The 144179-nt window shown below is 39.0% G+C and overlaps 7 protein-coding genes and 1 long non-coding RNA gene across 10 annotated transcripts in view; 4 read left to right on the top strand and 4 right to left on the bottom strand.

Moving 5' to 3' along the window:
- Positions 1-5591, top strand: part of emx3 (empty spiracles homeobox 3) — a 7721-nt gene extending 2130 nt beyond the window's left edge. Inside the window, exons 2-3 of the mRNA XM_027003602.2 lie at positions 3433-3617; positions 4236-5591. Coding sequence (XP_026859403.1) covers positions 3433-3617; positions 4236-4403 — 353 coding nt within the window. The 3' untranslated portion in view covers positions 4404-5591. The remainder of the gene's footprint in view (positions 1-3432; positions 3618-4235) is intronic.
- A 31126-nt stretch (positions 5592-36717) lies between these two features.
- On the bottom strand, positions 36718-44951 carry ccdc69 (coiled-coil domain containing 69). Its single transcript, XM_027003627.3, is given in 9 exon segments — positions 36718-37871; positions 37874-37971; positions 38950-39047; positions 39478-39597; positions 39890-39991; positions 40162-40323; positions 41285-41463; positions 41880-41943; positions 44654-44951. Coding segments are annotated over 9 exon segments (972 nt in total). The 5' UTR covers positions 44702-44951; the 3' UTR covers positions 36718-37770.
- A 2835-nt stretch (positions 44952-47786) lies between these two features.
- LOC113573404 (ganglioside GM2 activator) lies at positions 47787-50533 on the bottom strand. Its single transcript, XM_027003635.3, has 4 exons — positions 50279-50533; positions 50052-50204; positions 48864-49046; positions 47787-48559 (listed from the first exon to the last, which is right to left on the bottom strand). The coding sequence occupies exons 1-4, from the start codon at positions 50378-50380 to the stop codon at positions 48404-48406; spliced, it is 594 nt and encodes a 197-aa protein (XP_026859436.1). The 5' UTR covers positions 50381-50533; the 3' UTR covers positions 47787-48403.
- A 14825-nt stretch (positions 50534-65358) lies between these two features.
- On the top strand, positions 65359-101624 carry fat2 (FAT atypical cadherin 2). Of its 2 annotated transcripts, XM_027003592.3 has the most exons (24): positions 65362-65545; positions 68974-72270; positions 72833-73144; positions 74901-74959; positions 75294-75605; positions 75798-76008; positions 77858-77997; positions 78326-78601; positions 78820-79030; positions 80065-84111; positions 84393-84589; positions 84771-84924; positions 85519-85752; positions 86420-86809; positions 90851-91062; positions 91552-91689; positions 91933-92076; positions 92679-92876; positions 93114-93906; positions 94274-94428; positions 96516-96948; positions 97661-97814; positions 98093-98610; positions 98864-101624. In XM_027003592.3, exons 2-24 carry the CDS (start codon positions 68997-68999, stop codon positions 99340-99342), a joined length of 13041 nt encoding a protein of 4346 aa, XP_026859393.3. In that variant the 5' UTR covers positions 65362-65545; positions 68974-68996; the 3' UTR covers positions 99343-101624. The 2 variants fall into 2 exon arrangements, with proteins under 2 accessions (XP_081554902.1, XP_026859393.3); XM_081698776.1 differs by lacking the exons at positions 94274-94428; positions 97661-97814; positions 98093-98610; positions 98864-101624 and having other exon boundaries at positions 65359-65545; positions 96516-96746.
- Positions 101625-103521: 1897 nt separating this feature from the next.
- On the top strand, positions 103522-107447 carry mtnr1al (melatonin receptor type 1A like). The gene is made up of 2 exons (XM_027003628.3): positions 103522-103706; positions 106676-107447. The coding sequence occupies exons 1-2, from the start codon at positions 103522-103524 to the stop codon at positions 107445-107447; spliced, it is 957 nt and encodes a 318-aa protein (XP_026859429.3).
- Positions 107448-111160: 3713 nt separating this feature from the next.
- Positions 111161-133612, bottom strand: slc36a1 (solute carrier family 36 member 1). 2 transcript variants are annotated; one of them, XM_027003651.3, is made up of 12 exons: positions 133449-133612; positions 131731-131823; positions 131235-131349; positions 131050-131140; positions 130608-130696; positions 129747-129836; positions 129387-129471; positions 128099-128317; positions 126374-126472; positions 126097-126263; positions 124601-124770; positions 111161-112778 (listed from the first exon to the last, which is right to left on the bottom strand). In XM_027003651.3, exons 2-12 carry the CDS (start codon positions 131756-131758, stop codon positions 112510-112512), a joined length of 1422 nt encoding a protein of 473 aa, XP_026859452.2. In that variant the 5' UTR covers positions 131759-131823; positions 133449-133612; the 3' UTR covers positions 111161-112509. The 2 variants fall into 2 exon arrangements, with proteins under 2 accessions (XP_026859452.2, XP_081555306.1); XM_081699180.1 differs by lacking the exon at positions 133449-133612 and having other exon boundaries at positions 131623-131758.
- Positions 133613-134041: 429 nt separating this feature from the next.
- On the top strand, positions 134042-137160 carry atox1 (antioxidant 1 copper chaperone). The gene is made up of 4 exons (XM_027003629.3): positions 134042-134169; positions 134383-134455; positions 136523-136691; positions 136843-137160. The coding sequence occupies exons 1-3, from the start codon at positions 134164-134166 to the stop codon at positions 136645-136647; spliced, it is 204 nt and encodes a 67-aa protein (XP_026859430.1). The 5' UTR covers positions 134042-134163; the 3' UTR covers positions 136648-136691; positions 136843-137160.
- On the bottom strand, positions 137037-138627 carry LOC145651779 (uncharacterized). Its single transcript, XR_014117746.1, has 3 exons — positions 138542-138627; positions 138204-138335; positions 137037-137922 (listed from the first exon to the last, which is right to left on the bottom strand). It is a non-coding gene; the product is annotated as an uncharacterized LOC145651779 (long non-coding RNA).
- Between the last annotated feature and the right edge of the window lie 5552 nt (positions 138628-144179).

Here is a 144179-nt window from a genome sequence, read left to right as displayed (position 1 = left end):
TAACATTTAGCAAGTGTAACTGCTTGTGTGGGTGGTCCTGTTTACCAGGCAGTTTGTTAAAGCAGCATGCGCACTAACTCTGACCTGGCTGTCCTTCTTGACTAAAAGGAAGGTGAAATCAAGAAGCTTAGCCACATCAGGTGTGCTAGTTGATGCACTGGGCTTACCCTTAGGGGCAAATAACCCAGGTAATTGGTGGAAGTCAGAGGTTGTTGTCGCTGTTACTCAGATCCGGGGACTCAGATAGAGTCTCTTTGTTCACGGACATAGCTGATCCACTCACTGATGGTGTCCAGTAACCTAGAAAACCACTGTTTAGACAAGACTAAATACAGCCAAAGGGACTGAGTGGGAAGGGATTACCTATCATGAGTGTCACACTTTTTTGGTTGGTGTTAATGTGTGTATAGGTTTTGAATACTTCCTGAATGGCCAAAGAGATGTGTCTGTGTCTTTAGATCACTCAAGCAGGAAAATGTAAACAGGATCCCAGACTGGACAGTTGTTGTACATATGAGGGGTTTTGTGTTATAGGTATGTGTTGCAGAATGTTGTGCTGTTATCAGCAGGAGAAGCGCCACATAGTGCTCTACAATTGCAGCTGGAATAAGTTCTGTTAGTATAGTCACAGACTTCTTGTACTCACAATAAGATCTTAGTGCTCAGTTACTTTGCATGGTTTACAGTTTACACACTCTGGAGAAGTTTTACTCAACAGCAATCTGTGGCCAACATTAATGACAATTCATTTTTAATTAAAAGTAATATAATGCAAAAATTAATATTACATTTGAACCAGTAATATTCATTTTGAATAACATTATAAGACTTGGGTTGAGTTAGGATAAAATTAGGAGCATATGATGAAAATTTACAAAGTCAATTTTCAAACTATTTTGCATCAATTTGTGGTTAATGAATGTTATATTAGCTGAATTAGAAACAGCAACAAAAAAGCAAACTGTGTTCAGCTGTGCTCAGATTTGAGGGGCAATCAGATTGGCAACTCTCATTCTGTGGTTAGAGACCAAATGATCCAGTGTCTCTTTATTTCCCACTGTATGCCACCCTTCTCCCTGCCTTTAATGAGAATAGCACTGACAAGACCAAGCTTGTTTGTGCCAAGGGAATGCTAGTAAAGCTGATCTAGGTGCCATCTGGTTCCCTTTTCCTCATGGTGGGGGCATCCTCACCATGGATAGGCCAGTGAGTGTTTGAGCCCAAACCCCCGGAGGGGCTGCCGGCTCTTCAGGAGGCCTGCGTCTTCGTCACCGCTCGCTAGTATGTTCCACAAGCTCTCTCAAGGGAGACCTCGAGGTGATACCACACATGATGATGATGCCAGTCAGAGTACTCTGCAGGACAAATGCAGCCAATTTATAACTAATGTGTATAACTAAGCTGCTTTTTGGGCTAGTTTATGATTTTAAGCCAAGCTTTTCAAGAATAACGTAATTTTAATGATACCTCTTTGATGTGCAGTGCACCTTGAGGTTTAAGAATGACTTTTCAACACCCGTAGACCTCACTGGGCTGATTACATTCTTTTTCTCTGCCAGGCCTTGACTACTTGTATTTGGAGGTGCCTCTATTGTTTTGGCCTCTGATGTTCAAAGGATTTTCAGCTCACCAGCTGAAATTGACTGTCAGTGACAGTTTTGTGACAGAAAATATGCACCATTCAGGAACAGGGGTAACATGCGTTAGGGGCTGTCTCTGTTACTGAGGCAATCTAAAACTGCCATAAGACATTTTAAGGGCCCACCACATGCAAAATGAGAAAATCTCTGCATAGGGTCAAAGTAGCTTTTACAATTTGCAGCTCTAATGGTCTCCATGGCTTAGAACGTCTGTTTTAAAACTCTGAAATTAAGTTGTTTCTCTGCAATGGCTTAATGCTAACCTGAAAAGAATAAATTTAAACTCACTAGCTTCAGGAAAAAGAATTGGCTTCTGTCACAAAAGAAATTCTAGTCTGAGCTGTCTCAGGGTATAATCCTCTTTTCATCCACTATTGATACTATTAGTGATCTTTTGTGCTAAGAATTGGTACATCTCTGTATTTCCTTTGAAGACTGAAGGTCAAGAGACTTAAACTGAGCTGCTGTACCCCGGCCATGAGTGAATTAAAATGTCTTGTGATGAATAAACTATTTTCTTAAATTGATTTCTTTATGAGGCTGTTTAAAAAAGGCAGTTACAGTGTGTATAGTTCAAAAATGGATATATCTATATATTGATATGCTAAAATTATGCTTTTTTTTTTAGATATCAGTCTGTTTCCAGAAATTGAACATTTTAGTTATTAATAGTAACAAAATAATTGTGAATAGGTGAGGGTTTGAGAGCTTTGAATGCACATGAAACACATTTGTATGCTGAGTTATATTTTCAGTCAGCTAAATTTTCAGTATTGTTGGCGTTGTGATGTGCTCAAAAAAGATATCTATTCACAAAATTAGTATGATAATGATGCACATATGTTGCTACACACCTGCAGTCTGATACATTCCGGTTAATATTTATTAACAATAGACCATGGTCTCCCACCTCAGTGGCCTGCATAGTCCAAACTACTCTGATGGGACAAACTTTGTTTATGCGTGACTGCGGTTGTATTCTTTAAGTATGTTTTTTTCAGGAGCAGCACGTTCCATCTCTGAAATACAGATCCATTTGTTTATGAAAAATGCGTCACCTCCTTGCTGTGTGTGTGTGTGTGTGTGTGTGTGTGTGTTTTTTAAATAAACGGCACACTGACTCGGCCTACCAGATGCTGCCTGCGGTGCAATGAAGGTCACGCACTCCATGGAACTGATAATGGCTACATTTTAATACAGCCTCATGTCGAATGAAATTAGACAAAATGAGGGGGCTTTGCATTTGCTTAACTGCCTATTGATATACATATTCATCACAATCGTTTTTGCATCCTCTCAGGTATTCACTTAGGATTGGACGTTGAGACGTTACTGCTCAAAGGCCTAGCATTTGTATGAAAATCAGGGTGACAGCACATAAACATTTGAGAACCAAGTTGAGGTCAAAATTTACCAGGATGAATATATCTGGTACAAACCTGGAATTATACAAACGTACATATATAACTTTTGCACTTCTGTTTTTTTCAGCAAAGAAAAGTACCATTACATGATTATAACAGTTTTATTACAATTATCTATCTATCTATCTATCTATCTATCTATCTATCTATCTATCTATCTATCTATCTATCTATCTATCTATCTATCTATCTATCTATCTATCTATCTATATGGAGACAGAGAGATAGAAAGAGATAGATAGCTAGATAGATTATAGAGAAGTACACAAGGTGTACTCACTAGTTTTGATCCATTAAACATGCTACATTCAACTCATTAGCAATATCTCTGATGCTTCCCTCTTCTCCCCTCCCCTCCTTTCCTGAAGGCGAGGACAGCAGCCCAGAAAACCTGCTGCTGCATGGGCCATTCTCCCGCAAGCCCAAGCGCATTCGCACGGCCTTCTCACCGTCACAGCTGTTGCGGTTGGAGCGGGCCTTCGAGAAGAACCACTATGTAGTAGGCGCAGAACGCAAGCAGCTAGCTAACGGCCTGTGCCTGACTGAGACCCAGGTGAGAAAGACCAGTGTCCACACACACACACACAAACACAGAGTCGTGCAAGAGCCCAAGCCGCAATTCCTTTAAGTGAGCCATCGGGATGTGAGCATGCTCTTTCTCATCCATGAAAAAATTGCTTGAGGTTGTTTCAGCAGAGGACGGAAGTCAGATGTCCTTCAGTCATGCGGGATGGGCCAAAAGAATGTATGCAACATGCATTTATAGTTGGATTTCGCAATCAGTGTTGCACACACATGCTTGTTGACGCATGTGCTCCTGCTGGTGGATAGCTGCTCAGTGTCTTCAGCTGAGTCATTGTAGTTTTAGAGGTTCTTCAATATGTAATGTATTTTTGAAAATATAATTGTATAAATATTTTCCTGGAGCAAGTAATTTGATTTTCATAATTTTATCTGAGTGTGCCATGATTTCCATGCCATACACAGAACATATCCAATGGAACATGATTTCCTTATCAGACTGAGATAACAAACTTGAGCTGCACATCACTGAACCAATACTGTAAAGTAATGTAAAAGCTGTCGTAACAGAAATACATATGGAATGACATTTACAAAATGTGATTTTCTTTAGTATAGTGTCGACAATCATTCTCTTTGTTTCACCTAGGTGAAGGTGTGGTTTCAGAACCGGAGGACCAAGCACAAGAGGCAGAAGCTAGAGGAGGAGTCACCTGAATCACAGCAGAAGAGGAAAGGCAGCCAGCATGTGAACCGCTGGAGAGCTGCCACCCAGCAGGGCAGCCCGGAGGACATAGACGTCATCTCCGAGGACTGACATCACATGCCCACGGTGGGATGCGTAATACCTCTCTGCAGCCGTCCAGCTCATCACAGTGTGTGGAACTCTGCCAAAAAAGAAAAACAAAAAGCATTAAAGAAAAAATAAATAGAAACTAAAAGACAGAGAGGGAACAAAACACAAAATAAATAGCATTCAAGTTTGGCTCCTTTTTCCCGACCCAGTCGTGAACAGGCTTGGCTGCTACAGCTAAGGGACAGAATCGGTGCAGTCAGCTGAATATTATGTGCAAGCATGCGCAGCAAGGATGTCTTGAGCTGAACTGCTCCAAAAGATTTGACTCCAAGACTATATGCAATACATGTGGACCTCTCTAATTTGTACTGTGTTACAGAGCATTGAGGAACATCTATTTTTTCAGTTGTCACTTGCTCCTCTGTTGTTTATCTGTTTTTTTTTCCCTTTACAATGTATTATGTTTCCTCTGGTTAAGAAACATTTTGATGGATAGAGTGTTTGTTTTATACTGCTGAGCTGCTCAACCACATAGTTTCATTCAATACAGGAATTTAAATGTCACAGATAGATGGTTTGAAAATATAAGATATGTTGTGGATTTCTGTATTTTGCAAGGTTTATTATTTTTAACCACCACACCAAACAAAAGGCTTTACAGATAAAAAACCACCAGGCACCATCCAAGCAGATCCCCTCATAAAACAAAAGTCCCCAAAAAACAAACACCTCCCAGATTTGTCTGTCTTATAGAACATCACCAGAAAAGTTAAACGTTTAAAATGTTTTTATCTATTCAGAAGAATAAACCTTTCTATGCATATAAGTGCCAAGTCTGTTCTGTGTTGGACATTCAGGTTTAAGGAAAATGTTGTTAAATGTCCTAATGTGTAAAAACAATTTTTGAATGTTTTGCTTTTCATTACGAATCAAACTAAATAAATAAATTAATCAATAAATAATGGAAGGCTGAAAATAGTAATTCAGCAAAGTACCATATACTTCACATTCAAAATGAAAACATTTCTAGTAGAGGTTTTAGTGTCCAGAAATGGTCCGTAGCACTTCTTAACAGGTTTTAAATGAAGAGGAGTGGATGAGATTGCACTGTACCCCCCGCAGTTCATTCATATCTGTTGTCTTGAAGTTGTTGTTTTGCATTTGTTTCCCCTTTCCTGCAGAATATTAGATAATAAAAAACATTGAGAAGACCACGGAACTATTTTTTTCCACATTTTTCCATACATGGTACACCTTATACATAATAAAAATTCAGATTCTAAGTATTTATCCCAACCTTTTTTTAAAAAAACATCGTCAGTATTATAATTATTGTTTTGATAATTTGCCTTCTTTTATGTGATTTCCCAATCTTTTTTAAAGACCTGTTACTTTAAAAAAAAAAACTCATTTACATAAAAAATGTTACTTATGAATTATGGATTCACTTACAGTCTTTATGTAGTTTAGAGAATAAATCAAACCTAACACTCAAATACATATGATCCATTTGATGGTGAGCAGAGACATATGCAATCCTTATTTATTATTCATTAATTTATTTTCCATTTATATGAACTATTATTATTATTATTATTATTATTATTATTATTATTATTTACATAGCTTATTTATACCATAGTGAAGTCTTTGTCTACTCATTAATTCTGTCCTAATTAGAGCTGTCCTCCATGTAATTATTTTCATCTGTTGTTGTGATTCTCACCTCTGGTAAACATAATCTCATGATTGCAAATTCACGAGGTTTAAAATGGATGAGATCTAGCTATAAAAAGTTAAAGGTTTTGGGCTTTAAATTCTACTAGCTGAAAGATTAATCCATGTCACCTTTATGTATTGTGATTTACACCTGTTAATTCTTCAGGCCTGGAGCAATGGAGACGCATGAGATGAGTATCTTTATCATCACCTTTACACAATAGTCAGCCTCATTATCTTCAGATATGCATATAAACTGTGAAAGAAAATGTAAGAACAAATTATTTATATTCTCCATAATTGGAGAAAATATAGCACTTCCATTCAAATATGCTGCATGAGAACAGTACATGAGACCAAAACAGATCAATTGATTTGAAGCTAAATGCTGGTAATAGCAACAGCACAAGAGAAAGAAAGATGCAAGGTAAATCAGGCTACTCTTTGATTTTAGACAAAACTTTTTATTCAAATGCTTCCTAAATTCCAACAAAACATGTTACTGTTTATGGCTTGAAGTACACCCACAAAATGTGTTCATATTTTCAGTCCTCATCTTAGAATAAGCATTTTGCTCTAAGTTTATTATAAATACGTCTTATTTTACCATAGCCATAGAGTCTAACTATTTCCCACTCCTACCTGCCTCCTGTTGTTGCCATGGAAATGTAGAGGTGTAAACAAAGGAACAGATGGTAGAAAATCTTGTAGGTGTAGAGAGGAGTCTGTGTTCTTTCCCCAGCTACATCAAGTGAAATACTTCCACTAACCACACTAATTTGATGATGTATTGCCTTGTGCTTTCTCTTTAATTAGCAAACAATAACAGCCACTGTCAGTTTTTAAACTGTGTATGGTAGATATGCTATTTTTAGTATTATATTACTATTAAAATAATTTAGTATTATATTAATTTTATATTTGATTATATATTTAGAATTTTGCTATTTTTTGCTGTTAAATACAAAATATTATATCATACGGAACACTTGATCTATGTACCTACACAGTCTCATTTTGATATTTTGTCAAATTAAAAGGTTTCAGGAAAATATCACAATGAGGCAAATAAGCATAATTTTCACCATTTCATGTACTACCATTAAATATATTATAATTCTAAAATTGCAAACAGTCTTCAAAACAGCAATCAAGCTGTTTGTAAATAATATGCTTTTTTAGATCATGGTGTAATATCTCTATTTTTAGGTATTCAAAATATGTGCATAAATAAAGAAATAACTTCTTTTAAAATTTCACCTAAAAAGGAGTAAGAATTTGTATTTTATTTATTCATTTATTTTTGCTATGGTCTGACATACATGAAATGCTTCAGTACCCCTTGTTAGACAATGTTTCATTTATTATCCATTTATCCATCTATAAGTGTTTACCCCACATATTGTACAAGGAGATTCATTTAGTATTGTGTTAACCACAATCAAACTAATGCTGCAACTTCAAAAAGTGAGAACACGTCCGAAAACATCATTAATATATTATCTGCAAATAAATGCTTTTATAAGACAGAGTTATTCATATAATTACATGAACAATGATTCCAATTATGAAGCAAGCCACTACCAGCATATCCTTTATGAATTACTATAACATATAAAAATACATCATTTATATTTTAGTTGGTAGATAAATTACTAGAACTGTTAGCTGATGAGATTATAAGAATAAGTGAATTTCTTGCATATCAAAAATGCTGTGATTTGTTCAAATAAATGGGCATAATGAAGATTTGCCTTTGTTTAAGTCATATCTTTCATAGTTAATGTAGCTGAAAGTTAAAGTAGGTCATGTTGCTTATGACTGACAGTCACCATCTTAGAAGCTGAGCACATTGTTGCTAATATGAATGCATCTGCTGGCAGGGAATTTAACTGTTTCTTAGAGATGTGGGTGGGTGCGCAGGAATTAGAGATGTCCAGACTTGAGGAAGGGAAAGTGCAGACTATATTTTGCACACTTGTGCAACAGTCATTGACAGGACATGCTCCTCTGCCCATTGTACAATCTCTAGAGGTGACATACAGTCTGCTTTAATCTCCTTTTATAATAATCAATGTTTTCATTAAATGGCTGTTATTCACCACAGCAGCTACAATCAATGATATAAAACAATACAAAATCAGCAATAAAGTTCTCTGCATGACAAATATCTCACAGAAAGACGTCTCTCCTACATTCTTTATTCTTTTTTTCCCTTTTGAATTGTCCGTGTAGATTTGCAGCATGAAGTTGCCGTACGTCTGATGATACCATGACAAGAAGCAGTGTGATTTACAACACAAATAATATGATAATTACAGGCTGGCAAGTTTCAGGAGCTAGTTAGCCAGTTTTATGGACTGGAAGAGCTTGTTTCCTCTGCTGCCACCTGTTTGGTCTGTACGGATTGGCTGTGGGCTACTTGAGAAAAGGAAAGCAGCCACTCAATTGTAGGGTGCTGCCAGTCATGTCTAGATGTGTAATTGATTGGTTTTTGTGAATCAGCATAGGGGTTCTAATTAATGCACCATGAGAGTTACCAATTAAGTGAAATGTCTGTGAGATCCAAAAGAGAGAGAGAAAAAAAAAAAAAACCCAAACCCAACAGCACATTCTCTGCTTTCTCAGTTACACTTGACTTTTTCAAAGTAGCTTCTCACTTCACAAAATGTGTTGTATTCATCAAAACCTGACAAAACATCTTGCATGCCCAAAATTACCAGTGTGTTTTGTGTTTAGCTTACAAATATTGAAATTCAGCGAAACATTATGCTTTTCACAAAACCTCATTCTCTTCAATATTAGTTATGTGTTTGTAAAACACAGACACTAGCCATAAGCAGTCCTTTGAGAAAGAAAGTAATGTGTAGTAGCTGGAAAGCATGAAGTAAGCCTTGAGTATGACTGGTCATCAACTGCATCATGACACCTGAAAAAAACACGCATGCCTGTCCACAATACTTGCAAACATAGATGCTGCCCCAACAAAAGATTCCAGTACTTTCATAATAAAATTATGGCAATAAATTGGCATTTGTGTTTTTAAAAAATATTTATAAACATGTAAAAATGTTAGATGTAAGCACGATTTCTCATACCATAGGTGTTTATTGCTCATTGCTTCTCCCACCCACTTCCTGTCAATGCTGAGTAGTTATGAAGAATTATTTTGTGCTTGTGGGTATGAGTTACTGTGCATTTGTGTGTATGTGTGTGTGTGTGTGTGTGTGTGTGTGTGTGTGTGTGTGTGTGCGCGCGCGCGCGTGTTGGGCGGGAGGTGGGGGGGGGGGGGGGGTGCATATCAGGTGCCTCCTATACTTAACACAGAGGCTTCCATATTTAATTAACTGGGTGTCCAGTCACCATATTATGTAGCTATACCAACAGAAACAACAGGCCTAAAGCAGATATGAGTAAGTCTTGACAGTTGATACACTGATAAAAGCATGTCTTTATGTTTATACCAGAAGCAGTTTTGCATGGCTTTTAATCACACCTGTGACTAATTAAGCCAGTTCCTCTTGTAGCCAAAGCCACTTTTTGCCTGTTTGCGAATGTAAAAATACCACAGCTATTACAGTATCATATCACGTCGCCGATTAATAAACACTGATGGGAATATTTCTTTCCCTGCCAACGCCTCTCCTCCAGGCTCGGCTATAAAACTGAAGCGCTTCCCCACTGGCAATTGCCAGACAGCGCGAATCAACACTCGACAGCAGGTTTTCTCCGATGTGATCACACATCCGCTGTTTGTGTTCTAGTGCATTACTATTTAAAGGGGCCCAGCCTGGTTCTGGGATAAGTCATGAGCTAATGTCCGTCTCATATCTACGTCACCGATTATTAATGCTTAATACAAAATCGGACGCATACTACACAAGTGTTGACAATGACTATAGACTATACTATACAGATGACAACGACTAGACTTATCGTTGAGAGTGGTGCTGGAACTGTGTCAGGAAGTTTGCTCGACGGTTGGCGATAACTTTCATGTCAAATCTAATTTAAATGTATTCTCTGTTTCAGAAAAAAAAGGACTAGTGGGTCCCAGGAAGTGTGACTATGAACTGTCTCACCTCTTAAAAAGGGCGGATCTCCATCGTCAATCTATGTCGAATAGTCACACACCACACAGGATGCTGACATGCCCATTGGCTTCAAGGCAAACGCTTTCTAGCATGATAAATATAGTCTAAATACATGCTTCTGAATTGCGTGGAAAAGTGGGCTAGTGAATGTGTGGTCCCTATTAGACGGAAAGAATAGGACGCTTGATATGAAACGCAAATGAAGATAGTAAGCATTTTGCCCTCAAGTGGGTATTCAAAGTGTTAACCTCCAAGCTATCGTGTGAGACACTTTTTAGTATCTAACACTTGTTTCACAACGCTCCCTAATTGCTGCTTTAAGCAGCACATGTGAACCTTATAATATCAGGCCTCGGGTTAAGAGCACATTCCAATACGTTTCAGAAGAACAGATCCAGGTTTTTCCCTTTTCGAAAATGCTCCTCCTTAGTCGTTGCTTTAAAACAAACCTAAGTAACGGATTTAAATAGGATAGGCCGATGGTAAGCTAGTAATAATTATCATGGAAGAAAAAATTGCATTATAGCATAATTCTAAGATTGTCACTAAGTGTTATCGTTTATTCCTGTGTTATTCCAATTAAATTTCCCCTAAACAGGATTGATTTATTCAAATGAGCCGGTTTCTTCATTAGCACACCTGTGCTCTGCCGTCTCATTAAAATTGGAATCCTGTAAATTTTTACATCCGCAGACAGTGCCTCTGTAACCAAATACTGAGCAAGGTAGCACTGTGATAATTAATGTTATAACGAGTCGGTGAGTCAACGAGGACTGATTTGCATAACCTGTGCAAAAACACAAAACGTCGATGCGTATTCATCATTTCCTGCACATGGAAGGTCTTTCCATACAGGAAGGTTGTGTTGTGTTGTTTTCTTCCCTCCAGCCCTCTAACACTGTTAGTGGCACCCCACGGAGGAACTTGCAGCGGGAGATATCTAAGAAACAATAGCTAATTAAAATGCAATTTATATGTCTTACAGTGGTAGAACCAAATTTGCATCTTGATCTGTCTTGTAGGAGCGTACATGCTTTTTAAAAAATGCTTTTAATACTTTCAGTCACTTTTATTACTTTTTGTAGTCACCCCAAATGGACTGTTTTTGTTATAGAGAACATAGCAACAATGCAATTCATACAACTTATCAATGAATCCAAATTTTTCATGACAATACCTGATGGAAGGCTATATGCATAGCCTATGTATTTCAAGTGATCAACAACCTTGATCATTCATAATATGCTTGATTACAGCTATATTTTAATGTTATAATGTCAGTAATGGAGATAGGCTTCTTTCTTAATTTTGTTGATAAATGACATATTTACTTTGCAGAAAATACATGCTTGTTAGTTATACACAAAAACAATAGATATTATTAAGGAACCTACAGTTGTTCTTGGTCACTTTGGGGTATGCCTCAAAAACTAAGCTGCAACTTCAAAAGAAATAGAACAGCACACACCACTTTTTATCATGCCATGGTAAAGAATCCAAGGTCCTTTGACATCATCAACACCAGTGACTGTGATATGACTTTCTGCTGTATAAATCACAGATCTTATCACAGTGTTAACTATAGTAAGTGTAAGATCAACTAGTTTGTGGTGAGCAGGGTCTAAATTAGCCTTTTGGACATGGGCTATTTATGGACTATTTGTTTAATATTGACTACGGGTAAAGACCAGGCTTCTTCCTCCCCCTAAATTGTCTTGTGTGCAAAGTCCCCCCGGCCTCATCTGCGCTCATGCATGCTAAGTAGGAGGTGGATCCCACATCCTGCAAATTAGCAGGCCAATTTCCATCCAGAAGTTTAGATAGTGGCAGGCTGAGTAGAACATGGAGGCCTAAAGAGGATGGCCATGCCGGCTGTGGCTGAGTCAGAAGCTTCTCTCCCAATTCAAAGCAGCTGACTGAGTTATTACAGCCAGGGATTACCCAAATCTTTTTACCATGCTCTGTTAAATTTAGGCTCATGACACAAGCCAGGATAGGCTCTGGGCAGCGTTGTTTATTTGATGTGCACGTCCTGCACATGAACAGGTTTAGGAGGTATTATCTACCAAGCTGTTTCCCTCAGCAAACCTTAGCAGCATACTAGATTTCACTTGCCAAATTTCACTATCAAAGTAATAAAATATGCAGCATCAAAAAAGAGAAGTAAAGAGAAAATTAATAGACACCAGTTCAAGGAAATGGAGTTCAAAGGATTTATGGGGTTAATAAAGAATGACTCATTAAATGTTTTTGCCAATTAGAAAAAATAACTCTCTGAGGCTCTTTGCCCAATAGGTTAGCTTGCATAGAACCTTGGCACAAAACTGCTAGTGTGTGATAGAGTTAAATAAATGCATTTAAAGTTGTAATCATAAGCATATGCACCACAGTCTGTTGTGTTATTTTGAAGCATGCTAATCACCAAGAAAAGCAAATTTAGTTGTCCTGCCTGTTAAAATTCTGGAAAGACTTCACAGTTAATAATTCATAAGCACTTGCTAATCTCACTGTAGGAGTCTAATTAACGCATCATTAAAAGCATAATTCTGATAATTATAATTTCTCACTTTTTAAATGGGAGTGCCACAGAGCTGTGCAGAGAGAGGAAGGGTGTCTCTGCAGCCAATTTACTGAGTGAACCAGATTCTGCAAACAGGAGACAGGGGCTGAAGGAGAGAGCAGATCTGATAAAGCCCCCCCCCCCACCACCACCACCACTATGAAACTCCAAAAGGTATGTATTCCATGTAGTGATAATAAAGTCAAATCAAACATTGATTTATAGAGCAGCATAGGCTAAATCGTGTTTTGTGATCTGACAGTTTAATACTAATGATAGTAAGTAAAAACAGGCTTGTGCCCTAGAGCCAGAATCGAGTCCCATCTGTGCCGTGTATTGCTCATGAAGTATAGCATTCACATTCTCTCCCTTGAAACATTTGATTAGTACATTACGTCATGAATCAGAATAATAGATATGAGTTTTTTTCCAGGTGTGTTGAGGAACTAGACCTTAGCCTATTAGATTGGTAGCACTGCCATGCAATAAAGAATGCTAAAGGAAGAAATTGGAGAAAACAAACTACCAAACAAACAATTTTTTTAGTGGTTTAAAAAAGATGACATTCTATATAATTTGAATCAGATTTGATAAGTAATAACAAGCAGTAGTAACCTCACCCAATAGCAAAAGCTGTTTTCCTGATTGTGAATGAAGTAGGTGTATTTACAAAGTTCTACAAATGTAAACAACGACCACTCATGTCATGACAAGGTGAGATGGTCTGAAAGTGAGCCCAGATGTTCCTGTCATGGCAGCCATCCAAATCAATTATTCCATTCTCAGCACAAATTCAATTCTCCTGTTCACATCAGAGGTGTGAACAGATAAACATCACTCTCTCTTGCTTTTCCCCCAAGATGGAGCACTGCATAAAATGAGGCGCAGGCATGATGAGTGAGAGGAGAGTCGGCCTGATTGGGATTGGTGTTGCTCCCCTCCCAACAGGCAAAATGGGGTTAAACACAGTGCAGATTTCCCCTGTGCAATGACAAGTGTTCACAAACACATCACAGATGCATACCCTCGTTGACTCTTTACAAAAGTGAACAGTTATGTTGTTCTCACTGTCTGACGGAGTATTTAAGGTAAAACAGGAGGACCTTTTTGAACATATGATCTGGAACCTGGGTATGGGCTCCTGAGGTGGTGGGCTGCATTGCTGTCAGGGCTGCATTGCTGTCAGACTCTTTTGGAATAAAGACCTATTGTTTTTGCTTTCACACCTGCTTGTGTGCTGAAGGTGAGAGCTTTATCACCTCAGGTGTGGAGAGGATGTCGCCTTTCTTTTCTGTTTGTGTATGTGTGTGTGTGTATGTGTGTGTGTGTGTGTGTGTGTGTGTGTGTGTGTGTGTGTGTGTGTGTTAGTGTCACATTCCCTTTTGAGTTGATAGAAGTCTTTTACATCAGCCTAAAAAAACAAGCTTAATTACTGTGGACATAAAAGTTTCTAAACATTGCTGCACATTTTACTGATACTTAATTGATATCTTGAGAAATTCCAAGAAATGTCCCACTGTGCTCAGGGCTTTCCTTCAGAAATGCTAAGCTTTGATAGTTCCAAGGGGCTGCAATATAATTTGCCACCACATCAATCTTGCCAAGAAACTCCTGGATCTGTTTAAGAAGCCCACCTGTGCTGGCAGCACAGCAGGAACAGGAGAAGGCATGGATGAGCCAGGAAGGGACTGGAAGTTTCTGGGTTGGTCTCTCTCATTTGTCTGATGTCAGGGCCCATGTATAGCACAGTTGAGAGGCCCACAGTCTGGAATGCCTCCAAGCTCTGGACACCAGGGCCAAGGTGGGGAAAGTGAATGAGGTCTGGGTTCTAATGCTGCTTCCAATAGATTTGCTTGTGAAAAGATGCTCCTCATCAGTAGCATCATCTGGGTTGCCACACCCCAGATCACTGGATGGGAGAATCCAGTCACAGGGAACTGATTATGGAACAAAGGTGATTTATTACTGTAAATCTTCCCTCTGTGGGTTCTCTATTCAAAAACCGAGTATATGCTCACTGATCAGCCTAATAATGTCATTTGACATACACAATTATATTCTTAAAGCTAAAATGAATCTTTTAGCCATCACTCACTAGATAATAATCCTTTTTTTCAATTTGGCTACTGCAGTCATGATCAGTCATTTGTACATGATTCCAATTTAAATGGCATCAACAGCTGACCCCACTTTCGCCCCACTCCCACCCACAAAAACATCCACAGAGCGTCCGGGGGATGTTTAGAGCGGTGCAAATGCGCGCGTCGCAGGCCAGAGCTCCTTCTTATGCAGCAGGGTCGAGTACCAGGGCTGCTGCTGACGCAGAGTGGGCTGGCGGCGGGCTCCTCTGCGCCCGCCGCTACAGATGGCAGGCGCTCGCTCAGCCCTGGATCCGCAGCACAAGATGGCTGGATTGGCTCACATCTCCTCACCGCCGTCTGCACACATTAAAGACAGCCAGCCATTCGGCACGTCAGGTCATGCACAAAAACAGAATCATCTTAAAAGACAGATTACAGATTTAGCAGATTTATTAACACAGGCTAAACCTAGGCTGGGATTAAATTACACTTTCACTATGGATTCTTTGATAAAAACAAGTGTACATGTACACTTATATTGTGTGTGGTAAGCCATTCACAGAAATCAGAGAATTTAAACAGATTGTGCTTGCCAAAGCCGAACTGTACAGGGTTCTCTTTCTTGCACATATGAAGGTGCTTTTCTTTTCTTAGCCATGACTGAACTCTGCATTAGTACTGGAGGCCCAGATTCTGTGAGTGACAGGCAGAGCTGATGTCAGTGTGGGAGAGAGACTCTGACCTGAACAGAAGGAGGCTGGGGCTCGCAGCACTCCCAGCTGAGGTGCCTGACGGTGCAGATGGACCGGGGCTGGGACTGGGGCTTCGTGTGGGAGAGAGAGGAAATGGGATCTGCGCAGAGCTGGAGGGCCACTTCAATCCTCCCTCGCCACTTTGGCTTCTTCTGAGGCTCCGACTGAGTTGCAAACCACCTGCAACTCAAAACACACTGCAACATGAAGCAGAAAATATGAAGCCATGTACTTTTATATGGGTGGTGGAGTGAGCTCATGTAGATGCACCTTTAATCCACTGAAAAAATTCATTTTGCCAGTGCAGGGTTAAAGCAAAGCTGTCCTTCTGTCATCTGTAATGCAGAGCACCAGATCTTAAAGATCTTAAAGTTGGAATATCATCTACATAAACTGCAAAGCAAAGATTCCATACCAGCAGAGGGAGCATAGATGCATGCCAAGCACATTATAGTTCTTCCTCTGAACAAAAGGAAAACAAACAAACAACCAAAAAAGAGATATTTGTAAAGTGACCTTGAGTTTGAGAAAGGCGCTATATAAATGCAAATAATAATAATAATAATAATAATAATAATAATAATTCCACACCCATGTCGGTTTTCTTCTTGCTGCTCTCTTGAGTGTTCCAATCTGCCTAATACACTGAAAATCCTGATGCACTGTGCACATGCTTTTTGAAAGAGTTTAGATGCCTGCAACTACACATCTTCTACACATTCACTTTTGCACACCCCTGCTCTTGTAACTCTTTCTCCAGTTTCGGCTCCACACAGCCCAGGAACTTGTCAGAGAGAGGCCAGCCCATACGCTTATGCATGACCCTTAGGGTCATGATCGTAGTGTTGTCCAGTGGCATAGCCAGAGGCAGGGTCACTGTGGCGTTCCATTGGGGCGAGAGAGTGTTGCACATGGTTGGGGTGTAGCGGGAGTGGGAGCCCAGCTGCAGGGTGACAAACAGATTACTGCTGCCATGGACCCCTTTTGGGCCGCAGGCCAGTGGCCCTGAAGACGGTGACCGTCAGGTGAGAGAGCAGAGGCTCAGGCAGCACTGGCCAGTTGTTAGATGGTGCTCAGTGACTTTGCAGCTACTACAGCAGCATGAACACGTTATTTATACTACTTCTACTGCACACCACATGACAATATGACAAAACAAAACTTGCAAATTGTAGGGTCAGAAATTTTTTTGCAATGGCTAACATGATTATTAAGCAGATCCTCATAGTTGATATACTTAATTTGACCTGTTTTTTTTTTTTCCATCTGCCAATCCATTAGAGAAAATCCAATGAGACCAAGCTAAACTTGTTCAGGATTCCATTTAATCCAAAAATAAAAATAAATAATAAAAAAAATTGAAAAGAAGGATCCCAGCTGTGATGTCACATTTTCATAATTATATATGTCTATTAAAGTTCTACAAATAGGTCTAATAATCTCTAAACATATTTCCACTTCAGTTAGATTTTAATAAAGCTAGCAAATAAGCAAATTCCAGCAATTACAAGCTTAAGTTTGCCGAGCCAATATCTGTCACCACCATTGTTCAGTGTCACATTGCTATGACTAGTGAAGTCTCATTACTTGCATAACCTTTGTTTTCAAAGCAGTTCTTTCAGTTTCGTGTAGGCTCTTTGCATGGTACTCAGGAAACTTCTTTTTATGTTTGGTTAAAGGAACGTAATTAACCACATCACAAAAAGAGGTTTGAAAATAAATAGACATAGTACGTTTTGAAATGGTTCAATGGCTCTTGCAGTAGACTGTATCATTATATCACAGTAGATTTAATTATTCAAGTATCAGATTTGCTATATATTATTAGACACTATTTTATTAGTAATTAAATATTATGACCAGAACTGCATAAAATGACATTTATTTGTTTTGTTTTTTAAAATTATTTAGACCAATTTATTGAGTATGTGCTGATTAGTCTGAAATACAGTCATTTTAATGTGTGGTTATTCTTCTTTTGTTGTAAGTTGTGCCAGCCCATGCGACTCTTGTGTCTTGGAGAAAAGTCCTGACACCAGAACCACGATGTTGTGGTGTATGACACAAATTTTAGACAGAAAGAAAAGCAAAATGAGCGTTTAGCTGTGAGTGTGAATTGCCTTTCGCACCAGACAGATTTTCTGATCCCATTATGGCTCCAGCTAGCGTTTTTAGTGCAAATTTCTCAGCGCTTGTGTGGATTGCACATGCTCCCGATGCCTAATGAGGGAGCATTAGCCAAGGGAGAAGCAGTAATTAGACCAAGCGTCAGAGAGGAGGACAGATGGCATGCAAAGACAAGTCTTTTCCTTCAGACTTATTGTCCCACTCCTTCAAGGGATGTCAAGACATACAGTTTTTTATTCCGGCTCATCATACTTTTGATACACTAAGCACAAAACAGTTTGCTTTGTGAGGACAAATTGATTTGAATTATTACCTTGGACACAATAGGCTTGATATCAAGAACATTGCTAATAGATTGTGAAAGGGCTTTTTTATGAAGCTGACAAAGGTGAACTTTAAAGACCCAGCTAAGGATTAGAATAATAAATACTATTTGAGTGGATGGCATTTACTATGAGATTATAGATGAGTCTAGTTTCAGGTGTGTAAAAATGACTGATCATTAAATTGGTTCAGCTATGGCTGAGATATCTCCAGCCATAGCTAATCTCCCTGCTTTTCCTTTAAAATATTCAAGAGACATTTCCTGATTATGAAAATCATGATTATGAAAAATAATTTATGCCTCTGTGTTCATGCAAAACGTGATAGTCAAGTTTTGACTGTACATAATTAGCTTGGTACTATGTCATAATGTAATGTGTTTTATTAGTGTATTGTTTATGGTAATTTATTGTTCGTGTAGTCAAATATTGCAATGTGTTCTGCATTTGTCGATGGCACATTTGAGTCTCTAATTAGGTTGTACAGAGTCATGAGGAAAATAGTGGGAAGTTGATGACAGCCCCGTCAACATCTCGCTGTGGTTGCAGGCTAAGTCGCTGCATGCAAATGAGCTGGGTATGAGAAACACTAAGTGAGGTGCCCTGTGTGTGCGTGCGCTCAGGAATCATGAACAAGCAAGCGCACACGACTTAATTACATTCAAGATACACACCCACGCACCTCTGAACATCAGAAAATGTTAGAATGCAACTGCTGAGAGGTTTCAATCTCTGTCATGCTGGAAAGACCTGCATCTTTTATGACTGCCTGTGCTTCTCCAGATCATCTGCAGACCTGCAGGTCCTGATTTACACTGACTTCCTTCTCTGTCCCTCTGTCTCTCTGTCTCTCTCTCTGTGATATAGCTGTCAGTCCAGATGCTGGATGAAAATGTGTTGCATGGGCTCTTCAAAACTGGGCACATTGCTGAGTGACGCCCAGGCGTGCACCGGATGCTGTGCGTTAGGGGATTCTCCCCGATTCTCACATATCAGCCGCGGCCTCGCACCACTCCCCCCCCCCCCCCCCACACACACACACAATATCTCACTCCTGCTAAACTGCCTGAATCAGTACAATGAGTGTTTAAAGGGCCCCACTTTCTCAAAGCAGACTGAGCGGTCTTTTCTTTCTGGCCGTTTTAATGTCGCATTCTTGCCTAGCATTTTGTTTATTTTTTCTTTCTTTCTGCTGCTACTGCCCTGGTGCTGTCTGTCTCACACACACAGCTGCAATGCCTGAGGCGCAAGGCCACGGCCCACACCTCACAAGCCCACACCCCCTCCCTGCACAGAGGAAACGAGGAGCGTTTACACCTGAAGAACTTAGCCGAAGGACACAGAGCACTGAGTTATTAGCCATCCATAACAAACTCACTTTGTCTCTGTGCTCTTTACAGAATGTGGACCAGTCGGCAGAATCACACACCTGTAACTATTATAAATAGATTGGTAAAAATGCACTTCCACACACAAACCACGAATAATAAGGATAAGTAATAACAATTTTAATTCTTTGATACTGTCTAGAACAACAGAACAAAGTTTTTTGTTTACATATTACTCTGTGCAAATATTTTTAAGGCTTAGGGTGCATGTGGAACAAATACACCCTTATTGTCTCCAGTGGCTAGAAGCTGCTCTGGGTGCGATAACGACTTTGTGTGGATGAAGGCATTGTGCATGCATGTGTTTGTGCACGCGCCTGCAATCAGCAGCACCTGGGACAGCAGGGACCGCGGGAGGAGTACCCGTTCCCAAAGTGCCGAGCGGCAGCGCCCGCCTGGCTTTGGCACCTCAGCTGTCAGCCCATCCTGTTGGTAACGCCAAGGTGTGGGGCGAGAGAGCCGATAATGAAGGTACCGTCTTGTTGTCACGACAGATTGTTTGCTCTGGGCCTTCCGAGGTGCCGGCGTGCTCCACGCAACTCCACGCCCCCTACTGCCTTAGGGCTTGGCACCTCTGCCAGGGAGAGGAAGGTATTTATACCCTCCACACATCCATCATCGCTGACGTCCTGAGCCACTGTGTTGAGTGCAAATGATAATATTTGGCCTGATGACTGACTCTATTTTGTGTGTATGCGTGCAAGTGTGTGTGCATGTATTTTCCTTTCCCTCTTCCTAATCATAAACAGAAAACAAGACGCAACAGACAACAACATAATTAACTTTCACCTGCTCTTCCCACAATGTTTGAAAAGTAATTCTTCTGTAAACTGAACACTATCCAGATTCCAGATTTTTTTCCATTTCACATACTTCATTTATAGATTTAGAGTTTTAGAAGTCTATTATGCAATAAAACTTTTTTTTTTTTCAAAAAACTCGGCAAGACTTTTTGTGCCCTTCTCGAGAGCTGCAGAACTTGAGAGGCTGAATAGCAGGGACTGGGTCTCAGTAAGCCAAGACTACAAAAGGTTGCTTTGTGAAATCTGTCACAGACTGGCCCCTAATGAGTGTTCGGCTGGGATGAGAGACGCCCACTTCCCCCTCACTAATTGCTTTATTAATGGTCTGCCTGTTTTTGATACGGCCGTTCGTGTAAGCACCAGCTCTCCTGCACATTATCTGGCTCTCCAAATCAAAGATACCTGACCCCTTAGCCTAATATCACAGGCTGGGAGTCTGGTAGGAGGCAGGGACGAAGGCTAGAAAAGAGAGAGGGAAGAGAAAAAACTTTTAAGGCTTTCAACCCACTGATGAAGAGGATAATTTGAAGAAAACCATATGCACAGGCATCTGCTTCTCCTGACTCTTAGCTTACTGAAAACTATCTCCAGAGTCTCTCGAAGCACACCAAACACTGTTTTTAAATGGAAGGGCCATCTGTCTTCCACTCTTCCCTTGCGAGGGCTTTTCTTGGCATGCTGAGATGTCTTACCTCTTCCGCCGACACTCTGAAATAAGTGTGTCTCCCCAGACAAGTCAGTGGCGAGTGTTCATCCAACTCCCCAAAGAAGAGAGATGCAGGCCTTGTAATCGTTGGACGTTGTTTGTGTGTGAATCTGTTACAAGTGCTTGGAAAAGAGTGGATCTCACACTAAATGTCACACAAAGTGAACTGCCAACATATGACATAAAGTAAATATTTTCTTAGGCATAATTCCTGTGACCAATTAACTTCCAATCTGTTTCAACTTTGAAGCAAAAGTTCCATTTAAAAAAAAAAATTTTGCTTCTTTAATCCTCCACCTGTCTTGAATCTGAAGCCTTGGGGAAGACAAGCTTAGAGAAGAGAGGAAAAGTTAATAAAAGTTTTCCTCTTTTTTTAAAAGCTCTTCTGCAATGGAGGTCCATGTCTGTAGTACGTAGGATAACCTGGTTTGCTAAAATTTGTCCTGTTCATTTAATCGAGTCTACATCAACACAAAATAATGTTCCTTTAATTGCTATAATGCTCCTTTAAATAACTAAAACAAAACAGCCAAATTACACCCTGATCTTTTATATAATCTATTTTAATATATTTTATATTTGCAAATCATTCTTATATGCAAGTTGTGTTACTTTGACTGGGACTTGTTATATCAGATATATCTATCCACCATTAAGCTTAATGTAACTGTATCACAGTTTATAAACTGTTTTGACTATGCAGGCTACTGTATTTCCTAACTGTGATGGTCAGGTGAAAAAAAAAACTGTATTTGCACAGGAATGCATACAGAGACTGAAAAGGAAGTCATCAGCATGTGCTGGACTAATTAATGCAGCTAATGCCATGAGCACTGGCACTGAGGCTTATAATGAGGCAGTTGTTTTGAGAACCTGGGCTGCCCGGGACGCCTGCAGGTGTCTATTGTGCTCCCTCTCCATGAGGGCTTTAGGAGTGGGAGGAGTGGCGGCTAGTTTGAAAACGGCCCCTCGAAAAGGACTGGGCCTGGATTAGCTTGTTCCCAGCAGTATGGGGCTATTCGGGGGGTAACGTCATTAGATGGCATTAAAGTGATTCGCTTTTCCCTCCATTATTCTAGAGATGTTCCACAGTGAGCACAGGATTAGTGGGTAAAAGCAGCTTTAATTGACGGACTGCATCATTATTTATTTCCCCCCAAAATAATGTTATCCTCCCCTGCTTTGAAATTGGATTGGGCTAGATTAGTGATATCATTCTATGGCATGTCTCTATCCTCAAATATGAGGCAGGAAGGAGAGAACAGGACTGCTGTATTACAGCTTGTCTCAAATGACCAAGTGTATTTAGCAACCACCATGTTAATAAGTGAACCCAAAGTTGTTTCTCAATTTTCAAGCATAACTTTTTGGAAATCACAATTTCTAGTAACTAATAGCACACAATTAGAAAAATAATGCAAAATGGAAAATCAAACTCCTTAAATTAACACCAGAAAATTAAGCCTATTTTTGCCTAAGTGAGGTAAAGTGGGTCTTAAGTAAAAATCTCCTAGTTCCTGCTTGCCGGTCACCTCCCTCGACTTTTCCTGTTCTCTATGTAGCGGGGAACAAGAGCGCAGCACTACTGCAGTCCTCTGTCCCTCTAGAGCCGTGGTGTAATTAAAGCGTGATTAAGAGGCAGGGTCTGATGAATGTGTTTCTAAGTGCCCCATGCTGTGCTGCTGTCGAGCCCAGCGTGGTGGTTTTAATTGATTCGGGCTAATCAGCGAGCAGAATTAAAACAGTCACAGTTGTTTGGGAGAACAAGAGAGGAGGACTGAGTGCCAGGACGAGAGCAGGCAGTGTAAAGCTTGAGCCACGATGGATCGACACTCGGTCCTGCATAAATTACGACATGGAGACCCGCCATGCGTCCAGCAGGTTGGTAAGACAAACGCTAGCTGCTATTGTTTGATAACCCCCCCACCAGCTAAAAAAATGCTCGTTGGCCATAAAATGTTTAAAATGGTGGCTTTTGCTCCTGCCATTTTCTATGACCTTTCTAGAGTGTTCACTTACCTTTGGTGCAGTTATAACTAATGAGGCAAGAATATAGTGAAAATAAATGATGTTGCTGAGCGTCGAGAATAGAACCAATTTATGAACAGAAATCACTGATTGTTTTGTCAAAGCATCGTCTGTTAGGCATTTGTCTGACCAGTTATTCCTATGGCTTGACTTCAGGCAGATTCCTCTGTCTATTTACTCAAATCTGACTTGTTGGGAGAGTTGTTTGTTGGTCTTACACCCCCTGTGTTGAAGCTCTGGTGATGGCAGGGGGTCCTGATGCTTGGGCCTTGAGCAAAGGAAGTCCTGGTTAGGTTTCTGAGGGCACCCTTCAGGAACTGGAGGGAAGCCAGTAATGCATAGAGGGGGCAAATGACATCAAAGTACAACAGCCCATGTAAGCTATGGGAACTTAAAGTAGGTGCGGTCTTGCAGGAGGGGTGGGGGTGTTGCAAAACCTTTGTTGTTGGAGTACCATACACTGCTGCAGTGGTTCCAGGTTGGGGCTTTAAGACATTGTTTGACTGAATGTGAGTGCAATTTAAAGGAGTAGGATTTCATTCCATGTAATCCTATAAATAATATTATAAGCAAACAAGAAGAACATCATCTATCCATGCATATGACATCAGGTAAGGCTCATATAAGCCTTTTGACAACGTAAAAAACAAATTCTGCATTAATTGTATTCAGGTGCAACTGGAATCTAATTGTGACACTTAACACAGATCTGCCCATTTGTGGTTTAAAAAAATAATCAATAAATGAATAAATAGAATCCCTTGACATGTAGTGCCTCTTCAAAAAAATACAACATGAAGACAGGTTTGGCTTTGGACAATCTCACAGATTATAGCTGCCTGATGAGAAAAGGCAAGCTGGTTGTGCAGATGGTAGTCATGAGGCACTTGTAAGATACAGTTGGGCAGATGACATGTCTAAAGATCTGCCTTTATGATCTCCATTAGTATAATCAGACAATCAAGCACCTTTCAGGGGCTCACTGTCACTTGTGGAGGAGCACTGAGGCATTTATAAAGGATCAAATGAGTTGACGTGTGTAGTAATTATGTGTGCAGTACACAAACTTTGTACTGGCTATCACAATAAGTTTTGTGCTTTATTAGACTAGACCTGTTTTTACAAAATATCAAATGTTTTTGCGTCATTACAAATGCAGTAAACATCTCCCTAAGGCACACCCAGATTTTTCTTGAACTAAGTCATGTTAAACTGCTACTCACCCAGAACATTTTTTGGAGAGAAGATATTTTCATAATTTTTACTTCAACCACTAAATAATACATGTATTATATCATAGTTAGTAAATAAATACAAATTACTACTTAAAAGTGATATATCAGTATTTATAAAGTCGCTGATTTGATTGCATACAGTGGTTCTTCTTACCACTCAGACAGACACGTGCTCACAGAGACACACATGTACATGCGCACACACATACACGCACTCAACCCTTGCACCTCCCCAGCAGGTCTGTTGTGCACTGTAACAGGCACACCTGGAGACGCTCGAGTGATCCTTGTGTGAAGCCTGTATTATGCTAATTGTGACCCACGGGCACTGTGTGAAGGCTTGGTATAATTATCCGTGTAATTGTCTCGTATTTTGTAAAGTGCCAGATCGTTTAATTCGGGATTAACATTTCTCACCTCCAACGGCCGAAGGCTTTGCCTCAGCTCACCGCCGCTCCCCTGTGGGGAACTTGACAATATTCATATGCCTCTTTCCATCTATTTCTCTCTCTCTCTCTCTCTCTCTCTCTCTCTCTCTCTCTCTCTCTCTCTCTCTCTCTCTCTCCCCTTCTTCCTCTTTTTCTCCCACTGTCTCTTTCCCCATGCTTTCTGCTCACCGTAAAGCTGGGAGAAACCCAGTCCTTCCACCAGCCCTGCAACTTGTGGATAGCACCTCTTGTGCATGTTCCCCAGCAATGGGCACAGTGGAAATAACATGGCTTCACTGAACCTTCCTCATGTTTGTAGAGGGAGATGACAGAGCTGCTTTCATTTATGTCAGTGTCAGTTTTCACATGCTTGATGCGTTAATCCCCACTGTGTTTGTTCAGGACTGGTTGGGATGAGTTCCTTCTCCTGCTCTAAATGTGCTCGCTGTGTACAGGCTGGCCAGTGCCACAGCCACAAATTAGGGCTTTATTAGGAGTCCTCTCTCACCAGGGTTTTCTGTCTGTTACTGAGGTCAAGCAAGGCTCTCAACATCTCTGACGGATAACTGGGTGTATGCATTTATGCTTAAACATCTTGTGCACTGTACTTGCTGTTGGCAAAAAAATAAACAAAAACACTAGAATACACACTTGCCACATGGCCTAAATATAGAAGTATGTGTGTTCTTTGTTTTACAGTCAAATGAGTTGTATTATGCATTATGATATTATGACACATACTAACATTAGGGATATTACTTTTCGACAGAGAATTAGGCCGTTTACAGATGACAGCCTAAACCTGTTCATCCCATTAATGCTGCACAGAACTTGTTGTCCCTAAAGGCAAGTGTGACTGATGAAATCACATCTAATAATTCAGTAAAGCCATTCCATTCTTTCTAACTCTTTGACCTTATGATGCCATCAGAAATATGACATGTGTCAGATTATGTGCTATGTTATATAATAATTTGACTGATAAATACTGAAAAAAATACAGATGTTTCTAAAACTGTTGTTTTTAGAGTCCCATTTTTCTTAAAATATGACCTTGTCAAGCTTTTCTTTGTCACATTATTATTTTTACTAAGACAAGAAGTAAACTGAGCCGTCTGGGGGCAAAACCAATTAGGCCATCAGTAAGACAACAGTGTTTCAGGTGACATTAATCTGACAGATGCCAAATCACCTGACACTGAAAAGTTTTTAATTTAAACACTACTCAGTAAATTGTCTGCTCACTAATGATGTGAAGGTAAATAATACAAGTCTGGACAAAGTTCAATTATTCAGAGTGGCACCTGAGGCATTCACAGTACAAATGTATTTACACCCGTCTCCCAGTAACTCAGTGCCCCCCGGCACACAGATATTTCACATTTCCCAGAACTCATGGCAGCCTTTCTGCAACAGTCATCTGACTTTTTTTTTTAGAGGTTTACACACAATAACAGACACTTGATCCAGTCACCCTCTGTCCAACGTAAAGAAATACCATCTTTCAAATATCTGCCAGGCCAACAGTTAGGGGATTTACAAAGGCTGTGCAACATTTATAAAATAAATTTCTTGATCAAAAAGACATGTCTAAGACAACGGCACACATAATGCCACTAAAACACTGTAAAATACTGTTTCAAATCACTATTGGCCTAATACGTTTTGTATGCCATTATACATTGTACTGTATTCTGTGTTAAAAGGTTGCTTCATTCTTTGGCTAAAATTTAACATAGTCAGAAATATTCACTCAGTGAGTGATTCAGCAACATCCTTCTTTACTTTGGAGGCATACCATCAAAAATACAACTACCATCAAATACTGAACTATTTTAGCTCTTTGTCACATGGCATGTTTGTATTTGTCTTTTTCAGAGAACTCACTAACAAATAGCATGTTATTATCAACATTGCGTCATTCGCAAACCAAGGAAGTGATGTAAAAGACATCCTGGTGCAGACATATAAACTGGCAAGTGTATGGTACAACCTGTCAGCCTAGACATCAGTAAGCCCAGCCCTGCTCCTCCCATTATAGCGACACACAATAATAGCAACACACATAACAGGAATGTTGCGACATCACTAGTTCAAACACCTGTTTCTAACTGAAACCTGGTTGAGTATTTGCTCAATTACAATGTTGGAAGTCATTATGGAAATGCCAGTGATCATGACGGGGAAGTTTCAAATGGTATTTTAGCTATGCACTAAACAACCTCGAATGAATGACTAAGATGACACATTTAGTCCATTTTGGAATCACTCTTGGCTAATTATTTCCACTTGAGCACATTTGTTGTATTCATCCGCATACTAGTCTTCAAGAGACCTGTCATCACACTGGAGGAGCGATGAGGACCTGCTGCTCAGTTTCAGTGGGTTGTACATGCCAAGTAGTTTTCTGGCACTATCTTTATAACTAACAAATACTGTAGTTGCCAACTGTCCTTACAGGATTTTTCTTTATGGTTAAAAGTGTATTAAATCCATTTTTTTTCACAACACAGGTCCTTCCTGTAGGATCTACATGTGCCATGTGTACCTGAAGCTGGGCTGGAGGAGCATCAGAGCAGCCTTATCTGATCCAGACCACTTTACAAAGACACCTGTGGAATTCTAAGTGATAAACTACCACCTAAGTACCCTTAAAAAGAAGATTTACTGTCATGCCATAGCTATCCTGACAGCTGGAAGCAGCACTGCTGGGCCCTTGCAATAATAAAACACAAGTTACGAGGTAATGAGGGTTGTTCCATAACTGGTTTTGAGGCAAAACTATGCAGGTCAAAAGCTTGCACAGCAGAGAGCAAATTAAAGCAAAGCAACAGATCAACAGTGAAAATCCTCAGTAGACATGATTTGTCCAAATGATCCCCTAATGAGTCTGACTGCAACAGTCACCCAGAATTTTAAGGGAGTCACAAGTTGCCAAGCCACATCATGGGTCAGGGACAGATAGCAGAGCTGTCAGGTGAGGGCTTTCGGGTTGCTTACCTGCAGGTTTGGGTTGAAAGCGTTTATTTGACACCTAATGTGATGACAGGTGTCAAGGCAGGGTGCCTCTTCCTTTGTTTAAAAGAGAGGAGCTAGAGGGAGGGGAGGGGCCAGGCTCCCCAGCCCCTGGGGTCTTCCTGTGGTGGCGTATGTTTCCAGTGCACTCCCTGAAGGTGAGGGGCCCTTAAATAGATGCTTTAACTAGCCCAAACGGTTCCCCGGTGAGCACAATTAGGCCTTAAACACCCTTGTGCACCTCTCTGTTTGTTTTCCTCTTCTGATATAGACGTGTTGTTTGTTTTTGGTGATATGTCCTGTTTGATACATAATTTTTGACAATTGCACAAACAAAGTGCAAAAAAATCAATATTGTTCACTTTAACAATAAATGGGAAGAACAAATTTTCCATAAAATAATAAGCAAATAAGTCCTAAATTGTATGGTTTAACATATTTGTCCAGAAGTGCAAACACACATTTGGCAACTAATTCTGTAGTAGTGACTAAATCTCTGAGCTGTGCTGGAACATGAGTAAGAGAAAGTGCTAACAGTTTGAAGGATTTTGATTGGAAGCTTTGGCTAAATTTCTTTCAAGGAAAAAAAGAACACTGATTGTTATCGATGGCTGACTTCTAATTTGCTTCATTTCAGAGAGGTGACGTGAGCTGACAAACTGAATGAGAATGGCAAATGGGAGAGAGAGAGAGAGAGAGAGGTTGAAAGCTAAACTTTGGCATAGTACAGTGGGAGTGCTGCCTCACTCCTCCATCAACGATCATTTCTCACAGGACCGTGCCACGTTCCACTCTTGCAGCCACAGGGACTTCCATGCCCAGTCCCTGCCTGCTGAGTCTCCAGTAGCGTCTGGGATTATGACAACTGACAGACACAGACAGACATACATACCTACAGATGGTGATATGCCATGGTAACAGTGAGACTGTTCAATGTTGTCATTACACAACATTTTTTATTTTGGGTTATGTTCACTGGTGGAAGCCTACAGCAGTTCTGCAGTTAGCATTACCATTCCTGCCATGCTTTCTCACAGTAAACTCTGCAAGCCACTGAGTTCACTGGCAACTCCATATAAAGCTTGGGCAGAAGATCCCTAGTGACAATTTTATAAGCCACACAGAGTTCCGGATCCATGTAATTAGTTTGCCTATAGAGGATATCTGCATAGTAGACACAGATTCACTAGGGAGGAGATTTTTAAGATACATCAGTGTCCTCTAACCCTGGAGACTTGCACAGCAGGCTTTTAATACTGCAGAAATACAAACTACTTTGTTAGTGTAGAGAAGGTTAAAACATCATACAAATGTAAACAAAAACAACTTAAAAGAAAATTCAATGTATGAGCTAGTAGTTCTGAAAGCAGGCTCACCAAAGAGTTTGTGGGAGACTTTAAATGTGAATGTATATATTGTTGGGGACATATGGCTCCAGGGGGCGTATCATTAACTAATCTTTCTTCTACATGTTTTCACCTGTACGGAAGCTATGCAAAAAATGTCATAGCTCACTATATCCTGCAGGCAACCGAAGACATGAGGCATATGGAGGAGTGTGAAGGGAGCTTACAGCACATACATCAAATGGAGCAAAATGACTAATTCACTACCCTAATGCATCCTGCCAGTCTATCACAGCCATATTTATGCAGTTTATTGTCATTTCTCAGTGACAGGAAAACGATAGATAAGTTGACACCTTAACAGGAAGGCAAAAGAAATTCTTCCGCTGCAGCGTCTTCATTATCAAGAGTTTCTGTGGCACAGAGTGCCCTACTGGAGATTAAGCTTGTTATTGGCTGATCCTGTTTGCAAGAGTGGAATAACTCTTCATTCCTCTTGATTTATTGATGAAGAGTTTTTGTGTGTTGCTATTACTCCTGACAAATTTGACAGGATGGCTTTATACACAAGTTTAGAGTGTTATCTGATTAAAAGAAACCGCAGGAATGAATCCAACTATGGGTAGCATATGCTTAACTGTAGCAGAGACCTCTTGTGGTTTTTTATGGCAGTTTATGAAAATGGCACAAGATCCTGAGAAATATGACTACAGTAGAAAGCTATACAGTAAAAAGCGGGTGAGACGTTGTTACACTTTTCAGTCTTATAGTCTTTCAGTATTCACAATATAAGCAAATACTGATTAAGCATCCAGCTGGCTTGTATATGGGCTAGAGCTGGTGTATGTGTGAGGCAGGCCATCTGTAGGCCTGTGCTGAATGCTGCCTATGTAATTACTTGCTGTTTTCTTGCTGGCTTACATGGGCTGTTGTAAGTTTAATAGGAAATTTCCACCTTTAATTTAGTCCATATCCAGGTAATAAACAATAATAGTAGAAACAAACAAACATGCACAAACAAACTGAGCATAAGCTAATTTTAGTACCACGAGTGAGTCTCGTTAACCATTTAGACTGAATGGAGCTTAACTGGGCTGTAGCTTCCAAGTAGGACTCTGATTAAGATATAGCTGAAAGAATTTAAATGTGACATGATCATTAGTGCCCTACTTTGCTCCATCTGTGAAGTACACTGACTACCAGTGCTATCCAAACCATTTGAGGATCAAAACACAAAGCTCTTGATTCAAGACAAAAATCCACCAGACCATGAGCTCAGGAAGTAAAGCTGAACATAACGTGTAAAAAGGGGGTGGTGAGTAACCACACCTTTTAATCAAAGCTGCTTTCCCTAGGGTGCAATTTTCACCTTTTTTGTTCTAAGCCTAAGTGACATAGAACACCTCAGAAGCCCCAAATAGCACATAGAAATAGGTTGATTTTCCACTAATATGAATTTTTGCTTCAATTCTTGACAATCAGGAGTTATTTCTGCAGTAATAAAATAATTGAAGTTTTGGGAAAAAAAACATGAGTATTTCACACATAACTCAACTGGGATCAGAGCAGATGTAATGAAAACACATTATTTCTAGCGCTGTTAATGAATATGGCTTCCATTACAGAACAGGGTGCAAATTATGGTATGAAGGAGAAACAGGCTTAATGTAGCTTGTTACATTCACATGGATAATGATGCACTAAGGAACTGAGTGATATTTAGGTGTATACACAAAACCCTGCACTCCTTCCCTCCACCTGAGAGCGAGGTGTCTCATATATCCCCTTCTACTTCCAAAACAAACGTACTTGATCGACTACAGAGTCAGGTGTGTGGAGTGTTTGTTGCCCTAATTCACCAGACTTCGCTATTTAACACAGTTTATTTATTCACCTTACGCCCACAGGATATGCAGCTTAGCTGGCATGATTAAAGCAGCACTATGTAAGTTTGGGCAATTGGGGACCTCTCTGGTGCAGATATGCAATTGCATGAAACATGAGGAAGAATATTTTGTAATGTGGCTTGCATTTCATTTCCTCAAGCGGATATATAATTTATAATTGCAAGTGCTTTCATGTTGAAGGAGTATTAAAAAAAACTTGATCAGATGATCTTTGTGTTGGAAATATCCTCTGAGGAAATGTTGAGCATTACCTACTGTTGTAATCATATCCTTATCAATATGTTGGATTTGTATTTGAGAGATATGAGAATAAAGTTGTGTGTGTGGTTTTTTTTCATTTAATTTGTAAACCTTTTCTATAGTTTCACTGTGTTCTTCTCTCCTGTTTCATCAGTGTATGCTTGATTGCCTGCTTATTCTCTGTTTAATTTAGTCTGAAGTCATACATTTGACAATGAGAAGAAAATGTAGCCACTTTTTTGTGACAAGAATGCATATTATGTATAACAGTGTTTACACAATGACATACAGATGGTATGACTGGAAATGATCTGAGGGATCTGAGTATAATGGCCAGCCTGTTTTTAAAACAGCAAAGGACGAACTCTGAAGCAAAAAAAAAAAAAAAAAAAAAAACTTTATCAAAGTAATAATCTAATATTAGTAAATTAGCTAGCTAACACAGCTATGCAGCTACAATAACTTCACAGTTACAATGGTATATTGCATTACACTACAATGGCTACGTTACACTACATTATTTCCACAACAATAATAATCTGGCTATCCATTCGCAGTAGCTAGCAAACCAATGACACAATTTACCTGTTTAGCAAAAAAGCTCTCCTTTTTAGCTTACCGGCTTTCTTCAGTTTTAGGTTTCTTTGATTTGACCACGGCTAACGAAGATGACTGGGTATGTCAATCCAGTCTCTATATTCAATATCTCTCTCCTTCCATTCGCGGGCTAGCTGGGCACTGCGCGCCACACCACTAACGTAACGTAGCCATCGAGCCTAACCGTCTTTTTGAGCCTGTGCATATAAATAAAATACTTAAAGACATGTCACGTGTTTCGATAAACTATCGCCAAATCTGACTTGACAGCTCCTGTAGATTTAAATGAATATTTCATGCTTTACATGGTGACTCGCAGCAGAAGAAGGACACTACATTTTGTCAGATATTTTTGCTCTGGACTCAGTAATGTAACTTCAATTTTAACAAAGCAATCTGTGTACACTGTGTAGCTTTAATAGCTGTAGGCCTACTTTGATGCATTGTATTTCAATTTCAATGAGTCTTTGTGATATTAGTGGTCTTTGATATTAGTGATATGAGTGTTTGGTATTAGTTGATATTGAGATAATCCCTTATCTGATTTATATTTTTCGTCATCGGTATTGTTTTTTTTTTAAATTACCTGTGGACATTTATTTAGTTGATACATTGTTTAAAATTAAGATATGTGCACAGCAAACAGAGTGAAGACCTACTTATGTAGACAATGCAGAAAAAAACAGTGTTAAATAAAAGTTTATGTAACTTCACCAATTTTATGTCTCATTTGGTATTATGATTTGATATTATGGTAATGTTATGATGTTATTATTGTTGTTATGCTATTAAATTATTGTACTTTATAAACATCTTTTAACATTTTATAGTCTTTATATAATGCATTACTAAGTTGTCCCCTGTAATGTAACTTATTGTCCTATGCACGTTTTCAGAACACTGGTTCATGAAAGAAGATTTTGAAACCCCATTTGCCTGCTTAGTTTCTACTACTGTATATTCAAATTAATTTGGGAATTCACCTTGGTTGCAAATTGCTCCAGATCACAACTGATAAAACTCTACAGCACCACTTCATTGTATATGGACAATAGCTGCACAGCTATTTTTCATGATTCCTGAAAAAAGAGCTCACTGTTCTCAAAATCTACTGTATCTGATAAAAGACTCTTCAGGTAAATCTTGCGCTGAAGGAATATCCAGAGTACAACACACCATACAGTGAAGTTACTCTCACAATAATTGTAATAACTTACAATTATTATGACTTGTCTAAATGTTTTCTGCATGTGTCTTGTGCACACTGGTTGCACACATATGTGGTAGTACTAAATAAAATAATATGTTAGGTTTCTGATGTTACATACTGTACAGTCACATAGAGTTGTCTAGAGTTAACTGGACAAGTGGTAATTGATTCCAGCTGTGGCAATCAACTGAACCAGTAGGCTGCAGGTATGTTGAGAAGAACCTGTCCTGCTTCTCTAGGTTGTGTAATTTTGAGCTATATTCAGGGAGTATGTCATGTACACCCTCTTTCTGCTTTAAGGCAGGAACTAGCCCTAGATTCTAAATGGGCAAATGCTGAAACAGAAGAGTCCATTAAATGAGGAAAACATGACAGATGACACAAAAGATTAAAAACAAGATTAAATATGTACTCATTTTGGTTTCTGATTGTAAGTATCATGTCAAGTTTTGCTTGCAGTAATTCTTGCATTCATGTCTTTTAGAACCTCAGTTCCAGTGTCATAAATGCAAAGAATTTTCTCAGAAGGTATCTCAAACTTGTTCTGATCTAAAAATAAAGCATGGAAATTAAATAATGTCAGGATAACCAAAATAACGTGTACAATCAAAGTAAAAATCACCTTCAGTAAGAAAGTCAGCATAAGAAAGTTTCAGTTTTTTTTGTTTTGTTTTGTTCTGTTTTTTTTGAGTTACAGAATAATTTCACCATAATACTTTACATCTAAAAAAGGTTAGGTACGCAGTAGGTGCTTTTGTCTTCTTTCGGCTTCCACAAGTTAGCTAGCTACTAGCCACTAGGTTAAAGTGCTTGTATCAGTATGTATGAAAGAATACCCATTTTAGACAGCAGCTAAATAGTGCCGCAGAGAAACGTTAAGGTCCATATATGAAAGCGGGCTTGCATTGGCAGGCTAGCTTCGCAAAGGCTGAAATAATGAAGTTTGTTAGCTAGCTATGCTAGCCAAGCATCTCAGAAAAAGAGCGTAACTAGCTTGCTTGTTAGCGAGCTACCTAGTTGGTTTAACAGCTATCAAATATTAACTAAACAGCCATATAAATTAAGTGAGCAATAAATAGCCAAGCGAGCAATAAACAGCCATATAAATGAGCAATAGATATATGTACTCGTCCGATGTAAGACATTTCTCCATGTTTCTCCTGTGTGAGGATTAGGAAAACATTTAGACTCAACTAACGTTCAATGACGTATGAAATACTGGATATCGAACATGATTTTATTGTGTACTAGCAACATGCACATCTGGAGAGACACATCTGCAGCTAAATTAAAACGAGTTTAATGCTCCTATCCCCCGGTCATAAATCAGCCCGTGTTGCTTCAAAAAAGTAAGCCATGCAGTTGTATAAATATGCCTCTCGCGCTCTGATTTATAATTAATTATCTTTAGACCGATTTTGGGAATAGTTCCTCAAGCCAGCTAACGTGGCGTAGTGAAGGATAATTTGCTGTATTCTCTTTTGTTGTTGTTTTTATCGCTGGTGTTTTAAACAATGGTCTTGACTGATTTTAGCGTCTCATAATTTTAATATACGTTAAATAAACCAATCATTTATCAAATTACCGTCAATATTTAATTGAAACAGTGCAGGCACTAAACAATTGTCGAAGCAATGTACAGAATAAATAGAGGAGGGTGTAAAGCCACTTTGTAATTGCAGTGTTTTCATTTAATGCTCAAAAAAACTGACCCACTTTATCGGAAGTGGCTGTAAAAAGAGGCTGAGCATCACTTTATTTGTTGGAGTATTAATTCCAGATTTAATCAGTTACATTTGTTCTTTACAAAGTAGACCCTTTAACACAATTGTACTTTTTAAAAGGTTTAAGGTTCTAACAACCTTTGGAAGGAAAAAGTAACTCTGGGGAAAGCAGTTTATAAACAGACTATTAAATTTGTAATGCAGTTACGCTACCACTGTGACACACATTTAATATTATGAATGCATTTTTTTTTTAATACAAAGGACAACACATTCAATTCAAGAGTAGCAAGGCCTTTGAGCTGCTTGAAAGATTTCAGCGAGGCTAAGCTTCTTAATTCATCCACCATGTCCTGTTAGAAGACTACTGGTGCAAGGTGTTAAGTGCAGGTAGGTCAGCACCTCTATTTGTGAAAGGGGCTGAAACAGGATGCGGTGTTGACTGGAGGTCTGATATGTGTTGTTCTGGGTTTGTATCCCTTTCAAGTGTTTCCTCTTGGGACCCAGAGATCCATCCCAGGTGGATGCTAAATGCTCTGGGAACCCTGTGACATCACTACAGGGGACTGACCTGCACTTATCCTGCTGGCTGGGCAGGTATTGTCCCAACATGTCAAACAGCCATAGAGCCAGTGATCCTCTTACATCTGCTGAGCCGTTCCACAAGGGTGCAGATGCAGTGAAAGACAGAGTGTCCCTCCTGCAAAGTGAGCAGGGAGTATGAAGAGACCATGGGGCCCAACAGGGCAAACATCACCCATCAGTATGTCAATCACATCTTTTATACTCTTATTTGTCATGAGTGGACTTCCACTCATCATCTTCTCAGTATGGCCCAGAGTGAAAGTGGAGTCTTGAGTAACTTGACTGGGCTAAAAGGGTCACTAGTTAACCAACACCAGCTCACTTCTAGGGCGAGAGACTGCATAGGTAAAATAATGCCCCCCCACCCCCCTTCATTTACCTTAATTTGCCTTTAAATACACATGCAGTTCTACAGAAGGTACAATTACATGCATAGTTTGTGTCCCACTCACATATGCCAGATTTCATTTTATAGGCTAGAGCAAAACAGAAAAGCACAGTCTGGTCAATATGAAAGACAGCAAGAAATAAAACCCCAAGAAAAGTGCACAAAGAAAGCATTATTATAATTTAAACTGGCTATTCTGGGAGAAAAATAGTAACTCAATTTCTAAAGAGTTTACAATGTTTCAAAATAATATTCAGTGTCTAGGGTTAGGGTTAGAGCTACCAGCTCTACAAAAGACAGGAAGGGGTAATATAAGGTAGATATTGCCCCCTGGTGATGATAACATTGACCACTGTACAACACTATAATTTGAAGCCTCCCTCCTTCTTAAAAAAATTTTACAAAAAAAATGTAAAGGTATGGGTACTAGTGACATCCAGGACAGAGGAGTGACACACACACATATTTAGTTCTCAAAGAAAAATAAGGGCATTTGGCAGTGACTAAGTACAGAAAATTCACATATTCTCAAATAACTCTGTATGTGTCATACACTTGGATATGCCCCCCACTACACTACACAAAGGTATAAACAGTATACAGTTTATGCTGGGGTGCAATTAGCACACAGAAGCATACATTGCTATTTATGCTGTGATGCAAATAGCATACATTGCAATTAGTATGCAGTTTTATTTTACACCAGAATGCAAACATCATCTGAAAAAATACCTTCACAACCAACTCTACTCTTAGTTCTTTTCAGGAGCTACATCATTGCTCTGCCCCCTAGTGTCTAATTGTCATCATCACACTAGTGCTGCATCATCAGAGTTTAAGCACAGGTTCATTCATTAGACCTTCATTATCGTTAAATCTTAATTTTAAAAAGTTCCTGGAACTGAAAGAGAACTAATCACAAGAAAGTTGCATTTGGAGTATACATAAAAACAAATTGGCTGTGTTTTTAAATCCATCAAGCTGAGGTATAATATATTGGGGGTGAGCAAAACTCTGGAGGTGTTTCAGGACACCTTATGTAGACCTAACAAAAGACCCAGGCATCAAGTCAGTGCTCTTCGGTCACTCCTTTAATTTAAAAAAAACAAAAAACAACCCATCTCAGACATCAGACAACTCGTCACAGCATTCAAATACTCCATGGATTTTACAAACACTTTGGATGTAGTGTTTATTGAGACTTAATTGTCTTAATACAGCTAATTTCAAAAGGCACTTATTTAGAACAAATGTACAAAACAGAACTCATACAAAAACAGGGCAACAGGCCATAAAAGAAGGCAATAAGAGCGAAAAACTTTCAAACTGCTACTTTGACAAAAATGTTAATGCATTGTCCAATTCATTACTGCACTTGTCTACACAGAATGGGAAGCATAAATCCAGAAGGGGAGCCCTCCAGCATGTACCCAGGGCTGCTCTTCATGTTGTCCATTACGGTGAAGTTCTCTCCCAGGGGCCGTTCATACTGGCCTAAATCCCGAACATTAGGTTTCTTCAGTAAGCCACTAGTTAAATTTCCATTACCATAACTTCAAGGTGCTCAAAATCAACATGTGCACATGTCCATAGGTGGAGGCATGCAGACATACTAGTTTGGCATGTGCCAACAAGACACAGAATCCCACAGTCCCATATACATATACACACACGAAAATACTGCTGTAAAAGTGCCAGTGCATCTGAAAACAAGGGGGGGGGGGGGGATGTTGCTTTAAACTACACTTAAAAGTGCTTTTGGCTGCTACAGGGTTATAAGGCAATAAGGATTTTCTTTGGCCAGGAAAAAAATAAAAATAAAAATAAAGAATCTACTACCTGTCTAATTCCAGTACATTATGCCAAATACAACAAATAAACTGGCCCAAAATCTCTATAACAGTAACAGATTTAATGAACACATCTGTTATAAATGCCAAGTCCAACGTTATTCCAAAATGGAACATTACAACTAAAATGACATAAAACAATTTAAAATACAAAAAATGATTTCAAAATTGGCGACTTGGAAGCCAACAGCAGAGTGAAACAGAGCCACTGAGGTGTAAACCCTGGAGGTCTCAGCAGGCATGGGCTGGTAAAGTCTATGAGGTAGTAGGGATGAGTGTGGGTCAGCTGGGAGACACTTCTGCAGGGACCATGGCTGCCAGAGTAGACATCTTGTCTACTCCTTGTTTACTCCTGCTGCAACAGGAGTCTTCATCATGGAGAGCTTAAAGAGGAGCTCCTCTTTCTCCCGAGTCATCTTCTGGCCCTGCAAAGACTGCTTCTTGAAGGCCTCCTGCAGCTCACTCTGCTCCTTGGATAATTGCCTGAAACCATAGGGGGGAAAAGTCCAATTTGTAAAAGGTAGAGATGACAGTGGGCCTAGACAGGTGTGCATCATTCTTCAGGTTCACACAGTCTTCTTTTACCATGTCTTTCACATTAATAACATGTGACCACAAGATGGAGCTATATATGCACACAACAAATATTCCGCTACATGCTTTGCCCCAAGGAATGTAGTTGTATACATTTTTATTCTACAGGAATAATGAGCACCATTGTATATCAAAGACTAAACAGATCAGGCCATATTTTGAAAATTAGCAATTTAAACTGTTACTTAACCCAGTGACTTGCCTACCTCTTAGAACAGACGTCTTTAGCTACATACCTCAAACTAAAGAGCTTTGATCATAATGATTTCCTTCATTACCTTAAAGGAGCATTTTTCCCCACCCAGACTTTATAAAATGGCAATTACATACATAGCAACTGTACAGAGGCATTCGAATCACAGTCCACCACCTCCTACAGATTGTCCACCCTCACTTTATCTAGGGATCATCTGTGATAATGTGTCCAATCAGTTGCATTAATCATTTCATCAATCTCAGGAGACTACAAAGCTCAGGACTGGATTTGAGGTCTATATTTGAGTACCTCTACTCTAGTACATTCTGACAATTTATGAACTGCCATCTTAGACTTCGAATTGCTAGTGTAATAAAACTGATAGCAAGTCAGTACATTACCGCCTATCTAAACAACCTCAGGGTGGGGTGTCAAAATAAGGTCAACGAAACCTAAAAAAATGATGTTTGCAAACTTCCAAGGGCATATTATCTGCCTAGAACAATAAAGGGAGAATATACAGGAGTACCTTGAAAATATTGGCAAGGTTTGTGTTTATCATTATAAATGATAGGAAACAGCCATTTTAATATGCCTAAGTATTGAAACACAACCCATCCTTTTAATGCTTGGCTGATAGGAAATTCAGACTACAACTTAAGAAGGCATACCGTACGAGTGCTTGATAGTTGTCTATCTGAACTCTGAGGTCCTCGTTCTGACATAGAACTTGCTTGACCTGGGCCTCCAGAGCAAAGTTTTTTTCGATCTGAAAAGAAAGCATGGAAGTAAAATCACTGACAATTTAATAAACAGAATAGTGAAAGCCAACAATCTCCTGTGCATGACTTGAACAAAATGTCTGGACACCTAAAACTGTTTATACACATGAGAAAAATTTAAAAGATCAGAAACGAGCAATTTAAGTATGAATGTATTTAAAAATTGAGGTCAAATTCTACATAAAGCATCCACCTAAATGAACTTGGAAATCTGTAAATACTATAATATATTTATATGCCTAAATGGCCATAAAAGTTCAGCATAGTGAGGTTCTATACTAGCCATTAAAAAAAAAAAAAAAAAGACATACTGAAACTGTGGATTTTGGTGAACCATGTTAAGTCCACCCTGAAAGTGCAAGAGCAAGAGGTCAGCTGTTTCCATCCTGACCAAAAATGGTGAGTGGGAGTTTATACCAGTGCCTCCATCTGCCGCAGCTTGTCTCCCTGCTTCTGTAAACGTTCTTTCTTCATCTCGATGACGAAGAGCAGACTCTCTTGCTCCTGTTCCCAGAATGCACCAGGGCTGCCATGCGTCTAAAAGAGATGGGGAAAATTGCTGTTATTGAACTGTTATTTACATTAGAAGATTTTAAATATAAGCCTGGTTGCATCTCATTGTAATTATTTTACTTAATGTTTTATTCTTTTTATTTATTTGTCTTGTATTTATATCATCATTTGCCTACATTTTGATTTTAGTTTACGTTTATTCTAACGTAACTCAGCGTCACTGAAAATGCTGGCTTGCCTACAGATTAAGATAATGCATAATACTACTATTTTGAAAAAAATAAACTTTTCCTATGACGGTCATTCTCTTCTACACCTGAATGTTTCTCTGCAGATCTCTGTTTAGTGTTGACTCCTTCACACGCTGTTTTATCTCCGTGAACATCTTCAGATCTGCTGTGAGCATGTCAATCTGCTCCTGTCAAGGGTTCAGACAAAGTTCACACCACAAGACCATATTCAAACATTCTACTGGTATATGCAATGTGGCACACTGATGCATAATTTCTAAAGTGCTTTTCATATAGACTTCTTAACAGGCAGACCTGAACAGCCCGTTAGCAGTGCTTTATTGGATACATACTGTACCTTCAGAGCACATTTAGATGCCATGTGAAATTCCTCTAAAGTACTCCTCTCAGCACTGTGTAAGTGCTGCATCTCTTCTGCTTTCTTCTGGTGTTGCTCTGCACAGTTTCTCATCTGCTCCTCATGAAGAGCAAGCAGCTGAGCAATGGTTTCAGTCTTAACCTGTTCATGAGGAAAAAAATGTGTGCATGGTAGTAAGTGTGCATGCATGCTCACACCCACACACCTCAATAAAGCATGCAGATTCACCAGTGATGCTACTTAACTTTTCAGAATCTGTGGGAAAATTGCAAAAATGTCTCACAGCTAGGGTCTGACTTAAGGAAGCTGCGGTTTCAGACTGAGAGGAAATGACCGTATCTCACTGCAATGGGCGAAAAGCCTCCAAAAGAACCTGCCCACTACTACAGATTATTTTTACTTCACTAAACTGTAAACACTGAGTGTGTCTTGTGATGATCTCTCAAAAGCCCTTGAATGGGCAGTTTACAATCAATCAATCATCTCTTTTCTTCACCCAGAACCAGCTGTATGATCCCAATCAATTAAATGTCTTAATTTTCCTTCATGTGCATTACAATAAGCCTCCCTTCTTCAATAAACCCATACTGATATGATCAGATATGATAAATGTCAAGTTTATGTACACAAATCTACCATTCAAGGGATTGTAGAGTCAATACACATACTACCTTGCGTTCCCATATAAAACAAGTGGAGTCGTTTGCCTAGATTAATCCAACTTCATTTACAAAAGCATTTCTTATTGAACAGGTTTGGTATTGTTGGCCAGAGGTTGGCAAAAAATTCCAGCCCTTCTCAAGGGGGAAGCATTAACACTGATTTCATACACAAAAAATGCACATGGAACAGGCACTGTTCCCAATAACTACATCTGAAAAAAAAAGTATGGCTTGTTTATTACAGGTGATGACTTCAAAATCACCACTGACAATCTCACCTTTGTTCTCCAGTTTCGCTTTAAGCTGTATAGCTTTCAGCTTGTTGCTACATGTCTTCAAATGAACTGGCAAGCAATAACTTTCTCAGATCTTAAATGCCAGTAAAGGCCATTTTATATACAGTAAATAACAGCATTTAAACTTTGCACAAAACACATTACCTTCTGAGTAATGCTGTGGACCAGCATACAAAGATCTCCATTCTGATGCTCCTGCAGCAGTTGCTCTCGCTCTTGAATCCCTGAGGCTGCCAGTACTGTATGCAGGAGTTTAAGCTGCCACTCATACTTTTCCAGCTGTGTCTTCAGGCTGGGGCTTTGGTCCTCCTTGGGGAGTTTTCCTGGGGAGATCACCACAGTGATTTAAGCCATTATAGATCAACTACCTGCTCTTCAGCCTCTCATTTCACTGTAGCCATCTGTTAGTCATGGAGCCAAAACCACATGAGGATGAACAGGTCTCTACATTACTAAACGTATGCCAGATGCAACACAGTCGAACAGTGAAAGAGTTGGGCAAGCTATGCATCTTTTATCAGATAAAAAATTATAGATCAAATAGAGATCCCTGGTGCTAGGGAGATGGGATGAGCTGCACCAGAAGGAAAACAAAAACAAACAAACCTGAGACATAAGCTACAGACAGAAGTAACAGGTGTCATTCTGTTGTGTTTGTTTAAGTTCTTTATCTGTATAAAGTGAAGTTATTTAACCATCACCACCATGCTGAGTGCAGTGATGTGATTTAACTACTCACCATTTCCATCATGAGCACTGTTGATCGCCTTAACAGGTGTCCCTTGTTTTGCGATGCTTTTCTTCTGAGGAGTCCAAAACATTTGAATTTAAAACACTGGAGACACTACATACAGCAATAAAAACTCAAAGGAAAGCTTACTTCAGAAAGTTATCTCTAAGGCCATTTTTATGAATGTTCAGACACGATCAATAAAGGCATACTAATAATTACACCTGTTGCATACAGATTTCTCTCTCAACCACTCCAAATCGGTCTAAATATCACTGTTGCATTCACTGAAGATAACATAACAATGACATCACAAATTCCTTGCAGTAACACAATACACTGAGAACCATACCTGGCTGTCCAACCAACCGCCCATTTAATTGCTTATTTCAGTACAGACACTGTGACTACACATTTGTAAGCGAGTTTAAGCATGCTACTCATCTTATCTACTCATACTGTAGTAAAACAGATGGCTGTTTCAATGCAAAATGGAAAAAAAAAAAAAAAGTCACATCATCTTGAGATACACTTTTACTTGAGAAATGTACGATGAACAGGCAAACAGAAATTACATTTGAAGCACTTATAGAATCAGTTGAGAATGACCCCCAACAACCTCTTAGATCTGGACTAGGTTTAAGCTTGGTCTAGAGAACCAACCTTAAAGTTTTGTTAACCACCAACTCCAAGTCAAACTTAACATATACTTTACAAAACTTTGGATGTGGTCATGTGTATAAACATTTACACTTGACACCCACTTTATTAATAACATCTTGTAGATGTATAGTAATAATCTATACTTCATTCTTGTTGGCCTACTCTTCACCATTCAATTCCTCACCACTTGACCAGTATTGGCTGGGATATATTTAGGTGGCATGCCAATCAACACAGCGTGCTGTGACACTTGTGTGTAAAAACTCCCAATTCATTCATAGCAACATTCAATATCATGCAAATATCACTCCTTTGCTGAGTATGGTATGTTGTCACCAATGACCATGTGCAGCAATAAAAACTTGTTCAAGTCAGTGGTGAACTGAGAAATTATACCTGGCTAAAGATGTGCTATAGTCTGTAAGTGAACACAAGATGGAAACTCATCAGCATCAAGGCAATCATAAAGTAAGTAAGACAACACACAAACCATGAAAAATTATGCCATTGGACAAGTCTACAAATTTACTATCATTCTAAATTCCTCATCCACACCCATTTAAAAAACACCAAAATGCAGATTTATAAATTCAACGGGAGCACTTCTGTATGCGGTAGGAAAGTGCAGTTCAACTGCGACTGTTTAAGGCATCTCAAGGCCAGTAGTGTGGTAGTTTGCAGGCGATTTTATGTTTTAAAACTTTTGTGCCAAAGTCAAACATGATGTACAAACAAAGACGAAAATGCACATAGTGCAAGATGTCTCATGTTCGAACAACTTTACTCAGTTCTGTGAGGAAAATGCAGACTTTTTCTGCATTTTCCATTAAGTATAGCACTTCTTAAAAACATTTTTACAAAATTTCTTTTTTAAATTAAGGATTATAAAAATGTCATTGAGTAGGTGTACATTTCAGTCAGTTTTTAAGAAACTAGTTCACTGCATAGGTAGAAACCTTAAGATAGCTGTCATCTGACTCAAGTCTTTCATGGCAATGTCCGCAATAAACAACTGGGGAAAGTAAAAAACGAAACAAAAAAACAAAAAGCAAGGTGTGTTATCAGAGCAAATCATTAGATTTAGTAAAGTATTTAGACTATATTAGCAACATTCATTATTACATTAAAAGAAGCTTTATTTAATTTGCTAAAATGTTTATTAAATGGCAAAGCATAAATGGAGAACTCGGGCAGGATTTTTCATTGCCCAAACCAGATTAAACCACAAGCCATTCGACATTTGTTGGCCCTTTGAAGCAAGGCAACAAATGTTCTTTCGCGTTAACGAACCCTTAACTTTATTACTCAGTGCCCTACATGTGGTTATATGTTTTGAAGTTGTTTTGAATAAATCTTCCGTTTCCCAGACTTGTCTTGCTTAGCTTTTGGAAACATTCACACTTTTCCAGTTGGCCATGTCAACCATAGACACATGGCTTCGAGATTAGCAGGGCCCGAGGAACTAGATGGTGTCCGTCTGTAGGTCACGTTAGAACTTGTGCAAAGGATCGTGTGCAGCAGATCTAGCAGGTTAGTCTAAATCTGGGATAATAACATTTCCTAGCTTTCACTTAATTTTAAAAACAGTTCGTGTTTTTACGTGGCACAAGGAGGATTACAAGCATAAAAAAATATTTCCGCCCATCCAGATAAAAACACTATGATGTTGTAATAGAAAGACAATAACCTTAGAAAAGTCCAATTGCTGATATTTACGGCCACTGATGAGAATGCGGTCGTCAGATTGTAACGGTCTTTAATAATAAAATGCGGAACAAGCAAATGTTTACCCGATTTGCTCGTTTATTTATAATAATAATAATAATAAACCGTTGATGTGGAAAGCTAAACTGTAAAATTCGTAGTCTGCATGTCCAGCAGCTGCTCCTAATTAAAACATTTACAAATCGAAGCAGACTACAACCCTGAATTTCCACACCGACTGCAAGCCTAACTTAAAGACCCATAAGAAAGGAAGTAACCCAGATAACCAACTTGGATGAAGCAGTGAACAGTTCACAAATGTTTGATTTACAGCTTCCTCGCGCTGAAAGGTCTGTGACCTTTTCATTTAATCTGTAACATTCTAATAAAACCCAAAGATGAAGTTTCATGCCTACCTTTTTCCGTGGAACTCGGATACACATCTTGCTATTAATACAACCCATGTTTTCTTGCCAGGCCGCTTCGGTCTAACGAAAACGTCAGAAATCGAAAAGGTTTTTGGCTACCGCTGGTTCAAAATACAAACCTACAAGTCAACCTCCTACTTCACCACGGGGAGAAAAAGGCGTCAGCAGACAGTTCTTTAAACAAATTAAACATCTACGAACGGAATTCATCTGTGTCGTCACAAACGCAAAACAAGCATCACAGACGCCAAATAAACAATAGTAAGAGAGAGTTGAAAAATCATGAAAGTAATCTTAAAGTGCATTTGACTTCACATATAATTTGAATTTTACCTTAATTACCAATATAGTTGCGCATTCGATATTCAGCATGGAGTGATGTCAGATTGTGCGCCCTAACATTTTACTATTGTTTTTAATGCTCTCGGTGAGAATACAGTCTTGAGATTAAAACACAACCACCACCACCACCGACGTCCCATACTTCCATCAGCCACTTTATTAGAAACATCTATAATTGTAGTCTACTGACATGCACAGTTTGTCAATCATTCTCTCACTCCATTCATCAGTAGTTTCTGACCACAGGCTCACTGCTAACTAGATATAATTTGGATGACACACCATTCTTAAAACAGTATTAACACATCATAGGTGTTAAATGGACTATAAGACTCTGTAAGCTTACAAGGTGTTTCTAATAAATTGGTGATTTACTCTAATCCCAAAAACATGACAAAGCATGTTGATGGTGTGCATGATTTGTGTTTAGATTCTACTGACTGATATAAAATGCCTATATTAAATTATATTAATCTACTATATTAACAATGTTATTAACCAGTTTTTGTGGTCACATTTGTGGTCACATTTATTACCTGTATATGTAAATTGACATCTTAGCCTTATGTTTAGCTAAGTAAAGTTTCACCTTTGAGATCATCTCATTATAATGTAATAGGCATAGTATCCCTGTGCAGAGAGGCATGATTTATTTTTGGCCTCTTGGCCTTCTTATTTGGTTATATTAAGCATTGATGTGATAACCTACCTCAGCTCATCTGGGGAATCTGAAACACTTTCATTTTTGTTAAACCCAAGTCTATTTATAAAGGAAGGCTCTAATATGACATAAGAAGAAAGCAGTTGTTGGTGTATGTGAACAGAGGAACTTTCCATAGAGCAGCAGCTGTGGAGTCTCAGTTACCAGCAGGCTTCAAGTTTATTGGCTGAAATAAAGTGGCAAGCTGTCTGATAAATCAGAGTTTACAGTGCTATCTGCAGGAACAATGACATTGAAGTATCATAAAGCAGTTTGGTCACACTAAAAGGAGAGAAATGCTAAAGATACACATTAATTGTAAAGTCATGTTCTTAACATGGGAAAGTTAGAGCTTCCCCCTATTAGTGCACACTTTAATAATAGTAGTATTAAGCACAGCAAAGAGTTAAATTCAGAGATCAAATTCAGTCACATTTGCACCATATGTCCTATGGGATGAATCGAGTCAAGAAGAGGATTAAATAAAGTCACAGATTTCACAGATTAAGGGCACCCACCATTTATCACACTGAGAACATTTATATGAGCATTTACATTCCTCATTATTGTGTAATACAGAGATCTGATAATCGGATCGACAGCATATTTGGACCAGTAAAGCATGGGCAAGGTCACTTGGACAAGGTCTGTCAAGTAAGTACATGTGCTGCAAAAGGATAACGAAAGTTGTGCCACTGTTTTAAACAGACCAGACTCAAGCTCACAGTCAGTTGCAAGATAACATTCTTTCCACTGCTTCCAAGACCCTGGGTGATCTCTCTCCTTCTCTCAGTCACAAACACACACACACACACCCACAGGTGTTAGCACCAGAGGGTATCAAAAAACCAGCAACTTTATAGCAGTGGCTTTAAAGAAAAGTCTTTATTTTTAAAAAGGATTATGAATACTAGAAAAGTAAAACAAACCACCATCTTAAGGAAAGTAAATCAAAGCAGTTACACACTATAACTTAAAATGTTGTTGTTTTTTGGGGCAAAGTACTGTTTTTAATGGACTAAACGAAGGAAATATTTTTGCAGCATTCACAGAAATTATAGGCACCAAATCCCACCTAAACATTATGTTGATTATTCTGTTAGAAGAAAATGACTAATCTCCCCAAAAGTTGTATGGTCATGGTAGGTTGATACAGTCTGATGATGTAACATGGCCAGGCACAGCCCACGTTCTAGTAATTTGCTCATTAGTCATCAAATAAATACACATAACAGCACAAACCACACTGGACATCTTTTACCAAGATTGTTATATTTCTTACCAAATTCATGATGGACTGGTAGCCAGATGACATTTACAGAGACACATGAACATGCATGCTTTTGTGTGTGCACATACACCCACACCCACGGTAGAGGTTTGCAACTTTTGGGTTTCTATCTGCCTGTACATCTGCAGTGAAGCTGGTCAAGAAACTTGGAAAATGCTCTGTAGAAGTAGGAATGCCAGGAATGATGATAGCAAGAGAGATGTGGCACCACCTTCATGATCTAACCTTCTGCAGTCCATAGTGTGGAGGATTTCACCTCCTGGATTTAGTTCTTTTAACATTTGGATGACATATTTGCTATTTACAAAAAGCTTAGTTCAAAAGCAACCATTAGTTGTGTGTGACTAAGTAAACACATTGTTTCTGTACACTGAGGTCAACCATCACATGAAATACATATATAAACGAAAGTATAATGATTTCTACCAATAAATCTGTACTTTAAAGTTAATTTGATAAAAATGATTGATTCTTAAAGACACTTTCATTTAGGTGACGAAAGAGATCATTAACTTTCTTATATCTTAAACCACCATAGGTAATTTTAACAGCATTGTTAATAATGATCCAGAATCATGGCTAAAATTAAGGTTCTTTAAGCTTTTTGATATACTTACTTAATTCTTAATTTTAAGGGGATATAAAAACCGAGTTTTGTTTTGTTTAGTCAACCATCTGCTTAAGTGAGAATGCTCGATGTATCAGTAGCTTTTGGCGCCATCATGCGTTTAAAGTGTAGTCTGCAAGCTACTATGTTTGGGTACATGCATAAATTGGATACATCCGAATATGAGAGCCTTTTTATTCACTGAAAACAAACTGTAAGAATCACAGAAAAGTATTATAAATTAAAATGTTTTATAAATGGTCATAGTTCCTCTTTTATCTCTAAATAAAATTAATCTGCTAAAGACAGTTTTGCTTAAAGCAGCTTTTGAAGAAAACAAGACACAAATCATCTAGTAAAACAGAAAGAAACTTAAAAGACACCATCTCAATCTGAACATGTACAGCACCCAAGAAAAAGTCCTGAAACGCTCTTCCTTTTTCCTGGGTTAATGTAAATAGTAAATTCAAGTCACACCTACCAATGATTTACCATAAAAAAAAGAGAAATGAGATGAAATTTTCCTTGAATAGATTGATGTACCAAAATCATGACCTCAGATTAAAAGGTCATCTTTAAAGGTCATACTCCAACAACTAGAAAGATCAGGTGCTATGCTTTTTTTTGTTTGATTGTTTTGTTCACACTTCAAAATTCAGATATGCAAGCCCCTCATTTAATATAACCCACTGGATAAAATGCAAGCTCCTTTATCAGACTTGCCTGGTGATGTGTCACTAATGAACATAATACAAATACCCTGCAAATAGGTTTCACACCGTCTCCCTGCTCTGTAAATTACAGTGAGTGTACTGAGAGGCTAACTTTAAGACAGCCCAGCTCTTTGTCCATACTTCCCAAAACCCCTTGCACTCTGTACTGGCCATTGGTCAGCCAGAACGGCAGGTCTATTTGGGGCAAGTAGAAATCAGACTGAGGCAGAGAGTAGTCACCCTTAAAAAAAAAAAGAAGCACAGAAATATATTAGGACTCCTAAATATAGATCAAAGTCACAGAACTTTTAAATACAAAACAATAACGGGGGAGATGAGGATTCAGAGCTTTTATAAAATTGGTTTATACAATTATAAACAATAAAAAGTGTTTCACAAAATCGGTAAATTCAGTAAGCAAAGTAATGTTTCATTTTCTGGGTTTGTGCAATCTGTTTAGTTGCAGATGAATAGGAAAGTCCCTTCGAGACAGGGAAAAATGTGTTTTAAAGTTGAAAGAGAGAACATCCTGTGATCACACTCACTGCTTTGAAGGGGCAGTGGCAGGGAAGGCCATATGTGTGCAGGGGCTCGGGGCAGTCCTGGCCTGGAGGAATGAGCTGGTTCAGTATATCACAGGCATCTGGATAGTGGCAGCTCCCTATCTCCTCTAGACATGGCACCTTGACCCAGATACCAGCCACCTCTTTCTCCAGCGTGACATTCACCTGAAATAATTAGACTGCTAGTTCATCAGATCAGTTTCCTGCTCAATGTTCATAAAATCAAGTGAGTATGTAGTCCTATGTAAAGAGTATGTAGAATATGTAAAGGCTGCTGTTATCCAGCTGTTGACAAAAGGTCTTCTGGAACCATCAGCTCGTTGGAGTGTTGTGATAGCCACGAGGGGGGAAAATAAATACAGAACAAAATCAGAAAGATTGGAGATGGGGGTTAGAGTTCATTCAGTTAGGTCACATGATTTTATATTTGTTTCACTTTTAACATGTTATATAATCAATACTGCCCTAGAGATGAAGGCTTTGGACAGGTTTTTCTTTGAGTGGTGAGGGAGGAAAAGCAGAAGTGAACTTCTGTGGTATGCAAATAATGTGGCACTTGTATAAACCTGTATAATTTCAACTGAATCACCAAACAAGTTCCAAGATAATATACATAATGGGAATATAAAATGATGCTGATAATGTTAATCACAGACTCTCACAGAAACAAACTATCAGCTCTTTGGAGTCTTGTGATGGTCACGGGGCGGGGGTAAAGACTTTACAATCAGAAGGGTTGGAGATGGGGGTGGAATTAATTCACTTAGGTTTAAACACAGTCACAATTTTATAATTGTTTCAGTTTTAACATGCTATATAATCAATTCTGGACTAGAGCTGAAGGCACTGAACAAAATGTTACTTTGAGTGGTGAGATAGAAAAAGCAGAAGTGAACTTCTGTAGTGTGCAAACACTGGGGCACTTGTATAAACCTTTGACTAATTGAAACTGAATCACCAAACAAGTTCCAAGGTAAAATACTGCATGGGAATACAAATCGACGCTGATAGCGTTAATCGTGACTCTCACTGAAACAAACAATATCATACAATATTGTTTTATCATACAATAAAACCTGGGCTCAGTCGGTGCTAATGTTACAGTACCAAATTCAGCGCGCAAACATTAAATAGAGCACTCTGAATTTATTCCACAAAATCTTAACTTACAGAAAGAGGTGAGACTAGCGCCACGGATGTTGTGCCCGACGCAGACGCTTGCAGATTTCCTGGAATAGGAATGGGATCTGGAGACAAATCAAGAGTCTTCATAACAGATGGATCTCCAGGTTTTCCGCAGTTCTCCCAAGAAAACCCCACAAGCTAACGAGGGATAAAACAGTTAAAAAGTTGTCGTGAACTACGATAATCTATATTGTTGGCTATACGACTCTTACCTTGACTATTGTTAGTGGTCTCCTGATTTGCACGTTACATGTGGCTTGCATTAAAAAACAAAGTACAGTCCATAAAGAAACCAATAACTTGCTAGAACTCATCGTCTACAGCTAAACTTTAATCGTTGCTTATAAAATAAATCACAGTAACAAAGACTTTAAAAATTCACAAGGGCCTACTGTATACTACGCACCAAAAGACACGCTACAGTTCTCCAAACCGATGAGGTTGAACACAAATGTTTACTACACGGAGGTGGTCATTCGTATCTTCTTCCGCACATCCTACTGGATTACAGAGACCTCTAAAGGCTGGAGGAGAACACAAACCACCCAACACTTCTAAATAACTTCGCAACGCGTTCTTTTGTTCAAACCACAAGATGGCAGTGTCGATTCTCCCTCTCGTAATCCTACGTAAACTAAACCGAGGATGCAGGCGACACCACATCGGAACCAAATCCAATGATTTCAGCAATCGTACTGTTGTTCCACTTTTATACAGATTTTCGGAACTATTTCCACTTTCGAAGGTCGACACTGCATTATAATTTTGAGTCCACACCAGTTCAACCCTCCAGTGTCAAAAGATATGCGCACGCACAGGTGTCATGCGCGGTTTTATTTCGGTAGGGGATATACCAGGTCGTCACTCTGATGCTTTTGAAACCAGTTTGTATTTGTGAACCCTGTGCTGCACGGCAGCGTTGGTGAAACGCTGCTCCTCACTAGATCCACAATAGCCATACGACGACACTGCGAGTGTGCATGAGTCACTTTTAATCTCACCGCGTGTGAGTCCACAGGTAAATGCCAGCCCATATGCGCACAGTGGTCTCATATCTCGATCTGTTCTTGATAAGAGTACACAACACAGAGCCGTTTCTATTAGGCCCACTACGAAAATATCCGTTCACACTTGATCTAAAGGGTTACAGTGAGTAACTGTTTGTTTCCCTAAGCATATCCAAATTTCTCTTATTCTCTGTTACTTCATGTGGAGAAAGAACGAAAGCGGATCTCTTTCTTGAACATTATTATTATTATTGTTTTCCTGTATACGTGTTGGTATAGATAAGCTTGACTTAATTAAGCACTACAAGTGCCCAGATGGTCAGTGTAACGAACCCAGGGTGTGATGTCGCCTCTTGAACTTTTTAAAACAGATTGTCTTCCTTATATATTTTCCAGTATTGTTATCCTGCAGATGGTAGTGAATGGTATATAATCACTGCGCCTCAGTATATTTGTTAATATTTTATATTAAAATGACATTTTGAAATCCTCTAAATTACTGCACAAAGGGTATATATATATATATATATATATATATATATATATATATATATATATATATATATATATATATACACACATACACTCAGCCTTTCAAACTCAGTACAAAGTTTATTGTATATAGCTACTCAAGCTCCTCTTTGATGTCTTAATTTGCTGTTCGTACAAGCACTGACACACACTACGTTTGTAGAATTAGATTCATTGCATTCATAAAAACATGAGACTCTGTCACTTGGATGACTTAAATAAGATGGTTTAATGTGATGGGGTGTACAGATTTGCCATGATTACAATCAGCATACACAAGAATTCCTAAATGAAATTAAATTTTTTATGTATATGGTTCACTTTTTGTGTCCACTGTCTGCATAACCCATAAAAAGCAGAAGCTAGCTGAGTTGGATGGAGTATTGGGACATTGGAGAGCTTTGGTGGTTTAAAATGTTACTGTAAGCACTATTGAGGTTCTCTGGTTGATGTATCTTAGCACAAGGCCTGTATTACAAGTGCTAGAAAATATCAACCGGTTTCCTGTATTTGAGTGCTAAACATCAATGTGACTAGTTATAATCAATGTTAGCACACTGTTTTATTGATATACAGTACAGTGCATTTTATCAGTTGCCTAGCTAATATTTTGTCATCCTGTTGTGTGCCCATGAGGCTGGTGGTGATGCATATTTGATGATTTGAAAAATTAACACAAAGTACCATACTGCAAGATCACATAATCACCTCACTGATGTTATAACCTTTGAAATAATGAATTTCATGGAAGGAAAAAGTTATTTTTTTCTGTGCTGTTATCTTTCAAAAGCTAAATTTAATAATGAGAAGACCATGCTTCCCTCCTTTCCTTGTTTCCACAGAATAAACCGTGAGAAACTTCTATCTCATCAGTCCCTGAGCATCTAAGCACTGCTACAGAAGTAGATGCATATCTTTTAAGTGGTGCACTAATTCATGCCTAAATAAAGATATGAATCGCATATTTCAAATTTCGGTTAGGTAACTTTAGGTCATAGGGTTTAAGATACCTTCAGCTCAATTCCAAAAACTGATTTGTATGTCTCCAAATCAGTGTGTTTTGTCTGAGTACAACAACAGATAAAATGTGGCCTGAATGTGCACACAGCTGAATTTCCCGGTGTGCATTTATGTATGTGTGTATATACAAGCAAAATATGTACCATCTCTTTCACTCACACGCACGCACGCACACACACACACACACACACACAGATATATAGAATTTTCATATATATATATATATATATAATATATATATATAAATCCAAAGAAAATTCTGTGTGAGTCACTGCAGTGTACTCTACTAAGAGATATAGAGATATTTAAAATTGTAGTAAAGTACACAGAGTTTCCAGAGAAACAGAATGTTTCAGACAGAGATCCTTCAACAGCTGTGCAAGCAAAGTGACCAAATGTCCCCTTAAACATGTGCAGTTTGTAGTTGTGCATTGGGTTGGCTGGTCAAATTTCAGCAATGTGTGTGTCTAATATATCACACAGGTGTATACTTGTAGACATTGCATTCCAAAATGATTTTAAACACTTCTAAGTGAGCTGTTTTCAAAATCATATGCTGTATACATTTGCAATAGACACAGCTCAAAATGTGTCATTAAAGGAACCCATTACCTAAAGTGCACCCACATTCACAGATAGATGCAGTGATTCTTTGTAGCACTGACAATTATTGTGCTGCAAGTTATTTTTCTTTCTGTTGCACACTCACAAAGCTAAGTGAAATATGGCTGACGAGTGGGGTCTATCTGTTTCTTGTCAAATGGTCCTGAACAATCTGTAATCTCATTGTGCCATCCTTCCCCTTCAGCTCTCTCAGCCATGCATCCTTTAGGCAGAAGAGTGCAAGAAGTGGTAACTCATCCCGACATGCCCTGGGAGAGCTCGTGCAAGGACACTGGAGTAATATGAAAGCTCTTTGTCATAATTAAACCAGCGGCAGTGACGGGTAACACCTCTCATCCACGTTACTTATGAAACATCACAGCTTCAGATGTGTAGAGACACATCTTTGACACGTAATCTGGGGGTGGAATTTGTGAGAAAACATAGATATAGGCTACAAAAAAAAGGGAAAAAATTATAAAGCATACACTAATCAAATGCACAGAACTGTAAACTGTAAAACCCCAGGAAAACAAATAAACATCTGAGCAATCAGACAGTAAAATTATTCATACTTTCTACAAATAAACAGTGTGGGTAATATAACATTAACATGTTTTCATTTTGTCATATCTTAAGTATTCTGAGCTACTTGTTTATCTGCATTGTCTGAATTGTTGGCCATGTGTGCGTGGCACCTATCGAAGCTCCGTTATAGGTCAAGGCCACACGCATGCTTGCAGCAATATCACAGAACAACTCTCTTGTCTTGGTTGAGGGCTATTAAAGATGAGTCCTTATTTTAATATCCTCTTTGCATCCTTACAACTGAACAAATCCTGCCTGACTGAAATATATTCCCTGAACCCGTGAGATGTGCTGACAGTTGAAATATCAATAGCCAGTATGAGTCTACCAATAATAATAAGACAGAGAAAAAATTTGTTCCTGGGAAAAGTCTGTTGCCCCAGGGCAAGTTCAGAACATGTGTGATTTAGTTATACATAAACTCCTGAAAACTGTTCAAATAAGTAAAAAAAAAAAAAAAAGTTTTCTCTGTCAAACATCTGTTCATATCCAGTCTGATTTTGCTCCAGATAAGAACACAAAAATTCATATAGCAAATAAGTGTGGCAGGACACACTTTTTCATTTTTATAAACTTTATCTTGACAACAAAAATATACATATGTTTAAATATTTTAAATGCCATTGTCAGCATTTACAATCAGTCAAAATATAACACCACCTGAAAGTAAAAAATAGAATAATTGTTTATCCAGCAAGAAAAATGAAGAATGTCAATCATTCATTTACATTTCACTTTTGAGGGCATATAAACAAACACTAATTTGGGAGAAACAATTTAAAGCAATCAGAAGTTGCTGTTACAATTAATTATAGCTAACATTTCTGCATTACATTTCTTGAAGCTGAAATATCTCTTTTCTGAATAAACTCTTCCTTGAGTGTGGTTGAGCAATATGAAGAGGTATGTTTGCCCGGACACAGATCCAGAGACTGACTGGGGCCTTAGGAGGAAACAGATACTACCATGATAGTGGAATGTGTTCTCGTTTGTGGGGAATGTAGTGGGTGAAAGGTCACAGTAGAAGTAGTGCATATAAGACACTGATCTATGCTTACATTCCATATTTTCCTGAATAGGGGTGCTCATATATGACTGCTCAGGGTTCAATCTTGTATAAACATTTTTACCTTTGTACAATACACTGGGTTATCCTCATATGACATTGGCTTATACTGTAGAAAATAGATAATTGTATGGAATGGTGATAGTGTTAGTCCAATGAATCCATATAAATTAATTAATGAGTCCATATAAAGATGTAAACGCATAAAGCAGGTGACAACATTTCATGCATTCTTTTGTAAATGGAAATTGGAAAGAGATTTTATTGAAATGTATTCACATTGCTTAGCACACCACTGAACTACCCACAAAATAATGTTGCTAAGTAAACCACCGTTCCTGCCTGTCCCTCCCAAGAATGCGATGAAAATTTACAGTCAGACCTTTGACCTCTGAGCAAAATGTGTGTGTGTATTTGTATTTATATTGGTGTAATGGTGGTGAGGTGGTTCTTGGCCAAGTATACTCCCAAAGACGTCTGCTGTGTTCAATGCATTCCTCCTTATCTGCCTGGTGTAACACATGAGCAAGCTCTTTTTGCCAAGATCAGCACTGAAAGCAAACCCCCACATCTTTAATACAGAACCTCTTTATTTCAAATGTGAGCAAATCCACTTCATCTTATCAGAGCCTTCTGCAAGTCACACTCTGACCATCTGCTTCTGTGCTGTGTTGGCATTACAGGCAAACCAGAATCCCTAACCAAGGTTGTTACCAAGTAATAATTGGCACTGGAATCTGTCTGCTGTCTATCACAAATTGAATATCACCATGTTCTTAACGCAGAGAAAGATGGGCAGGTGAAAATACCATTCTGGACATAAACAAGATAGTTAACAAGGATAATCTGCCCCATGACGTGACAGATTAAAAATGGTAATTGATTTTAGTAGCCAATGTGATATATTCTATGTGGTCTTATGAACAGTGAAATGGTAATTCTATTTGTCAACATCTTTTGTGGATTCAATACTAACATATGGAATTATTCTAGAAGATTGAGTTGGAGGTGAAAAGGTGCCATCAGTTGTCAACAGTGAGGTAGGTTGGTTTACAAATGTACAATGCAAATCTGGAGAGTCACGGTTCCTGGCTAAACCAGTTTTCAGCACAGTCAACAAACACTGGGTATTACAGACAGAGGCTGCACAGAGCTACACCACCCACTGTATGCCATCTAACAAAGACACAGTAATACAGGACTTTAAATACTCAGTCTGGGGTTGTACCGGGTAATGCTCTTCATTTTGAAATGATATTACATGTCTTTATGTAATTCTTTAGTAAAAGTATAGACACTAAGTATATTAATGATATTTTTAAAATGTCATTATTGTATCAAGATGAATGGATTACTTCTATGATCACTTGTAATTTTGCCAGTGATCAGCCCATGATAATTCATAGGCATATGGCAATGTTTCCATAATCGTAAAAAGCAATCCTAAAGAACTGTCAAGGAAGAATGTGTTTTAAGCGTGTGTGTGAGAGAAAGACAGACAGAGAAAGAGAAGCAGTTGGAAAGGAAGTGGAAAAGGGAAAGAAAGAAAAATTGAAAGGCAGAGAGAGAGCGAGAGAGTGCTGCAGCGTGTCAGGCCCAGCAGGTCCGCTGGGAGTTTGATTGTGTTTCCTGTGCGTGCTGTGTTGGGCCGGGTCCCGTCCCCTCTCCCCCTACCTTGCTCCATCTGCCTTCCCTACTCCTGCTTCCATTCCCGCCACCCCCATGCTGGCCTCCACCCAACCCCAGGAGCCCCCCGTCCCCTGAAAGCAGGTGATGGTATTGTCGCATCAGGCCAAGCACTCTCTCCTGGTAGCCCTGGTGGGCTCTGACCCCTGCTGATACACTGATACCTTCCCTCAAGCAGGATGAGGAGGTGGAACCATGCCACACAGAGGGCAATCATGCATCACAGTGAACAAGAAGTGCACTGCTCAGCTGATCCACTCATTTACAATTTCTCAGACCTATGCCTGTAGTGAACAACTGAATACAGCACTGGTAGAGCAGAAAAGGAATGGTACAGTGCTTTCAGATTCATGCATACACACAATAATTTGTAGGCAAAGGATTGTATAATTTCTTAAACCCCCAGGCTTATGCAGTAGGCTGCTGTATTTCTTCTCCTGGAACACACAGTAAGTTTTTAATTACAGGTGTTGTTGCTGCATGAGCATCACTCCACAGAAGCAGAACAACAGGAGAATAAGACACTATTGTGAGGATTATGCTCCTCGGTTTCTGTACTCTTTAGTTTTACCCTTGTCAAAACCTCCTAATGGGAGGTTTTGACAAATAGTGTTCAGAGTTGCATCCAATAATTAGGCTACATCCTATTCAGTGGAGTCCCCAGGACACAAACATGTGTCTCCTTGTGTTTTGCTAACTCAGAGATCTTGCCTTCTCATAAAGTAATCTCATTTAGCTTTAAATAAATGGCTTTGTCACTCACTGAGTTAAGATGGCCTTTGCTCTTTGTAATTGCAGTTCTGATGATTGACACTGGTAATTTGATCTCTTACCAAAACACTTTCTCCAGTCCACACACAGACTTGGCATTTTGACAGTGATTGTTGTGCAGGGCTGGCAGACAGCATCTCTGATGTTCTGTGCAAAGGGTTCGTTCTGTGCACTCAGCCTCTGCAGCATTTCAGACTTCAACTACTTCAACTCATCAACTGACCACAATAAAAACTACAATGCACGTACAAAGAACATGGTCCCAATTTCTGGAACTTTGAGTCATTTGTGTGTGTGTGTGTGTCTGTCTGTCTCTCTCTCTCTCTCTCGCTCTCTCTCTCTGTCTGTGTGTGTGTGTGTGTGTGTGTGTGTGTGTGTGTGTGTGAAGAAACACACCTGTGTTTAACAAAGATAAATCTATTTCCTGTAATCTGACAGACAAAGAGTGCTGTTTGCAGAAAATTGCTGTCATCTCAAAGAAAAAGAGCTGGCCTTGAAAAATGTTACAGGTGTTATTTTTTCATAAATCAAGCTACAGTTCTGACACAGCTATTTTGAACAACCCATTATTAGAGTTTAAAGAAGAAGATCTGAAGTTAAACCCATATTTTTCCTTATATAGTTTTTATGTACATAGCAAATTCACTAACTTGTTTCTCTGCCCTTCTCATAGATCAAGCAATGCTACAGAGACTGAGTTGGGGCTGAATAAATGACTATCACCATCACAGGGAGCTGAGTGAAAGCTGATAAGTTTGTGTGTTCATACACATCTCCACATAAGACATTATTTCCCAAAGGAGCACAGCATCCAGTGGTTTGCTGAATGCTAAATCTTATTTTCATAATAAGCAAGAATCTTGCAATTGCTACTGTTGTGGCAGGAGTATACATTAGTGTTCTGACAATCCAAACCCTTCTTGACCCACCTCCCTGACTCCCAACACCCCGTGTAGCTCTGGGTGGACAGAATGGATCACAGTACAGACCCAAGCAGCCGCTCAGTGTCAGTGTCTTCTCATCTTAATGAGACAAATGATGCGTTTTGCTTACTGAGGTAAAGCCATTGCAGTGAATACTCTTTGTCATGGGCCTAGAACGTGCAGGAAAAGAAAGGAAGCAAATGAAGAGTTTAATTAAATGAATGAAAACGAAACCGAACATAAAAGTGCACAAACATGAACAAAAGATAGTCAGCGTAACGCCAATGACCGACAATGGTCATGGAAACAAAAAGGGCTTAAAAAGGATAAACATACTAAGATAACAATCCCCAGGTGGTGTGGCAAATGAAGCACAACACACACCACCTGAAGGAGGCGTAGCAACAAATCAAGATAGAGAGAACACTTGAACAAAGGACATAACGTAAACACAAGGCCACATGCAAAGCTACTGCCGTCTAAAAGAGGCTACGGCTGAGGGTTTTGGGGGGAGGGGCGCCATCACAGTTCTTCCCCTCCAAACATTACGGCAGTGGAAAAGTCAAGAGAGTGGGGGAAGGGACTCAGCGGGCACTGCATCCAACCCAGGCCCCAGGGCTCAGAGAGCACTGCATCACCTGGAGCCTGTGGGGCATAGAGGACACCACGCTTCCCAAGCCCTGGGCACGACGGCACCACACATCTCTGGAGCATGGTGACCTCCCTCTTTCTCCGTGGGGCTTCCTCTCATTGACAGAGTGCAGAGCTGGCAATTCTTTGGCTGCTTTTATTCCTTTAATGTATGCCTCTCCCTGGAGGTTGTACAAGATGACACAATAAACACAGCTACACAGATACCACTCATACATTTGTTTGGCTCACTCACCAAATGGCTAAGGTGCCACTGACTCACTATATCAGTGCTTTGAACATATTACACACTGAATGTGCCAAAACTTACTGCTGTTAAAAAAAATAAACTGAATTTATTTTATTAGGAGCAAAGGTGAGAGATGTAGTTAGATGTCTATCTTCAAATCAAAAGAACTGGTTCATAACCTAGGTTATATATATAATATGCTCATGCAATATAATTTGAACAGGCCTGCCAGATTATCTGTTAATCATGCCTAAATTAAACACTAATCTTGGAAAAGCAGCAAGTTTCTGTGCTGCTCTTAGATGGAACAAACACTTACAAAACCCCCAAAGTGCTCATTTTTAAATTAGGATGGACAACCTACCTTTTTGACATATATTTTAGTTAGGCTTGAAACACTGATTAAGGTCTCAGTGAAGTGAAGTAGTAGAACTTACTTATTTATACTTTTTTGTAGAACCACAGTTTTGTACAAATAACATCAGGAAAAACAGATGCCTAATTTATAATAGTGAAATTCTACGGTAAAGAGGTATGTGTTAAAGTCTTGACTTATAACAGAGGGAGCAGACCAAATGCTGGGGGGCTGGCTATTGCACAAGCTCAGTGCAGTAGGTGTAAAGGAGCAGTCATCCTTTAGCATGAGTCAAGAGCATGGAACAGGTCAGCAGTAGCTGTAGGTCAACAATATAATGGGGGGCTAGTCTATTTAATACTTTAAAAACGAATAAAAGGACTTTAAACTGTACCCTACGTATTCCTGTAGTGTTGCTATAATGGACAGGAAGGAGTTTCATAAACAGTAATCTAAACAAGATCAAATCATGGATTACTTGAGTGTGGAAAGAGAGAAAATTTTAAAACCACTGTTAACAGCAGAGTTGATTTATAAATCAAATCTTAGATATGAGTGAAAAATAAGACCTAGATTTTTAACTTTTGGTGTGACATACTCTGTCACAGCTCTTAGGGTTCCGACCAGATTTCCAGTCACTTTAGGGGAGCCAAAAATAATGATGTAGTTTTACTTGAATTTAACAATTAAAAAAGGTTGTTTGCCATCTCGGCATTTAGTGAAACACATTAAAGGATACAAATTATATGACTATAGGGGGAGATAAAGCTGAGGATCAGCTTTGTAACAATGAAATGAGATACTATGTTTTCTGAAAACATTATCTAGAGGCTGCATATATGACAACAAAGAACTGGTCTTAATATAGCTCATGAGCAACCCCACAACTAATGGTACAGACGAAAGTAGTAGCCAATATTAACTGAACTGATACACTAACAAAAAAAGGACATGAACCAGACAGGTGCTGTTGTCTGGTTTATGTGTTCACCATATGTTCAAGGTGTTCAATTAGGATACCAGGATCAGAAGTGTCAAATGCTGCACTGAGGACTAATAGCATGATGATGACACAGTCTCATTTATACTCTTATATTTCGTTTTTATTTATTTAAATTCTTTTTTTTTTTCCTTCAAATTTTTAAACTACATTTATCTTTTTATTAAAATGAATTGTCTGGTGGTGTCTGGTGTACCAGTTTGCAGGTAAACTCTTAAACATCATCCATATCCCATTACACAATTATTAATATTCTGAGATGATTTAAACATTGCCATTATTCAACATTTACATTTACGGCATTTGGCAGATGCTCTTATCCAGAGCGACTTACAAAAGGGCTTTGTCATAGAATGTATCCTAGCCAGTACAATAGGTTAGAGTTCAAGATACCATTAAACTAGAATACTGTTGAAATACAAGGATCAATGATGATTCCTAGAAGTGCAAAACACGTATAAGATCTATTTCAGACAGAAATACGTGCAATACCCTACAGTAAGTACTAGAGTTTCAGTTACACAACATAGGTGCAGGATCAATTGTCATTGAAATATTCCTTAATATTGCACTGGCACCAAAAATATTGCACCTTCTGCTGAGTAAAAATATAATTTTTAATTACTATGAATATGGTGATAAACAAATTTGTCTGTCTACTAATACCATGCAGAATTCTGCACTATACTAGAAATCAGGGACCAAACATCTGACATCACTCTCATTGCAAACCAATTTTTAAATTCTTTAATTAATCTCGTTATAACATGATCAACATGGTTCATGTATATATAGTAAAAGAAGTTGAGGCTCCCTAAACCTAGATGAAATCATAAATGCTATGTTGATGCAGATTTGTATGTAAATTTATTTACACTTCTCGGAATTACTAATTACACTATACGTAAGATACACAAAAATGCTTTGGGGACAGGTCTAATTATTGGATCTGACTCTTGTATTCTTCTCCTTCAGTTCCATTTTCAGTGTTTTCTGTTGACAACTTGGGTCGCATCTTGACAGTCCATTATTTCAGTATTTATTTTGTTTTATCAAGCTACTTTGCTTCTTTACTTTCTTTGGCTTTAAGCTTGGGTTTGAGACATAGGACAATTTATCCTTGAATTCAGAGAAAATGAATATTTAGGCTAAATTCCTATTCATTCCAATCTATTCCCATCTATTGCAACTACTTACACTTAATGTGCAGTGTATGCAAGTTACCTAAAAATAGATTTCTGTTTCAAAGACATAGGCTCCATTAACAATTTTCACAATGTTCTTTTGTGTACTACATTTGAGCAGCTAATATTCACAAGTATATATTTTGGAGTAAAGCTTCAGAAATCCATGGTGCAAGACATCCCTGCTCACTTTTGTTCTCTGCTACTAGATTTTCCATATTGCCTCAGTGACATTGGGGTTCTTTCTGCTCTCATCATGTACCAGGTAAAAGTCATTTAAAATTCTTCATCAGCTCCATTCTTCATCAGTGTACGTTTTTAGGAATCACACATTTCCACTTACTCCCTGGATAACACAAGGGAGTTATCCGGTAAGCTTCTGTGAATTATACGATAGCGTTACTTTTGCTAGTTTGACCAGTTTGTCATCTAAGTATATAATGTCCCAATTATTCTGGTGTTTTTAAGTCAGACATTGTGTCTCTTCCCTTTCTCAGTGTTCCCTTCTCACATTTCTAACCATCCTTGGGGAGTGGGGGTCATGTTAAATTGAACACCACATTAAAAAAGACCTTTGATTATTTCACACACATCACAGACATCTTGATTCCTAAATGAACTGGTTAAAAAACTGCCTCGGAACGAAAACTGCAGACTGATGGGGGAAGCAGTTGATACTTTAGGCATCACAATAACTTGTACTCAGCTGGCTCTCATACACATCAAAGTTACTCCACCAAAGTCTAGACTATATCCTTATATAGAAGACGTATGTGGCAGATATCACAGTAGTCACATTTACAGTTTTATTTTCTGTCCAAAAGTTAATAGTTATTTATGGAGATTCCAAAGACAAAATGCAGCAAAAATGTATTTGGTTTCCTTATTAAATGTCATTATTAAATATCTCTTATTTGCCCAGTGGAATTGATTCAATGCAAGTCAGTGGGGGTTGGTGAGGTGAAAGATGGTTGCTTCACTGTTGGTGGTGGGTGAGGAGATGCAGGTTCACAGTGCTCATTGTAATTAAACAAAAAATCTAACAAACAAACTTTGAGGCAAAGGTCCTGTTTTGCATACTTGCTTCTGCAGTAGGCAGTTTCTCTTTGTTTGCTACACTGATGGCCTCATTAGAGTTTTTCGATTGGTATTTTACAGCACTGCTTCCCAGTATCAGTACTAAAGAACCTATTCTCTGAACATTTTAACTCATCTGGCTCAGCTCATGCAGGACTTGAGAAGGGCTTGCATTTTATTTGGTGACGAGTTATGATCTGCATGTATTTACCTGAAGCAGGAAATCTTAAGTAAACATACAGTAAAATTGTCTTGGCAAGGCTAGAGCTATAATTCCTTCAGGCCCCCAAAAGGAATTAGTTGGGATTCTGTGCTCTGAACAGTGTACAATCAGGCTCTTTGTCTTTCACTCTCTCTGTCTTTCAATCCCTTCCACTTTCTCATCCACCCACACTTACACAAACATGTTCCCATGCCATGCTCCCATGCTGTTATGCTGCCCAATACTGTTCATTTTGAAGTCATTATACTCATAGCTCTTGGAGCATGGGGAAAGACATAGCTAAAGGAGCACTGCATGTTATTTGAGATTGTCTTGGAATTTGTACCACACAAATCACAGTACCAATCCTGCTGTCAAAGCTGCTACCTTGTACAAAAAGCATGAGAGTCCAGAGTTTTTTTCCGGGAAGCCATGTGGTCAATGCTAGATTTCATTTGGTTGGTGCAGAGAGTTGTGGAACTCAGTCAATATGCTCATTACTTTGACACACACTTGAAGACATGAGGCAAATATTTCTCATATCCTGTGAAATGGTGAGAAAGAGGGGATTCAATTATTGTTGAATTGTTCAATTCCATGTACCAACCATACTGTATTTACCCTGAGTTTACTTTGTAGTATCAGTGCACCCCCAAACAAACAAACTGTGACATGCTGATGAAACCGGAGCAAGATGTGAGTGCAAAATAAAGCACAAAATGTTTATTCAGAAAGGTTTACAAAAAAAACAAACAGAAAAGAAAAGCTTCAAATAATGAAGATCAGGCTTGCTCAGTCATTAAGTAGGGTAGGACATTCAATGCAAAGCACTGAACCATGGCACCTCTGGGGTTTAAATAAGAGTAAAGGGGAAATATGCTGGTGATTGGAATCAGGGGAGTGGTTGAGTGTTTTGATTGATGCACAGTGCCTGTGTAGTGTGTTGGCTGGATACCGGCTGGGGTATGACATAAACAAACAAACAAACAAACCCTGTATATCCAGCTCACTCCATGTAAGCTATCAAATAATCACTCATAAACTAGAAAACAATGCAATATCATATTTAATTTATGCAAAATTATCAGTATAGGTTGGAGACTTAATGATGTAACAAACATGCTTAATATCATAAAGCATGCAACCAAAACTCTGAAAAAGGCTTATATGTTATATATAGGAAAGTGTATAAAAACAGGCTGATCATTCTGGAAGACTCACAGCATGCCCAGATCAGAATGATCTCTCATCCTGAATCTGGGGATGCTGTGAGTCTTCCAGAATGTCCATCTGTCACTCACATCAGTGGCCTTCTTTCAAATGCAAAAAAACAATGAGCCTCTCAGTAGAAGGACATTTATAGAAATGTCATATTATTATATATTTTTTTTCCCCATGAAACAGGGAACAAGAGTCAACTGTGTCAGACACTTAGTTTTGCCATGAAAACAAACTCAGATGCACTCCAAACATTGCTTTATTGAGAAGTGTCACAAAAGCTGATATGCAGGTGGCTCTCTTTCTAAAGCTTCCTCTCGTGCCCTGGGGGTTGCACATTTTTCACTCTGTCTTCAAAGTGCACTTCTTTCTGCAAAGTACACCTGCTGCCAGTGGCCCAGTGCCCACCTTCTGTTGAGTCTTATTTGTGGGCCATGCCCACTCTCTTCCTTGCTGGGTCCATGTGCTCATTCCCTTACTCTCCAGAGCTGAACTAGGCACCATATGTGGGGTCCTGTTACATAATCTCAGTTGGGGTGCTGAATAGGGAAAAAAACTCAGTAGTTTTCAGATTGGCTTGATTTTTCAGATTTAAATGGTTGGGGTTGAAGCTGCTGAAGGTAGAACTGATGCTATCAGAACGCTTTATTCTCCCCAGAGCATTGTGACTGTGATGTGTGGTAAATCTGAAGGAATGCTGAATTCTCTTTAGAATTTGCTCACAGGCCTGACACTGAAGCTAATGTAATTTGGAGAAGTGATCTTAGTTTATTTAATAATAATTCAAAGATCATTTGCTTTAGGGCATAAGTTGCAGCATGAGAACCAAAAAAGACGAATTACTTTTTACTATCATTTGGTCTATAGCCCCAAAAATCTTATTATTAATGTAAACAGAAACAAATAATTGTTTCAGCTGATAACAGAAAGAAATGTATGCCATTTATAATTACCATTTATATTTTAAATATTTCGACTACACACATTCACAATCTTGAAAGCAATTGACTGCCTTTGAGGAAAGTGTAAGATCCCAGTAATCTCAAATGACTAGAGAGAGAGAGAGAGAGCGAGAGAGAGAGAGAGAGAGAGAGAGAGAGAGAGAGAGAGAGAGAGAGAGGGGGTGGAGCGTTGGGGGAGGGACAGGGGATGGACGTCCTAAGGGAACAAGGTGTCTCACCAGCACGGTAACTCTCCTGACTAAAAGGAAATTAGCTGAAGCAACTGTACACTGAACTTTTTTCCCTTTATTTTATTTTACATTATGGAAGAACAACTTCATCTTGTACAAAACCGGAATACTACATTACAAGTGCTATAGGGAGCTCCGGCAAACGTTCCATGAGGAGTTGTCTCTGAGGACCTCAGGTAGGTGTACTGTGGCATACATGTGTGTTTTGAAAGTCTTAGCTCCTACTTGGAAATGACTTATGTGGCTTGTTTGTCCTGAATATCTTGTTATTACTCCTGATTATAAAAAAATGAAACAAAGAAGGAAAAACAAAACAAAACAAACAAAAATCCCCACAGTGATTTAGTATCAGTCTTATGTTATAAATGAATTTTAGTTAAATGTTCTTTTGCATTTGTAATAAGAAACAAGAAGGATTTCTTTTTGCTCTGGCAATACATTTTGGTGTGGAAAATACAACAATGTGACAGATTTACTTAATATTTAGTTCAAACATAAATTGCCAACTTTCTCAAACAAGTAAGAAAGAAAAGAAAAAGGGATCAAATTGAAGTTATTTTAAAGCAAATATAAAGGCTGAGATGATGCCTTAGACATTTGAAAAGTTTGAAAATAAAAACTGTAATGCAATTATCAAAAGCCAAAGATAAACCTTTCTGCACAGGTCTATAAAATATTTTAACATAAGTGCAAAAATAGTGCGCTCTAGAAATTGAAGCAGAGGAGAAAATAAAGCAAATATATATATTACATTCCTCACAGTTGTAAAAGGATTTGTAATGGGATTTTCCATATCCTATGTGGCAATGTGATTTGTTTTATATGATTTAGGGTTGAGCTGACATGTGGATCAGAGTACAGATAGGCATTGAAATAACCTTACTGACTGAACTAGCATTCCCACTTGACCCTGTGATTCCACATTTCATTCTAGTCTGCACATAAAGCCTTCTTTAAGATGGTGTGAACACGAGAGAAGGAAATGATACTGTTTTGAGACCTCTAAGTTAATTGAAACTAATTTAAATCAACAGGCTAATAGTAACAAGGATAGGACATGGCAGAAGTATGAATATCTGGAAAAACTGGAATTAAGCCATCTGTTTTAATTATCTATTTTTTGGCCCCTTCCCAGTAATTTGGATCATTGACTCCCTATGGTAATGGGTGTGGACGCATCTTAGCCCATGCACAGTGCACTTACAGATTAAGTGGACAAACAGTGGACTTGTGGAAACACATCAAAGTTACTATACACATATCTGTACACATATCTGTTTGGCAATCTGGTATGTATTGCCACTAGAATTGTTATTGAATTGTTATTATAAACTCTAATTATAAACTTTCATATTTATGAAATAACAGTGCTGTGAAAATTATTTTTCAATCCCTATTTCCTATTTTTTATATTTCTTTTTTAGTTCTTTAGACCAAATCTAAAGGTTTATTTAAAAGCTTTAAACAAAATAACCTGTGTTAAAAAGTATATACTTTTTTACTTTTATCCTATGATGTCTAGAACATATCAGCATACTTTTGAGCCTGAACTGATCAGTCTTGACATAGGATCCTTCATTAGGTCTATGTCTACTAAACGCCACGTCAAAACTTTAATTTGTTTTTTTTCTCAGCCATACTCTTTTTGATTGAACATACTCCTAATTAGCTTGGGATCACACAGGTGCCTCTGTGGACATGTGTGATGAGCATTTATGTCTTTCTTGGTTAGGAGATGTTTCCAGCTTGCTACTCTCCCTTGATGCCTATTTTTTTTTGCCGGGTGTGCCGGGTGTTTTACAATTGTATCGACATGAAAACTAACTTTAGCTGAGGCAAGAGAAGCCTGTAGGTTTGTGAATGTTTTTGTTTCTTTATGGCTATCCTTTTTTTCCCCTCCCAGCTGTCTGTGACAGGGCAGATGCTCCTGGGAAGATTCATTACTGTCCCTCTACTGCCCAACTACAGACATCATGCCTCTGAGAGACATCATGTCTTTCACTGCGAGGGTCACCTAGTTTTAAAAATGCCTTTGTGACATTTACCAGACTGAGAGATAATGCTACTTATTTTCATTCACAAGTTCATATTGAGCAAAGAGTGGCTGTAATAAAACCTAGCTGACTCTAACTGAGATGAATGAGAAAATTTAATTATGGAGCAATAGTTTTTTGACCCAGGGCTAATGGGTTATTTTTTAAGACCTGAAAATATTTTGCATTTATTGTTATGAAACAATGAGGAAATGTAATATTGAAAAAGCTGTATTAATGGATTTTGTAATTAACTTCATATTTATGGGATTTTGACACAAATGACACTTTGTCTTAAAGCATCTTAAATGTTTTTCCCCACCATTATTGTGTCATTTGATTGTTAGCTTATATTGCATTAGTGAGGACACCTTTGTCTGAACTTTGTAAATGGTCCTCAGTATTTCCTGCTCCATCAAAAACTCATGGTGAAAGATACCATACCATACATACACACTTGAGAGTAAGATTGCTGGTTCAGGGTCAGGTTGTACTTCTTATATTTGAAATGATAACATTATATGGACATGTTGGAGCTGATTCAGCATGAGTACTCTGTAACAATTTTGTAAACTTTGGCTCTCATTGTTAAAAGTGATCCAAGTTCCTATATGGATGGCCTGAACAAGTCACTACAAGTAGCTGACACTCTAGGCTGGGACTGCAAACTAAAATACTTAACACATCCTATTACTATCAGAGACTGACTTCCTCTCCCATTTTTGAATTTGCTTTCATTTGGGGGGGGGGGGGGGGTCCCAGTTTCATAATCAAGACCAGCTGTCTAAATTATACTTACAAATGTTTAAAAGTAGCCAAGAGTTTTAAAAGTTCTATTCATTCTGAGACTTCATTTAATCTGTAAAGTTATCTAAAATACCATTGCAGATGGCTTAGGATGTATTACTTTTAATAATTTTCAGTCTTTCATCAAGCAAGAGAACTATTGTTAGACATTGGGAGTATTAGACAGAAAGTAGAGAAATTACAGGGAAAAATGATAACACATGATAGCCTAGAATGATTCACCCACTCTTAAAGCTCATAAGATACTTAGTTATCACTATTGTCTTGTTTGCATTAAGAATTGTATTTATATACACCAGATTTCATTGTACACTATTATGATCACAAATGTTTTCTTAAAGTTTTCTTCTTTGTTATATAACAAAATGTATGAAATAAGTGAAAATGTAACATCTGTCTAAAAGAGCTCAAGAGTACTTCACAAGCTCAAACAATATAATGCTGCTTTTGTCAAGGCATGTTAGAACAAGAGACCAAATACCTGACTGTGGGCTTTCACTTGGCAACACAGACTGTGTGTGTGTGTGTGTGTGTGTGTGTGTGTGAGTGTGTGTGTGAGTGTGTGTTTGTATGTAGTATGAGTGCTGTAGACTGCTTAATAATAATTATGTCTGCAATAACTCTTAATTGCAATAATGTATTTACATATGAATATAATATGAACAAACTATCACTATCCCATGATCTGGCAAACTTAGTGATTATATTCATAAATGCATGCTGAGTCACTCGATAGACCTATCTCTTTCTTCCCTTCTCTTTAGGCCCAAGGATCCATGAGGAGCCGATGAGAATGGCCTTGACAGACAGAGCTAAACTGCTCAGTGTCATAGCAGTCATACTGCATATAGCCAGATGTCAAGGAAGCCTAGAAAAGAACAGCTCTCCTCTGAGGTTCACTCATCACTTGTACAACGCCACCATTAATGAGAACTCTGCCCCTAGGACCTACGTGGAGAGTCCTATTCGAATGGGCATTGTGATTTCTGATCCTCTCTGGGACATCAAGTACAGAGTTGTCACTGGTGATGATGATGGAATTTTCAAAGCAGAAGAGGTAGCCATGGGGGATTTTTGCTTCCTGAGGATAACAACTGGCAGTGGTAACACACTTTCTCCTGTTCTGCTCAATCGAGAGGTACGAGATACCTACACTTTGACTGTTGAAGCTACTGAGAACACCTTTGAGTACCAGGCCAGAACAAAGGTACTGATCCAAGTGCTTGATACAAACGACCTAAAACCACTATTCTACCCTGCCTCTTACAATGTGGTAATCAGGGAGGACACTCCACTGAAATCAAGTGTGGTGAGAGTGAGTGCAACAGATGCTGATATTGGTAGCAATGCTGAGTTTTATTACTCCTTCACGACTAGATCACATCCGTTTGCTGTTGATCCTTTCACAGGAACAATAGTGCTTGTCAAAAGGCTTAATGCAGGCCAGAGAGACAGGTATGACCTAACTGTGTTGGCAGAGGACAGGAGCAAGAAAATCTCTGGAGTGCAAAAGTTTGGAAATGTTGCGACGGTTGTTGTAACCATTGAAAAAGCCATTGAAAATTTTACCCTCATCACACCCATCATGACAGAGGCTCCTCAAATCGACACTGATATAATAAGCATAAATGTTAAGATAGTGCCTCAAGCAAAGACACGAGTGGCCTCACTGAATATAGATACAGGGGATTCAGAGAAGGCTTTTGAGATTATTCCATCTGTATTGCAGGGCAATGACTTTCAAGTGGTCTCAACAAAACGAATTAAGTGGTCACAAAACCCATTTGGATTGAATCTCTCTCTTCAGGCCAAAGACAAAAGTAACCCCCCTTTGCTAACACCAATTAAGGATATCCATATACCCTGCAACCAATTTACATCACTGACATTTGAGCAGATGGTATATCAAGTTAACCTTAGTGAATTTTCCCCCCCAAAAACCCATGTACTTAAAGTATCTGTACAAACAAATTTAACCAATGTCACCTACCACATCAAAGACAGCACAGATAGCCATAAATTCAAAATCAGTGCTAAAACTGGCATTATTGTTACCTCTGAGTCTCTTGACTTTGAAAAGAAATCTCATTATGAGTTTGATGTCACAGTAAATTCTGGAGAAGCTGAAGCACATGTCATAGTTGACATAGTTGACGAGAATGACAATAGTCCTAGATTTACTTTACCTTCATACCAAGCCACTCTGCCAGAAAATATTCCTATAGGAACTAGCATCTTAGCTGTCTCTGCTATTGATGTGGACAGGGATGACAATGGTTTTGTGACCTATGCCATTGCAAACACAGCTCCCCTACCTTTTGTAATAGATCCACTAACAGGAGTCATTTCTACCTCAGAAGAGTTTGATTATGAGCTGATGAAGAGGTGGTACCACCTTAGAATCTGGGCTTCTGATAGTGGTAGCCCTTTTAGTCATGTGAGTGAGTGTGCTGTGACCATCACCATGACCAACATCAATGACAATGTCCCACTTTTCGAAAGAGTTGCGTGCAATGCCTCCATACCTCATGACCTTGCACCTGGAAGGAGCATTGTAACGATGTCTGCAGTTGATCTGGATGAGCTGGAACAAATCCATTATGGCATTGAAAGTGGAAATGAGGATAAATTATTTGACATTGACCCTGTTTCTGGCACTATCACACTAGCTCAGTACATTTCTGCAAACATTTTAGACACAAAGAGCACTTCATACATCCTAAAAATATCAGCAACCGATGGCAAATACAATGCTGACCCCACTACTGTGACTGTGTATGTCATGAGCAAGGGCACAGAACCCACAGCACACTGCCAGGAGACTGGAGTATCCAGGCAGCTGACTGAGAAGCTTATTGAATCAATCAAGCCTATACTCTCTACTCAAGAGGAAGCAGATGTCTTCTCTGATGTCCATATAATCAATCGTTACTCTCCAAAGTTTGCTCCTGGCATACCAAGCTCTATTTATATAAAGGAAGACTTTGCTCTCAGCATGCCTATACTACACTTTAAGGCTACTGATAATGATAGTGGCTTTAATGGAAGGCTTGTCTATGTAATTTCAAGTGGGAATGAGGATGCATGTTTCACAATTGATATGAACACAGGAAAACTAAAGATTATCTGTGAATTGGATAGAGAAGCAAAAGAATTCTATATTCTGAACATAACAGTGTATGATTTAGGTAGTCCACAAACAACTGCATGGAAATTTCTTGCTGTCAATATTTTGGATGTAAATGACAATCTGCCATTATTTTCTCAACCGAGATATGTTTTGAGGATTCCTGAAAACACAGAGGCTGACAAAAGCATCTTCAAAGTACATGCAGTTGATTATGACCTTGATGACAATGGAGTCATCAAATATTCCTTGTTAACATTTACTGACTTTTTTAGTGTTGATGAAACATCTGGGGATGTGAAGGTGATAGGGAATTTGGACAGAGAAGCCTTTCCCAGATATGACTTAAGGATAGAGGCTAGGGATCAAGCCAAAGAGGAGCCGCAACTTATTTCAACAGCAGATCTACTGGTTGTCCTAGACGATATCAATGATAATCCTCCTAAATTTTCACCCAAGATCTATAGGATTAAAGTCCCTGAAGATGCCCCTCTAGGCACAGCACTACTATGGGTTGAAAGCTACGACTTGGATTTGGGAAGTGGAAGCCTTATAAGCTATAATCTGAAGAACAATGAGGCAGGCACATTTCTCCTGGACACATCCACAGGCTTACTGACTCTTGAGAAAGAGCTTGACTTTGAGAGAAAGCAGTCTTATAATCTAACTGTTCGAGCTGTGGACCATGGAAAACCCAGGTCCTTATCATCCTCATGTTTCATAGAGGTGGAAGTGCTGGATGTCAATGAAAATTTGCATAAACCAGTTTTCAGCTCATTTGTACATAGAACTCCAGTTCCGGAGGATGCCAAAATAGGCACTTCAGTCATAACCCTGACAGCAATGGATAAAGATTTGGGGAAAGATGGAGAAGTCAGATACCACATTTATGATGGGACAGGACTTGGAGTCTTTGTCATCGATGAAGAAACGGGTAGGCTTAACAATATGAGCTTAATGCCATGGGTTTATGAATAGTACCATACTCAATATACCCCTAGTCTATCGGTTTTACTTTACTGTACTAGCTGTTGGGTTTACCGATCTTCTTTATGTCATACTTGTCTTTTGCATGTTGAAGAGATTTTCTGTAGCCAAAACAACTGCTTCATATTAAATGGCTTATAGATCAAATTATTTCAGCCTTCTCATATTCTTATAAATTACAGTGTAAGAATTGAAGATGCAGCTTAACACCTAGTGTACTGTTTACACATTTTATGAGTCTTTGTTATTTGTCTAGTACAGTACTTTGCAGCATTCAAATTTTGAAAAAACAAAAAAACAAAAGAAAAATAAAATCCAGAACATTTGTCAGAAATCTCAAAATTTAAATACACATGGATGCTACAGGTTACACTTTAATTACATGTTGAAAAATGAAGCTGGAAAAAATGCTGAAGATCGAGGTACATTACTGTGAATTTCAGTTACAGTGAATATGATCCCAACACCCTCTATTTCAAAAGTTGAAATCTTCATGATTCTCTTCACAGGAATGATTCAAACTGCAGACACACTGGATAGGGAGACTGTTCCACACTACTGGCTGACTGTGTATGCCACTGATCTGGGCACTGTTCCCCTTATGTCCTGGACTGAGGTGTACATCGAGGTTTTGGACATTAACGACAATCCTCCTGAGTTGTCCCAACCTGTCTACTTTGCTTCTGTCCAAGAAAATCTGCCGCAAGACAAATTTGTATTGAAAGTGGCTGCCACAGATGTAGACAAGTCTTCAGAGGGGAAGATAACATTCAAAATTCTGGATTCTCAGCGCACACATTTTGCAATCAACTCAAAAACAGGTGAACAACTCACTTCACTTCATTTGAATAAGGGTCCTTAATTTTCAAACAATTGCATTTTCAAACAATTGCTTTAAATGTACTTTGTATTGGTAGTTGTTGGATTTCTGTCAAGATTTTTTTTTGTGTGTGGGTTTATAAAAGCATAAATGGCTAAAAATACTTACATAATGTGTGCAAGATATGATTGTCATGGAAGGTCATATTATTTTAGTATTAAAAAGCATAAATGGTTAACAATATTTAAATAATATGTGCACTATGTGACAACTCAATAGACTAATACAAGTGCAGGCACAAACTAGGTGTAACCAAGGGGGTATAAGAGTAAGTTTGTGAATAGACTAAATAGCCTGATTACTCTATACAAAATGATCATTTTGATCATTTTTCAGTGATGGGGAAAGCACTGCTTCCCTAAAGCACAAAAAGTCCAAAATTACCTTATCTCAAACCTGTAGATTAGTCATGGTTGTAAAAATGCTCCTAGGGAAATTACAATAGCATTAACCTGTATCACAGGCTTAAACTCGTCTGTTCAGGGCTTCTCATTTCTTTGTTGCTCTATTAGCTCCACCCCAAGTCCCGTTAAGAACAGGGGACATTACGACAGTTAAATGCACACTGAGGTGTATGTCTGAAAGCCTTCATGTGTTGTTAAATTGAACTTTTTTGAGAGCTGCTAGACATGAAGCAAACTACAGCAGAGTTAATTACTGTTACTGTAAAGGTAAAGTTGGTAATAAACCTTTATAAAGGTAATATTTTAATAAACTAAACTGAAGTTTAAGTTATTATGATGAAGGAAGAGCTTTGGCAACCACTCGCAGCATAGATGGATTCATACAAATGTTAAGTCAGGAATGACTATTAACATCGATATATCCAAAGCCAAATTAACCATATAGAAGAGACAAACCTACAGATTCCTTCCTCTGGCGAAAGGTGCTCTGTATTCCCATGTTAGAACAGGAAAGTTAACTTTTTTTTTTTTAATACAGAGACCAGTATGACTAAGCTAAGATAACCGCTTTAACAGCACAGTGTAGAAAAACATGTGGGATAACTTATATGTGGAATTGCCAAAGAAAAACAGCTCTATGGTGGAGCGCGACTAGAGTTTATAATTCATAAAGTCAGTGTATCTTAATGGTAAAGAAAATGTTTAATGTGTATTTGGTTTATATATAGATTTAGGTAACAACATATCTCATTCCTTAGTTGGTGGATGTTAACGCTAAAAACACACTTTCTTTAATGACTTTAACAGGCGTCACCTGCCTAAATACAAACAATCGTAAAAATCCAGCAGGGTTTGTTTTGAGTGTTGTTGCAGAAGGACCCAGCGGGTATGACAGCCTGACAGCGGTTATTTTTTTGGTGGTAAACAAGCTAAACTGACAAATTCCACCAAAATTGCTGTCAAATTTCAGGGCTCGAGCTAGCTTTCCATACTCAGTTGTAAGAAACTTTAATACAGTACAGGAAAATCATTGCATGCATTGCTTATTGGCACATCATGGCTTTGCTGCAGTGTATCTTAAAAATTAAATAAATGAAGAAATAAATGGTAAAGAATGTCCAAATGACCTCGTGTAAACAACAGAGCTAAATAAATAAACTCTGCCAAGAAAGTAAAGCCGTGGGAAAAGAGTGTGAAATCTTCACTCTGAGGTACACAAGCAGGTGTGCCACCCATCTAGGCGCAGTGCCATTGACCAGTTAATCTGCTCTTCCTGTGTCTGTGTTTACTTAGGTGTGATCAGCACCCTGTCGGCTCTGGACCGCGAACAAAAACCAGAGCACATTATTGAGGTGAGCGCACCTGCTAATTCTAATTTATTTGATCAGGAGCGAAGCACGAGTCTGATCCTTTCACTTATTGTTCAATGAATATTTGTATTTCCAGATTGCGCCACTTTATAAATCTTAAAATGACAGAATTTAACAGTATTAACTAATAGGACTTTAATTTCCTACAAAAGTACAAATAATGATGTTAGAAAAATTGTTTATTTTGGTCCACACATGCAGTGGATCATAGCGGGAAGTTACACATTATATGTGAGAATATAGCATGCAGCTTTGTTCTTAAACAGTACTCATAATCATTATCTATGTTAGCATTTTTCACTTCTGCGATTTGCAGGTAATTGTGTGTGATAATGGGGTTCCTGCACTACGCTCCACTGCCACAGTGGTCATTCAAGTGCTGGATGAGAATGACAACAGCCCTCAATTCAGTCACAAGCTTTTCCAGGTTAAACTGCCAGAGCGCCAAAGCACAGCACTTCCCCAGCATGTCTACAGGATGCTCGCCCATGATGACGATGTAGGCCTCAATGGCATGATCACGTACACCCTGGTGGACAATATGGATCGGCGATTTGATGTCCATCCCACAACGGGGGTGGTAACAGCCACAGGGGAGTTCGGGCAAGGCAACTATAGCATCCTAATGGTAAACTACTCACAAATACTGCCATTTATACTTTACTACCTCACTACCTCATTGCAACTTCCACCTTTATTCATTTAGTTAGCAAATAATAGTCAGGCATGCAAAAAATAAATTAAAAGGAAATCATGTTTTCTCAGGAAAGGAAAAACATATGCAACTGTACATGTGCTATCTGTCTCTTGGGTGTCATAGATAAAAGCCACAGACCATGGTAGCCCTGCGCGAATGTCCAAGGCACGTCTGGATGTGGAATGGCTCCCACAGCCAGAGTCTAGTTCCACACTGCTTGCCTTTGACGAGGCCCACTTCAACTTTGCCGTCATGGAGACAGACCCTGTCACTCACATGGTGGGAATCATTAGCACCGAGATCACTTCAAGCCTCCTATGGTTTGACATCATAGGTGAGTGCATGACTATCATTATTCCTTCCTCCCTGGCACTCCTCAGTAACTGTCAACATGACCACATGGCACAAATATGTCCCAGTACTGTTTGAAGATAATCCCATGTAATTGACTGCCAGTACTGGCAGAACAAAAGCAAATGATAGAGTTTATTGGTGACTATTCATTGTGCAAAAATCAATTAATCTAAGCATATAGAAAAGATTACAGATACAGTTTTGTAACTGATGTAAATCTGAATCAGACCCAAACTATTTATTTTCTTATAATTGACTTAGGATATGATAACTATTCGATGTAGATTTGCACATTAAGTAAACACTAGTATGTTTTTATTCAAGTTTAGCACAATTTGAAAGGACACAGGTAGAAGTGCCATTGTACCTGTACTGCTGAAGGGTAGGCTTGGGTTCTCTATGATGTGTTTCCACATTGTCTGAGCCAGGAGACAAAGCTCCAACTGTGACCTGTTTTCTCAGATGGTAGGCCAATGTCCTGTGTCCTTGCCTCTCCTCCATAAGTCTCCTAGTGGCTGGACAAGTAGCAATGGCTCTTGGCTTTACCTCCAGGAAGGGATTTGTTCTTACCTTCACACTGCTTTTTAGCTCAGCTTCTATAACTCAGGTAGAAATTAACTTTGGCAGAAATGTATCAGGGACAGAGTAACCATTCCACTGTATTAAGAATATGGGCTATATTACTCGGGTCTGCTCTGGGAATAATCAAATGTTTCAGACATTGCATATTTGAGAAAATGACATCTTCCTCAGAGTACTAGTCTTTGTACTGGCTGTGCTTTAAATATACTTAACACAGTGAGAATCTCATACATTTATGAATACACAATTTTTCAAATCAGCAATTTGGCATAGTTTTGAGCTACACTATATTCTCTATGAAGTGTGTGCCTTCACTTTTACAGTGTAGCTTTAGCCCTTTCTAGAGAAAACAATTGTTTATTGATTAGAACCGAATGAAACAGAGACTGCTTCAAACAGCCTTTTTTCAGAAACTCCATTAAGATCAGTCACCAAGGCCTCCATCAAGATCAGTCAGCTCTGTATTAGACACACCTGGTTAAGGGCTCTGGATGAGTAAAAAGGACATCAAGCCCTATCAGTCCATTCAACACACATTTGGAGAATGCGTTGATCACAGTGAAATAGGTTTATGGCCCACTCCAAAGCTTCAGTCCATCTAAAATGAGACTAGTGAGCTTTCAAAAGGTGGATTTCTTAATAAACACCATCTGCCAAAGCAGGCATGGGTTTACCCCTACTGACTGAGACGTCTGTTCTGAGTGTGTGCATGCCAAACATTTTCCCTGAAACAATTGTTTTGTTCTTAAATACCCTGCAACTCAGGAGGAGACTTTTCAAGTGACCTTGTTTTCTGTTAAAAATACACTAGACAGCAGATGAAAGCTGAAGATGCACAGCGCTTATACTTAAAGTGCTTATACTTAGTCCTGTCATTGGCTCTCATTAAGTTGGATGAGTGAGCACCCCATGCTCAAGCATGCATGTGAATTGTGTGACACTGGTTTTCATCGAGCCTTACTCATGCAGGTTTGAGCTCTACTTGACTGGAGTGGCCGTTGGTTAAAGGGGCCAGCCCTGTACAAAGATTAATCATGTCACTCAGTTAAACAGGTTTTGTTTAGTTCGGTTTGAATTGCATGCCACCTGGGTCTTACTGTCACAATATTTCATTCTACTTGCTCTTCTTACACCAATACATGCAAGTCCATGTGCAGCTCTTCTGAGAGATGCTGATAATTGCCCCACAGATGCCCTGGGACTCCCCCCAAAGGGTTGGTTTCTAATCAGCTGGTGTTATCTTTTAGGTGGTGATGAGGACCAGGACTTTTACATAGAGAAGGACACAGGGAGTGTTCTAATAGCCAGATGCCTGGATGCAGGCAAAAGATCGAATTACAACCTCACCATCAGTGTTACGGATGGCTCTCAGATGATAACTACTCAGGTAAAGGCATATGTATCACATGTTGGAGCAAGACTCATTAATGTCTCTCTGACTTTATTATTGCTGTAGAGTGCAAAAGAAGTTCAGAATGATAAGAATGACTGTGTGGTTTCTTTTGCCCCAGGCAAAAAAATACTTGGTCTGCAAAGAACTTGCAAAACATTTGTAGCGCTTCCCAGTGTAGAATAGTAGTGCGGTGTAGATATAGCAATGTCTGACATACATCAGATTTAATGTTCACTTAAATGACAGTTAAGAAAACTGGGATGTGTCAGAGATTCCTCAAACAAATCTTTAGGCATTGCCTTATTTTCCTCCTGACCTTCAGGCATATATCCGAGTGTTGGATATGAATGAGCATCGGCCAGAGTTCCTGAAAACTCTATATGAGGTTAGAGTTCCGGAGGACACAGCTCCATGGAAAGAGATCCTGCAGATCAGTGCCCATGATGCCGACACAAACAGCAGGCTGGTCTACTCCATTCACAGCAGCCTTCACCCAGACAGCCTCAAGTATTTCCACCTGGATCCAAAGAGTGGAGTGCTTGTTCTGACTGATGAGCTGGACTATGAGGCCTTCTCTATGCACATTCTTATTGTTATGGTAAAATGCTTCTTATGTCACCACAGATGAGCTACATGATCATATTTTATCATTAGTTGTTAGGTGATAATCGCTATACCTGCAATTATTCAAACCTCCAACAAATTTAGACAGCTTTTTAAAGCAAACCAAAGAGTAGTATATTATATTGATTTTAATTAAGCGATACTTATTTTTATCAGGAGAAATGTACCATCCTATATGTTTTTGTTATGCAGGTCCGAGATCAGGAGATTCCAGTGAAGAGGAACTTTGTAAAAGCTGTGGTGCATGTCGAGGACTGTAACGATTACACACCCTCTTTCATGAGCACTCATTATGATGGAAGCATCATCAACCTGGCTTCAGCTGGTACTGAGGTGCTTCGAGTCAAAGCTTTGGATAAAGACAAAGGCAGTAATGCTGAGATAGTGTATTCCATTCACTCAGGTGAGAGCATAATAGCTGTCAAACCTATTTTGTTTTCTTGCACGCTATTTTAAGTTTATTATAACTGCTTTAAAACAAGAGTATTAATTCCACAGCTCTATAGTACTTTAGTTGCTTGTTTCTTATATATTACTACTACACACATATCTTATAAATTTCCAAGTATTGCAAATAGTTCAACTTACTTGACAGACGCTACACATAAGTCCAGGTGAGTAATGGATAACACCTGAAGAAAATGTGATAGATTATATAGAAAGTAAAATAGTTGTAATAACAACTCAAGAAATATGAGAAATGGAATTGTAATTGCAGGTAATCTGTGAATCTGTTTACTCTTCTCTCCTTTTATTCACCCTGTGAATTAATCAGCAATTTAGGCATATCATAAATTAAATTAATTATTACTAAATAAGTTTTTTGGTAAAAGAATACACAATTGCAACCACTAGAAGTATTGGTCAACAGATGCTTTTACAGTTAGCAAAGTTCCATAATAATGTTTTTGTTCATATCTACATAGTTAATCTATCTTCTAAACTTCACTTTCACATATTTACAAATGTAGCAATGAATAACTATTACCAATGTGTTGATAAGGACACATTTAGAAAGTGAACAAAAAATTACTCGCAAAGCAAATGATGTTGATTTGTAAAACCCTCCACCTCAAGAGAATATATCATGTCATGGGACTGGGGCTAGCTTACCAACAAAATGTCAGCAGGAATGTTAGTTTCATTTCCTTTCAAACAAACAAAAATATGGCCCTTCCTTGTGGAAATGTTCAGGTCTGGGATACATTCAACACACATAATTTTACAATGTTTTTTTTTTTTTAATTTATCTAGTTTTTTGTTAATGATTTAGAAAATACTCTTTGAACTGACAAAGTTTTTTTTCTGAGCTAAAACTCAATTCCTACTGGATTTTTCCTCTTAAACTGCTGAGGTTTATTTTAGTTCATTCACAACCATTTATGATATCAAGGCAAGTTAGTAACAATGTAATAATTTAATTCTTTCTCTCAACAGGAAATACAGATGAAGCATTTGAAATTGATCAGCAGACAGGAGGCATCCGTGTGGCTAAGTCATTAGATAAGCTCACCCAGGACCAGTACCATCTCACTGTGAAAGCCACTGACCAGGGCTTTCCACAGCGCAGTGATCTCTGCACCATCAGCATTCATGTGAAGCTGTCTGAGCACACAGCACCCAAGTTCACCCAGGATGAATACTTTACTGAAATAAGTGAAGCCAGTCCTTCAGGCACTCCTGTGCTCTCTGTCTCGGTCAGTTCTCCATCTGCTGTAAATTTCAGGATCAAAGATGGTGACCCTAATGGGATTTTCCACATCAATTTCAACTCTGGGCAGCTGTATGTCCAAAAACCCCTTAATTTTGAAGAGTGCCTCTCATACCGCTTGTTAATAAGAGCCTCAAATACAGCTGGGGTCTCATCAGACGCTGTCGTTTATGTGTATGTTATCGATGAAAATGACAATGCCCCTGTTTTCCTTCAGGACAACTACTTTGGACAGATCATTGAGTCTGCACCTATGAACAGCATGGTAATGGGTGAGAACAACACCCCACTGGTAATCAAGGCCTCAGATGCTGACAAGGATTCTAATGCTCTACTAGTCTTCCAGATCCAAGAGCCTAAGGCGCAGAAAGTGTTTAAAATAGATCCAAGCATGGGCACCATCTCTTTAGTATCTGTGCTGGACTTTGAGACTACCCCTGAGTTTGTCTTTAGTGTTCAGGTGAAGGACTCTGGAGAACCCTCTCTAAGTGCTGCCAAACCATGCAGAGTTACCATTCATGTCCTAGATTTTAATGACTGCCCCCCTAAATTTACACTACCCATCTATATGGCTTCCATTGTGGATCCTGTCTTTAAAGACACAAAAATCATCCAAGTAATGGCTCATGATGCAGATTCATCTGTTTTGTACAGTATTCCAGAGACTAATCACAAAAATGTATTTAAAATAGATCAACTAACTGGAGAAATTTCAGTGAATGAAGAGTCTGACTTCCTGTCACATTATGAACTTAAAGTTATAGCGTCAGATGGCTTATACAAAGACACTGCTTTAGTGAAAGTTAATGTAACTAAAATAAAAAAGACTAGTCTGAAGTTTGAGGAGAGGATGCATATGGGCACTGTAATGGAAAACACTACAACTATAAAAACCTTAACTGTATTAAGGGCCAGAGGTAGCTACCTCAATGAACCACTGATATACTCTGTTCTGAACCCAGGGGATAAGTTTTCAATTGTGTCATCATCAGGAGTACTGCAGACAACGGGTATTCCCTTTGACAGGGAGGAACAGGATGAGTATGATTTGGCTGTAGAGGTCAGAGACATGAGAAATCCACCACGTATAGCTGTCACTCAAGTCAAGGTCTATATAGATGATATCAATGACAATGCACCCATCATATCAAACCTTCCCCACACCCTGATGATATCTGAGGAGACTGAAGCAGGGGATGTTCTCTTTCAAGTTCTGGCGACTGATGATGACACCGGTGAAAATGGATCTATAATATTTACATTAGAGGACCATTTTAATCTCTTCAGGATTGATCCTTATATTGGTGATGTATCCCTTCAGCGACCCCTAGACTTTGAGTCTTTGAATAAGTATGTGCTTATTGTGCGAGCTTCTGATGAGGGTGAGCCCAGTCTGTCAGCTTGGGGAGAACTGTACGTCCAAGTGCAAAACCGCTCCCATCCTATATTTCAGAGTCTGTTTTACCCTTTGAGACTGCCTGAAAACATTACTCCTTATACAACCATCCTGCATGTGCAAGCAAGAAACCCAGAGGGCTATCGTCTTATCTACAATCTTGAAGAAGAAAATGCCTCTAAATATTTTCACATCGACTTCAAAACAGGAATGTTGAGTGTCACAGATTTTTTAGACTATGAGACACAAACAAAGCACCTTTTGACTGTTCGGGCCACAGACTCTGTGACTGGCACTTTTGCAGAGGCAAAAGTAGAGATAAATGTGGAGGATATCAATGATAATAGTCCTGTCTTTGAGAATCTTACTTATACAACAGAACTGTTAGAAGGTCTACCAGTAGGCACATCTGTAATAGAGGTTTCAGCCCTTGACAAAGATTCGGGGAGAAACAAAGACATAACTTACCAAATAGCTGACACAGGGAAAAATGAAAATGAGTTTTTTAAAATTGATCCACTAATTGGTCTTTTAGTAACATCACAGGTGTTGGACTATGAGAGCACTCAACAATTTCATCTGATAATCAGAGTCACAGATAGAGGTACACCACCTCTCAGCAGTGAAGCTCATGTTTTTGTGAATGTTATAGATGTCAATGACAACCCTCCAAACTTCAGCGAGTCTCTCTACCAAGCCTCTCTGGATGAAGAGGCCAGCTGTGGTCACATAGTCATCAAAATCCAGGCCTCAGATCCTGATAGCAAGGACAATCTCCAATATAAAATTATCTCAGGTAATGAAGGGAGGTACTTTGCTATCAATGAAACATCAGGTCTTATCTCATTTTCCAATGTTTGCAAGAAAAATCTGGATCAGTTTTACAACCTTACAGTTGCAGTTTCGGATGGTGTCTTTCAAAAGACTGCTCCTGTAAATATTGATATGACCAGCAGCAACAGACATAGCCCCTACTTCAACCAGGATGTTTATGAAGCTGAATTGGCTGAGAATGCAGAGGCAGGGACACGTGTGATTCGTCTGGCAGCCATTGATCCTGATGACGGACCATATGGAAGTGTGGACTACACAATTATTAACAAGCTTGCAGATGAAAAATTTTCTATTGACAATGAAGGACAGATTGTGACCTCTCAACCTTTGGATAGAGAGAATCCCTCACAAAGAGTGATTGCCATTAAGATCATGGCTAAGGATGGTGGTGGCAGAGTAGGTTTTTGCACTGTGAAGATCATTCTCACAGATGAGAATGACAATGCCCCTCAATTTAAAGCCTCACAATACCATGTCTCAATTCAGTCTACAGTAAATAAAGGTTCTCCAGTTATTCAAATAATGGCTTATGATGCTGACGACGGCAAGAATGCAGATGTCACCTATGCAGTGGATGAAGCTGAGGAAGTGACAGAGGAGGTGATTGAGATTAATCCCTTTACTGGTGTAGTCAGCATCAAAGAGAGCTTAGTTGGAATGGAGAACAAGATATTCAATTTCAAAGTCCAGGCTCAAGATGGAAGCATTCCATTTTACAACTCTTCTGTGCCAGTACAGGTTAAGGTTGTACCACCAGAGGTGCCCTTACCAAGGTTTACTGAACCACTATATACATTCTCAGCATCTGAGGATCTTTCCATTGGCTATGAAATAGGCACAGTTAAAGCTGATGCAGACATGCCACTAATATACAGCTTAGTAGATGGTAACACTGTGGAAAGCAACAAAGACCAGGTTTTTGCTCTTGATAAAGACAGCGGCACCCTTGTGGTGCAGAAGAATATCGACTATGAGAAGACCAAGTGGTATCAGATAGATGTTATTGCTCAGGGTAATCACAATGGCACAGATGTAGCTTCTCTGGTGTCCGTTAGCATCCAGGTACAGGATGTGAATGACAATCAGCCCATGTTTGATGCGGACCCGTATAAGGCAATATTGGCTGAAAATATGCCTGCTGGAACCACTGTCATCCAGGTGACAGCTAATGATCCAGACAAAGATTCTAATGGAAAGGTCACCTACACTCTGGAACCAGAGGCTGATGATGTTAATCAGATCTTCACCATTGACTCACAGACTGGCTGGATCACCACTTTGAAAGAGACAGACTGTGAAACCAAACAGTTTTACAGGTTCTATGTCGTGGCTACTGATCATGGAAGCAGCGTCAAGCTTTCATCATCTGTTTTTCTTGAAGTGACAGTAACAGATGAAAATGACAGTCCACCTCAGTTCACAGAGGACTTATATCAGGCTTCTGTCGTTGAGAACAGCAGACCTGGGGAAGTGATAGTTACTCTGACAACTATAGATAATGATGTGTCTCTAGACAACAGACAGGTCACCTGCTATATAACAGGTAAGTCAAATCATGGCTATCGGAATGAAACACAAAGAAAAAGAAACGATTGTGGACATTATCACCGCACTTAAATGACATTACAGTTTTTGGTATATTCTTGGATTTGTAATTTTGAGACATAAATTTGGTCAGATTATACTATACTCTGTTCAGAACAGGTCTGGTATGGTTTAATGTTATATCACATTGTATTACTCTTAGAATGTATAATTATTTAAAATTAACCTTTTAAATTGATGTACTGAATGTTTATGTTTGCCTGTCAACCTTCTCTGAAGATGGAGACCCACTGGGCCAGTTCTCAGTTACTGCAGTTGGAAAAGAGTGCAGGGTTACACCCAATGGTTCACTTGACAGAGAAGTCAAAGACAAACACACCCTTAGGATAGTAGCCACTGATGGAAAATATCAAACGACTGCCACAGTGGAGATCCATGTTCTTGATATTAATGACAACAGTCCATTGTGCGAACAAGTAAGTTATGCATTCTTTCACAAAAATCAACAAAGAATTAACCTTTTCTGAAATTATTCATAATTCAAAACTTAATTAACTACCTAAATAAAGCATAATGTTGACAAATGCCATTAAGAGCTTAAGATGATAATTAAGTCTAAACATATGCATTTTCCAATTCTTCCCATTCCTTTTGTAGTTGCTTTACACTGAAGCAGTCATGGAAAATTCCCCATCAGGACTGTTCATTCTGAAGGTCTCTGCCTCTGATCCAGACATTGGCACGAATGGACAAGTCTCGTTCACTCTTCATGGTCCGAATGCAGACAAGTTTCATCTTGACTCCAAATCTGGTAAAATCTATATATATATTTTGCTTCCTTGAATAGCACAAAGAGATGTCCTTTTTTCTACAGTTAGAGATATGTAAATTTTTTACTAATACTTTTGTAAAGCATTCAAAACAACACATAAGACAATAAATGTTATTCAGAGACACCTGATAAGTTTGAGGTTCTTTTTCATCAGTTGTTATTGCTTGGTTTATCTTTCATGTGCCCTCACTGGTTCCTGTGCTTCTTAGCTAAGATCATCATGTCCTCAGAATATCATATCAGATTACTAAAATCAGAAATGTTTGGAATTATGTTAGAAGCAATCCAGGCTATGGAGGACTGTGCACTGCCTTTGGATATAAATCTCTGTTGTCTATGTGGGGTTTTAAGAACAATTTAACAAAGTGCCTTTTAATGTCTATAAACAATTTTTTTCCAAAACCACTACCGATACTTAAATAACCATAATTGCTCAAAGCACTGTTGTTAGTATTTGTAAAATTGTAACTTCTTATAACATGATATTTGAAATGCTTTACACCTTTATGTCCATGGTCACTACTTAACATTTCAGAGTAAATCATGACACAAACAAGCTTTTGTTGTATACAGGGGAACTGTTCACTGTTGCTGTGTTGGACCGGGAGAAGGAAACGGAGTATGATCTAGTCGTCAAGGCAAGTGATGGAGGTGGACGCTCGTGCCAGGCCGACATTGTGCTTATGGTACAGGATATGAATGACAACCCACCACGGTTCTCCACTGATCACTATGAAGTGACTGTCTTCGACAACACCACAATTAGAACACCTATTGCAGTCATCTATGCCAAAGACCCAGACACAGGTATGCCATTACTACATTAAAGCACAATGATCAGAATGTCACTTATCCAACCAAGAACGTGTAGGGTCATTTTGCATGTCTAAAATTGTTTTACTGGTATCTGAGATACTGAACAGAAAGATAAACATTTCCTAAATGCCTTTATTGAAGGCTCCAATTTCTTTAGATTAAGCAAGAGCAGGAAGGAGAGAGAGAATGGAGGTGTGTTGTGTTTGATATGAGAGTGAAAGCAGGGAAACACTATTAGGGAGTGTTAAACCACACCTGGATATGTGTGAAGACATGTACAGTATCCACTATAGCTTCTGGCCCAGGGCTGTTTTTTTTTCAGAGCAACCTTTACCCCATTTGTGACACGTAAACACTAACAGCTACAAAATACTTTCAGGTGTTTTATTCATTCCTCCTTGGCTACCTAACCAGGAAAAAGGTGCATTTAATTTTAATGTATGATTGTTTAATATATAATTTAATTCAGATCTGGATTTCCAGTTTTGATTCCTTTGGTAAACAATATAAGCTCATATTACTATGACCTACATCTTTAAAATTCTAATCTTTAATCAAATGCAGTGACATCCGTATGAATTATACAGGTTCAGTTATGCTTTATGAACAAGGTGAGCACTGTGCACTCAGGCTGCCGTCCTCTCCTCCTGTTTGCCAGGCATAAACTCTGAGGTGAGATACTCCCTGCAAGGAGCAGACAGTGGATTCTTCTCTCTGGATGAGATTTCAGGGATGCTGCGCTTGGAGCACTCTCTGGTCGATGAAGCTCAGTCCATGTTTGAGCTGAGAGTGAAAGCCACAGACCGGGGCCTCCCTCACCACCTCTTCTCCTTGGCCAAGGTCACTGTGCACATCATAGACCTGAGTGACTACCAGCCTGTGTTCCTGAGCCCTGAATACACAGCCCAGATCCTGGAATCGGTGCCGATAGGGACAGAGGTACTCAGTGTTTCCGCCCTCACCAGAGATGGCACTGGGAGTGAACCTGTCCGATATTCTATTGTCTCTGGCAATGAGGATGGGAGATTCCAGATTGATCAAGAGAAAGGTAAGTTTGCATTTCATTAATATGAGATGTTCATCTAAATGGTTAGGTTAGCCTAATTAATTTTCAATGATAAATGATTCTCTGACCAATTTTCATAGAACTAGTGGATTAAACTAAACATACTAGTGTATGTTATTGATTTTGTCCATATGGATTTGGTAAATTAAACTGCCAAATGAATTTGTTGTTCATTTTATTCATTTATTCATAATACACATTGAAAAAAATGCCAATACAAAACTAATAGTAATTATAGTTTATTAACTGTTTGCATTGTTGAATGCATTTGTGCATTATTGGTGAGAGTATTATTTATCTCAATAATGTATTACACTTGTTTAATGTAAGTAAATGCGGGTAAATATTGAATACTCTTGTGTGATGCATGTGCAATGAAATCATATCTAACATGGCTCTATTTGAATGGTGAGCCTTATGCAAGAGGTGAGTTGCAATCCTTAAAAACCAGAATTGCACAAACAATAAAGAGACAGAGGGCTTATATTACTGTGTAGACTCTTTGTCTGCTGATGGCCTCTTGGGCCAGGCTGCATGTAAAAAGCCTGTCAGGCTTCACCATGAGGATTAGTGGGGGCAGAGCTGGAGAGCCAGTGCTAGCATGCTGTTTGGCCACAGAGATCATTTCAGCTTCTTTCATTTACCTTGTAGTTTCTCTGTTTCTAGAAGTAGATCCCGATCTCATCTCCTATTGGCCTTCATCCTATAGAATTCTTTGTTTGGAATTTATCTAATTTCTTTACAGCTGTTGATCAAGGCTATGCCTGTATTAGAGCAATAATGCACCATTGTTGCTTTTCCACTCTGTGTGTTTTATATTTATAATTGTTGGGCTGGAACATCTTTTTGGCTGTCCTCTGGAGGGATCTTTTTATCCTGGACTGTGTGTGGTTTTTAGTATCTCTAAACTTCCTTGACTCTTTTATTCAGATCCATTGTTTGGTAGTTCATTTACCTTTCTCTTTTAACTGATTTATATGTTGGTTGATGTTCTTTTTCTGTAATGAGGGATTTGGGTCATATGACTTGACTCAGACTTGATTTGTAATTGTCGTAATTGTAGACTTGATTGAGAACATATAAAACACGACTATGGTTTGCGGATACGTGATTCAAGACTTGATTTGCACTTAAAGTGGCTTGGTAAAGATTCAAAATTCTGTCAATTCTTAATTTGTATTCTATAATTTACAGGTGATTTGACTGTGCAACAAAATTTTAACTTTTTTGTTGCACAAAATAAAATAGGTGGACCTTATAGTAATTTTTATGCTGAATTTGAATCTATTTTTAGAATGTTTCTATCGTATGTTTTTTTTTTTTAAATGACAGGGCAAAAAAAAATTACATTAACTATACTTATTCATAAATCAGACTCTTATTTCTGTTATTACACTACAAACTTACACCTAAAATATACAATGTATGATTTTTGCCTATATTTGGCCTCAAGAACATCCCTCTTCAGTGTGCAGCAATAGTCTTCCAACGTGGAGGGGATCCAATTTCCTTGATACTGCTTACAAGTATATACGAGTATACTTTAACAAAAAAAAACCCCAAAAAAACTGTGGGATTCAGTGTGCAAAAATACATAAGTAATTGGGTATTTTTGCACAAAGCAAAATCATCTTTGACCACTGTTTTTTATTTATTCATTTTTTGTTACAAGATGCCAGACTGATCTTAAAATTGTAAGTAGTTTAAAAAAACCTCTGTGAGCACTGATTAGATCTACTTTATCTTGAATTCTTCTCTGACATTCATTCAGCTTCATGTCTTAAACATTAACAGTTATTTAAGGGCGAGTATGGCAGAGGGAAGTCATTTGTATACCAAGGTTAAACTAATGATAGAGGCAAAGGCAGCGTGTGCCATAAAAACACAGTATCAACAAATTTGCGGCCTACATAAACACACAATTGACAACTTCTGGCTTCATTGGGTGGATAACAGACTCTTTGGAAACTTGCTTAAGTTAACACTGCAGACTTCACTTGATTAGCACAGACATGACTTGTTTGAATGCAAGTGCACACTTGTCTTGACTCGACATGTTTGATCCTGTGCCACATTGCTTCATACTTGTCTTGTGACTCAGAATGACTTGGAAAGTTAAAGACATTATATTTACTTGTCCTTATGTGTGATGCACTTCTATTGTAAATTTCAATTTAGTCATCTTCTTTTTTTCTTTTAATTTTGTATGGTACAGAATGTGCACTATACTTGGTAATAATGATATAACAAAGCAGGACTGTCAAAATATCAGATTTTCACTACATGATTACATGCATATATATATATATATGTGTGTGTGTGTGTGTGTGTGTGTGTGTGTGTGTGTGTGTGTGTGTGTGTGTGTGTGTAATACATTATATATATTGATATATAATTATATTCATATGCAATTTTAATAAAACATATACAAGTCTCTGCTCCTTTAAGAGAAACCAAACCCAATGATCATGTGCTGATCATGCAGCTGCTTGGTGTGTAGTAGTGCAAAAGGGTTGAAAGCAGAGAGCTGCATATGTGCAGGCTACAGCTCCCTTAGCGTTACAGGCTTTTATGTTATGTTACATAACCTAAAGAGAGTGATGTTTGTCTAATTAATATATGCTATAATATACTATAATATATAATAGTTAAGTATGTTGCTAGAGTTAAATGTTTATTCGCCTAGGATGCATGACCTAATACTGATAATAGCTTATACTCCTTTAGTTTTTCAAGTTTAGTTGGTTTAGTATTAACCTGATTTATGATTTAAACAATCATTAATGTAAATTTATGTTTGTTGATATTAGTTGTTAAGCTAAGTGGTAGGCTGCTACATTAATTATCATAGCTGTAATGTTAACCAGTGCTAACGTATAAAATTGTTTTGTTCTTTCCTGTATTATTTCAGACAACATGACTCTACCTTGTATAAAAATCAATGTTTCAAGCCCAGTAAATTTCCAGGTTTACCACAAAAAATATCTGCCTTAGTTACTGACCAGTTTTTATTCTCTGTCTTGCATGGAAAATAAATCATGTATACAAACATTTGAGCAAACAAACCTTTATTTACAGGAGGGGAAATGTGGACAGCGTCCAGTATTATAGCAGCTGAGCTTTGGCCAAAAACCTTGAATGAGTAGAAAGACTGGAGACAGGACTACTTGTTGAAACCTGGATTCTTGTCACAAGCAAGAATGTAGTGAGTTGTGCAAGTTTTGGGCCCTCCAATTTTATTATAATAGAACGCAAGTAGACTGGCTGGAGACCCAATTACTGAAGCCTGCACCTAGCTATACACAGTTCACTGCAGAGGAAATAAGAAAAATGATGCCTAATCAATATTTCTCTCAGTATTGAACTTTACTGTTCAATTGTATTATTCAGTGAAGACACATATTGAAATAATATCTGGCCAAGAAGGCAATCATTAAATGGGCATATATTATGTTTGGTTGTTAATGTAACATTGCTTTGTTAATGAAATATAAAATCTTAAAATTTTTACTTATTGAATCACTTTTCTGACTAATAAATAGGTAGGTGTTAAATTTTCTAATTAGCCTGAAATTGAGATGGTAATTAAATAAGGCATTTATATGAAAAAGAATAGGGTTTTACATTAACAGTATGATAAGAAACGCTTTGGTTTTGTGAAAACCAAAGTTGCTTATAGTATAGTTACATATGTCAGTATGACAACTTTGAGTTACATTTTAGTCAGTGTACTTTGGAAAGGGAACTAATTTAATCAGGAAACAAGCCCAGACTGTAGGCCTGAAATAGGCCTATGCATATTGTGTTGTTTCATACTTTCATGAAAGTCAAGTTCATTCTTTCTCTCTCAAACTTAGAACACCACCTAACTACTGGATGCTCTTTGCCAGGGAGGTTAACTGTGTATGTCCTTACTTCAGCCATGTTCATTCTGACCGGAACATTCACACAATATCTTTGTCATGCACTACGTTTTATCCAGGAAGTCTGGAATAGCTGTGATATTGTCGCCTTGTGCCGCAGGTGTCCTGTGGGTGAATGCTGCACTGGACTTTGAGCTGTGCCGCGAATATTACCTGTCAGTGGAGGGGGCACGAGACAAGGCATCGATGTCTGACATTGCCATGGTTATTATCAACATCACTGACATCAATGACAACCCACCCGTCTTCAGCCGCAGTGACTTCAGTGCTGAAATCGCGGAGGATATCTTGCCTGGAGACATGGTGATGCAGGTATAGTCAACAGGCTCTCTCACCTGTCACTGCCATCAGAACTGATAACGCTATCAAATGAGGCCAGCGCGGGCTGTTTCCTGGTCCAAACTGCCCTTCTCATGTGCGCTTGAACATACAGTTAGACACCCAGAAACGCTCAGATAGTCAGAAAAACCTTTATGTCTGTCGTTTGTCTCAATTCTATACTGAGTTACCACTCAATTTTACTCAACCGTTTGAGCTCTCTGTACTCATGTGGGCTAGGCTGTAAGGTATGTACTGGACTCTGGGGACTGCTAGTTCTGTGTAGTAGTAGGCAGGAAAGTGTGTGCTGTGCAGTGGTGTGTGAGGGTCGATGCAAGCTGTCAGATCACAGCAGTGATTTTAGGGAGAGGTTCTTACACAGCTTTGCCACAGTTAGGTGTTGACACTCATGACGACAGATTTCTCTGCTCTCTGCTATTCTCTTTCTCTCTTTTTCTTTCGTCCTCTTCTTCCCACCCTTAGGTGACAGCAGTCGACCTTGATGGGCCACTGAACAACCACATCCACTACTCCATTGTGAGTGGTGACCCACAGCAACAGTTCAGCATCGATCGTCGCACTGGCCACATTACAGTGCGTTCTGCGCTGGACAGGGAAGAGGTGAGAACATTCACCACTGAGAGGCTATAGAGGCTGACGGCAAGCCCGGGCTCTGGTCCTGACGCACCTCTCCTCCCTCAACAAGCACAGACCTGTTGCCTTTGGTTTCAGTTACCTGAATCAACAGAGAAAAAATGTTTGCTCGCTACCCAACTCACAGTTGGTTTGTGTATTCTTTGTCCACAACAGAACATACGTCAGAGTAGTTTGACAGTGCTAATCTGCTTGACATGTCTCTTTCAGAAAACACACTACTCGTTAACCGTACAGGCTGCAGATGAGGGCCTGCCTCCTCTGTCCTCGGCTGTCCAGGTGACAGTGACAGTGTCTGATGTCAATGACAACCCCCCTGTCTTCTCTCAGACCACCTACAACCTTGTCCTGCAGGTATGGAGGCAGGGTTGCTTCTTTGTCCTGGGTTAATCCTGGTCCACTGCTCTGCTCAGGCATGTCGAATGACTAGACCGCATCTCGGTGGCCAGCGAGCCATGCTTAATACAGCTATGGATTTGCTCCTGTGCCGTTTTGCCTGCAGTGGTATTTGCTGTGGTGGTTTACCCCTTTGAACTCAGCCCAGCTTGTGTCCTCTAATTACTGTGCTACCTCTGCTGACTTGGAAACCCTGTTTATAGCCCATTTACCTTCACCCAAGGTGTCCGTGTCTTCCATGCAGTCAGACTGTTTGGCACAATGGAGGATACCCTTCTCTGTCTGCTCGAGCACTGCTCAGAGCCAAGTTGCTGGCTTTGGGCGAGTTCTTTAGCCTTAGCTGTGCTTTTATCTTTGTTCCGGAAGAATCTGGCTTTTGCAAGCAGCCCAGTGGCCCATTATTAATCTGGGAATAGCTAGAAACAGACATTCAACCTAACAACAATGTTACTCTTTGTTATTATTTCTTTGTGCTGGTAATGACATGAGCCATTGTTTTGTGCTGTAAAAGTTCATTTCATCTGCATGTTCTTTGATTCTGTGGTGTTGTTTTATGGCAGGAAGGAGAGGCTGTGGGTAGTGGTGTTCTGCAGATGTTGGTCAGCGACAGGGACATGCCCCAGAATGGCCCTCCTTTTTCTTACCACATTGTGTCAGGAAATGAGGGCAGACATTTCTACGTGGACCAGGGAGGACTGCTGTCCCTCTCTTCCCCACTAGGAAAAAGAGGAAAGCCTCAGCACCTACTCAAAATTCAGGTGAAATGTTATGTATTAACTAAGGTTATGAACACAAAAGGTATAAGAATTTTAATGAAAGTTCAAATGAAATTATATGTGTCAAGATACATTCATCAATGAAAATACCTCACTACTGAAAATCTACCTTAAAGAAAACAGAGACATATTGTTGCAAAGCAAATTAGTTCATACTTTAATATCTTTAAAAGCTGTGGAGACAGTGTATTTTATGATGTATGAATATTATCTCAACAGGTCACTGACAATGGCCACCCCCCACTCTCCTCCATATGTGTGGTTAAAATCAATGTCACTGAGGAGAGCAAATATCCTCCCACTGTGGCCCCACTGGAGGTCTACATAACCATGACTGAGGAGACCTTCCCCAGACGGGTCATTGGTAAGATCCATGCCTCTGACCAGGACCCCAAGGACATCTTGTCGTACAGGCTGGAATCCACCCATGGGGGGCTGTTCTCTGTGGACTCCGCTGGGAAGGTAGTGGCAGAGCAGGCTCTTCGATCTGGCCTGTACCCTCTCAATGTGAGCGTGTCTGATGGCAAGTTTAATGTGTGGGCTACTGTGTGGGTCCATGTGTGGACAGCCTCACAGCAGGCTCTGGACCAGGGCTTCACCCTGCAGCTGGCTGGCCTGTCTGCTGAGGAGTTCGTGGCCGACCACTGGCGGGGCCTACAGCGCAGCCTGGGTGCTGAGCTGAACGTGCCCAGGCAGGAACTGCACATCGCCAGCCTGCAGCAGGAAAGCAGCCCCGGCAGCCTGGAGGTACTGCTGGTGCGCAGGACCCAGGATGGCTCGGTCCGGCCCATAGCTAGCCACCGTCTAGCCACAGCTCTGGCTCACGTGGAAGACAACCTTGGTCTGAGCGTGCTCAGGGTGCGGCATGGCAACTGTGCTGGTATTGCCTGCCTTCCGCAGGGCTGCAGAAACTCTGTGTTGATGAAGGAGGAGAGAGTGAGCCACTACGGCACAGCGCGGGCAAGCTTCATCACCCCACAGCACAGCTGGGAGAGCATCTGCTCCTGCAATGGTAGGTGCCTGCCCCTCAGATGACTCTTGGCCATGTTCCATTGATGATTAGCAGAGATCCAAGAGCTGCAGATTGTTATTATGTGTTATTTAATCACTGCTCTGTTTTGGTATGAGCAAAGGAAATAAAAGAGAAGAATTCACATTCTTGTATCTGAATGATTCTTAAGGTTAGAATGGTAAAGATAACATAGGCTAGATCAATTTCCTCATGTAACAGTCAGATATTATTTCTATCTCTCTGCATATGTACACAACATTGTCCTATAGCCAAACATTTGTTTTGGAACATTGGGTTAGTGTTAAAATAATTTCTCAATTAACTGCAAAGCATTGATCAGTATCGATCAATTTGTGATGTATTTTAGAATCAGCTGTGAGATTTGATGGACATGGTTATTTGAAGTACCTTTATCGGACAGAGGAGGAAAAAGAAAATTTCCACCTGTCTCTCCGAATCAAGACATTTGATGCTGAATGCACAGTGATGACCACAAATGCGTCTGACTGGGGGACACTGCAGGTACTACAGCTCATAATCCACAACTGGCAAAAATATTTGGACAGGTACAGACCTGTGCACAACAAAGCTGAAAGAAAACTTGATTCTGGTGAAATCAACATGTCATGAAGACAATGCCAGAAACAATAGCACAAAAAGATTTTTTTTTTTGTGAGATGCACTAGCTCACCAGTTTAATCTTTAGGTTTGCTCTCTGTCCTCACTCTCTTAATAACTGGACGCATATCAGATCATGGAAATCCTGTAAAGAACATTATCTTGCAGACCAGAGTGCCTTTGTACTCCACATCATTTGATTTAGCATTTGACTCAGTTGGTCGGTGTTATGATAAATGATTGCCGAACTTCACTTCCCTGACGTTCTTTCAGAGGTTCGGTGAAGGCACTAGGTTTGTCTGATCTAGATTAATCTAGCAAGCCACATAATGTTTGGAGATTGAGTGGCATGTAGGAAGACAGCCTGCAGGTGCTGCACCACAAATGACATGTACAGAAAAATTTGCATGACTCTACATAGCAGGATAGGTAAAGGAAGCACAGAGTACTCCACAATCAAATCGCAACCTCCACTTTAAAGATATGGCATCTCTCCCACACGGGCCTTTATTTTTTTTCCCATTGTAACAGAACATTCAAAAAGTGGTTTGAGTCATCAGAAGTGTCATCTCTGCATTTCCAGATTTACCCCAGGGTGTTAAATCTTGCCATACCAGCCTGTATTATTGTCAGAAAAGGCTTCAAAATGAATAATGAACCCTGGCCAGCTAATAATTGTCTCACTCATGCATTTACTCTTTTGTCTTCATGGAGAGGCTGACAAGATACATGATACAGTTTGTGTTTCTTTAGGGTGGTATTGTTCCATTGTACCAATTATCAATTTGTATACAACCTCAATATTCTCAGCTGTAAGAAGACACCATTCATCCCCTGGAAACTCTAGGAGTTCAATTGACTTATCCTCTGGCTATTTCTTATTGTCTGTACCCTTATAAGTAATTACCTTTCAAATGGAAATTGGGTTGATTTGAACAAAGCCATCACCATGACAAAACAGAAGCAAGAAAAGATGACTTGTCAGTTAAGCAGCGGTAACATTTATAAAAACTGATAACTACCATCTAACATTATTAAAGGCAACAAGCATCCTGACTGGACACAAAGCAGGAAACAGATGCTCTTAAATAACCAGAGTCGGAAAAAGAAGCACTAATTGAGATTTTTTTTTTTATCTAACTAGACTGTGCAATTCAGGTCTGTCTAGATGTCACATGCTTTTCTGACCTGGGGCTCTAAATAAAAAAAGAACTTTTTCATTCCTGCCACAGCTGGCAAACATCATCAAGATGATGCTGAAAACAGATAATTTAATGCTTTGATATCACCAGAAAGGTCAAATCATATTATGTTTTCTAATGACAGAGCTCCATGCCTTTTTTACACATTACATTGGAAGACTCTGCCACAGCAAATAAGTGGCCTGCATGAAGATGATAATTGTTATGCTTACAAATTTTAGATTAAAAAGTATTAATAAGAAGATTATTGAAGAAAGTTATGCATTGCAGAAAAATGAATATCCGAAAACTGGCTTGCCAGGTCTTAATGTCTAGTAATACTATTTATAAAGTAAACCCTCTTTGTGTTTCAAACCTGACATCTGTACTTAACTGAAAGATTTACTGAAATCCACCTACATTTCAGGCACCTAGAAACAAATATGAGGTCTGGTAACAAGTGCTGGATGATACAATTTTTTTTTTTTTCTGGATATGTCATAGGTGTTGCACATTCAGTCAATTTATCAGTCACAAATTAGAAATTGCCTGTGATTGTTGGGCAGTATTGTTTATATGGGAAAGATAACAAAGTTGGAAATGATCACTGAAATAGTGACAATTTATTAATTGTTTGGAAACCAGACAGGAACTCAATTTTCCAAATGAAGCTGTAGCCTGAAAGTGTGTTTAAAAAAAACAAAAGCAAAAATAAAAATCATCTTAAAAAAACATTCTAATAGTATCTGTGTTTTAGCACTTAACCACTTGTGTGATGAATATTTTTTTACTCTGGCTGTATCTGTCCAGCTGGTGGATCGGGAGCTGCTGTTCCACTATGGGTGTGGGAACTCACTCCCTGGAAGCCTGACAGTGAGGGGCTACCCCGTAGCTGATGGCCACTGGCACCACATTGCAGTGGAGGTCAATGGGACAGCGTTGAGGCTCACTGTTGACAGCATGCACTCCATCGTTTTGGACTTACCGGAGCCTTGCAGGCTGACCCAAGCCCATGGGACCCTTCTGCTCGCCAGTACTGGGACCAACACTACTGTGCCGGGCCTCAAAGGCTGCATGGACAATGTGGAGTTTAATGGGCAGCCGTTGAGGACAGAGGTGGCCGTAAAGAGTCTGGGCTCACAGGGAAACAGGCTCTTTGGTGTCTTCCAATGCTGTACAGCAGATGGCTGTGCCAGTAACCCTTGTGAAAATGGAGGAAAGTGTGAGGAGAACTTGACTGGAGGTGAGGGTTAAAACACTATGCAGTGATGGGTGTGCAGACCAATGCTGTGCACTGTGCAAATGAAACAGTAGTCAGACCGAATTTAGCATTTTGCATTGCCATAGCAAGTAATAATTAGCATCAGCGGGGAATAAATAAGCAATAAGCTCAATTTAGATGATGTATTGTGCTAAATGTCTACAGTGATGACAAATTACAGATAAGCACTACGTGCATTTTTTATTCTCAAAAGAGTTGTATTACTTGAATGTAGTTTTCCAAATATGACCGATTAGGGACGTTCAGCATCAGATTGGGTAGCAAAGAAGTTATTGTTTGCACTTGTTATAAGGTAAAAAAGGAAATGTAACAAATTTTCTGGTCGCCTTGATGTTTGTGATTATTCAGGCTTATTTGTGTTGCATCACCCATATCATATTTGTGTTGCATAATTTATATTTATCTGTTCATCAGTAACCTTAAGCCTAATTTTGTATATTAGCTATTCTATGCAGAAGCACTAGTCACTGCAACACAATTATGCAAATGAGGTTAGGGTCATAATAACCCCTCATGTGTTTAATCTGCAAGTGTGGCGTCAGGCCCAGTGATTTCCATTTTAGTCTTTGGTCTCCACTCAACTCCTGGAAAATCTCTGTGGGTCTGCCAGTGTTGGGGTGGCAGCTTCCCAGTCTGGAGTGCAGACATGATGTTTCTCTTGTTTGCTCTGCAGAGTTCCACTGTAGCTGCCCATTGCCATTCTTCGGTGCACGCTGTGAGCTGGAGAACAACCCATGTACATCCCAACCATGCGCCCATGGCCTGCTGTGTGTCCCAAAGTTTGAAGGTTATATGTGCAACTGCCCTGAACAAATTGCTGAGACCAGGTAAGGCTGATGTGCTTCTTTGCAGCCCTTATTGAAGTCGCAAAGTGGTGACTGTATTTTTTGCTTTTGAATTAATTATTGCATCATAATTTGGCCCCTGTCTGACCTCTTCCATTAACTAACTAGTTTAAGCCTATGAAACCTATGCCAACATGTTCCAGTTTCTATTCTCATCTATACATCTCTGTGCAGTTAGATTCTACTGAAAATTATTGCAATGGTGTATACAGCTCACAGACCTCATTCTCCTATTCCTTTTCTCTGCTGTTATTGTGCAGATGTCTGAGTGATGCATGTTCTTCAAACCCTTGTCCCAGTGGATTTGGCTGTAAAATGGCAAAGGGTTCAATCCATTGTGACCCTTTGCCTCAACTTTCAAGACCCATTGGATATGCAGAGATTGCTGAGATCTGCGCAGGTGTGCTGGGACTCATACTGCTCGTCGCAGTCTTTGTGTGCATACGAAAACACTATGTCAGCCACAAGAAGCACAAGCCAATCTGTGTGCAAGATTCTAATGGCTACTTCCCAACGGGCCTGACAAAGATGCATGATGGAGAGAACACTCCCCCCATGGAAATGAGCACCATGATTGGCTTGGGGAATGACCTGGACCACAGCCCTTTCCGTTCCTTGAAGCCTCGTGAGCAGAGGGAGCTGACCCAGATGGTTTCCCGTCCCCAGAAAGCTCAGGGCCCAGTGGTGTGCAGTGTGGCCCCAAACCTCCCTGCTCCTGCCTCTTCCATCTCTGATAATGAATCTATTATGAAACCCAACTGGGAGCCAGACTATGAAGGTGAGTCTGTAAGATACTAAATTCAGTGGGCTGATGTCAGTGGAAGATGGGCAAATTGGAGTAAATGACTGCGCTCAAGCAAACATGGAAAAATGTATGGAAAATTAATTCCATAACAAACTGAGCACGGAGCACTTCTCTGTCATTTTCGTCAAAAAATAGATTAAATCCAGCCTCTATGTGTGTTCAGTGTATTTTTCATAGGTGTTGTGTGTATTAGAAATGAGTGCATTCCTCTGCTCTATGTTTGCAGTATACCCTGCTGATCCTGACTATTATGGGCGGCCAGCCGTGCAGGAGTTCCCTCAGTTTGACATTGTTGAGAGCACTTACCCAACCATGTCATCCGGAGACTCCCGGCGGAACTCTCGCTTTGGGGGCTTCCCATTCCCACTGGAACGCGGTGACCGTCGTGCGCCATTGCCACCCTGCTACAGCAGCCAGAACCTGGACGACTTCCTGGGGCCGGATGGTCTGCCCCTGCCCAGCTCGCAGTGCCCCAACGAGTACACAGCCATCAGCTACTACCCGACGAAGCACACACGCAGCATGGATAACGTGTCAACGGGCTACAAGCGCTTGAGTGTACGCCTGAGTGTGGCTCAGCCATCGTACGCGGACTGTGGCTCCTCCACCCACACAGCACCGCCGTCCAATCGTGCCTCCCGCAGCTGCGTCGACTCCGACCTGGTGGAGAGTGACTATGGCAGCTGCGAGGAGGTCATGTTCTAGTCCATCACTGCATGACATGCTGGCAACCAGCTCTAAGCACTGCACCTTCCATCAGGACTGACATTTAGCTGGAGAAGATGGATTTTAGTTCAAAGGCAGAGGGAAAAGCTATTGGAGAATTAGAATCCCATAGCCTGAACAGTGTTACTCTTCATTTCCAAGAAGATGCCTGACTCAAATTTGACCACTGTCCCTTGCATTGAAAAATTGATGAGGAAGTGTACTAAATAATGTTCTTATACACATAAATTGAGAAGATGCCAGCTGGGCAGAGTGGTAGAATGTCCATTCCTCTCTGAGCATTTGTGAGCATCTCTTTTTGATTGCTGTTTACAATTTGTATTCATGTACTGAGTGCTGTAGTGTTTGTTGCATGAATTTATCACAAAGTCCAAAATGTAGTTATCAGTGACATTTTGAGGTCTTGAGCTACAAGCTGTGCCCCGTGTTGTAATTTTAGCCACCCTACACACCTGCAGAGAGAGAGAGAGAGAGAGAGAGAGAGAGAGAGAGACAGAGATAGATAGATAGATAGATAGATAGATAGATAGATAGATAGATAGATAGATAGATAGATAGATAGATAGATAGATAGATAGATAGATAGATAGATGTACATTAAATATTAAACAAAAATATACCTAGACGACAGCAGTTCCACATTGAATTTTAAAGTTGAAAGCTTTTTGGTGAGACAACGTTTTGGTGATACAAACAATGCTAAAATCATGTTTAATGTATGACCCTAGTGGACAAGAGACTTTAAATAAAGACAAAAAAGTGACAATCTCAAACACTTTGACCAGAAAACGAATTCTGAAGTGAAAAGTAGTATGAATATTAGATTACTTGTGTCCTCTTAGTGCTCAGTCCTTGGGGTCCAAAGAATGCCACCAAGAGCGCAGCATTGATTTGTTATTGAGAGTTCTCCCTGTAACTAAAGCAATATGCCTGTCAGTCAGATGTCTGCTTGGTCAGGCCATTAATGTTCTCCTCTGAGTATTTTGAAACACCAGACTGCACTTTGCGGCTAGTAGATCACAACAATGTGGTGTTGGGATTTATGGACCTCATAGGATGTGTGCGCTTGCCTGCCTCACTGGAGGCACAGCTGTGAAAGAGAAGACACCTTCTACACTGGGAACTGGCCAAACTACTAAATTGTGAGGTGAATCAAAATTTGAGGACTGAAGCTGAGGCTGGTCCTTTGCTGCTTACTTACAAAATATTGATAGTAAAAATATATTATATATCAAGAATAGATTCCAAACAGTGAGTCTTTAGGTAACATATACATTATAAAACAAATATATTTTCACAAGCATGTAAGTAATATGCAATGCAGCGCTTTGTGAATAGCAAATGTTTAGATGCAGTATTTTTTGAATGTGAACTCATGCACTGTTTTTTCCTATTATTGCAAGTGTGTTTGAAGAATTTAATGATCAAAGGCCATCAAATTACAATAAAGCAATGCAAAATTATATGCAGACCATAATGGTTACATTGTGTCTCCTGTCTAGCACATATGATGCATTTCTGTCAAATGAACTCTACAAAGTAATTGTTAAAATGTAGAAGTTTAGCATTGACCATGTAATGGTTTGTACTATAATCCTATAAAAATGTGGTATGTTCACAGTTCTGCCAATTGCTATTACTTCATCCCTGTTACTTTTGTGGTATGTTGTTAATGGACATGTCCCTATTGGCTTGTTTACACTTGAAATGCCATCAGTAGGGATTCGCAACACAGCACAGCTATTAAACAGCAGGATGGCTAGTTTTAGGCTTTTGCAGTGAGGATGTATGGGTTTTGTATTAAATCCGTGCACATACGGGTAGATGCTCAGGGCTGAGCCATTGAGACAGTTGCATGTGCTGCCCCTTTCTGTTACCAACCGCTGAATCATTGTGGTGGCTATTGCATAGTGTTTGACGCTAAATTAAATGTTCTATTCTTCTTGTGTATGGCAGCTGTTTGAAGTATTTCTGGGGACTGCTGATGCTCACAGCTTCTCTTTTCACTGTCGCTTAGTTTGGCCACATGACTGTTGTTGTGTGCACAGTGAATGCAGTGGTCCAGTGGGTTCAAGAAAGAATGTATCATTTTTGTTATTTTCAAAATTCAATATGGGACAAATCCCATGTTTGTTTTAAATCTGTTCCTCTGTGAGAGAATCGTTTTCATTTTAGTCTTCATCATTATTGTTGGAAACATGAAAAAGTACTCTATAAATAAAAGTACATGGTAATAAATGTTTCACTGAGTTACATTATAATTGACTGATAATTGTTCTAATTGATATTGATTGCATTTGGATTGCAGTTGTAACTGTGTGGAGTTTGCCTGTTCTCCCTGTGCCTGCAGGGGTTTCTTCCAGTTCCTATGGGTCCCTGTCACACTCCATGCATACGTTAGGTTGATACAAATTTCCCTGATTGAGTGAGTGAGTGAGTGAGAGAGAGAGAGAGAGTGTGTGTGTGTGCGTGTGTGCGTGAGTGTGTGTGTGTGTGTGTGTGTGTGTGTGTGTGTGTGTGTGTGTGTGTGTGTGTGTGTTTGTGCCCTGTGATGGATTGGTGGCCTGTCTGGGGTTGGTTCCTGCCTAGCTCTCTGTGCAGGAGGGCTCCCCTAATATGTGTTTTGCCATAGTTGCTAATTTAAGCATAAAATGTACAATCTGTGGTGCTAGTTCATGGTTAATTTAGGCCCAGATTAAACTATATACCATGTAAAATTAATTCCAATGTCATTCAAAGCCTAACTGAGCATTACATTTCAGATAGATATTTTAGCCAAAATCATTTATAATAAAAGTATGACAACTTAGAGAAATATCTTACTTCATTAAATTTCTTTAATTCTATACTATGCCAATAGTACACTCATGGTCAGTGTGATGAGAGTAATAGCTCAGTAACTAGACACAGTGATCCATAGCATGGCCTGTTACAGAGACATGCCTGACAGCAAGATCATATGCAGCATTAAAGGACAACCCCTCCTACTGCACGCTGAACTCTCGGCCACCTGATCTATAGCTCAAAGCTTCAGAAACTTTGCTAGTGAGTTCCCTTTAATTTCTAGCATTCAGGGTACAATGTCAAAACAGAACTACATATCTGTGAGCAAACTAAAATCAGAATTTCTCTCTATCTGTCTCTCTCTTTTCCATAGCTGGACACGTGGCAAGTCAAGACAACTATGCATTCATCCATACTCTGTGCTCTCACACATGTCTGGCTAATAATGTGACCATGAGTCCAGATGCAGTGCAGCACAAGCTTGTGTACACCATTTGTAATGGTTTGTAATGACACATCAACAACAGAAAGTTTTTTTTTTCCTTTGAAATGGTGATTCTAATTATAAAATAAAATGGAAAGACAATGACAATTCATGCATCATGATTTTTACTAACACTACTACACTGTGTTCATTTGTTTGGTCCAGGACTACAAGTATAGATTACTACCATCCCAGCATGACTACATAGCAAACTCATCCAACTTAGAGTGTCGTCTTTGACCTGCCAGTGGATCACTAAATCCGCACTGGCAGAAAGCAGCTGGTGAGGCTGGGAAAGTTTACCTCAAGAACTCAGACCATCAGAGAGGGTGTCCCACAGGGTTCTATACTCTCCCTACTGTGCTTCTTACTGTACCTCTCAGTCAATATCCTGAAACCACAGTTATCGGTCTCATATGTGATGGTGATGAATCTGCATATAGACAGGTAGTTGACCAGATTGTCCTCTGGAGCATCTATAATAACCTAAAGCTGAACACAGTGGAGATGACTCTGGACTTCAGGAGAAATCCTCCAACCCTGCCAGCACTCACCATCCTTGACAGCTCTGTGTCGGCAATGGAGTCCTTCAAGTTTCTGGGTACTACAATCACCATAGACCTGAAGTAGGACAGCAATCATCAAGAGAGCCCAGCAGAGGATGTATTTCATGTGTCAGCTGAGGAAGTTCAACATGTCCCAGGAGCTGATAGTCCAGTTCTACACAGCCATCACTGAATCACAGAAACTGTGATCAGAAGATCCATTACAATGTTTGAATCTCAGACGCTGCAAGCTCATACTAAATCAATGCAAGACTCACTACTTGTCAGTGTCATGCATGGCTGTGGCATGTACAATTGTCCCAAGGATTAGAAGATGAAGTGATGATGGTGGAGGCAACCAATGCCCCTTTAAGAAATGTTTCTTCCGGAGACGGACACAGCAAGAGTCTGTCTTTTCCGTGGAAGGTCACTTTACTGTCGAGTGTGCTGATCACTGCTATTGTGGTAGAGGTACTGGGCAAACTGTTGGTCATTGCATCAGTCATCAAAAACAGAAAACTCTGGAAAGCAGAATTTTTTTTAACCTTTTGATATTTGTTGCTTTTAAAGTTTTGTGTTTATGTTGTCCTTAATCTGTAGTGCTATTGTTTAAAAAATCTCCATGCCCTTGTATGTGATCAGGCAATCTGCACTGTGCCTTGATTATGTCACCTTCTGGTCACATTACAGATCTGATCTAGTGAATTACACATAGTTTGACCTTTCCTACAGAGATTAATGCTCAAAAAGTTTCAGGTCTTGTTGTTGGTTATGATCAGTTATGACATTTGATAAATACAGCTAGAGCAAACAAGAGAGCAGACATAAAGAGATGATGGTTTGCACTTGAATGTTGGATCATTCTTTTTTTGCAACAGTTGGATTAAAAATATTCCAGATGCTTGTAGAATGTACTTTGGGCACAGGTAAAACTTGAAGATTACTCTGGAGATTGTACTTTAAACACATATTCTCTTAAATAGAATGTTCTCTAAAATAACTAGGTTTCTATAGTCATGCATGTAGCTCATACAGAAAGTACTGCAGTTGCTTGTTCTTTACCACAATAAAGTTCACTCCCACAATCAATGCAAATTCCCAGTTGTGTTTCTAGTCTATCTTGACCTTCAAAGCTTTGTGCAGCTGGAGTAAAATGTTGTAAATTAGGGAGCACACTTCATCTAATGTATAATGAGGAAGTTGTTTGCATTCATACATTTTCCTGACCCACTCAGGTTAGTGAAAAAAGTAGACAAGCAGGGTCATTATGTGGCAAATAAAAATATCACAATATATATTAAGTTCAACAATTCTACAGCATAACCATCACAAACAACAACAACTACACAACAACAACAACAACAACAACAAAACAACAACAATAATAATAAGTCATATAATTTAGAGTTTAGTTATAGTCATAGCAGTTGGTGATGGCAACTAATATCAAGATACCTCACATTGACCCAGTTGGTAAAAGCACCTGTTGACTTATGCCTATGTCATGGCTGTGTTTTCACTGGAAAAGCACAGCAGTCAATTGCAATAGTCAATTATATTTATATCTAATGATCCATCACAGTGAAAAGCATTTTAATTTTTTTGTCATTAAAACATCACTTCACATGTGACTGAATTAGTGTATCCTGAGCTCATGAGAATTGTTTAATGTGCCATTTCATTTAATGTGCATTATGGTCACAAATAAATGTCCAGCAGTGGCACATGCAGTCTAAGCCTTTGCAGAGAATGACCAAAATTGCCAGCATCAATTTCAGTGGATGTGGTGCTTCTGAATTCAGTTGTTGGCCGAAAGTAAGACAATCTGCTTAATGTGAGACAATGTAACCTATTCAGTGAGTTCCACTGAATTGAAAGAAACATATTTATCAATAAGCTTGCTGCTTTCTAGGTACATTGAGCGTACACTAGAAATCAACATGACTGGCCATTCTCATTCAAACCTACAAGTTTTTTGACAGTCCTTCAAATAAGACAACAACTACAATTATTAGTATAATTATTAATACTATTAATGTTACATTCTTAATCATTTGTAATAATATTAATAATTATAAAAAAGTAACAATAATAATATAAATATTAATAGTAATATTACGAAACACTTAATATTAAGCTTATTAATAATATTAATGTTATTAATACTTTTATTAATCTCTTTCTTAATATGGCATATAACCTCTTCAGGAGCAGATACCCCAAAAAGCTTTGGAAAAAGCTTTTATTCTTCAAAACGTATGAGAGAGTGAATGTTTAAGACCAAAACATGGGCAAAAATGCATTGATCATCATTCAAAAGCAAATATCATTATTTATCAGTCATATACAAACTAGCTGATAAAAGAAGCATATACAGAGCTTAGCAATCAGCAGCAGTGAATATTGGTATATGTATAATACCAGAACTTCATTATACCTTCATTATGCTAAGAGTTGATTACCCACAGAGAGAATTTACAAAATTTGCAAGAGAGGTTTGTATCTCTGGTTCTTTGAAGATAAGTGCAGCCTTGCACATACTTTTGCTGTTGTGAATGAATATGGTGAGTCCATTCTCACTCAGACCCTCTCCACTTCAACTATAAACCTGCCTGATTGGTGTTGTCCTCAGGCAGTGCATCAATTCTTTGAAACTTTCAATCTGTGACTCATTGGCTTTGCCTGAGAAGGTTTTTGCCACATTCTGCTTGAAAACTATAATACTCATTCCTGTCTTTTCACACTGAGCACAGCAATTACAAGTTAAATCCTGTTATTAGCTTTGCGAGCCCGTAAAATTGTTGATACAGTGTTATAGCCGATCTAAGATACCCACAGGGCATCAAGCTACTTAAACAATATCATGAGGCAAAAGGTTTTTGTGAAATACCAAATTGATTGGGAAAGCTTACAGCATTTCACATGAGAGCACTGTCAGTGTCAATTTGTATTAACACAAATGAGCAACTACTGGAAGGTCAATGTCTCTGGTACATCTGTGTGTAGAAATTCCCCTTGAGAATAAGGTGCCTATCATGTTAGCAATGGTCCCCATGTAAACATCTGACAGGTTCTGACGGGTGTGAAATGTGTAATCAATAACTCTAGAAATTCAAAACATTGTCTCTAGTCACACAACTTTATACCTGTGTCACCTTGAAACTCTGTGGGAGTGGCAAGAGCAATTTGTGATGGGGAAGAGTGATGTGGAAAAATTAACTTGAAATTTAATCCTAACAGAAACACTTATAACATAGAGATTTTGTTCAATTTAGATAAGTGGGCTCAGCAAGGGTAAAGATTTCTAAGTCCTGAATTTTCAAGTGTCTAATTCAGCAAAGAAAAGAGTTCCATAAGTTTCAGATATCTGACAGCCTATTTTGTTTAGATTTCTTGGCTATTTTTATACTGCATAATTAAAAATGTTGCCTGTAGTACAAACTTTCAAAGGCTGAATGTTGCATTTCCAGTGACATCCAATTTCCTTTTTTTCTTTAATAGGAAATGCCTTTGTGGTGAGTTTGGCTGTGGCAGATCTAGTAGTGGCCATCTACCCTTACCCTCTGCTCTTGACAGCCATTTTCCACAACGACTGGATTGCTGGCACCTTCCACTGCCAAATCAGCCGCTTCCTAATGGGGCTCAGTGTCATCAGCTCCATCTTCAACATCACAGGCATCACCATCAACCGCTACTGCTACATCTGCCACAGCCTGAAGTATGACAGGCTCTTCTCCAGCAAGAACACCGTGTGCTACATGACCCTAGGGTGGTCCCTCACCATCCTGGCCATCGTGCCCAACTGGTTTGTGGAGTCGCTGAAGTATGACCCATTCGTCTACTCATGCACATTTGCCCAATCTGTGAGCTCCCTCTACACCGTCGCTGTGGTGGTGGTGCATTTCATCCTGCTCATTGGCATCGTCACCTACTGTTACCTTCGCATCTGGGTGCTCGTCATTCACGTTCTGCATTGCATCAAGCCAGAAGGCCAGTCCAAGATCAAGCCACACGATGTGCGCAACCTTCTCACCATCTTTGTGGTGCTCATGCTGTTTGCCATGTGCTTGGCACCACTGAACTTCATTGGCCTAAACGTGGCTGTGCGCCCTGCCCTGGGTCAAGCTATCCCAGAGTGGAATATCACAGCCAACTACTTCATGGCTTATTTCAACAGCTGCCTCAATGCTGTCATCTATGGTGCCCTCAACCACAATTTTCGGAAGGAGTACAAAAGGATTGTATTCACTCTATTCAAGTTCCATTGCTGAATGTTTTTTTAAAGCACTATGACTTATCGACAAACAAAGAGAATGCTGTTCAAACAGATAGGGACTTACTAAACAAAGAGTAATGGTGCAACTATTGACACCAGTCTTTGTGCTGGGTCTGCCCATGTCAAAGGACCCACACTATTGATTGCTTTGTTTTTGTCATTGTTGTTGTTGTTGTTGTTGTTGTTGTTGTTAAATTGACATGGAGACAGATAGAACTGTTTTTGACCGAGTTGTTTGAACATGCCTACTGGATTGATATTGTATGATTCCAATGCCCTTATTACCCTATGTTAAGAGAACCTTCAAGTTGTCCAATAGAAGATGCTGGTGTCTCTGAACAAAACAGAAGAAGGACCTTCTAGCGGCTATTTCTCATTCTGTGATATTTAATACCATCCAGGTGTCATAAGTCAATAGACTGGTATCTCACCAGTAGAGTCAGGGTAAGATACAGAGGCAGTTTTCCTGAACTGAGAGTGGTTCAAAAATAAATTATTGATCCACAGGCTCCCAAAACTGCAAAGAACATACATATAATAAATTATTTGTTCAGATTTAAAGAGGATAAATCAAATCAGTCAGAAGGGCTTTGTTCGGATCGTCTTTATTATCATTTTGACTCGAAAAATGTATCAATTTCACAAGCATGTCTTTAATTTATATATAGGCCAATACCTAAATATACACTGTAATATTATAAGGGCCCGATTGCCCCTGGGCAAGGAGCAGAACGTATAGGCTCCCTCGATGGAGACAGACATTTATTAATATATGGAAAAGACAACGGCACTCACACATATCACATAAACGGTGAACATGAATACAAATACGACCAGCATGAAAAAAGGCAATGTGAACAATGACTGACACCGATTCACACCCCAACAGGGGTTTAAATACAGACATAACGAGACTTATTTAGGTGCAGGTGTGTGCTAAACTTGGGCGTGGTTACAAACGAGACAGTGAATTTCCACTGCTCGCGACAGAGCCGTACCACTTGACCAGTGGAAAGGGGCGTGTTCCGTGACAAATATAAGGAACACTAATCATATGTCAGCATGTTTTTCACTTTGCATTACTAAGCACTTGAAAATATTTACTATAATTTAATTAAAATAATCAGAATGGATATAATGCATTGACTTTAAGAACATATTTTATTGAATGGACATTTCGAAATACTTTAATACCTCAATTTGATAGATGACTCTATGCTTTCTTGATAAAGTCTTTCAAATAAACATAAAAACAATCATTGTCCACAAAAGAATCCTTCAAACTAGAATCCTTCAAACATTTACATTTTTGGCATTTAGCAGAAATGCTTACCCAGAGTGACCTACAAAAGTGCCTTATCAATTACTCACAGAATGCATCCCAACCAGTACAGTATTAGAGTTCAAGATACCATTGAACTAGAATACTGTTGAAATACATGTATCAAAAAATACATGTATCAAAAACAGTGCAAAAAATGCTTATGCAAAACAAGTGCAAAACAGGTATAAGCTCTATATCAGACAAATAATATCAAACTACATGTGAATTTCAGTTACCCAACAGGTGCAATGTCAATAGTCATTCTAAATCTTCCACAAATAGATAAGTCTTCAGTCTGCGTTTGAAAACTGCAAGGGACTCAGACAGACAGTGGAACTTTGTTCCACCATCTGGGAGCCAGGGCAGAGAATAGTCTTGATGCTTGTCTTCCATAAGACTTGAAGCAGTGTGTTTCAAGCCAAGCCATAATCATGGCATGGATCAGGCTTTTACCAGATTTCCACAAAACATAAAGTAATGAAATATGCTAGCAAAAATTATCTACATAGGGAAATAGATAATCTAATACAAATATTTAGTTTAAAGGCATAAGAAATCTTAAATTATTTTGTATATCCTCGTGTGCATAAAAGAAGGGTTTGTGCATGTCTGGAAGAATGAGAGAGAGAGAGAGAGAGAGAGAGAGAGAGAGAGAGAAAGAAAGGGAGGGTTGAGAGAGAGCAGGGGGTGGAGGAAGAGAGATGCATGTAGTTATAAGAAATTATAAAGCACTATTTCAGATTGCACATTTCAGTCTGCACCTGAAGTTAGAACTTGAGTGTTATGCCCAAGTAAAATTTGTTCTTATGAAGTCTTAATAAAGATCGATCACTCTGTACTGCCTGGAGTGTTATAACAATATACAAATAACTCAGAAGTTTGAAAAGATTACAGTGTTGTACTCATAGCAGTGAAAGTAATGAAGACTTAGTTTCAATGTTTTAACAGAATCTTCAGCTTATAAATATTGTTCAAATATCTGATGTGACATTTTCTTTTTTTTTTTTTTTGATTAACAGTTATCACCTGATCTATGTTGTCACAGTTATTTTGGTAAAACTAATTCTAGTATCCACCTTCCGGACCTCCTTCTGTTCTGACAGAAAGTATTGCAGAAAACAAATTGACTGGGCAGTTTGCACATTACTGCCCTGGACACCTTTATTCTTTCACAACATGATTTCGGTTTCATGGAAAAACAAGTCTCTGACATGGAACTTTTCAGGTCAGAGCAGAATAGTTCAGGTGGCAAATGTATGCCTCAGAAAATATAAGTCCCAAAGGTAGATGGACAGTGCTAATGACTCTACATACAGCAGATGAATTTTGGTCATGTTTGAAGGAAGAAAAAGAATGCAGTGATGGAGCTTGGGATTCAGTAGCTGCTGTTTACTTGGGACAAACAGGAGAGCAGATGAGGTATTATATGTGGAAGATATGTGGAATATGTTTTGTTTGGTCAAGCCCAAGGAAGTGAGCTGTTCAAAGAACTGTTAGATATATTATGAGCTAAATTTTAGAAATGGATGGTCTGTGTCCCTAGTGGAAAAGGTTAGTTGGGAAGGGCATCTATTAACTCTAAAATGAGACAAACTTTCACTGGGTGAGAGGATTTCACAAGTGCTAACATGGGTTGTTCAAAGCAAAATCAGATCATTGTGATGACACTTGACATTCCCATAGGATTGTCTGTGTTTTTAGCCCATCAAAACAGATCATCAGCCTTTCTTTATGTACCTCGTACTGTTACTCACTGCATTAGGCCTGTAAGGGTACTATTTAAGATTTTAGTCTGGAATCTTACCAGTACATAATACAAAGAGAACATTAGTAGTATATTCTACACTAGAATATACTAAAATTTGATTTTTCAGGTCTGCCTTCATTATACTGTTCACGTTTTAGGCAAGCTACTCATTTAATTATCCAGAAAACAAGCATATGAGGTTGAGGGATAACAAAATAAAGGAAACAATTAGACGTGCTAGAACTGTTTTCCGTAGTAATGCCAGCCAGACACCTTGCAAGAAGTGAGTGGAGCATAGGTGCAAAATACATAATCTAACTTTTCACAGGCTATCAGTCACTTTGTCTTGGATGAAAAATTATTTTGATATTTTTCTATGCTTACATATTTTCATATGGATTATGTTCCAGTCTACATCTGGTGCAACAATGGTATTATTATTTTGGGTAAAGATATGAGCAAGGGAAATATGAATGACCATAGTGTTGAGCTAAGTACTGCACAATGCCTGCAGAGACACTGAAAACAGCTTGCTAACAATGTTTGCAGGCCATCATTGACCACTACTTGCAGAAACAACATGCTTTAAAAAAAAAAAGGTTAAAAATGAGGATTCCCTGTGACACCTTCCATGATCTCACGACCAGAGTAGGTTTTATTTCACTTTGCTTTCCCACAGAACACTGAGAGAGCAAGGCCAATGGGAGGTAACAGCATGTGTTGGGAGGTGACACAGTACAAACAATTGTGGCTTTAAATGTCTTGTTTAGACATACAGAATCAAACATACAATCAATGATAATACACTGTTTACATGGTGAAATGTAAGAGAGAAAAATTACAAATACAAATTTTTATAGTGCTTCTATTTGCAGTGTGCAAATATGCTTTATATTAAAACCCCAACTAAACTACATTAAATTCTAACTGCTACAAACAATAAAAAAAACTGCAACAAAAACAGTATATCAGTTTTATATTAAATACAACTCATGAACTGGAACCTTACATCAAGTTCTCACATATCCTTTGGCACCTATGCTGTATAAATGCACAAGGCAGACAGATGCCCCCCCCCCCATCCCAAACAAAGAAAGTAAACAAAAATAACCAACCAAAAAACATGAACAACTACCAGTTGAACCCAAACCATTTTCTTATGGACTCATTAAGACAGAACAGTTATTGAACATTTATACTACTGATTTGAATTCTAAAAAGCATTTGACTTTGTTTCTATAAAATCATGTTTGGTTCCTGGTTTTCCTGTTTTCTAAGATAATCACAAGTAACCTTTTTTTGCCAACTGAGATATGATGATCTTTGCTCCATATGAGACTCATCATTAGAAAGGCAGTTTGAAACAGGTAAATGAAACCCTCTGATCACATTTGTAATTAGAAAAAACAAACAAACAAATTGATAAACTAAACATACACCAAATAATAAGTATCAAATAATTACAGTTACAATAATTGTAAACAATTTAAAGTACACGGTTTTCAATAAGCTTAGACCTGAAAAAAAGAAAATGCTGATAGAAAAAGTATCAAACAAATTTTTTTTTTAATTTTAACTAAAATAAATAGAAACCACTGACCAATGACATAATATATTTGTTATGTTTTATTTTCTGTAAACATACAAGAGCCCATTTGGCCATTACTAATCATTTAAATAGCATCATTCTTTCTGATTTTTATTTTTAAACAAATTTCAAAATTTTGAGTGCTGGGCTCCAAAATTACAACTTGGTTTGTAGCTGGCAGATTTAACACAGTCTTCGCCCCAAGCATGTCTAAAATGAAGTGTGTGTGCGCGTGTGTGTGTGAGAGAGAGAGAGTCACTTAAGGTCCAAACGTTTACTGTAAAGAAGCAACATGTAATTTTTAAACAAAAATCATCAAGTATGATATAATTAAAAGTAATAGGCCAAATGGTAAGCAAATATCAAGGCTCTAAATTTTCAAAATAAAAGTCTGGTAATCACATGAACTGAAGGTAGGAATCAACGTGCTTAGAATGGCTTCGTGAGATGATCTCCACAATAGAGATGTAGGTTCCGGCCACGAAACCCACCAGGCCAAAAACACTAATGACAAGGTTCTTGAGTACCACCCAGCCTGAAAGGCCCTCCGTGTGGAAGGTAAAGATCTGTAGGAGGGGAGGGATGATGAGCGCCAGGGCACTGCTACTAATAGAACCCACCAACGAGATGACGAGATCCAGCTCTGGAATTAGTATAGCCAACACGCCTGCAGGAAGAGAGCAGAGGGACAAAGTCACATCATTCTGTTGTTTCTGGGGTTAATCATAAATCAGTGGACTTTATGGAGGATTGTGTATGTGTGTGTGGTGGTGGGGGGTAAGGGGTTCATGGGGGTTGAAGCAGGGAGCTCAGATAGCCCGAATCCACTGACTATTTTGTGCACACCATTCCTGCAGCAGTGCACTCTCTGTTTTTCACACCATGTGCCACAACAAGATCGTAAAATGTGCAAAATCTCCAAAAGCTCACATTGTGAACTCTCACCAAACATGAACACACTTGCCCACTTAGCGGCTTTCTGTCTCTTGCAATTACTTGTCAAGCAAGTCTGACGCACAATAAGAGTGGTTGATAAAAAAAAAAAAACCTTTGAACTATTCCCCTATTGCCTGTGTTAGATTTCTGAGAAATCGTCGAATGAAGCTAGAATGGGATCGGAAGTTAAATGTTTTTGGTGACATACTACAACTCACCCTAAGGACTGGAAAACTAAGAGATCTTTTTGGTTGTTTTGTAAGCAGGTCTTTAGGTCAAATCATAAACTCTTGGGCACAGAGAAGACAAATTGTCTACCAAAGCCAGGTGTTTGAAGATTTTCCACATGTCAGGCACAAGGTAACAGAGCCACCCTAGGGGGGGAGAGAGGAAAGTAAACAGAGCTTAAAGCTACTGTAAAGTGAATTTAACTGAAGGACGTGTAAAAACGAAACTAATGCATTATGGTTCTTATCTAATGCACTTCTGCAGGAGCATAAACATGATTGTTCAGAGGAAATGACTTGTCGTTTTGATAACACACAAGGAAAATGGAGAGTTCCTGCAGCTTTAGAGGTGATCATTATTGTGACAAGGAGAACTGAGAGATCTATCCACAATCATATGTAAATCAACAAGGATTTGAGTTCCTCTTTAGAGAAGGGCAATACTCAGAAAACGTTTGTCACTGTTGCATTCTTAATCAGCCTGCAAAGTGTTCACAACAACACATTTAACAGCACGCTGAGGTGGACCCCCCCTCTCTTCATAGCTGTCTATCTGAATTTATCACTATAACCTGCCACACAGTTCACATTAAAAGGACCTTTAGCTTGCTTTGTGGTTTGGGCTGCAAGAACAACAGCTGGGGCTCTCGCTGCCTTATGTGTTCTTATTTCTCTACATCCTCTGCTATTTCGTGGCCAAATGCAGATTGCAGCAACAGACATACAACGTTTGCTCAAAGACCAGCGCTGGCCATCTTAAGTCACGACCACATCCCAAGAAAGGAATTTGTACACCTTCTTCTGAAAGCGTTTAGGCAGGGAGCTCTTGAAAAGAGAGAGAAAAAAAAAGCCAAGAGAGACTGCTTTTGATTAGAGAGGCCTGTTCCTGATAGTTATGATAGTCACAGCCCTGGATCTCCTTTAAACAGATCAGCCTAGATAACCTAGCCATGTAATGGTGGCGGTGTGAAGTCAACATATCTTTTTTCTCTTCCAGAGAGAAACAGGGAGAGACGGACATAGACACAGAGTCACACAGAGAAACAAAGAACCTGACTTTCTAACTTTGGTGATTTTAAATGAACGAGGTCTGTTGAAGTCATTTTTAAAAAGGCAAGCACTTGAGTTCCCTATGCAGCAAGTTTGACAAACATACTTACGTGCAAATGTATTTAAGTACAGATGAGAACATCAGTAAATCTTGTTCTGAGGAGTGTATAGGCAAATCTTCAGACAATAGAGAAAGCGGGTATAAAAGAGGTAAAAATTGTTCAGAACTTGATGTCTGAAATGAATGAATATGTGCTTCAATCAGTTAATTTATGTGGCTACACTACATGCCATGTGGTTGTTCATAAACACAGCATGATTTCTGTCTGTAAAGCATCCTTGAGTTTAAGAAAGGTGAGTAATAATAAAAATAAACACTTATTTTCTCAAACCCCCTCCACCACCATTTATTTATATGCAGCATCTATTGTGTTTGTTTTCTCATCAGCCTCAAATAACTTAATTTCTATATTTTAGTAAGGGAAAACTTTGAATATTATACACACTTTGGAAGGTGACAAAGTTGTTTGAAACTGATTGGTTAAACTACCTTTTGCTTTTACACAATCAGTAACTGTGAGATATTCTGTTAAACCTGTTTAAAGTTGGGTGTGGTTTTGTATGTGGAGCTGCTGTTGCAGTTTTAATAAATCTGCAATTCGGGCAGAGAATATTTTTTGTATCTACAGCATATATGCAGCAGAAATTCAGCACTGAGCTGGAGAATATTAAAGCCCCATATAAAGTCATCAAGCAGCATAGCAGTCAGCAGACTCTGGAAGTCTGTCTGCTTGATAAGATGACAAATTGACCCTTGGCATCTGAATGAATGCACTGACAGCAACACGAGTAACAGTAATGACTGATCCCTCACACTGATATTCAACTAGAGACCACCTTCCAAAACATAATTCCTAAAAATGGTACCCTAATAACACACCCCAACTATCTGGTCTGTGTGCCTGCTTGGAGCCGCCAGGCATCTATGTCAAGACTCCAACCCATACCAATCTCTCCCTTCAAAGGGCTGTCAGATTTGCCAGGTAGCAAACTGGAGCTAAAGAAATTCCAGTCTCATTTTAGTCTCTGACGGTATGGAAAACTCTTGCATCGCAGGGCCTCAGCAGTGAGATGACCGAGAGAAGCATGCGGCTAAATGAGTGCTGCTGCAGGGCAGAGCTGAAGACACAAGTGCAGCGGAGGGCCTACTAACTCCATCATTACATCCAGCCAAATCAAAACGGAAGTGAGAGCCACAAGAGACTTAGGCAAAATCCTTGATATGCTTGCTACAGTCACAACATGGCCAGTAGAGGTACAAACAGTCATGCGACCAATCAGCAGAGCACAGGCACATGTATACCCAGCAGCCCAGTGTGCAACCTAACACGTGCTCAGTGACAAAGCAGGAGTTAGCACTCAATAGTACTTGACCCATAACAAAATTGGGACTAGTAGATTACCACATGCATCTGGAATGGCAGTTGTAGGCATGCAGCCAGCAGCATAGGACAAGACTATAAGGAGATGCACATATTATAGTTCCACTGATGTCTTGCCAATGTGTTAAATATTATATGGCTTAGCCATAAGATTTGGCCCAGAGATCAGTCCAAGGCAATCTATTTGTTAGCAAAAAGTGATAATTCAACAGCCAAATGTGATGTAACCAAAAGTACCAAGGTGAAGAGGACTGCAAGTTGGCAAGAGTGCAAGGTTCAGTATTAACTAATAAAGTACCATTAAGGAAACTACAAAAAAGAACAAAAAAACCTAAACAAAACTCAATTTAAAATAATAGTTATATACTTTTCTCTGGCATTTATCTAATAAAAATCTAATTAAAATGAATAACTGTAGAATACTATATTAAATATTGTGATCATTAAATGGCTCTTACAGAAAATCTGGCACCTTATAATTATAGGACTATGTTTTTAGGGATTGGGTCATCATGATATCATATGGGTTCCCCATCTGTAAATCGAAGGGTGAGATTCGGGGCCATGCCAGTGATGTGGCAGGGGATTGAAGATTTATGAAATTGCACTACTTCAATTTATAAAATTTCAGCCTGTAAGGTAACAAATAGTTCCATTTTTGTAAAAGTGTGAGAGAGGGGTAACTGGCAACTGCAAATAGATAACATGCTTTAGAGGAAAAACACCTTTTAAATTAGAAGAGAAACTTCATTTTCAGTTTGTCAGAACTATATGATTGAAATCCTAGACCAGAAACCATTGCAGAATGACAGAAAGACCAAAAAAACAAAAAAAAACAAATACAGGCTACTTGAACAAGAATGCTACCTGATTCTTAATAATCAAACATCTAGGTCCAGGCCATCAGAGATCGCTTGAACTCTATAAATCTTACTGAGTCATATCAACCTTGTTCATGCCACTTAAAACCCTTTCAGGTCAAGCCAAGACATTTAACTCAACTAAAAAAATGTATGAAATGAAAACATGTATATCTTCAGGCTACTGGATCATCAAGTATGGCACCTATCCATGGCTGCTCAGAACTGTCCATATTTCAGAGAATCACCATGTTTGACAGACTGTTTATAACAGACCTAGGTCTTTGGGTATGGCTTAACCGAGTGCATGTTTCATCCATTTTTGGTTGCACGGAATACTTACTCATCTCTGGAAAACTGGATGAGAGGAGGCAAAACAGCCCACATACCCCTAGAAACAAGGACTGTATATCAATGCCCAACAGAAACACAACCACTGTTTTTACGTTACTATTACAATTCCACAGTCTGTCACTTGTTTGCTTAAATTATAAAGTGTAGCTGTATAAAGTCATGGTCTAATTTCAGGTATTATTAATAACAGCACAAATGCACACATACACATAAACTAAAGGTGATCATGTAACTACACTCCTGTCCAAGAAGTATTTCAGAGAACATTTAGCCTTCATCAGCTGCCTTTCTTAGACCTCTTGGTTCTGGGGTATACTTTTTTTTTTTTTAACAGAGGTCTGAGTTTTACTGTGATGAGACACAGGGGGTCATTTGCAGGTCGGTTTCAGCAGCTTTGGAGAAAAGCCCTGGCCCTCACCTGTTACTGTTCTGCCAGTGAGGACAGTGCACTCCCCAAAAGTGGATAGAACATGAGAGAGTGGTGTATGCGCACACGCACACACATACATACACGCGCACTAACACATACATACACACGCACCCGCGCGCACACACACAGACACACACCCACAGAGAGAGAGACAGAGTGTACTCCGTTTTCCAGTAAGAGCACCGCCTCAAACTCATAAGTACATATTTGCAGACGCACAGACATACACTAGACAAGCCCAGACACTTTACCCCTCACTAAGAATGTGCTTGTCTACTGTAATATTGCCAGATCAGTATGGCACTGTGTGAACAAGGGCTCTCAAACAGACGGAACATCATCTTTTGAAATGTGTGCCATTTCTCCTTGTCAGGCCACTTACTCACCACAATCTCTCCAGCTTTCTTTCATGGCAAATTCACCACTGCTACCTCATTTGTACCTAAAGCCACAAGCATGAGAAGAATGGGGGGTGGTGAACAGGTGGGGATTAGAATACAGTATGTACTGCTTTACCCAAATCCTCCTTGCAAACCAAACAGCAATTGGCTGGTTTTGTGCAAAACTGATAAAGTATAACTTTGGATTTGATGTTGCCAGACACAAATCAACATATTAAATCAACATATTAAACAAATCTGTATTTGATAGTGGATTAAACCCAGTCAGATACACATGTTGCAGGACACAAACAACAAAAAAAAAACAAACAAACAAACCTGGGACTCATTAAAGCCAGTTCCAGCTTTATAACTCTGTTAAGCCTGCTTTACAGTACAGCCTTGACAACACTGGAGCAAAAGGAAAGGGATGAAATAGAATAACACAAGAACAAAGAAAGGACAAGCTAAAATATGCAGCCATGAGAAACACCAGAGAAAAGCCATGGTCTAGACTTTGATGACCTAATCAGAAGCATTTCCATCAACATTTCTGGACTATGCTCAGAAAGACACTGCTTTTTTAATTGAAGGGGTGGGGGGATTAAGGTCAGCCTTATAATGCTCAAATCATTCTGAAGCCTACATACACACACAAACACAGAAAAATGTGTTGACACTGAAGTCATGATTTGTTGATTTGTTGGAGCAACAAGACATCATTTCTTTGTCTCAAGTTGGAGGCACACAAAAAGACTAATAAAACAAGAGCCTAAAAAACACTGTTCTGAACAAAAGCAAGCACACACAAGCACTATGATGCACATGCAATATGGTGCGCACACATTCACAGTGCATCTTGCAGTGTCATTAATTCTAATGGGAGCCTAATACAAGATGCATACAGCTAGGATATGGAGAAGCCCCATGCATAACAAATCATAATAAAGTGATGAACAGAAACTAGGTCAACATAAAAGTGTTGTAGGTTGAAGACTGTCAGTCTGCTGGGTCAATGCAAATCAATTATTATCAGCACAGGTAAAAAAAAATCCAGGTTTACTCCAACAACTTTCCATTTATACGACAACAAAATTTTAATATTTTGATATTTGTTGGGATTTAATTGGGAGTTCTATTCAGAGCTCCTCTAATTCTGCAAGAGTAACATACTATGCTAAATAGGTGAATTATTTTTCAAGCTTTATAGACAATGGCAAAACAAATTCAACTGAACTAATTCAGAACAACCATTACAAATGATGAGCCTTTCACAAGAATGGTGGTATTTACGAACCAGACAGAATTGAGACACAATTTCATATTCAGCACTAAATGACAATAATGCATTTTTTCAGTAGACATTTTTGTTTTTCTTTATGGTCATTCCAGCAGCATAGTCCACTACTTCTACACACCTCTTGAATTTCAGAGAGCAATGTTTGGAGAAAGACTCTGTGGCTCAAAACATCATGTCCCTTTTGGAACACTGGTTATTTGCAAGCAAGCAAGTATTTTTTACATATGTCATTGTTCATGTGGTGATCTTCACAGTTATATTACTGACATTTAAAACTTTCTTTTTAAACACAAAGTTATGCTACTGACATTCAAAGGAATTACAGTTACGGTTAATGGTCATACACAGAAAAAACCTATCAAAGATCTGCAGACCGCATGATAGGCAGTAGGCTTGGTGTTTTTGCAATGCATCTACATGGAACCATGACATTTGTGTTGTTAATACCTTGCTCTACCTGCACTACCAGGTGAGCTTCAGAAGTAGCTATTTGGTATCACTTACCACTTTGATAAAAATGAACCACCTAAAGCAAAATTTATAAGGACTCGTTAATGATAAGGGCAACACAATCCAATGATATCAGATGATAACCAGGCCAGCAGCCCAAAACAAAGCTAACTAAGACAAACTGGCACATTTTAAACCTTTATCATCCTATGTGCCAGGTAGGGGTGGGGACCACAGTAGGCAAACAATGCTCCAAATAAGACATTAATTTGGAATATTTGATTTGAAATCAGACACAATAAATGGGCAAATTACATTTTCACGTATTTCATGAAAAAGATGTTTATGATGGCGCCAACGCTTTGAAAAACAGCTCGGCTGACATAGTGAGCCGTGACATGATTTAAGTGGCAAAAATGTCTTTATAAATGACAGAATCACCCCCATTGCCAGAGCCCACTCAGAGTCACCGTGTCTTCTGCTGTATTAGTCACTTAAGACAATCTTCAGTCAGGACAATAGCAACAGCTAGAGGGAGACATCACTGCTGTAGCCTTCTTCTAATCAGTAAGCATTAAATTGGGTCAGCTTCAGAGTGCAAAGATGACATGGTAAGTGGTAAAACTCTGCTTCTGGTCTCTCTTGCTTTGCATTTCTACAAGCTTTTCATTTGAGTACTATAATGTACAGACAGAGGGAGGCAGAGATCTATTTGTTTATTCATGCGCTACAATAAACCTCCATGTTGCCTGCTGACAGGCCAGTTATAAGGCAAAGGCTTGCTACAGTGGCCCAAAGCACAGCATAGAGCCTTGTGAAAGGTCCATTAGGTATGGAGGAAAAAACCAACAAGCCTGGGTATTGGGCAAGAGCTCCAAGTGCAGCAGATGAAGGAATGTTAATTTGTCTGCTCAACTCAAAGGGATCTCAAGAAGAGTCGAGATCCCCCAGCACAGAGGACAAATGGTCTTCATAAAGACTTTCTGCTAAATGCTCCTTCCACCCAAGGGCAAGAGTCATGCAGCAGCGCACTCATTATGGAGCTGGAGATCAAGGATCTTTTGACATGCTCGTTTTAGCTATATCCCCTCAGAGGGGATCCATCTCACATCATCGCGTAAACTAGCCACATGTTTATGCACTCTAATTGGCATTTGCCAGGTAAAGGTATAACGAATACAGAGAGTGAGAAATGTGCCAGAGGGCCTGAGACTCTGATCACTGAAGACTCAAGGAGCTGACCATGATACCTTCAGGGGAGGGTCAGGATACTAGCTAATAAAAATCAAAATATAAGGTTCTTAAAGATCTGCTTAAGGCTACAGGATTCCCTGGTATTGCATGCCTCTGAATTCAGATATTTATTATTTACTGGAGAATAGCAGGAAAAGATACTTAAAAGTGAAGCTAAGAGGCTTCCAGTAACGTTTGGGCTAGGTTTTATGTAACGCATTGTTCTGGAAAATTAATAGCTACAGCCTCAGAAAACTCAATAGCGTAATAGTAAAAACAAACCATCAAAATAACATTTCTGTGTTTCCCCCCCAAAAAATTTATAGAATTTAAAAATGTAATCATTAAAATGTAATCATTGTAGGCTTTTCTAAAAGGGGATTAAAAACAAACAAACATGTATTATAAATATAAATATAACTACTACTGCTACTACTACTGCTACTGCTACTACTACTACTACTACTACTACTACTGCTACTACTACTACTACTACTACTACTACTAATAATAATAGGGTTTAAGTTTAAAGGCTTTGTTTGCATGTAACTTAATAATGTCCCAGTAATCATGTATGGCATGCCATCAGCAATCAATGTGTGTTCAAACATGCACTCAACACAAGCATTTCCTTTACCCTTGAATAAAAGACAAGCAACATGGCATCATGTTTCAAACAACAGTCAAGACTATAATTTACCTGCAAACCTACTGGTACGCACTCATATCACAGAAGACAATCCTCTAGTTAGGAGTTTCTAGTTAGATTACTATTCTATACACTCATGCCATCAGCTGGTCGCAGTTGCTCTTTAACCTGGTTGATCTGAACTGTGAACCAAGCGACAGTTCTGCATGCAATCTTATATTTGAGATGTAAGGATCCTATTGTACACACCAGTTTATGGTCAAACCTTTCGTCTCCTGTAGAAAGCCCCGCTTTACCTGGCACTCTGCACTGAATAGGACAGTGATGTGTATTGGCTCAGTGATGCTTTATTCAGAGTTAGTGGAACCTAGTGAACCTTGCACTGTTAATATTACACAATGGTCAGTCATACAGCAGCTGAGAGAAGGAACAGCAGGCATTATTGCGTGTGTAAATCATTTGATTAAACAGAAGCCGTCTCAATGGGATAAAATAAAATGAACCTTCCCTTTAATTAATGAAAAAACAAAGCTGGTGAAGCCCCACAAATTGAGGTTGCATGCACTGTGGTCCATAACTTGACTCCATGTTGGGGGGGCAACAAAGGATTGTATTTAAAAAAAAAAAAATTAATAATAATAATTAAAATGTGGTCCACCCAACATAGTTATACAGACTGTTCAAATAAAGCAGACAGTCCACACACTAACTTCAGTCCCATTTTCAAACCTACAAGTGTGCTGGTGTATACAGCCAACAAACCTGAAACTGTGTCGCTGTTCAAATACTTATGGAGTGCATTGGAAGTACTGGGCTTTTAAAAGTTATTTCAAGATAAACAAATTTACAAAAGATCTCCCTAGATTAAGTGATGGGTCCACAAAAAGAAACGATGATGGATCTATTGGATGATAGCATGAACAGTGAAATAATCCAGTTAGACTTTTCTCTATCCGCAACTTATTAAAACTTATCATTTGTAAGTATGCTTAGCATAACCTTAACTTTAGCTTCTGCCCTAAGAAACAAACTGCTTCTCTGCAGTTTCTAACTGCGCTTAAACACATCCCAGGGAGGCAATTAATTATGGCTGTTTGAAAATGGGAAACTTGGTGTGGTCATACATACTTTGGTATATTTTTATATATATTTTATATATATATTTATATATATTTTTATATTCAAATCATATTTCCATAACAATAGCCTTAATATGTTTCACCTTTAGAACTATTTGCAATTTCAAGTTCATTCCAACTGTTTCTAAGATCCTGTAAAGATAAAAGTCATAAAACTTGATAAAAAGCATTTAAGCATTAGAAAATGTGACTATACTGAGTTTCCTTATTCAAAAAAAATATTTATCAGGATTTTCGAAGATTTAACCAATGGTGACTTTGGTGAGAAGCCACAGAAAAGGAAAGATTTACAGCGAAGCTATTAGTGAGATCATACTAGGCATGATGACAAATGATGGGAACACCAATTTTTAATAAAGCATGTTTTGAAAAGCCAGCTCTAGCCTCTCTCTTATTCCAAAACAACAGGAACAGCTGCATCCACAAATTGCTTGAACCTGATGGATTATTGAGTACCAAATACTCAGCTAAAGTGTCACTCTGCAGAAAAGATAACACACTGTAGCTAGTGCAAGCTTTGATTAGGTACTTCCGAAGCGATCCATTTGAAACTCCCTAGCACAAGAAGTGGGGGTAGACTGGATGAGGTTTGATAACTCAAATCAGGATCTGTGGTGGATTAGCTAGTTTAATCTATGTAATCGAGGCATCCTCCAGCAGATGATAAACCAGAACATTTATTCACTGACTACCTGTCAATAGGTCTATGACTAAGTGTAGAATTCAGTCATGGACGGAAAAAGAGAAATCCAGCAGGAAACAGAGGTGGCCTTTGGTTTGCGGGCTTTAATAGTTAATGCCCCCCCCCCACGTACAAAACTATAAGTAACATCACAACATGTCCGGTCTAGCTTTATATAAGCCTCACTGAATTAATGTGCACAAGTTTTGTGTAATGAAGGTGATCTCTACAAAATGCAATGGCAAATTGTGACAGGGACTTAATGGCTGTTCAACCACTTCTGTGTTGCTTTGGCCTTGTGCTTAGAATCATGGTCCTGTCGGTTGAAAGCTTAATTGTTTACACATTAGTTTTATAGCAGACTGAAGCATTCAACTGTTGCCCTATTGATCTGAGATTGAACTGAGTGTTTCACTGTGCTTAACTGTTTTAGCTTAATACAACATGTTGACTTTCCAAATCATTCACATGGTCATACACTAGATATAAGATGTTTTACTGGTCTGTAATACTGCTTGCCAAATCTGTTTTGGGCTGGTTCTTCCTCTTCCGTGGACACGCCAGGAATACAGGAAGGGTTTGTAAAAAGCCCAGGAGGTGGGCTGCCTCTGTGGCGCTCCTAGGGCAACTGGCAAAAGAGGACCGTGAAGGGGAGTAGCACGTTCAGAGCCGGAGCAGACGTGCACCTCTGCATGTCCAGTCAAAGACATGCCTCCAACCAAGGACACGCCTCCAGCGCTTGTGCTCCCAGTGGACATTGCATTACAGCACCTTTTGTGTGTACAGGCACATCCGTTTGTGTGTATCCGTGCCTTGTGTGTGATATCAAGTGCGTTTGTTTGTTGTTGTGTGTGCCCACTGTGCAGTTGTTTAGGCTGCGACCCTCCGAGAAAGTGGTTGCCGCTGAACGACATAGCCACGCCTCTGGACTTGGCGCAGAACGTCGTAGCTGCACCTTTGGAGCAGAAGGACCCGCCAAGGAGCACAACCGGACTGCCCCGAGAGAGGTGTGGACTCCGCCTTTCTCCCTCATACTGGGAGGTCTCCCTTGTTGGTGGTTCCTTGCCAGCCTTGCGTTGGGTGGGCACCAGGCTTTGCTGTTTGATATACATGTTTGTGTGTATGTATACACGTCGGCCTGGGATACGCAGTCCCGGGATGGATACGTCGGGACAAGAGCAAATAAAACGCTAGTGGATAAAATTTTAGTGCCCCCACCCCCACTCCCCCGACAGTTAATCCTGATTTACTGCATAACCACGTGGGTTTGGGGCAAAGCTGCCATGGACTTCAACTCTAGCATGTTGGTTTGGTTAGGGGTGCGTGTGCACAGGTAGAATTTGATGGTCACACTCACATGTGAAGAGGACTAGGCCCGTACGGATGCTCAAGTCCACAGGCAGCTCCCAGCGGGCACCAACTCGTGACACTGCTGGCGGGATAAGGATCTCGGCCGGCACGTAGAACTGCAGCGCGTAGGTGATATATATCCCAAATGAGTAGAGCAACTTCACCGACTGATACATCCTAAAGAGCCAGGCACAAAAGCGGGAGATCAACAGCAAAAATCCTGGGTCAGCATTTACAAAGAAAACATTCTGCTGATCTATAATGCAATTTCAATAGGTGGCACATGCCATGTGTTGTGTATTCTGGCTTACAACATGCTCACCCCCTTAGAAAAGGATCAGTATTCAGGATTTAGAGCAGGATTTAGGATCAAATATCTTCCATTTATTTCAGTATGATTAAGTTGAACAAAATGACAGGCCCCAAATTATCTTTCTTTTCCTTAGATTCATTCTAAATGGTGGGTAGGCCTTTCCAAGAACGAACTACTTACACAATAGTGCTTTAAGTCACAAGCATGTGCTCAGAGATATGTTAACAGAGGCAGGATTATATGCCTCGGTTTAGTTATGATTCTAGGCTTTGAGGGGCTCACAGCGATGTCTGGATGCACAAAACTGGAAGAAACTGGATTTAAAATAGATCATAAAACTGAACTTGGCTGATCAACAGGGATGTGAACGCACAAACAGTCATGGAAATACCCAATACCACACATTAATGGAAAGTATTTATGAGGAATGATTCATGGGGTCTCTTGCCAGATACCCATCACTGAGTCGCTCATTGTACCTGACAGAGAAGGGTGGGTCGGAATGATTGAAACATCTGCCTCTCCTTTTGTAATTTGCAATGAGGATGCATCTTCATCGGTAAATACCAGCTCACTCAGAGGCCCGAACAGGATGAACACATTTCGGTCCCAGTGCCTGGTTTCTGGAGCTACTTTTATAGTTACCTTCTTTCCTCCCAGAGGTCGATGACCCATCTGGCCTGCTTGCGCAATGCCACCTCTTTTGTGCGACTGGCTCAAGAACCTAAGAGCTTCTGACTCATGGGCTCACTCCCGTAAACTGAATTCCCCTGTGATCAAGTGGCTTAAGTGTGTCTGCCTGTGGCCAATAAGCACATCAGAATGCACGGCAAGATCTTGAGGAGATTACAGGAGACGAGCTTGTCCTGTAGTGCTGTGAGCAGGGTGTGGGGATAGTGTTCGGGACATGGACTCCACTACACCAGGCGATAACTCAGGTTTCTCCACGAAAGCATTTTGTTTTGCCATCGGATGCTTTTCATCCTGCCTGTGCAGCTATCCTTACAGTATGGCTGGCAGATTGCTTCCACTCTGGTATGTGGTGAACATATTAACACAACACGTGTCTGGGATGAATCATTACACTGGGAAGACATCCAGCAAAAGTGGAAGAATGGCAGCTCATCAAAACAAATGATCAAACAAAACAAACAAACAAGCAACCCCCCCTGAAGAGTGCGTGAACTCACCAGCAGTCAGGTAAGTTCAGGGTGATGCTGCCCCCAATGTGCATTCCGAAGCAGATGTAGCCGATGGTACCCAGGGAGATATAGAGCAGGGTGACGATGCCCATGCCCAAGTACAGCACCATGGGGAAGTTCTGTGGCTTCTGCATTTTGTTCTCCAGTGGCAGGACCTACGTTTTGGGACATAGAAACATCACACGTTTTAACACAGATGCAATGGCTGGTGTAATGATTTGTAATATTAGAGAAATATTATAGATACTGTAACATAAAAACTCACCACACCAATTCCCTCAAAGGCAAATATAGCTGTTCCAAAGAACAAAGGGTAGTCGACAGCCCTACCAACCTTTGGAAGGTCAATGGGGAATGGAATATGCTGAAAATGGGGGAAAAACAAACAAACAAACAAACAAACACACACACACACCCAGATAAAGGCATTTGAATAACATAACAGCTTGGCAAAAAAAAAACAACTATATGAATGTCACTTTGATGCAGAGGCAGAGAGGCAGGAATGGAACACAAATGTCACAGAAGTGCAGACATTTCAGTAACACGTCAGGCAGCACACTTAGTAAAACAAATCAATGCCACATACACATCATTTATCAGTACAGTAGTGGCTCCCCTCAGAAGGGAGCGTAAGGGGAAACAAAGAAACCCAACACCACCACAATATCTGAAAAGGCAAACTAAAAGGGCCCTAACTGAAAGATTCTCATCTAGATGAATCAATTGTCCATGCATTTTGAATGCAGGCAGTGGTAGCTCAGTGATTAAGGTACTTGACTTGTAATTGTAAGGTTGCTGGTTCAAGCACTGCCACTACCAAGTTGCCACTGTTGGGCCCCTGAGCAAGGCCCTTAACCCTCAATTGCCTCAAAAAAAACCCCTCAAAAAGTTGTACTCAGTCATGATTGTAAGCTGCTTTGGATAAAAGTGTCAGCTAAATGCCATAAATGTATTTAGAGCTGTTGTAAGCATTTGAGGCATTTCTCCTGAATAGTTATCTGAAAAAGGAATTTGACACTGCAGGGAAGGGCCTGTGAGCGAGGTCTTGGCTTTGTCAATTCTCCTTCCAGCAGTATGATGCATTGATGTGGTGGAGTCGGTAGGGTTTAGCTGAACATGTAGCTGGGAAGGCTTCCTTGCCTTGTACACAGTCAAAGAAATCAGGTACTACTAAAGAAAGAAAAAAATTCCTTATGAAATAAATGAATAACAAAATGTGTAACTCAAAGTCAGGAGGTAAACATGCTGAGCCAGCTCTCTGGCACAGCAGCCAGAGCACCCATTTAACCTTCCTAAATGATGGTCTCTGTTACAAAATGCCTCAGATTATGTCTAGTTGTTCTACAAATATGAACCAAAGTAAACAAAAATAAAAGACAAAAAACACACTGAAAAAGTATTTAATATATGGCACTGTGGTTACATTTAGAAACAGTGACCAAGTGAGAGTGTGCTATTAGCTTGTAGGAATGTGGTTCTAATGCAAAAGTTCAATGATGCACAACATAAGCACCAAAAATATTACACCTATAATCTAACCTAGCCGTTTCAAGCTCATGACGGCTCATGAGTCTGGAGGCTCTGAGCATGTGATACTAAGCATATGATATTACCATATCTATTCCATAACCCTCTAAGCAAGAAAAAGTTTGGCTCATTTAAAAAACATTAGCTCAATTATAGAGAGTCTATACATGATTTAGTGGTTCCACTGGTGACAAAAAAATGACATACAAGGTGATGACTGTGATGGTAGTAATGGCATTGCCATTCTGATGCACTATGTATGTTCCAAACTGTTAGCAAAACTACTAAACATTGTAATATGTATTATGTAGCATGAAAATGTCTTAGAGGTTTTGTGATATAATATTTTCGGCATATTGCCCACCCCTACTCAACTGTGTTTATGTCTTATATTAAATGTCATTAGATGTTCTAACATCACATCAGTAATTCAGTCCATTTGGGGTGTGTGTGTCTGTACCGTTAGGCAGTAGTAATAGATTAACACCAGGCTTGCACACATGACCAAGTTGGCGAACAATGAGAAAGGAGTGAGCCACTTCAAGCTGCGTGTGAAGACCAGTGCAATGATGAAAGGGAGGATGAAGAGCATGTAGAGGCGTGAGTCATAGCTGGGAACCATCTCTGCAGTCTCGTTGGTGTTGCAGTTCAGTGTGGTCCCGTTGGCAGCCTCGATCACCTGAAAAAAAGCATGACCCAACATGAGGTTCTGCACGAAACATTCTGTGGTACTTGTTATTTAGTTTTCTGTGATGGTTTAAACATATTCCTCACAGACTTAATACGTATGTCACATTTATATATTATTCATGCTAAAACACCAAGAGATATCTTCTAGATGTGTTGTCTTTTGTATTGTAGTGATGTGACAATAAAAAATTTGATATGATTTGAGAGGAAATGTAAAAGTCTCTTTGCTCTATCTTTTGCTGTCTTTACTGACATAAATGCACTGTTATGTACTAATATAAACTGAAAGGTTTTACATATATCACATAAAAAGCTTATAGATCTGTGTTCTTATACTTTGGTAAATGAGACTTAAATGAATGGAATATTTATGCTTAATTAACAATTAATATTTGTGCATTACACCTAGAATTTTATCAGAAATATTGAAACTTAAAAAAAAGAGCCCATTAAAATTCTAATGAGGAGAGCTTATCATCTGATTTCCACAATGAGCAATGGGAAACAACTTACTTAGCCATGGAGGTTTACTTTTCACTGGACTGCTGGCACAAACTATGATTTCAATGAAAGGACAATACTGTCCTCTTGTGGTGAGAAATGACAGCTCAGCACCGATAGGCCAAATTTATATCTTTAACTCACTCTGTGGGCAAAAGCTCACATCTCCACACTGAGCAGTAAATGTATTAAGCAGAAAAAGACAAGCTGCTTCCCAAATATAATACCATCAGCATACCCATATGATTGACTTTTTATTAAAGGTGTTTTGAACACACTGCCCAGAAATACTTCCCAGCTGTACACCGCAATGTGCTCGATGCCATATGTGCCTAAAACATTATCCACAAAATATTACATCATACAGCAAAGTGCTCTGTACCGTGTACACTGTGAGTATACAGCAGATTATGCATGCTATCAAATGTGGCTTATAGTTGGTTTGGAAGGGGAACAGAAAGAAAATGTGTAATACTAGAAAACAAAGCTTACTCTTGCGATGCAAGCTATTGACTGTCACTGAAGCTTTAAGAGGTGAAGCTGAAGATATTACTGACCTGTTTGATATTTTCACTGAGGAATACGAAGTACACACAGCAGAAGCCTAGTTGGGTGATGATTAGGAAGAGATTCACCACATGCCTGATGGGGGAGAAGACAGAACTAAGTGCCAAAACATGTTTCAGGATGACCATGAGATTTTTAAGGTATTTAAGGGTTTTTAAATACTTCAGAGAAAAAGGTAGGGTGGGCAATGCGAGTGACTGCACTTGTCCAGAAAATGTGAACTGCATTCGATTTTAATGAACATTGAAAAGACAGAGGAGAGAAGGAAACGTACAAGACCACAATAAACAATATGGCCTCTGGTTCAGTCAACCAATATGGCATCCGGTTCAAACAAAATAATACATCACCTTCCCCAAACAGAATGCCTCTGTAAACAAGGCACATTCTCCATCCCATATTCTACTGCCTCTCCATAGGTCAGATATGGTTTGCCCAACCTAGAAAAGGAAGAAGCCAGTCAAACGTTTACTTATTTTAGGTTAATTTATGCTTTGTTAACTCAACACAAAGTGTTTGATGGAACCTCATATGTGGGACTGGATGTCATTTAACTTTGGCAGTCATGGCAGTGATAGAAAAACCTTATTTCTATTTCTCTAGCTCAAGTGTTTCAGTAATCATATGTGCAGTCTCTGGATCAGACTGGAATAAAGGCAATCAAGCCAAACACCGAGGGAGTAATATGCAGGATAACTGATTTGAAAATGACACATTTGCAGACATTATGCACATGAAAGTCGTCTCCACAGACTACTTATGAAATTGGCTTTAAATTGTGAGTGTGTTGGACCAGGCACAATTTGTCTGATCGATACAGAAATAAAAATGAGGGGCAGGGAGAGCTTGTGCATCAAGTGCCGCTTTTCACCTGCTTACTCCCAGATCTTAAGTACAAATACTAGTTTTGCACTTGTATACATATTTTTATTCAGTATATTGATCTCTATTGTATACAGTTGAAGTATTTTACAGGCTGTTCACAGGAAAATAGGCCCTACAATGCTGGCTGAGCACAAACTTATGTCCTAATTAGCACAATCCTACTTTATAAAACTAGGACAAATATGGGTGTACTAGTACAAAACTAGGCCCCACCCTTGCTTAGATGATAAAAGAGAGCCAACACACTCTTAACAAACCCATAATGGGAGGTATACAACAGAAACTGCCATTTGTGCATTATGACAGCAATCTTAGTCCATTCATACTTAGTGCTTAGATGATGCGAACATTTCACAAGGATGTTCATGCAATGTATGGCCACAATGCCCATCACCAGTAGACTCAGAGGGCCAATCTGCACAAAAGAAATTGATTGAGATCAGTGAATTATCAACTGGAAAATGCCATGCATTTGTAATATTACCAACCAAAACAAAAGGTTTCTCATCATCTGAAATACATACACTTCAAATTGGCATGAGCACTATGAATGCTGTCTTGTTAGAGCAAAACTGGCTTAAAGTATAAGGAAAAAATCAAAACACAAACATAGAAGCAGCTCTAGTTTGGTTGAGAGATACAAGCAGCTCCAGAGCTGGTTTAATTTAGAGATATATACATTTTCATTGCAATTGAAAGACAGCAAAGCCAGAGTAAAGATACCATGCACAAGCCTATTTCAATGTAATTAATTAAAATAAATCCTACCAGAAGGCCTGCATTCTTTACTGCCAGAGGCAAACCAAGCAGTCCTGTTCCTATGTTCCCTTTCAGCAAATGAATCAAGGTCTGAAAAAACCTGTAGAGACAAGAATCAGCACCTGAGAGTAAATCACACACACACACACACCTTCAGACGATTCATGTCCGATAGTCGCCATAAGAGTGCTTACGAGGATCCTGCTCTGCCCCCGATCCGCTCGTACTGGCTTTGCATACGGGAAGGACCAGCCGGATGAGGGGCTTCATCCTCCTCCACTGGGCTCTGGTCTGGAGAGAAAGGTGGACCTGGGAAAAGGTAGAAATGATCCATTTTTCCTCTCTTCCTGTTTCCATCCAATATCACTATACCTAAACACTATATTAAACTACGTATGACAGATTATTTGGAAACATTATATGCAAGTATTTGGGAATCTGATTGCAATCACAGGGATAATAAAACAAAACCCCCAATATGATACTCAAGAAGCATGTCAAAGCTGACAGTTACATAATCTCTGAGAATAAGTCTTTTTAATTCTAATGGGACCAAGGGAAAGAACAAAATCTTCCACTGACCTGAACAAAACAAAATGGTATTAAAACGATTTTATAAACCACAGTGCCAGATAATAAGAAGCAGGCACCTGAGCAAATGCTCTCCTAATGCAAGCTAAATTTGGTTACCATCCTGATAGTTCGTGTCTGACTCCATGGCAGTTCCAGTGGGCTGCAGGATGCACTGACTGCTTCAGTGTGGAGGCCTTGCACCCACAGATACTGAAATAAAAGACAAATAAACTATTATTGATGGTACTATTTTTATTAGCTTTCTTAGTAAACAAAGACCATGTTTCCTTTGAACATCAAAGACACATTACAGGCTATTTGATCAAAAACTAAAAAGCAACATTTTAATGTTGTGTAAGTGAAATGGCAGGCAGGCAAGATAGCTTTTAACTTGAGTGTCAATTATATGTAGTGCAATACAGTACAATACTGGTGCAACACATCAAACTTGATCTACAATTCATCTTTCATTCAACCTAACATTAAAAACTATGACAGTGTAGGATAATTCCATGTAATTGAACAGATCAGATGACTGATGTGCTTTGAGAGCTAGAAGTACATGCTAGTTAATGTCGATACAATTCATATGGAAACCTATTGTAAAGGTTAATGTCATGTCCTTTGGCTGGTGTACTAAGGTTGTAAAGGATGTATGCTGTATAAGGGTACAAATGTCACACAGTAGCCTCAGCATTAGATGGTGTCCAGCTCATATTGTGTTATGTAGAGTGTCAGTTTAACCACAGTATAGATTTTTTATGTTAAAATGATTATGACCTATAACATGCAAAAAATCGTTTATACTCATGCTGCATTTACGACCGCGGTCAAGATATAATTATTATAAAGCAGGTCATCCGCACTTTAATCTTAATTCACTTCTATGCCTGATTTTACGGTCGCTGCTCATCGCAAACTAACGCTTCCTAAGAAAAGAGGAACAGAGACTTTCGTATTTTTTGAAGCGCTTTGAGCAGACACGCAGGTTTACATTTATAAATACAAAATATAGTTTATTCGATTGGACTAGTTTACTTGCTTCACTACATTAAACTCAAATAATAATATATTTGAATAGCTTCATAAGAACTGTTCGATATGGTTCTAATGTTTCTCAGAAGTTTATTACAGGGTTTGACTGTCAGCTAAAACGGGTTATCACTTGTACAATGCTGCAAATGTGCAGGGCAGGGGTTACTACTTTACCAATTTTTCAAAAATCCATATTAAAGTCCGTAATGGGGTTTGGAGATTGTAGTTATTCATTTCTCAGAAATTTCCCATGACGCCAAAACAGTTATATTATCACATAAGTGTAGGAGCCCACTGTCTATACTGTCTCCAAGCCCCCTTGATGACCGTGAATCGTTAAATCGCGGATAGCTTGACCGTAGTCATTTAGACTACAGGAAGTTTAAAATGACGTTTCAAGGGTAGCCAAGCCAATTGCCGAGGATATACCGTCCTGCGGAATATAGCTCCTAAACAAATGGCTACTGAAGACCTTTATTAACTGAATCATGTTAGTACATCATTAATATAAGCAAACTAACTAGCTGGGTTAACTAACCAACATTATTCAGAACCTAGAGGTGTTAGCTAATTGCTAGCCATAACTTTGAATCTTCTGAATCGTTTATTAGCTAGCCCATTTGGTAAACGTATACAAATAACAGGAACGATCGTGTAACATGCCATTAAATGTCCTTGATCAAATGTTTTAAGTTTATGCACTGCTAGCTAAAAGCAATTCCTACAGATACATTTCACTGTGAGCTAACGTTAACGATTTTCATTCACTGTTCTATTTCATTGAGTGCACGGTGACTTACCGTAAGTTCGGAAGCCGTTACTGTGAAGTAGTTTTATACACCTATCTAGCAAATATTCTTACCGACTGTATATTATGTTATAAAATCTGCACATTTAAACACTTCAGCCCTTGTTCACATATTACTACTGCCGCTTCCTTGCCGACTGATACGTTTTGTTTCCTGTAGTGTTTAGGATGTGATCATATGACTGTCAGCTGATACAACTTCCAGGGACCGTATATGTAAAACGTTAAACTGGACAACGTTTGCAATTTATTCTGCTTAGATTTGTAGTTTCAATTCCATGTTGAATTTCCACACGAAGCTTATTCACAGCATACACACAACAGAATGTTAGTTATCTGCTAAAAGTTGACAGAATATATGTTGCCGGAGTTAAAGCTAACGCTCTAGCTAACTAGGAATTAGGGGACTGGTGTCTTTCTACACAGTATACAATCTTTGAATCAAGGCTTTTGGGAAAGATAGAAGCTAAAATCTAACCAAACAAAAAACGTTGTGTAAGCGTTAAAATAACTGGAATTAGTTTCTACAAGACCATATTTTCCTCTCACAACTCTCCTACAGTTAGCCAAATTCTAAGTAATTTGTCGATGAGCCCAAGTCATACCGCACAAGTCATCTCTGATACCGTTAACAGGACATCTAACCTAGCTAGCTAGCATAGCTAATTGATTTGAATGTTTTAACCACAACCAAGATATACTGGATCATGGCTGTAAGTTTACATTTTAATTTTAAAGCCCAAGTTCACCAAAGATGAAAGATTTTCTACTGCCTAAGGTCCAAGGGTTACTTTTCCATTTGTGTTTATCTTAGCTAGCCGGCTAACCTGGAACCAAGCTCTGTTTACTTAAAATGACTACGGTTGTTTAGATAATAACAAGGCAGATAAGATATTTAACGAATGAATGTTTGTTTTTGTTTGCAGACCCATGTATTTTTCGTTGATATGACATGCGAAGGATGCTCCGGTGCTGTCGCTCGAGTTCTTAAAAAATTAGGTAACCTAGTGTATGTCTGTATTTGAATACGTGCAACATATAAAGTCAGTCTAACCGAAGTAGAAATCAGTGTGAATTAAAAGGATTGGTTTAACCGCATGCCATCGATACAGTGAGATTCATTTTACCTCTATAGTAATCTGTAATTGTCTAAGACGTGTCTGTCTTTATTGGCGTGATCCATCTCTCTCTCTCTCTCTCTCTCTCTCTCATTCATATATATATATATATATATATATATATATATATATATATATATGAGAATATATATATATATATATATATATATATATATATATATGAATATATATATATATATATATATATATATATATATGAATATATATATATATATATATGAATATATATGAGAATATATATATATATATATATATATATATATATATGAATATATATATATATGAATATATATATATGAATATATATATATATGAATATGAGATATATATATATATATGATACACATATACACATGAATGATATATGAAATATATATATATGAATGAGAGAGAGATATACACATGAATGACATATATGATACACATACACATGAATGATATATGAATGATTTTATATATATATATATATATATATATATATATATATGAATGAGAGAGAGAAATATCCACATGAATGATATATATGAATGAGAGAGAGATATACACATGAATATATGAGAGAGAGAGAGAGAGAGAGAGAGTCAGTTCACTTCTGAGTACAAGACAAAATTATTGGTATCCAGTAGGTCTAACAACTATCACTGCATGTTAAAAAATATGTCACAATATGACCATCATCACTCATGGGATTGTTGGTCATCCCAAATTCAAAATATAAATTTGGGGTTGGCATTGCCCTTGTGGCTACAACCGCATTCACTCATCTGGGAAAGATTTCCACAAGAATTTGGAGTGCATCTTTGAATATATGCCCATTTAGTCAAAGAGTATTTGTGAGGTCAGGCAATGATGTTGGATGAGAAGGCCTCACTTACAGTCAAGGTTCCAGTTCATCCCAAAAGTGTTTAGTGGGGTTGAGGTTAGGACTCTGTACAGGCCACTAGAGTTTCTCCACACCAAATTGATGAAACCATCTTTATGGACCTCACTTTGTACACAGGGGCACAGCCTTGCTGGAACAGGAAATGACCTTACCCAAACTTTTGCCACAAAGCAAAAAGCATTGTCTAATATATCTATGTATGCTGTAGCATTAATATCACACTCCACTGGAACTAAGAGGCCTAGCCCAAATCCTGAAAAAAGGGCCCAAACCATTCTCTGTCCTCCTCCAAACGTTACTGTTGTCACTGTGCATTCCAGTAGGTAGTGTTCTCCAGGTATCAGCCAAACCCTTGTTTGTCAGTCAGACTCTCAGATATTGAAGCATGACTTGTGGCTCCAGAGAACACATTTCCACTACTCTATGGTCAAGTGGTGGTTTGCTTCACACCGCACCACGCCATCCGATGCTTGGCATCTCAGGCTTGTGTGCAACTGCTTGACCATGGAAACCTATTTCACAATGTTCCCAATGCATAGTTTTAGTGTTGCTGTTGCTTCCAGAAGCAGTTTGGAACAGTTGTGAGTGATGGTTATGTGCTTCAGCATTCGGCAGCCCAGCTCTGCGAGTTTGCAGGTCTCCCTCTTGGCTGAGCTGTTGTTTCTCCTAGACACTTCCATTTCACATCAGAAGCACATACAGTTGACCAGGACAGATCAGGCAAGGCAGAATTGTCACAAATAGACTTGTGGCAAAAGTGGTATTCTATGACAGTTTCGTCACCAAGCTCTTCAGTATGACAGATTCTACTGCCAGTGTTTATCTGTGGAGATTGTGTGTCTGTGTGCTTGATTTTAAATGTGTTATCAATGGGAACACCTGAACTCATATATATATATATATATATATATATATATATATATATATTACACATACAATGAGTATAAACAAATGTCCATCTTAAAAGCAATTTTAACATTTTATATTATAGTTTTGCTTCTAATCCACAACCTATAATTCTTAATGTTTTTTTTATGTTAACAGATGTTAAATTTGATATTGACCTTCCCAACAAGAAGGTCTTAATTGAGTCGGACAAAGACAAAGATGTTTTTCTGGAAGCACTGAAAAAGACTGGGAAAACTGTCACCTACATTAATTCGAAATAGACCAGTTAAAAAAGATGAGCAGAACAATCTATGTAGAATACCATGTAAGCATATGTTTTTATAACTTCTGATGATTATTTACTTGGTTGATTAGATTTGACTTTTATTTGCAGTTTGAGTCTTATTAATCTTATTTTGTTTTGCAATGTAAAGTAAACTCTAGCTGCAATACTTTTTCTGTTTTTCTCTTTCCAGTTTCAGATGCAATCATTTGCTGCTAATTTGAAGATCAAGGGCAGTTGTTTGATTATACACCTTAAGCATGAATCCTGTAGCGTGTCTTTGGGGACCAGTGGAGGGAGCATGTTTAATCCGCCCCACTCTGAACCATACAAAGTCATAATCTCATAAATGGAAATGTTTGTAATGGAAGACTGTTTTAGTATAGCTGCCCCTTTTGTGGCTGCTTTACAACCAGTGTAACAGTATAATATGGACATTCATTACTTGATTTTGAAGCCATGCTTCTGTTTATTTGTACACATGCAAAAATAAAGACTTAATTCTTGGTAACCTGGGGTCTTGCTTTTTGAACTTTCACATCTTTGTACAAAATAATTTGCATCAATACAGTTTTTGTTTTCTGACTATTTTGAGGTATCATAAGGAGATTATCTGTTCAACTTTTTGATCAAATACAGTTAGGAATATTACATAGCCCAAAATGAAATACAAAGCCTGAGTCAATATATGCAATTTGGATTAACACTGTGGTATTTATATATTTTATAAATACAATCCGCTATGTAGATTTTATGAGCGTTAGAATAGCATGACATTTTATTTCCCTCCATTTGCCACTGGAGGGCAGCATTGCATGTTAATTAGGTAAACCCATTGTGTTAATCCTATTTCCTAATGAATATAAAACCCAATACATTATTTTGAAATTCATGTCTGGATAGCATACGAATATTGATGTAATATTATCAGTGTATTATGTTGCAAGGGAATGGATCATATCCCTAAGTATGCTGACTACAAACTAAGATTATCTGTTTGTGAGGCAAGATTGACATTAAGAACACTGAGTAGTTAAGGGTAATGTCTTGCTGGGCTAAGGGGACATAGCTGGCATGCCTGGGCAGTTTTGTGAGCTTGCTGACCCAACACTTGAAGAGCGTTGTATAAGACCCAGGGCCACGGACACCAGAGAGCCATAGAAAAGAGCAGTGCAGCAGATGTAAAATGCCCAGCCAAGAAACTTGACCATCTCAGTCAATTGCTTTTCCATGGACACCATGAAGGCAATGAGAGCGATCACGCAAAATGCAACTGTTAAAATAGAAACATCCCAGTCAGTACAGAGTTACACCACAGGGTCTCATTACTTAAGGCTGAGTCACATAGGTCATATTCAAGGACAAAGCTAGCCCAATGTATGTACTACTGCAGTGGCAGCATCTGTCAGGGCTTTTGTGAGTTATTAGGAATCCCATGTTGCCAGATGTGACTGGAATCCAGCCATGCAGCATAAGTGCTCGACTACCCTTTTCTCAATAGTTCGTTAATTACTGCAAATACAAATGAGGATAAACAGCACAGATGGTTCTTACCTGAGAAGATGTTTAAAAGAAGAGCTTCAGTGGCTCGCTTTCCCTTGGTAAGTGCTAGTCTAATGGCAACAAATATGGCCAAGGAAAGTATAGAAGAGCTTGCCAGGAAAACCCAAGTCAGGCTGTAGGAGCCTAAGAAGGGCAGGGGTAAAAGTGCATATCAACCAAAGGATATAGCACTATCTTGTGCTCTTTTAAAAAAAAATGTACAGGCTGAAAGTCTGATTTACATTATCAAAATCTCTAATAATTTATAATGGTATGGCAGGAGTACAATTCACTCTTTGTTGTGTAGAATGTCTGTAGAGATTGGAAGATAGAAAGCAAGGAATGCTTACCCATCCAGGCTGGAAATGTAGTGCAACTAGAGAAGCCTTCATAGCTGTGGCAGATAGCAAATAGGCCTTCAGTCGTTCCCCCAGGCTGCACCAGCCACTCTGGGGCACATAGACACACAGTATACAAGAGGAACTCCACACTTACATGACAAGCAAATTTCAGATTCTTTCTTTCTTTCTTTCGGGTCAGTGGTGCATTGTGGATTGCTGAATTGCAAACATGGATCCTGAAAACCAATATATGTCATTTATCGTAGTTGCTGATTATTTCAGTAGCCTTATCAATCCATGACAGACGAATTCCTTTTTAGGTGCAAGAGAAATTCTTGTCTCGTGTATAAGATGAGAATTTAGATGAGTTTTGTTGATGATAGTCTTCCTAGACAAGATGTTACCCAAAGGGTATGGTTAGCAGAAACACAGTAATATCAAAAAGGGAGCCAGATTGCCTCAAATAGAGCCTGTTTGCTTTCATGCTTTTCAGCAAACAAAGGCTACCTGACAGGCACAGTGCAAACACACACGGAATAGGCCCTGCAGACGTGATTATTTGTAGTGGTTTTTCATCACCTTGGTAAAAGAATAATAGGTCTTTTTCATTGGGCAGGATATTTAAAGCTACACATCATAAAATAGCTTGGGTAACCACATTAATAGATTTATGTAACTAATAGCATATACACCTATTATACACCTATTATACACCTATTAACAATTATGCAAAATAATACAAAACCTATCTAAAATATCTTTATTAGTGGGACCTTTTATTATATAATTATATAATTGCTGTGTTTTGTTTGCTTTTGAAATGGTTGCAAATAACTTTTTTTTTTCAGTTATATAATTAGGCCATGAGAAAGCTTTTTTTTTTTCAGAAAAAAATCAGTTGTTTCTATTCCATATGAAGCAGAGAGGTAACTAATAGGCCATCAGTCAGCAAAAGAGTTCCTCTTAATGCCTGTCCTCATCTGAGCAGTAGGTTGCAGTCTGTTGCCAAATTCAAAATTCCATTTACATCCTGTGTATTTTGGCAGGCAGAGATTATTTGGTATAATTAAAGGGCATGCTGTGCTTGCATTGATGAGCACAAATAGGCATTGTAAAGTAATTAAACACAAGAGAGTTGAAATGCTTAAAAACAGTTAAAATGATAACTAATATCCTATCAGACTGTTTCACTGACAGAATTATTTAACCATTTCAACGGCCAAAATCAGTGAAGTATTTATTACATTTTCCTGTGTATTAAATACAATTAAATTAGATAAATGATATGTTAAATGTTATATATGGATGATGGTTTTTTGTGTCTGAATTCTTTGCCAACTTGAAAAGGAGCCCATTTTTGAGTTGGAGAGATTCTGCTAATATATGGCAGTGATCAGATAGTTCAGCTAGCCAAAGAGTCAACAGAGGCACAGTAATCAGCTCAACATCTATAAAAAGCCTGAGACTAGCACCTGCAGGCATGCCAAAACAGGGCTTTCTCTGATAAAACCTACGTGTGCAGAATCCCACCGCTGTCATGAGATCAGAAAGAGCACCAGGCCAGGTGAACTGTAGCTGAATGACAAGGACAGGACTTTTACATTTTACAAACCCCTATATAAAAACACCACCAACAGTACAGACAACATAGCTAGCATACACTAGACTTTGAGGATGCATTATGTATGAATGTGGGAGGAGTTCTCTATGTTTGTATCAAACTATGATTTTTCTATTATAGTGCTCCACTGTAGTACTTTTGATGCTCACTCCAGCAAAACATTCTCGTGCAAAGGTCAAAGAAGAATTCAGCTGATAAGCCCACAACTCATAGAGGAACTCCTTCCACCTTTAAAAGTGCACAGGGTGTCCAAGATATGTTATGTTCTCTGGCATGCCATACAGGTACAGGCAAGTGCAGCTGCATGAGATAGACGTTTTGATCAGACATCAAGACCAGACATCATTGTCTTCTGCATGCTATGTTTCATATTTACCTCATTAACTCCAGTCTGTTCCCTCTCTACTAATCATTGTTCAGATTTTAAAAGGGGCACGTTTTTATATACACATAGAGTTTATTGTTGAATGTGACGGACATTTGTTTTGCAGCCTTGGTAGCACCTGATAACCAGTAGGTTAAAACTTTTTATATTACCCGAATTATTTAAATTCCAAATACTGTAGTGATTATTCCAAAATGTTCTCCTTTAAAAAGCATTCAGTAGACAGGCTGGTTGGGTCAGTAATTAGATGCAGATTAGTTTTTTGAGGTAAAACTGATGATGTGGCAATATAAGGAAACCTTATTGGATATCACATTTCATTTTTTACCTGTCAGAACAATTTAATCAACCAAATATCTTTTCTGTTGCATAAAATGTTGCAATTAATTTGCTGATGTGATGGTAATCAGAAACACTGGGCCGGCAGAGACCCAGTTATACATTAGACATGCATCACAGTGACATCATTACACAAAATGTAATTTTGTGAAGTGAAAGTAGTAGAAAAGGTTAGATAGAACTTGAGAAATAGAACTAGAATTCTCTATGAACAAGGGGAATCATAATGAATTAAAAATAGATCAATATTTTTTATTGTCTTAATTAAGATAAAGTTTTATTCTCTCTTAAATTCTCTTAAAGGCTTACCAGTTATCTGGACTAACTTTCAAAACCCCTGAATATAATTACTGTGAAAACAAAATTGTAAAAACAAAACAACAACAAGCAAAAATACAAAACAAACAAACAAACAAAAAAATACCCAAACCAGCATTATTAAAAGCTGCTGTAAGCTACTGCTATTTTGAACACACGCATGGACATTAATGTAGGAGCAATGGTCTTGGTTGTTTGTAGCTGTCCACTGAGGTTTTTGCATCTTTGGCTCACCGTCTGGGAGCAGACCCCTCCCTTGGCAGAACAGAATGTGCAGGCAGCAGCTCAGTCCCTGCTGTACACGTCAGCCAAGCTCCAGTGGCGAGGCCCCTTGCTGGCTGGCTGGCTGGAGGCATCCCCCACCCTTGCCCACCTCTTTGCTGCCTCTCTGCCATCACGCCCACTAAGCAGCTGCAGCATAAAGTTACGGGTAGTGGGAGAACCTTGCCACGCTCACTATTCCATTCACTCCCTCCATCTGTCTCCTAGTCATCATTCTCCCACTTGATTGGTCCTCCAGATGCCTCAGTTTCAGTGCTGTCCTCCTTATAGGGAAGTAAACAGAGGAAGGAAAGGATGAGCAAGCATTGTGGTTTTCTGGCATACCTCCTGCTGAAGAGTATGCTCCCTCATTCCCAAAAGTTCTTGTACTAACAGTTAGCTCCCGTAACTGTATTTTTTTATTATTCACATTTTATTTTCATAATACAAGAAACTGTTCTGTACATACAATTTATACAATTCTACTCCCATCCCCATCCTATCACCATTTATCCCCTTAATGATTAATTCCAATCTCTTTACTTTAACCACATTTGGTTTTATATCAAATTAACTCTGAATCACATTTAATTATTTTTATAGCACATAGCACATATATTTTACAAATAATTAACAAATATAGCTTAACTATAGAGAATAATAAATATACATCAGCCTCATACATATCCGCTATGTAGAACGTCCTAATGAGGTCGAATACCTATCCCATTTCCTCACATATATATATTCAGTTTCCCTGCCTATATGTTTGAAAACTTCAAATGCAGCTACTTTTGCCATTTCCACCATACAGTCATAAATTGATGTAACATCCTCCTTTCCACCCTCTTACCAAGACTTGCTTACCTATAATAATACTAGTTTGAATACAGCTACTAGTACATCTATCTCTTCCCGCTAACCCTGACTCATCTCCAGACACAATCAACAGGAAAATAAAATTTGCTTAACCAGAATCTCACATATCATACACCTTAACCCAGAATTCCTGAACTTTACTGCAAGACTATTACATATGTATTAAAAAAAACCTCCTCCAATTTACACCTCCAACATTTTGGTGTATATATTAACTAGAGTCTGAAGTTTGGATGGCAACCAATAAACTTGGTGTGGAATCTAGAAGTGAATAAAACATACCTAATATTCTTAAAAATCCCATCCTACATTTTCTTCTCATGTCTTTTTAAGTGCCAATATATCCGCATTTCCCAAAATCTGACTCATCTTCAAATAATATGCAGTTACTTCATGGCCTTTACCATAATACCTTAATACCCTATACAACAACTCTGCTTCTTTAGGAGCCTCTTCTGTGGATCTAAAGATTCTCAAAAACATCTCTTAGACTTGTGCATATCTAAAATAACAAGATTTGAGAATCTCACATTGTTATACTAATTATATAAAAAAGATTTTACAGTATTTTAAATTATTCTTAATTGTTATTTCCTAAGCATGAACAACATGAAATTTCATGAGCAGCAGTAAGACGAAACATAGAGATCTTACTCACCTGCTTAACTGCTGTTAGTTTTTCATTGCGAAGCTGTCCAACTCAAAATTATATCCTCAGGCCAGTCATTTCAGACAATGATGAGCCTCATCCTAAAAAAGGCTTTGTGTGGTCTTCCTTCAAGGAAAGGTAATAAATGAGAATGTGTGCATTTCCTTATGTCTTCACATAATAAATGCTATTCTTATGCTAGCTTCATGTGTTAAAATGGACAATTATTTCACTTACAACAGTTTAAAACTTTAGGCTGCTTTTGTTAGAAGTTTTAAATAAAAAAATATAGCTTTTGCTATTTACAAAACACAGTAGAGCTGGTTTATCTTAACTGTAAATTCAGACACTGTAATTTACTCCAGTCCCATGTTAATATATTTTGATATTGCTGTTTTCAGTGTGCAAAGGGTTTACACACAGGAAAAACAGCAAAATGACTGAACTGAGGCTTGTCCTTTCTGAGGTTATGATCCTTTTGATTCTGTGGAGCTTTATTGAGGAAACGAAGGCCAAAGATTTTATTGTGTGCAGCATGATTCAGAAACAACTATTTTTATGTGACCTGAAACTATTTTCAGTGTTATTTCCAACATACAATGCAGAGAAGGTGCATTTCAAATGAATCCCATCTCTGGATGGTAATGTGCAGAAGCCAGCATTACAAACCATTATTTATTAAGAAATCCAGGAATCCTATGGCCTTGTATAGACTTGTTAGCCTCTGCAGACAGCGCCACGTCTGCAACCCGAGAGGCAAAATAATTACACCTCCTCCACAGCCTACTCAAACTCCGGCTCCGTTGCAGCCAGAATGGAAAATGCCACGTTGCAGAGCTCCAGTTTTTTTTCCCAGCTTTTTCACATCCAGATGTTTCTCGCTTTACTCAGACTTTTCTAGTACAGACAACAGCAATCAATAGCAGAGCGTTTCTGTTCCACGGTCTCTGAAGCAAAAGTCAGACAGAGGTCTATAGATAGCCAAACAGGATAGCTGTCATGATTACTTTAGACTGATGTGCTGTAAGCTGTAATATATAAATATATATAAATATACATATGTGCACAAATACATATGAAATGATATTGTCATAAATGCATTTGCAAAGGCTTTGATTGGACGAGCTGTACATATCATAACACTTGGTTAGGAGCATTAAGTAAGAGAAATACACTGCAAAATATATCATCTTTA

This window comes from Electrophorus electricus, chromosome 16, assembly GCF_041902795.1.
Source record: "Electrophorus electricus isolate QZ-2024a chromosome 16, ASM4190279v1, whole genome shotgun sequence".
Lineage (NCBI taxonomy): Eukaryota > Metazoa > Chordata > Actinopteri > Gymnotiformes > Gymnotidae > Electrophorus > Electrophorus electricus.
This window is presented reverse-complemented; position numbering and strand designations above follow the sequence as displayed.

Bases quoted from the DNA above. Each gene is read 5' to 3' on its own strand.
- LOC113573404 (XM_027003635.3), bottom strand. From the start codon at position 50,380: ATGAGTTCTAGCAAGTTATTGGTTTCTTTATGGACTGTACTTTGTTTT. The intron at 50,205-50,278 runs GTAAGAGTCGTA...ATCCCTCGTTAG, and splicing joins GACCACTAACAATAGTCAAG to CTTGTGGGGTTTTCTTGGGA. The intron at 49,047-50,051 runs GTAAGTTAAGAT...TAATTATTTCAG, and splicing joins CGCTAGTCTCACCTCTTTCT to GTGAATGTCACGCTGGAGAA.
- fat2 (XM_027003592.3), top strand. From the start codon at position 68,997: ATGAGAATGGCCTTGACAGACAGAGCTAAACTGCTCAGTGTCATAGCA. The intron at 75,606-75,797 runs GTAAACTACTCA...TGGGTGTCATAG, and splicing joins GCAACTATAGCATCCTAATG to ATAAAAGCCACAGACCATGG. The intron at 94,429-96,515 runs GTACTACAGCTC...GTATCTGTCCAG, and splicing joins CTGACTGGGGGACACTGCAG to CTGGTGGATCGGGAGCTGCT.
- mtnr1al (XM_027003628.3), top strand. From the start codon at position 103,522: ATGGTGGAGGCAACCAATGCCCCTTTAAGAAATGTTTCTTCCGGAGAC. The intron at 103,707-106,675 runs AGAATTTTTTTT...TTTTTCTTTAAT, and splicing joins AACAGAAAACTCTGGAAAGC to AGGAAATGCCTTTGTGGTGA.
- slc36a1 (XM_027003651.3), bottom strand. From the start codon at position 131,758: ATGGAGTCAGACACGAACTATCAGGATG. The intron at 129,837-130,607 runs GTATGAATGGAC...TTCCTTTTCTAG, and splicing joins TCGCATCATCTAAGCACTAA to GTTGGGCAAACCATATCTGA. The intron at 112,779-124,600 runs GTGAGTGTGACC...CTCTTCCTGCAG, and splicing joins GGGCCTAGTCCTCTTCACAT to GCGTGTTGGCTATACTAATT.
- atox1 (XM_027003629.3), top strand. The intron at 134,456-136,522 runs GTAACCTAGTGT...TTATGTTAACAG, and splicing joins TCGAGTTCTTAAAAAATTAG to ATGTTAAATTTGATATTGAC.